At 40.4% G+C, this 144,179-nt stretch overlaps 1 protein-coding gene across 3 annotated transcripts; it reads left to right on the forward strand.

Annotated features, from left to right (window-relative positions):
• The first annotated feature begins 47,997 nt into the window (after positions 1–47,997).
• On the forward strand, positions 47,998–110,366 carry LOC126363549 (adenylosuccinate synthetase). 3 transcript variants are annotated; one of them, XM_050007972.1, is made up of 11 exons: positions 47,998–48,110; positions 48,220–48,421; positions 55,038–55,140; positions 57,278–57,408; positions 71,799–71,947; positions 78,902–79,107; positions 88,670–88,824; positions 94,453–94,577; positions 96,470–96,596; positions 101,328–101,448; positions 107,881–110,366. In XM_050007972.1, the coding sequence occupies exons 2-11, from the start codon at positions 48,242–48,244 to the stop codon at positions 107,931–107,933; spliced, it is 1,350 nt and encodes a 449-aa protein (XP_049863929.1). In that variant the 5' UTR covers positions 47,998–48,110; positions 48,220–48,241; the 3' UTR covers positions 107,934–110,366. The 3 variants fall into 3 exon arrangements, with proteins under 3 accessions (XP_049863929.1, XP_049863928.1, XP_049863930.1); XM_050007971.1 differs by lacking the exon at positions 47,998–48,110 and having other exon boundaries at positions 48,192–48,421; XM_050007973.1 differs by lacking the exons at positions 47,998–48,110; positions 55,038–55,140 and having other exon boundaries at positions 48,207–48,421.
• Positions 110,367–144,179: the final 33,813 nt, after the last annotated feature.

Below are 144,179 nucleotides of genomic sequence, written 5' to 3' on the forward strand. Positions count from 1 at the left end.
TGGGTAAAATATTCCGGAGGTAAAATAGTCCCCCATTCGGATCTCCGGGCGGGGACTACTCAGGAGGATGTCGTTATCAGGAGAAAGAAAACTGGCGTTCTACGGATCGGAGCGTGGAATGTCAGATCCCTTAATCGGGCAGGTAGGTTAGAAAATTTAAAAAGGGAAATGGATAGGTTAAAGTTAGATATAGTGGGAATTAGTGAAGTTCGGTGGCAGGAGGAACAAGACTTCTGGTCAGGTGATTACAGGGTTATAAACACAAAATCAAATAGGGGTAATGCAGGAGTAGGTTTAATAATGAATAGGAAAATAGGAATGCGGGTAAGCTACTACAAACAGCATAGTGAACGCATTATTGTGGCCAAGATAGATACGAAGCCCACACCTACTACAGTAGTACAAGTTTATTTGCCAACTAGCTCTGCAGATGACGAAGAAATTGAAGAAATGTACGATGAAATAAAAGAAATTATTCAGATAGTGAAGGGAGACGAAAATTTAATAGTAATGGGTGACTGGAATTCGAGTGTAGGAAAAGGGAGAGAAGGAAACATAGTAGGTGAATATGGATTGGGGCTAAGAAATGAAAGAGGAAGCCGCCTAGTAGAATTTTGTACAGAGCACAACTTAGTCATAGGTAACACTTGGTTTAAGAATCATGAAAGAAGGTTGTATACGTGGAAGAACCCTGGAGATACTAAAAGGTATCAGATAGATTATATAATGGTAAGACAGAGATTTAGAAACCAGGTTTTAAATTGTAAGACATTTCCAGGGGCAGATGTGGACTCTGACCACAATCTATTGGTTATGACCTGTAGATTAAAACTGAAGAAACTGCAAAAATGTGGGAAATTAAGGAGATGGGACCTGGATAAACTGAAAGAACCAGAGGTTGTACAGAGTTTCAGGGAGAGCATAAGGGAACAATTGACAGGAATAGGGGAAAGAAATACAGTAGAAGAAGAATGGGTAGCTCTGAGGGATGAAGTAGTGAAGGCAGCAGAGGATAAAGTAGGTAAAAAGACGAGGGCTGCTAGAAATCCTTGGGTAACAGAAGAAATATTGAATTTAATTGATGAAAGGAGAAAATATAAAAATGCAGTAAATGAAGCAGGCAAAAAGGAATACAAACGTCTCAAAAATGAGATCGACAGGAAGTGCAAAATGGCTAAACAGGGATGGCTAGAGGATAAATGTAAAGATGTAGAGGCTTATCTCACTAGGGGTAAGATAGATACTGCCTACAGGAAAATTAAAGTGACCTTCAGAGAAAAGAGAACCACTTGTATGAATATCAAGAGCTCAGATGGAAACCCAGTTCTAAGCAAAGAAGAGAAAGCACAGAGGTGGAAAGAGTATATAGAGGGTCTATACAAGGGCACTGTACTTGAGGACAATATTATGGAAATGGAAGAGAACGTAGATGAAGATGAAATGTGAGATAGGATACTGCATGAAGAGTTTGACAGAGCACTGAAAGACCTGAGTCGAAACAAGGCCCCCAGAGTAGACAACATTCCATTAGAACTACTGATGGCCTTGGGAGAGCCAGTCCTGACAAAAATCTACCACCTTGCAAGCAAGATGTATGAGACAGGCGAAATACCCTCAGACTTCAAGAAGAATATAATAATTCCAATCCCAAAGAAAGCAGGTGCTGACAGATGTGAAAATTACCGAACTATCAGTTTAATAAGTCACAGCTGCAAAATACTAACGCGAATTCTTTACAGACGAATGGAAAAACTGATAGATGCGGACCTCGGGGACGATCAGTTTGGATTCCGTCGAAATGTTGGAACACGTGAGGCAATACTGACCTTACGACTTATCTTAGAAGAAAGATTAAGAAAAGGCAAACCTACGTTTCTAGCATTTGTAGACTTAGAGAAAGCTTTTGACAATGTTGACTGGAATACTCTTTTTCAAATTCTAAAGGTGGCAGGGGTAAAATACAGGGAGCGAAAGGCTATTTACAATTTGTACAGAAACCAGATGGCAGTCATAAGAGTCGAGGGGCATGAAAGGGAAGCAGTGGTTGGGAAAGGAGTGAGACAGGGTTGTAGCCTCTCCCCGATGTTATTCAATCTGTATATTGAGCAAGCAGTAAAGGAAACAAAAGAAAAATTTGGAGTAGGTATTAAAATTCATGGAGACGAAGTAAAAACTTTGAGGTTCGCCGATGACATTCTAATTCTGTCACAGACGGCAAAGGACTTGGAAGAGCAGTTGAACGGAATGGACAGTGTCTTGAAAGGAGGATATAAGATGAACATTAACAAAAGCAAAACGAGGATAATGGAATGTAGTCCAATTAAATCGGGTGATGCTGAGGGAATTAGATTAGGAAATGAGACACTTAAAGTAGTAAAGGAGTTTTGCTATTTGGGGAGCAAAATAACTGATGATGGTCGAAGTAGAGAGGATATAAAATGTAGACTGGCAATGGCAAGGAAAGCGTTTCTGAAGAAGAGAAATTTGTTAACATCGAATATAGATTTAAGTGTCAGGAAGTCATTTCTGAAAATATTTGTTTGGAGTGTAGCCATGTATGGAAGTGAAACATGGACGATAACTAGTTTGGACAAGAAGAGAATAGAAGCTTTCGAAATGTGGTGCTACAGAAGAATACTGAAGATAAGGTGGATAGATCACGTAACTAATGAGGAGGTATTGAATAGGATTGGGGAGAAGAGAAGTTTGTGGCACAACTTGACTAGAAGAAGGGATCGGTTGGTAGGACATGTTTTGAGGCATCAAGGGATCACAAATTTAGCATTGGAGGGCAGTGTGGAGGGTAAAAATCGTAGAAGGAGACCGAGAGATGAGTACACTAAGCAGATTCAGAAGGATGTAGGTTGCAGTAGGTACTGGGAGATGAAGAAGCTTGCACAGGATAGAGTAGCATGGAGAGCTGCATCAAACCAGTCTCAGGACTGAAGACCACAACAACAACAACGCTGCCTTCCAGAGGTTGATGGTTCCGACTTCCGTATTATAAAGTACATCATCACGGGCCACATTTTATTGTATTGTATGTTAACCGGAGGCCTAGAAGCGACGGAGAAGCTCCGTCCCCACCGCAGCTGCAGTGGTCCACATCCCCACGACGACTACCGCAGTCCACTTCACCCCTCTGCCGCCCCACACCGAACCCAGGGTTATTGTGCCGTTCGGCCGCCGGTGGATTCCCCAGGGAACGTCTCACACCAGACGAGTGTAACCCCGATGTTTTCGTGGTAGAATAATGGCGGTGTACGCGTACGTAGAGAGCTTGTTTGCGCAGCAGTCGACGACATAGTGTAGCTGAGGCGGAATAAGGGGAACCAGCCCGCATCCGACGAAGCAGATGGAAAACCACCTAAAAACCATCCACAGACTGGCCGGTTCATCGGACAGTGACACAAGTCCATCGGGCGGATTCGTGCCGGGGACCAGACTTCCCAAGCCGGAAAGCCGTGCGTTAGACCGCACGGCTAACCGGGAGGGCTAAGGGTCACATAATTTATCCATAGTGTATTTAGCTTGCGACGGTACATCCGTATCACAAAAGCGTTCACAGGGTCCAAGGTTCTATTCCATATGGCAGTACTGAAATTCGACGGCATATAGGAAATTGAATATTGTATCTACAGCGATAGTCCTTGATAATGTCCTTCGCAAACAGGGACGAAACTTCGAATTTTTCAACCCATCAGACCATAGCATATTAGCCAGGAAAATTTTAATATGTTTCACAGTGTTTCTTGTAGCCGCGGTCGTCTCGCTGGTAGCATGATAGCGTGCGTGATCGGCCGCCAGCCCACTTTCGTATTATCGTCCGCCAGTATATCAGCAGTATCGTCGCAAGAAGATGGATAGGAGCAGGAGGTACTATTTTATAGCCCGCCCGATCGCCGTTCTTAAACCCTCTGAGCAACGATAGGGGGGGGGGGGGGGGGGGGGGAGAATGGAGAGAAGGGAAAGCACCAAAAAATCTAGTGTATTCTATTCTGGCTCGGTTCCTGATGTGCAGGCATTTGAAGATTTGAAGTATGTCTGTTTGGCCTGCATATTCTGAGTCATAATGGAATATATGGACGAGAGAGACTGCCCTTGATGCTATCTATAGAAGTTCATACCACATAGCATGAAGGGCATTTCGAACATCTATATCCAAGTCTGTACTCCTCAGACGATTGTGAAGTGCATGGCAGACGATACTTCCCACTATACCACTTATTAAGGCTTCTTCCCGTTGCACTGACGTATGGAATGCGGGAAAAATGATTGATTAAATCACTCTACACCACTGCAATCTTGCGTTCGAGGGGTTGTAGTATATTTACAGATTCATTACGTAATGCTGATTCATGTGACTTTGTATGCAGGTTTTCGAAGGTTATTCTATCTTTAAGCTCCTGCCAGTTCAGGTTCTTCAACATTACCGTAATGCTCTCGACCAAACATGTGACCATTCGCGTTCCATTTCTGTGTACATGTTCAATATACACTGTAAGACAAAACAAATAGATGCCGGCTGGGGTGGCCGAGCGGTCCTAGGCGGTACAGTCCGGAACCGTGCGACCGCTACGGTCGCAGGTTCGAATCCTGCCTCGGGCATGGATGTGTGTGATGTCCTTAGGTTAGTTAGGTTTAAGTAGTTCTAAGTTCTAGGCGACTGATGACCTCAGAAGTTAAGTCCCATAGTGCTCAGAGCCATTTGAATCAAAACAAATAGATAAATAAACAAACGACGCATCACGAAGGACTTATCCAAATGGGACGGAAATAGTTAGATGTGATGCACATGTACAGACAAACAAAGGATTACGATTGTATAAAAACTAGATGATTCATTTAAGAGAAAGAGCTTCACAAACTGGTCAGAATCCACGTAGCTGCCACGCGGCATTAGCCGAGCGGCCTTAGGCGCTGCAGTCACGGAGTGTGCGGCTGGTCCCGGCGGAGGTTCGAGTCCTCCCTCGGGCATGGATGTGTGTGTTTGTCCTTAGGATAATTTAGGTTAAGTAGTGTGTAAGCTTAGGGACTGATGACCTTAGCAGTTACGTCCCATAAGATTTCACACACATTTGAACTTCTACGTAGCTACTGTATGAACTTGGGTTGTCCCTTAACGCTTGCTACCACAGGTATTGTCGAAGTGTCTGTGTGAGAATTTTTCAAAATACGATGTATCGTAAACGACTCGCACTAGAATCCTGCAACGAACACAGCTGACAGTGTAATTTACCCTTCTTTTAGTTTGTTAATATCAAATAGGGATTGTCCCGTTTAAAAAAGGTGTATGGTTTCTCTGTCTTAGTGACCACTGATGAGAGGTTTCTCTATTTGTGAAGCAGCGTGGTTGATTAGGGTCGTCCGTGCACTATCGTTAAACAAGGCAAAAATAAAGTTAATTACAATAAAATGAAGGCAGGAGAAGGAATGGAACCGTTACAGCCGGTACCGCGTACCAGCTCGCTCTGGTCGAACGGAACAAATCAGATTACGGCCACCTGGCCCCAACAGCAGAAGAACGTCTCAAGGCCGCACGCGTTCGGCTCAAGTTCGCTGCACAAACCTCTGACCTTCCGGCTTATTGTCCGCCATAAATATGGGAAATTAAGCAGCCTGTCACAGGGCAGCCGACATCGATAAAGCACAGATTGCAGAAGTGCTGTGCGCATAGTAGGGGTAGGGGAGTGAGTCGAAGGGTTAGAAGAGGCAGGGGGAGGGCGTGGGGGTGTCTTGCAGTGAGAGGTGGAGACGGCGCGGTGCCCAGCACGGCACGCGACCACGTCGCTGCCACCGCACAGTTCCGCCGCAACATTTGCAATCTTGTCCATCAGCGCCGGGCGCTGTCGCAGCAACCTACAGCGTTTCCCACACTTGCGCGTCACGACGTTCTCCGATACGCATACGTTTCACGTGAGCTAACGACCGTTGTCTTCTTCTCCGAAATTAACGGCAACTTCATTGTTGGGTAGTCACTGTTTCGGCGACGGCAGACAGTTTGTAGTAGCCTCCGACGGTGCTCCCCGCTCTTTTTAAAACGACCACCATCTTACATCTCCCTGTCCTGGCCGTGAAAGAGATATCAGGTTTCTCTCGAACTGGTAGACGCTATTGCCCTTGACTTCTGACTCAATCACTCTGGTTATGATGATGCTACAACAGAAATTTATGACAGAGGAGGAGATTACACAGCTACGTATAAGAGTCTTCTTGTTGAGATCTTCAGTCCAAAGACCGGTTTGATACAGCTCACCATGCTACACTACTGGCCATTAAAATTGCTACACCACGAAGATGACGTGCTACAGACGCGAAATTTAACCGACAGGAAGAAGATGCTGTGATATGCAAATGAGTAGCTTTTCAGAGCATTCACACAAGGTTGGCGCCGTTGGCGACACCTACAACGTGCTGACATGAGGAAAGTTTCCAAACGATTTCTCATACACAAAGAGCAGTTGACCGGCGTTGCCTGGTGAAACGTTGGTGATGCCTCGTGTAAGGAGGAGAAATGCGTACCATCACGTTTCAGACTTTGATAAAGGTCGGATCGTATAGAGGCATTGCTACTCGCGTTGGTCGAAATCCAATGACTGTTAGTAGGGTAATACGGAACGAGGTGCTGGATCCCAACGGCCTTGTATCACTAGCACTCGAGATGACAGGCATCTTATCCTCATGGCTGTAACGGATCGTGCAGCCACGTCTCGATCCCTGAGTCAACAGATGGGGACGTTTGCAAGACAAGAACCATCTGCACTAACAGTTCTACGACGTTTGCAGCAGCATGGACAGTCAGCTCGGAGACCGTGGCTGCAGTTACCGTTGTCACTGCATCACAGACATGTGCGTCTGCCATTGTGTACTCAAGGACGAACCTGGGTGCACGAATGGCAAAACGTCATTTTTCGGATGAATCCAGGTTCTGTTTACAGCATCATGATGGTCGCATCCGTGTTTGGCGACATCGCGGTGAACGCACATTGGAAGCGTGTATCCTCATCGCCATACTGGCGTATCACCCGGCGTGATGGTACGGGGTGCCATCGGTTACACGTCTCGGTCACCTCTTGTTGGCATTGACGGCACTTTGAACAGAGGACGTTACATTTCAGATGTGTTACGACCCGTGACTCTACCCTTCATTCGATCTCTGCGAAACCCTACATTTCAGCAGGATCACGCACGATTGCATTTTGCAGGTCCTGTATGGGCCTTTCTGGATGCAGAAAACGTTCGACTGCTGCCCTGGCCAGCACATTCTCCAGCTCTCTCACCAATTGAAAACGTCTGGTCAATGGTGGCCGAGCAACTGCCTCGTCACAATACACCAGTCACTACTCTTGATGAATCGCGGTATCGTGTTGAAGCTGCATGGGCAGCTATACCTGTACACGCCATCCAAGCTCTGTTTGACTCAGTGCCCAGGCGTATCAAGGCCGTTATTGCGGCCAGAGATGGTTGTTCTGGGTACTGATTTCTCAAGATCTATGCACCCAAATTGCGTGAAAATGTAATCACATGTCAGTTCTAGTATAATATATTTGTCGCATGAATACCCGTTTATCATCTGCTTTTCTCCTTGGTGCAGCAATTTTAATGGCCAGTAGTGTACTGTATCCTTTACAAGCCTCATCATCTCCGAGTTACTACTGCAACGTACTTTCTTCTGTATCTGTTTAGTGTAATCATTTCTTGGACACCCTCTACGATTTTACCCTCCACTCTTCACTCCAATGCCGGCCGGAGTGGCCGTGCGGTTCTAGTCGCTACAGTCTGGAACCGAGCGACTGCTACGGTCGCAGGTTCGAATCCTGCCTCGGGCATGGATGTGTGTGATGTCCTTAGGTTAGTTAGGTTTAATTAGTTCTAAGTTCTAGGCGACTGATGACCTCAGAAGTTAGGCTGCATAGTGTTCAGAGCCATTTGAACAATTTGAACCAACTTCCCTCCAACATAAAATTCGTGATTCTTTGAGGCCTCAGAACGTGTCCTACCAACCGATCCCTTCTTATAGTCATGTTGTGCCACAAATTCCTCTTCACCCAAATTCTATTCAGTACCTCCTCATTAGTTGCGTGATCTACCCATCTCATCTTCAGCGTTCTTCTGTAACACGACATTTCAAAAGCTTCTGTTCTCTTCTAGTCTAAACTGTTTATCGTCCGTGTCTCACTTTCATACACGGCTACACTCCATACAAATACTTTCAAAAAAGACTTCATGAAAATTAACGAGTTCCCCTTCTTCAGAAACGCTTTCCTTGACATCGCCAATCTACATTTTATACCCTCTCTATTTCGACTATCATGAGTTATTTTGCTGCCCAAGTAGCAAAATTCATCTACTACTTTAAGTGTCTCATTTCCTAATGAAATTCTCTCAGCATCAACTGATTTAATTCGATTACATTCCATTACTCTCGTTTTGCTTTTGTTGATGTTCATCTTATATCCTCCTTTCAAGATATTCTTCATTCCATTCAACTGCTCTTCCAAGTCCTTTGCCGTCTCTGACAGAACTAAAATGTCATCGGCAAACCTCAAGGTTTTATTTCTTCTCCGTGGATTTTAACCCCCTACTCTAAATTTCAAGCTATAAAGAGAGTTGCTGTCGATGTTACGAAGGCAGCAGAAGTTTTAGTGTTACAAGAGCGGTAGCGGGTGACTCTGAGACTCTGTTGAGGTCAAACTTTCGAGGTATCGCCGGAATGTTAATTAATCAAGAGATGGCGGCTAGTAGGCACAACATACGAGGTGCATTCAAGTTCTAAGGCCTTTGTTTTTTTTTCTAATTAACTATTCACCCGAAATCGATGAAACTGGAGTTACTTCTCGACGTGATCGCCTTGCAGACGTTCACATTTTTCACAACGCTGACACCATGATTCCATGGCAGTGGCGAAGGCTTCTTTAGGAGTCTGTTTTGACCACTGGAAAATCGCTGAGGCAATAGCAGCATGGCTGGTGAATATGCGGCCATGGAGAGTGTCTTTCATTGTTGGAAAAAGCCAAAAGTCACTAGGAGCCAGGTCAGGTGAGTAGGGAGCATGAGGAATCACTTCAAAGTTGTTATCACGAAGAAACTGTTGCGTAACGTTAGCTCGATGTGCGGGTGCGTTGTCTTGGTGAAACAGCACACGGGCAGCCCTTCCCGGACGTTTTTGTTGCAGTGCAGGAAGGAATTTGTTCTTCAAAACATTTTCGTAGGATGCACCTGTTACCGTAGTGCCCTTTGGAACGCAATGGGTAAGGATTACGCCCTCGCTGTCCCAGAACATGGACACCATCATTTTTTCAGCACTGGCGGTTACCAGAAATCTTTTTGGTGGCGGTGAATCTGTGTGCTTCCATTGAGCTGACTGGCACTCTGTTTCTGGATTGAAAAATGGCATCCACGTCTCATCCACTGTCACAACCGACGAAAAGAAAGTCCCATTCAGGCTGTCGTTGCGCGTCAACATTGTTTGGCAACATGCCACATGGGCAGCCATGTGGTCGTCCGTCAGCATTCATGGCACCCACCTGGATGACACTTTTCGCATTTTCAGGTCGTCGTGCAGGATTGTGTGCACAGAACCCACAGAAATGCCAACTCTGGAGGCGATCTGTTCAACAGTCATTCGGCGATCCCCCAAAACAATTCTTTCCACTTTCTCGATCATGTCGTCAGACCTGCTTGTGCGAGCCCGAGGTTGTTTCGGTTTGTTGTCGCACGATGTTCTGCCTTCATTAAACTGTCGCACCCACGAACGCACTTTCGACGAATCCATAACTCCATCACCACATGTCTCCTTCAACTGTCGATGAATTTCAATTGGTTTCACACCACGCAAATTCAGAAAACGAATGACTGCACGCTGTTCAAGTAAGGAAAACGTCGCCATTTTAAGTATTTAAAACAGTTCTCATTCTCGCCGCTGGCGGTAAAATTCCATCTGCCGTACGGTGCTGCCATCTCTGGGACGTATTGACAATGAACGCGGCCTCATTTCATAACAATGCGAATGTTTCTATCTCTTTCCAGTCCGGAGAAAAAAAATCGGAGGCCTTAGAACTTGAATGAACCTCGTACTTCCGAAGCTTCAGCACTCAAGGACACTGCTCCAACATGGCTCCCAAACTGTTAGACCAAGTGGCCTCAGGAGCACGGTTCCAGCATGGCACCAAATTGTTACTCCAAGTGACCTGGAGCTTGATTGTATCTTTCACTGAAACGAATATTGTCTCCTTTATGGCAAGCTGAAAAAGTGAGGGCCACTGACCGCTTTAACTGCTGTCTAAAACCTCGGCTCTTAAAGAAAACAGCAGACGGACGAAAGTGGCACCACGTTTTATGCCTGAACAAACTGTGAATTTTGTAGCAGTTTTGGAAAGACCATTCTGGAATATTGTGCTGTCGGGCACTGGCATCTCCCTAACCCTCAACATCACTTTGCAGGTCTTCTCCTGTACGTGAACACACAGACTTTCTTGCAATGGGAATCGCCATCTTGGCGATATTTCTTACATTTTAATACCTCTAGTTACCGACTTGTAAAAATTAGAGTATTCACATCTATACCCATGTGTCATCATCATATGTTTCTCATCTAGTGCTTGAATCACAAGTAAAATTAATATGCACCTTTCCCCACTCTTTGACTACTGAAGTTTCTGAGTTAACTTTCAGCCTCTTTAGTCTAGCTATTATAATTGTATAGACTTATCTCCATCCTTTGTGATTCTGACTTTGTAGGTTGTTTCAACTTGTTTTGAAATCGATGTTAATATTTGATAGATACGTCACACTGCTTGGTTTTATAAATGTTCTACTTCCCTATTACACGACTATACGGGGAGATAAGTGGGTAGTAGATTTCTAATGTTCAAATATACAACTACTGAGTGTCACCTTCGGCAAAGAAGCGTCTTTCGAAAAAATGCACACGTAGTTTTGCTATCATATCTTGGCGATAGGATATGGGGAAGTTACCATTACTTATGACATGGCCAGAATGTCTGTAGAATATAGTTAGGATCAGTGATGTGTAAATAAGATGGACGAAAAACTGGATATATTGTTATACTGAAATAAAAAAGATTTAAGGACACACAAGATGGTTAAAAAATTCCATCGTCAATGAAATCGTACACCCTATCGACCGAGCAGGTGCAGTCAATAAGACACGACAGGAGTATTAGGCAGAAGCAGGTTTCAGCTCCCTGCTCGTCTATCCTGACCTAGATGTCGTGTCGTGTCGTACTTCTGCCCCGCAGACGTCTGCAAAATGCATCTGCATCAACCGATTGCCAGCATCAGTAGCAACAGGAGTAGTGCGTCCACTGCAGCTCCGCCATCTCTACCAGAAACAGATCCTGACAAACACGATAAAATCTCACTATCGATTCAGTCTGATGAAGTAGTAGGTGACGACTGTGTTAAAACCAAGAACATTTCGGAAGTTAATCAAGGAAGTTTCTTGTGGGGTTCTCTGTAAGGACAGTCAGTTTACGAAGAGACATCTTATACCACTAAACACGATAACGCCAGATTTCTTGTTAAGGCTGTTTAGTGGTTGTAAGCTACATACTTCAGTCATTGAAGCACACCATTGCTGCCGTACTCGAGCCGGAGGCAGCCGGTTTAAACAGTGGAGGTGTTGGATATATTCGCGGCCGCATTGGGCGCCTGTCGCCTGTGCTGTATCCTATCCTACTTTTTCCGCAGTGGCTCAAGCTGTGATGAAATTTGACACTGCCTAACAAGAAGACGGGGCAGGATGACAGAACATCTTTTAAGACATCAGGGAGTAAATTCCTTGGTACTAGACGGAGCTACAGAGGGTAAAAACTGTAGGGGAAGACAGAGATACAGAGACTGGAATACATACTGCAAATAATTAAGGACATAGGTTGCAATTGCTGCTCTAAGATGCAATTGTTGGCACAGAAGAGATTCGTGGCGGCGCGTCAGAGCTGTCAGAACACTGACGACTCACAAAAAAAGAAAAGAAATCATTGTCTCGAGCTTAGAGGTGCCTTGACTCTGTCTGAGATGATACTCCTACGCTTTTTCATTCAGTACTCATCGATAACAAGACAATAGTACGCTGCATAATCACTTGACAGTCACACACACCTCTTACCAGTAGTTAAACAGTTGACACCTCATAACACGTTAGAGGAAGAAAACTCAACGCTACTTCTACGAGGTAACGGCTATCCGTGGCAATCAGACGCCTTAATGCACCAAAGGCGACACATAGTATGTCAGTGAAGCATTGTGTGATATACAGTGTGTCGAGTCTTTATACGAGGAGAAAGTATAATTGACACTTGTGTTTCCCCGAACTACATGGTTTCCAGTTGATCTAACACCGGTAACGGAGCGGTGTTTCTTTACATAGCAACTGGCTATTGTAATTAACGTGAAACCGGCAGACCTTGAAGGGAAATAAGAAATACCCCAAGTCGAACGGCTAAAACGGAATAAAATTTGTTTCAAAATACGGAGATGTGTCTCTTCTACCACCAATCAAGATCACTTACCTATAAACCAAAGTACTGCATGCGTTAACGTAGACTGTATCAAGCGAATGTTTGTCATTTTCCGTAACTGATGTAACAGTCTGCTACAATACTTTGTTGCTTCATTGACTTGTGATTACTTACTCCATTGAACACTGCACCTTTAAACAGGGCACGGGGCCTCCGCCAATGGAGCAGACACGGAGGCGGCGCAGATCTGACAGCACAAAATAAGACACAAACAAGACGGTTTAAGACTTGACCTGGAGAGATATGCGAGTTGTCCACACTTTGTGTTCACATCTTCAGCTAACGGGAAGAGGCCTTAGCCTTGGCTTGCGACTGTAAACGCAACCAAAATCATTTTCACAATCATAAAAAGAATATCTATGATGCCTTGCTGAAACGTGACGGGAAAATATCGTATGCTAGGCTCATCTTCATTTACGAAACAAGTGAAAATCGCAGTGGCACTTTCCTAATATTTTTTTAATGAAAATTTTGTTGACTTCTTAACGTTTATTTCAGAAATGAGTTTACATTACAGTTATCACGAACCTTTTACTGAAAGATGTCAATACACGCCCAGGATGGAGAAGTTGCAACCAAGCGTTGCTAACAACGGCTAGCCAGAAGAGACTACCAGCATTAGCCTCGTTAAAAATACTGTATGCCTTTAATGAGTATGCGAACGAACTCCGTTCGTATCTACATCCGTTATCTTCGTAGAGCACTTTGGCACACTTAACAGAGAACGCGGAGGGGGGCAAGGCTAGCCTTCAGTCGACTGAGAACTTTCCACAAGTACCTGACGCGCTTAAAGTAGACGAACGTTACTCGCCAGTCCTTTGAAACCATCCTCCGGACAAATTATTAGGCATCTAACAAACAAAGGAAGCTAGACCCAATCCGTGCGAAAGGATTTTCATTACAGAAGAATTTTGCTGTTGCCGTTCTTAGATAACACGTCCACACACGGCCCTTTGCGTTCTGGTAGTAATGTCGCTCTATAGGCTCAAAAATCCGCAACACACGGCTGTCTCTAAAAAGATCCTGCAGCATCTTCAATTTCCAAGGAAACTTAGGTTTTGGATTCTGCATCAAAGCTGTAACAAGTGCCGTAGACAAACAAATAAAATTGGCAGGAATGCGTACACTGTACTCTGACTTGGTAGTCGTGTGGCTCTCAATATTATCACAACTACTATTATTATCTTTATTATTTTATTATTATTTTTGTGTCTTTACTTCCGTCGAACCTAATCTATCCCTACCAAGCCTCTTCAACTCTGCATAAATACTGCAACCAACTTTCTTTTGAACCTGTTTACAGTACTCAAGCATTGGTCTTTCTACATACCCCCACATTTCCCTTTATTACCAATTTAATACCTCTTTATTCTTTAGTATGTGTCATGTCAACTAATCCCTTCAATTCCTCAAGTTGCGTCATAAACATTTTTTATCCCCATTTCAGTGTCTGCTTATTGGTTACGGGAACTAATCTTCAGCAGCCGGCCGTTGTGGCCGAGCGGTTCTAGGCTCTTCAGTCTGGAACCGCGCGACCGCTACGGTCGCAGGTTCGAATCCTGTCTCGGGCATGGATATGTGTGATGTCCTTAAGTTAGTTAGGTTTAAGTGGTTCTAAGTTCTAGGGGCCTGATGACCTCAAATGCTAAGTCCCATAGTGCTCAGAGCCATTTGAACCGACCATAATTTTCAGCATCCTTCTATAGGACCCTATTTCAAAAGCTTGTGCTCTCTTCTTGTCTGAACTGCTTATAGTTCACATTTCACTTCTTTTTCAGGAACATTTGTCTTGCTGTTGCAGGGCTGCGTTTTATTTCGCCTCTATTTCGGCGATCGTCATTTATTTTGCTGCCCGTATAACGAAACTAATTTACCACTTTTTGTGTTTCGTTTCCAAATCTAATTCTATCAGTATCAGCTGATTTAATTCTACTATATTACATTTGTATAGTTTTATTTTTGTTGATGTTCATCTTATAACCTCCGTTCATTACGCAATGTATTTCGTTCAGCGTCTCTTCCAAGTTTTTCGCCGTCTCCGATGAATTATTGTTTACGTTTAGTGTCCTTCGACTCTTGTAAGTGCAGTCTGGTTTCTGCGCAAGTTGTAGATAACCTTTCCTTGCTACCTTCGGAATTCGGCCGGCCGTTGTGGCCGTGCGGTTCTAGGCGCTTCTGCTGCCACGGTCGCAGGCTCGAATCCTGCTTCGGGCATGACTGTGTGTAATGTCCTTAGGTTAGTTAGGTTTAAGTAGTTTCTACGTCTAGGGGACTGATGACCTCAGAAGTCCCATAGTGCTTAGAGCCATTACCTTCGGAATTCGAGGAGTATATTCCAGTGAACACTGTCAAAAGCTTTCTTTTAATCTACGATTGCCTTTCTTCCATCTGTCTTCTAAGATGAGTCGTAGGATCAGTGTTGCCTTGCGCGTTATTTCATTTCTCCTGAACACAAACTGATCTTTTCCAAGGTCAGCTTGTACCAGATTCTCAAGTCTTCTATAAATAATTTGCATCGGTGTTTTACAACCCTAACTTTTGGAATAATTAGATTCTTCTCGAAGTCCGAGGGTATTTCGACTTCCTCGTATATATCGCATACACAGGAGGGATAGTTTTGTCACGGTTAGCTGTCCCAAGGATTTCAATAATTCTGTGGGTATGTCGTCTACTTCAGATCATCTGTTTCGACTTAGTTTATGTAATCGTAATTAAATGTGAAAATCTGTTACTGGATCAATTTCTGATATTTTGTAGTTGGATCATCCGTCTAAGTGATATAATATCACGGTTTGTAATTACATTTGAGGGAAGAATGAAAGACCTGACGACGGGGGAAGAGAGCGATGAGTGATAGATGCACCAGTTGTCTTGCACATCGAACTATCCAGAGACGGGCCCTGCCGAGGCTGTATTGGATCGCTTTAGCGACCTCCCAACTCAGATGATACAATTACTGAGAAGTTCAAAGAGAACTTGAGTTTAATTTTAAACATAATTATAGTTTCTGGTGACTTCAATTTAACCTCGATAAGTTGGCGAAAACCCGGAGGTACGCGTAAAACATCATTCGAAATTGTGCTAAACGCATTCTCTGAAAATTATTTCGAGCTCTTATTTCATGGAAAAATATGAATAGTATATGGTTGTAGAAAACGCACTTGAACTTTTAACAACAAATCATCGTGAGCTAATAATGAGCTTCGAAATGGATCCAGGGATTAATGAACACAGGGCTGTCGTAGCGAGACTGAACAACATAACTCCCAAATCCACCAAAAATAAACTAAAAATATTATCTATACATAACAAGCAGACAAAGATTCACTTGGTGCCTTCCTGGAAGACAGTGTCGACTACTTCCAAATTACCATTATAAGTGTATATCACTTGATTTCAAAGAACTAGTATCAACAGTAACTGAAAGATTTATACCAAATAAATTAATTATCAAAACACGGAGCTAAGCCTCCGCTGTAAAAAAAAAAAAATCAACAGGTCAGACACTATTGCAGAAACATCAAAAAAGCTTGCCAAGTTCTAACGAACGCAAAACCGCAAGATTCACGACCTTTTATTGAAGCTCGAAATTTAGCGTGGACAACAAAACTTTGTCTCGAAACGTGGCAGAAAATCCAGAGAAATTCTGGTCATATGTAAAGTGTTCTAGCGGCAAGAAACAAATGCCTTCTCTGCGCAATAGCAATGGAAATATTATAGATGACAGTGCTGCTAAAGCAGAGTTACTAAACACAGCCTTCCGAAATTCCTTCACTAAAGAAGACGAACGAAATATCCAAAATTTGAATGAAGAACAGCTGTCAGCATGAGTAATTTAGATATCCTCGGAGAAGTGAAGCAACTCAAATCACTTAATAAAAGCAAGTCTTCCGGTCCAGATTGTATTCCAATTAGGTTCCTTTCAGAATATGCAATACTTCCATACTTAACAATCATACATAACCACTCGCTCGACGAAAGATTGGTACCCAAAGACTGGGAACCACACTAATATTCAAGAAAGGTAATACCAGTAATCCACTAAAGTGTTCTTGCGGCAAGAAACAATAAATGTCTCTGCGCTATAGCAATGGAAATACTATCGATAACAGTGCTGCTAAAGCAGAGATACTAAACACAGCCTTCGGAAATTCCTTCACTAAAGAAGTCTAACTAAATATACAGAATTTGAATGAAGAACAGCTGTCAACATGAATGACTTAAATATCCTCGGAGAAGTGAAGCAACTAAAATCACTTAATAAAAGCAAGTCTTCCGGTCCATATAATTAACGGCCTATATAATTAACGTCGATATGCAGCAGGATTTTGGAACATGTATTGCGTTCGAACATTACGAATTACTTTGAACAGAACGATCTATTGAAACACAGTCAACACAGATGTAGAAAACATCGTTCTTTTGAAACACAACTGGCCCTTTACTCGCACGAAGTGTCGAGTGCTGTCGATAAGTAATTTCAAATTGATTCCGTATTTCTAGATTTCCAGAAGGCTTTTGGCATCGTACTTCACAAGCGGCTTGTAATCAACTTGCATGCTCATCGAATATTGTCTCAGTTACGTAACTGGATTGGTGATTTCCTGTCAGAGAGGTCACAGTTCGTAGTAACTGACGTAAAGTCATCGAGTAAAGCAGAAGTGATTTCTAGCGTTCCTTGAGGTAGTGTTATAGGACCTCTGTTCTTCCTTATCTGATAAAATATTTAGGAGACGGTCTGAGTAGCCAAGTTGTTTGCAGATGATGCTGTCGTTTATCGTCTAGTAAAGTCATCAGAAGATCAAAACCAATTTCAAAACAATTTAGATAAGATATATTTATGGCGTGAAAATTGGCAACTTACCATCAATAATGAAAAATCTGAGTACATCCACATGAATATTTAAAGAAATCTGTTAAACTTCGGTTACACGACAAATCAGTCAAATTTAAAGGCCACAAATTCAACTAAATAGTTAGGAATTACAATTACAAACAACTTAAATTGGAAAGAACACATAGAAAATGTTATGGGGAGTGCGAACCGAAAACTGCGTTCTATTGGCAAGACACTTAGAAGATGCAACAGATCTACTAAAGAGAATGCCTACACTACGCTTGTCCGTCCTCTTTTGGAATACTGCGGCGCGGTGTGGGATCCTTACCAGATAGGATTAACGCCGTAGTGCGAGAGAGTTCAAAGAATGGCAACATGTTCTGTACTATCAACAAAAAGGGGAGAAAGTGTCAAGGACATGGTATAGGATCTGGGGTGGACATCATTAAAACAAAGGTGTTTCTCGTTGCGGCAGGATATTCTCACTAAATTTCTGTCTGCAACTTTCTCCTCCGAATGCAAAAATATTTTGTTGACGCTGACCTATCAGGGAGGAACGATCATCATGATAAAATGGGGGAAATCAGAGATTGCACGGAAAAATATAAGTGTTCGATAGTGTAATAACAGAGAATTACTGTGAAGGTGGCTCGATGAACCCTCTGTCAGGCAATTATATGCGATTTACAGAGTAAGCATACAGATGTAGATGTAACGTAGCAGCAATTTGCAATTGGTGGAAGGCAGCGCCGGGTTTTCCATATCAGGAGAGGGGAGTGATCAAACGGAACATGCTTCTCGTCACGTCATACAATAACGAAGAAATTGTGACTCCAAAATGTACTGTAATTGTGAAGTAAATGTTCTCCACATTACTCTCTTTTGTTTTGCGTAGTCCATAGAGCACCTAGAAAGTTCGTTACCACAACAATAGTAAACAAAACATTTCATAGCTCTGTAGGTAATGTATTTTCATTCACCACCTCGTTCCTTGGCAAAAAAGAGTCACCCTTTAGCGTCCCATAAATTTGGGAAACTTCGTTAACTACTCCGTGTGTGGAAAACGGACAGCGAAATCTCATATTCGGATATATTGCACGGCTAGTATGGTTACGACGTAGGACCTGCCTTCTGCAGAAACTTGGTAAATTCCTCACCGGGACATTCTGGTTTTGGTTTTCCTTGATTTCACTACACTATTTCAGGTGAAAGTTGTCAACAAGCTCACAGCCAGTTTTCATTTTTTCATGCTTGTTCATCTCTGCGTCTAATTATTCTACCCTCACTTCGCTCAGATGTTACTTAGACTCTGAAGAAGCCTCGTCGTTAAGGATAACGTGCTTGAATATAAATTGCCAATAAATGTTCAGTAGTGAACTTCGTCGAAAGAAATGGGGTAATATAGAAAGCCAAAGGATGGATCACGCATGCGGCTCCAGCTGGCCTGGTCTAACGTGGAAGGGCTGATATCGCCCGCGGGCTATCGCACGCCATGCAGCGACAGTCTCCAAGCAGGCACGCTCATCAGCCGGCCGGAGTGGCCGAGCGGTTCTAGGCGCTACAGTCTGTGACCGCGCGACCGCTACAGTCACAGGTTCGAATCCTGCCTCGGGCATGGATGTGTGTGGTGTCCTTAGGTTAGTTAGGTTTAAGTAGTTCTAAGTTCTAGGGCACTGATGACCTCAGATGTTATTCCCATAGTGCTCAGAGCCATTTGAACCATTCAGGCACGCATCAGTGTTAGGTGACCAAAGCGGAGCAGTTTGCTTGCCACGACAGCACCACCGCTATCTTCTGGGCCAATGCCGTCAGAGACTAAGAACGCAGACTGCGGTGCAGAACTGTATCGAACGCCTTCCGGAAGTCAAGGAAAATGGCATCTACCTGGGAGCCTGTATCTAATAGTTTCTGGGTCTCATGAACAAATAAAGCGAGTTGGGTCTCACACGATCGCTGTTTCCGGAATCCATATTGATTCCTACAGAGTAGAATCAGGGTTTCCAGAAATGACATGATACGCGAGCGGCACACTCTTCCTAAGGGATACGTTGATCGTACGTCCCACATTGATTTTTATTTTATGTAGTGCTGTGTGACAACTCTATGCAAATGCTGCACTTCTCGTTCGTTAAGTGAAGGCTGTCGGCCTCTGCGTTCTGTGTGGTGTCAGGTGATCCCTGAAATTTGATATTTTCAGCACACTCTTGACATCTGGGATCTCGGAATATTGAATCGATGTCCGAAGTGGAATGCCCCATGCGCCTAGTGCCAACTACCATTCTGCGTTAAAAATCTGTCAATTCCCGCTGCACGGCGAATTCACGTCGGGAACCTTTTCACATGAAGCACGCGAGTACAAATGACAGCTCCGCCGGTGCACTGCCCTTTGATACCTTGTGTACGCGATACACAGCCATCTGTATATGTGCATGAATTTTGTCACCTCAGCGTATGTGGCGAAACCTGGGTGCGTCAGTTCGAGCCAGAAACAAAGACACTGTATTGGCACCACATGCAGTCACCAAGAAAGTAGAAACTCAGGGCAACTCTCTCTGCTGGCAGTCATGATGACGGTCTTCTGGGATACTGATGTTGTCATTGTCGTGCATGTGTTGTGAAGAGAATCAGCCGTTGTTTTAGAGGCGTGTATGAAGTCTTTGAATGAACTCAAGAATCGCTTTCAACTTCTTCTGGCCGACAAGAATACAAGAGAAATCTTGCTCCAAGACGACAATGCACACCCACACACAAGTCTCACAACTTGGAAACACGTCACTAAACTGAGATGGAGATCATTTCCTAATCTACTCTACAGCGCAAATGCGGTGCCCTCTGACATCCGTCTGTTTTGGGCCGCGTAAGGTTTCTCTGCGGGGGAGACGATGATAGCACAGGACAAGAGCTTTCGCCAACGGAGAATACGTGTTCTTAAACAGCGCTGGTGTAAGCCGTAGAATGTGATGGATACTACGAAGGAAAACAGCACCTGAAAAACAAATTTTGATTGATATATTTTCGCCAAACTGTAACTCTTAAGAATTAGTATGTTCTGAGAAAATGATTGAAGGGCGTAGTTCATTGAACGGACCTCGTATTACATACTCATTCTTATTTCTTTTATACACTGTGGTCCATTGACAGTGACCGGGCCAAATATCTCACGAAATAAGCATCAAACGAAAAAACTACAAAGAACGAAACTCGTCTAGCTTGAAGGGGGAAACCAGATGGCGCTATAGTTGGCCCGCTAGATAGCGCTGCCATAGGTCAAACGGATATCAACTGCGTTTTTTTAAAATAGGAACAATCATTTTTTATTACGTATTCGTGTAGTACGTAAATAAATATCAATGTTTTAGTTGGCCCACTTTTTTCGCTTTGTGATAGATGGCGCTGTAATAGTCACAAACGTGTAAGTACGTGGTATCACGCAACATTCCGCCAGTGCGGGAGCTATTTGCTTCATTATACATTATACGTCTTAAAATGGACCGTTTACCAATTGCGGAAAAGGTCGATATCGTGTTGATGTATGGCTATTGTGATCAAAATGTCCAATGGGCGTGTGCTACGTATGCTGCTCGGTATCCTGGACGACATCATCCAAGTATCCGGACCGTTCGCCGGATAGTTACGTTATTTAAGGAAACAGGAAGTGTTCAACCACATGTGAAACGTCAACCACGACCTGCAACAAAAGATGATGCCAAGTAAGTGTTTTAGCTGCTGTCGCGGCTAATCCGCACATCAGTGGCAGACAAATTGAGCGATAATCGGGAATCGCAAAAGTCGGTGTTGAGAATGCTACATCAACATCGATTGCACCCGTACCATATTTCTATGCACCAGGAATTGCATGGCGACGACTTTGAACGTCGTGTACAGTTCTGCCACTGGGCACAAGAGAAATTACCGCACGATGACAGATTTTTAGCACGCGTTCTATTTAGCGATGAAGCGTCATTCACCAACAGCGGTAACGTAAACTGGCATAATATGCACTATTGGGCAACGGAAAATCCACGATGGCTGCGACAAGTGGAACATCAGCGAACTTGGCGGGTTAATGTATAGTGCGGCATTATGGAAGGAAGGATAATTGGCCCCCATTTTATCGATGGCAATCTAAATGGTGCAATGTATGCTGATTTCCTACGTAATGTTGTACCGATGTTACTAGAAGATGTTCCACTGCATGACAGAATGGGATGTACTTCCAACATGATGGATGTCCGGCACATAGCTCGCGTGCGGTTGAAGCGGTATTGAATAGCATATTTCATGACAGGTGGATTGGTCGTCGAAGCATCATACCATGGCCCACATGTTCACCATATATGACATCCCCAGATTTCTTTCTGTAGGGAAAATTGAAGCGTATTTGCTATCGTGATCCACCGACAACGCCTGAGAACATGCGACATCGCATCGTCAATGCATGTGCGCACATTACGGAAGGCGAACTACTCGCTTTTGAGAGGAATGTCGTTACACGTATTGCCAAATGCATTGAGGTTGACGGACATCATTTTGAGCATTTATTGCATTAATGTGGTATTTACAGGTAATAACGCTGTAACAGCATCCGTTCTCAGAAATGATAAGTTCACAAAGGTACACGTATCACATTGGAACAACCGAAATCAAATGTTCAAACGTACCTACGTTCTGTATTTTAATTTAAAAAGCCTACTTATTACCAACTATTCGTCTAGAATTGTGAGCCATATGTTTGTGACTATTAGAGCGCCATCTATCACAAAGCGAAAAAAGTGGTCCAACTAAAACATTCATATTTCTTTACGTACTACACGAATATGTAATAAAAAATTGGGGTTCCTATTTTTAAAAACGCAGTTTACATCCGTTTGACCTATGGCAGCGCCATCTAGTGGGCCAACCATAGCGCCATCTGGTTTCCCCCTTCAAGCTAGACAAGTTTCGTTCTTTGTAGTTTTATCGTTTGACGCTTATTTCGTGAGATATTTGGCCCGGTCACAATCAATGGACCACCCTGTATACAATCAGAGATTAGGGTTTTAATAATGCATTGTTAATCGTCAGAATCCATCTGTTTCACATGGATAATGGCCAACATAATACCCATAGAATGCTTCGAGTACGACTGTGCATGTTGCGGACACTGTGTCAGAGTGAGAAACATACTATCTAATCAAAAGTATGCAGACACCTGTTAGTGGCCATTAATATGAGGTGCGTCCACCCTTCATATTTATGACGGCTTGAAGTGTGCTAGGGACATTTTCAGAGAGGTGTCTGAATGTCTGTGAATGGAAGATAATGGCAGAAGTCTGGAGCTAAGTCCCGGGTCCTTTTCACGAGTGTGTGCCACTGTCCACAAACCGTTGTCACGCAGATGCTGCTCTAATGACAGGGAGCGTCCTCTCGCTGATACAGACAGTAACCGCCTCCGAACTGTTCCTCTACTGTACACGGTACACCGAGCTGTCAAATATGTTCACACACTTCTCAATTTAGCGTTTTATTAATTGCAATAAGGGGACCATACCATACCGACGTTAAGCACCTCCGCACATAAAAAGAGAAATCCACTGCTGTGCAACTACACTACACGTGACAAATTACTGGAAACAGTATTTACATTTGAAACGTCCCCTTAGAAAAATTATACACGACTGATCTATGTGAAACGTCCTCTTTGAACAATTATACACGAATGTGCTTAAACTGACACACAATATTTTTAGCGCAACGGAATCTGACTTCCAAAAATCCCTACGAAAGAATGGCCCTGACTAACAATAACCTATACGTTTCACAAATCACTTACCTCACAAAAATCTTCGTTACTCAAGCTACTGCAATACAGCGAGCGCCACTACTGCCAGCTCAATAAAAGATTCAAACTACTGAAGGCACTAACTACTGATAGGCATAGTTAGCAAATGAAAGATTTTAATACAGAACAAACAATGTATTTACCTTAATAGTCATAATATATATATCAGTTCGTGACACCAATTCTTACAAATTTCAAAACTCCGCCATCTCTCTCCCCACGTCCACCACTGCTGGCGGCTCACCTCCAACTGCGCAACACTATGCGCTGTTCACATCCAGCTGCCGCTGCCCAACACTACAATGGCAGACAGCAATGCAAAACAGCCACACACTGCACACAGCACAGCCACTGATTTTCATACAGAGCGCTATGTGGCAGCGGCGTTACCAATATAAGAACCTAAACAGCCTACTTACACATTAAAGTACCTAGGAGTAACTATCTAGAGCAATCTTAAGTGGAATGACCACATGAAACAGATAGTAGGAAAAGCTTGTGCCGGACTAAGGTTCATAGGAAGAATTTTAAGGAAGTGCATCTCATCCACGAAGGAAGTGGCTTTCGAGGAGCTTGTTCTATCGATTCTTGAGATTCTTCATCAATCCTTATCAGTACTGATTGAAGAGATAGGGAAGATCCAACGAAGAGCGGTGCGTTCGCCACGGGATCGTTGAGTTGGCGCGAGATACTCAACAAAATTCAGTTGCAGCCGTTACAAGAATGTCGTAATTCATCACGGACGAGTTTGGTATCGAAATTTCGAACCAGCACTTCCCAGGAAGAGTTGTACAACATATACTTCCTCCCACATACATCTCACGAAATGGCCCGACAAGAAAATTCGAGAAATTAATGCTAATACAGAGGATTACCGACAGTTGTTCTTCTCATGCGCTATTCGCGAGCGGAACAGGAAAGGGGAGATCAGTTAGTGGTACCACGAGTACCGTCCCCCACATACCGTTCGGTGGGTTGCAGAGTACGGTTTTGTAGATGTACCATAACACCGCCTTCTCCGTACCTCACTGTTAGCGCTGAACATTATGGCAGGTAACGTTCTCTAGGCCTTCGCCAAACCGAAACCCTTCAATCGGACTGTCACAGGGAATAATGTGATTCACCACTCCAAATGACTCATTTTCTGTCATCTGCTGTCCAGTGGCGCAGCTCTTTAAACATTTTCAAGCATAAACGCTGAAGTCCATTGTGCTATCTGGACTGCTCAAGAGCGATTCCTTCCATTGACTTCATGCCATTCTCTACAACCACATTCCGCTACGTCCGTTAGTACAAGAGTTCTGCTTGGTCTTGGTTTAGGTGTACTTCTTCCTTTGCGTTTCCATTTCACCATCCCATCACCAGCAGCCGACTAGGCAGCTTTAGCAGCGGTGCAATGTCCCTGATAGATTCGTTACTCAGGAGCCATCCTCTGACTTGTCCACATTCGAAGTCGCTGAGCTCTGCTGACCGACGCATTCTGCTGTTCCTGCATCTCTACTGCTAACACTCTCCGCCGCCTGTTAAACTGACGGGTCCACCGTTCGTGACATCCAGTGCCAAGTCCGTCTTACAAAGAGTTTTCCGGATACCGTTGATCAGATAGCGTATATGCAGTTTTGGAGATCTGATCTTCCGAACGTTTCTCATGTACCTACCCAATGGCGTAAAGTTTACGTCGTATTTAGATTTTGGTTTTACAATTTTCACGTAAATCCGTGCCGTAAACTGTAAATGGTGACTATAAGACTCAATTTCGAGAAAGAAGCAAAAAAGGCGAGATTATGAAAGTGCAAATCACTAGCAGCTTAAGAGTGTATGAGACGATGTTAAACTCCCATGAGCATTGATCACTGTCTAGCGAAAAAACTCGTACTTTATTTCAGTAGAAAAGGAGTGTAAGAAAATAAAGGAGGGGGAACCGTTCTGACGACTAAATTGTGGATAACTGATGAAATACTTCGACTTACAAATCAGAGCAGAAATTACAAGATAGTATTGTACCGTGGATAACAATCAAAATATTCTGAACGAAATATTTACCGTAAAATGACGAGAAAAGCATTATCATGCTAAAACGCTTCCGAAGAGATACGAAAGGAGAGATTCAAAAGCTACTGAACATTCAGTCTGACAATTCACGCTTATAAATTAGTGATTGCAACATTACAGGTTTGTTGGAAATGAAATTAAGATAGAATATCATAATTGATAAGGCTGACATCAAAGGAATTGAAATATTTATGGTCATAGCAAAAAGTCATCCTGTTTACAGGTAAATAAATGTACTTTTAAGTAAATGAAACGTAACTTCATTAAGATCTATTATACCCAACGCACACTGAACATCGATCTTAAAATCCGACACCGTACCTTGTGAGGGGAAGGAGGCCGCCTGGAAGAGAGGTCACAGTAAGCGGGGCGCTGAATGATTTGATGTCAAACAAGTCAGCAGGCCTAAATGAGGAATCGCCGGAAATATTGAACTGATAGGGAAATTAAGGGAATTTAAATTATTGTACCGTGGATAACAATCAAAATGTTCTGAACGAAATATTTACCATAAAATGACGAGAAAATAATTATCATGCTAAAACGCTTCCGAAGAGATACGAAAGTAGAGGTGCAACAGTAACTGAACATCCGGTCTGACAGTTCACGCTTATAAATTAGTGATTGCAACAATGTACAGCACCACAGAACCAAATTAGAAAACATCGACTAGCGAAGGAGCAATTCGCACCTTGCCCGCTGATCTATGGAAAGAAAAAAAGAAAAGAATTCGTGATTTTATGCTAAAAGGTTGTCTTCGACAATGATTATTGGGATAAAACGCTTAAATCCTAAAAAGAATTATGATGCAGTTTAGAGAATGACTAAATATAATACCGTAAAAAACACCAAGGGCATAAAAATTAAGATGGAGAAGGTCTTGTAAGATATTAATGCAGAAGGCAGGACTGCAGCTTATAGGACGCTGTTTCCTGACACGTACTCCTCATGGCTAGAAGTGTCTGGAGAGCCAGTCAAGTTGTTTCCAAGATCACTAGGTAATTTGTGATAGCTTTTCTAGTTATTGGATTCTGATACAATGAATGCATTTGTTTTTGTGTACACACAGAGGTAAGCTAAGTAAATGGTAGGTTCTTAAGCTACAAGAGACGCTCTAACTCATCCGAGAGATTGTCTGTATAATCGCTCTTTGCATTAATAACATTGTTTGAATGTTGTTTGTAAGATTAGATGTGAAAAAGAGAGAAAGGGCAATTAAAATGATGAGAGGAGGAACTAAATCAGAGGATCCTGTGTTGTTGGCCTGTCTTTAACAAGATGATGCGTCACCGTGGAATGATAATTGAAAAGTTTTTTTGTCAGCATGAACCTTGTAACAAAATGACTCTAAAAAGACTGGAACGGACTTCCTAATCTGGATACTGAATTAGGATAGGTTCGGTGCTTGAACGTGCTACAATCATTTAAGGCTGCAACAAAGAGGGATGATCCATTGCGTCATTGTATTAGAACAACCGACAACGAATATTTGCTAAAAGACATTAAAAATTAGATTAGGACGAGAAATAAATTAAGAAATATGAAGTGAATAAACTAAATATTCATGACATTATAATTAAACTCAAACAGTATATCAGTACAGGACACCCTCTTTTAATCCACCCGACAGGCAAGAGCCTCAAGAAAAAACGAGTCTAAGAAAGTGCTCAGATACCAGCATCTATCCTTCTAGAAAACAAATTCAGACCACCTTGGGGATAAGAATACCATCACATCGATACAGAAAATGCCAGAATTCAAACTGTCTTCACAGTGCGGTAAGTGGTCCAAATCCTAACCAATAAAAACAGTCCCAGATTGTCACACCATCTCCACCGAGGTCAACAGTCGGCAGGACACGCTCAGGTAAGTACTGTTAGCCTATCCTCCAGTCTCATCTACATTCGCACATCAGTGTCGTATCACGCATAATTTCTCGCCAGCCCGCAAACCTCCATCGCTAAAAATGCCAGTAACAGCTCTTTATTTCCACCCCAACAAAATTTTGGTTCAAAAATGGCTCTGAGCACTATGGGACTTACATCTATGTTCATCAGTCCCCTAGAACTTAGAACTACTTAAACCTAACTAACCTAAGGACATCACACAACACCCAGCCATCACGAGGCAGAGAAAATCCCTGACCCCGCCGGGAATCGAACCCGGGAACCCGGGCGTGGGAAGCGAGAACGCTACCGCACGACCACGAGAAGAGGCCAAAATTTTGGTATTAGTGGTTTCTAGGTGGGTGGATGGCGCGTTCTTTAACGCCTCAGATGATCGTTCTGCCACTGACTGCAACGTAAGTCGCCTGCAACAGATGACAAAGAAGACTAACAATTGTTTCGCACAGTAACCTTCTTGGTAAAGTCTGATACTGGGCGGCTTTTCTCGCTTATTCTTCGGTCTCGCAGAGCGATAATCGCGCTTAATGTTTTTCTGAAACGCTGTTCGACAACTACAGCGAATTTTGCACGATTACCCTGTGACATCTCTGATGGAAAGGCCACACTCGTGAACCTGGTTCCAATTTACTCACTTCTCTTCGTTGACTCGAATTGATAAAACACGACTACAACGATGCCACGGTGCGCACACGTTTGATGCGCAGCCTGCCGCAAAACTGAGGCGTGCCAGCAGTCTCTTGGCTACGTAAAAAGTAAGAATTCGAGACGTTCTGCTATCTATGAAATAAGGTGACCGAAGTACAGAAGGTATTAAAAGTAAAATCGTGCAGTTGAAAATACTCCTTTTTTTAAAGATTCTTCCGTATTCGGTACTGGCGTAGGATTAACTAAGACGTTATTGATAATACGCGTGTTCATCGTGGCTATATGTGGAAAATAGATGTGTACACAGTAGAACCTACGTTCATTTGAAGTGTGATGCTATAGAAGAATGATAAAATTAATGACAGATAAAGTAAGAAATGAACAGATGAAACCAATGGAAACGTTTACCTGAAGAAGGACAAATTAGTGGAGAATGAGAATGGGACAGGGCAGTCAAGTATGATTAACTTGATACTCTAAGAAGTGGAGGAGAAAATTTGTAGAGCAAATGAAGACATGTTCCTCAAACGTTTTGTGGAAGCATTTGGTGTAGCGAGGAACAAATTATCATACGATATGAAGGGGTGGTGGACGACTTGCTCCCGCCAAAAAACTGATTTTGCTGTGAAGTAAATGTAAGGTGACACATTTTTCAGACATAGATAACTGTCTCATGTATTAGCAGATATAAATACGAAACATAAAACTACAAGTGTGTGTTTGCGCTATTCCAATAACATGGCCGGCCGAAGTGGCCGAGCGGTTCTAGGCGCTTCAGTCTGGAACCGCGCGACCACTACGGTCGCAGGTTCGAGTCCTGCCTCAGGCATGGATGTGTGTGATGTCCTTAGGTTAGTTAGGGGACTGATGACCTCAGAAGTTAAGTCCCATAGTGCTCAGAGCCATTTGAACCATTTGAACCAATACCATGACACCGTTTCTTCCTCATGAGATACGTTAATCGCTCCCCGTCGCTAAGGCTTCTGTTATAGCGAGATGGCCTAAGTGCTGTTTCTGTCTGTGGAACGTGAGATAGCGGAGACCTCGAGTGACTTGCGATGTCGCGTGGTTTGCACATCAGTGAATGAGCTTCTCAGAGAACCTTAAACACAGGATTTTACGCACTGGTATATGACTCAGACTATAGTCATACTATTTGCAAGAGTTTTCTAGGTTTGAACAAGTTACTAAGAATTCTGAGCAAAAGCAACGCTCTCAACTTGGGGGCGAGACCCTCACTGCCCACTACATTACTGTAGCCCCTCACTTTACTTTCTTCTCGCAGATCTCATTCAGGTCTTGCACGGTATTCAACATTTATTCTGTGGAGGAAGATGAGTTATAAGATCGAAATGGACACATATGGCAGAAAGTAACCGACAGTTGCCCTATTCAAGGAAACATACGACACTGTAAAGCGATCTTAACCTCAGACATCTCGGAAGACACATCACATTTTTATTAATGTACAGATGATTAAAATTATTTAAATGTAAAAGAATATCTGAATTTACCTGGATGGAATGCCGCTTTGATGGAGCTCTTTAATTATAAAAGAATCACAAAAAGAAAGGTATTTCCTTCAAGAAAGAAACTGTTCAGAAATGTATTGCTTTTTTATGTCTCATGATCACGTGATCACGTGATCACAGAGCGAAGCGAAGGTAGACACACCAAGCTGAAGGGATATCATTAAGAGGACAGCGTTGGATATAGATGAGTGGTAGTGCGCCCGATAAACTTATGAAACTAACATTTGGGACAGAATGTCGATGGTACAAGAAAGACTCGAGTATTACAAATAAAGTAATGATACAAGTACAGAATTTATTTCGATGTTCCACGAAGTGTCAAACATAATTGATGAAGGATGTGTGTTCGGTAACAGTTTTGTAATTGTAAGAGTTAGTGCCAAGAAACAAAGTGGCGATAATGATTTACAGTAAAAAACGACTGATAGTGGCTTTACACTTTAATTTAATCATTTCTGCATAAAAATTAGAGCAGCAAACATGTAAGGCGACGTCACCGTGAAAGGAACGACACACTCATCCAGGATTCGCTACCATGATGCAGTTAAAACAGAGGACATTATTGGCATGTTCTTGAGACTATTACTTCAGGCGTAGAAGACAGATCAAAACACACTAACAAAAAGATGGTTGGATTCAGTGCTTAAGAATAGATACTGCATATCGCACATTCTTTCACAAAGATTTTCTTTAGAGATCAGATTAGATCATACAAAAATAAAACCGTTTGGCAAATAAAAAGTAAAAAATGTGATTTGCAGAGTTATAAACATCGATAGACCGTTGTTATGCCACAGAACAAACATTCGGAATTGATGCATTTAATTAATTATACACGAACTGCAGAAGCAAGAATGGATTTTAGCAATAGAAGTGTGGAGTTACGGATTGCTAATCAAAAAGTTGTATTCTTATTTGAAGAAAACTGGAAGAAGAAACTAAAGTCGTCATGTTTGCGATTTCTGAGAGAAGGCCTTTAAGTTTTATCTGAAGATGTGGGTAGTTAAGGACGAAATACATACATCAAAAAAAGTATTGCATCACCCCGGTTCCCAGAACTCCTGAAGATAGACGTTCACTGTGGATATTGTGTCACTGACACAGTCCCTTTGACTGCTCAGAGATGTCACTAAACCCGCACAAAGATGTAAACAACCATGCATGAGCAGCGCCTATAACACGGAGGGGGTCCAACAGCTGATCAGTTCCAGTCATTCCACCAGGAAGGAGGTACACGGCTCGTGTTGTCTGTACTTCAACCATTCCTAGATGGTCAATACCGCCGTTTGATCGCGTCCACATTGTTACTTTGCGCCAGGAAGGGCTTTCAACGGGGGAAGTGTCCAGGCGTCTCGGAGTGAACCAAAGCAATGTTGTTCGGACATGGAGGAGATACAGAGAGACAGAAACTGTCGATGACATGCCTCGCTAAGACCGCCAAAGGCCTACTACTGCAGTGGATGACCGCTACCTATGGCCTATGGCTCGGAGCACCCTGAGGCAACGCCACAGTGTAGAATAATGTTTTTCGTGCAGCCACAGGACGTCGTGTTACGACTCAAACTGAGCGCAATAGGCTGCACAATGCGCAACTTCACTCCCGACGTCCATGTTGAGGTCCGTCTTTGCAATGACGACACCATGCAGCGCGGTACAGATGGGCCCAACAACACGCCGAATGGACCGCTCAGGATTGGCATCACGTTCTCTTCACCGATGTGTATCGCGTATACCTTCAACCAGGAACGTCGGAGATTTGTTTGAAGGCAACCCGGTCAGGTATTAAGCCTTAGACACACCCTCCAGCGAGAGCAGGTAGGTGAAGGTTCCCTGCTGTTTTACGGTGGCATATGTGGGGGCGACGTACGCCGCTGGTGGTCATGGAGGGCGCCGTAACAGCTTTACGATACGTGAATGCCATCCGCATACCGATAGTCAACCATATCGGCAGCATATTGGCGAGACATTCGTCTTCATGGACGACAATTCGCACCCCCATCGTGCACATCTTGTGAATGACTTCCTTCAGGATAACGACATCGCTCGACTAGAGTGGCCAGCATGTTCTCCAGACATGAACCCTAGCGAACATGCCAGAGGTAGATTGAAGTTTATGGACGACGTGACCCACCAACCACTCTGAGGGATCTTCACCGAATCGCCGTTGAGGAGTGGGACAATCTGGACCAACAGTTCCTTGGTGAACTTGTGGATGATATGCCATGACGAATACATGCATGTATCAATGCAAGAGGACATGTTACTGGGTATTAGAGGTACTGATGTGTGCAGCAATCTGGACCACCACCTCTGAAGGTCTCACTGTATGGTGGTACAACATGCAATGTGTGGTTTTCATAAGCAATAAAAAGGGCGGAAATGATGTTTATGTTGAGCTCTATACCAATTTTCTGTACATGTTCCGTAACTCTCGGAACCAAGGTGATGCAAAACTTTTTTTGATGTGTGTAGTTTCCTGAGGACACGAGGGCAGTTTGCAAATTACCAATGTGGTCGAAGAAAAAGCATGTCGATAGACTGCGGTTGGGATGTTGTGGATGTTGAAGAAGAAGGGATAATGGCGAATCATTATCCTACGCAAGACAGTAAATCGAATTCTCGATGATGTGACGAACTATTGCACCCTAACGATTTAGCAGAGTACTTGGCGGTACAAAATGTAGAAGAAGCAGAAACTGAACGATATCTCTACAACGATCCAGAAGCAGACTCAGAACTTTAGGATGTGCGCCAGCCGGCCGGAGTGGCCGAGCGGTTCTAGGCGCTACAGTCTGGAACCGCGTGACCGCTACTGTCGCAGGTTCGAATCCTGCCTCGGGCATGGATGTTTGTGATGTCCTTAGGTTAGTTAGGTGTAAGTAGTTCTAAGTTCTAGGGGACTGATGACCTCAGAAGTTAGGTCCCATAGTGCTCAGAGCCATTTTAACCATTTTTTTGATATGCGCCATATTTTGACATCCGATTTACAAATTATCCTGAAGAAGTAAATAATGGAAAAGATGGAATATGGAGAATTATATAAAGAAAACAGACGCTTGAAATTCAAATGTTCTGCCATGGAAAAGGAACTGCAAAATGCTGAAACGACTACAGAGGAAGGTAATGAGGAAACCGTTCACTCCAAAACGTGGTGATTTCAGAGAATGTTTGCACTACTGCTGAACCTATCAGTGGACACTCAGTACAAGAACTATCAAGGGAAGAACAAGAATGTTTTTATACATTTGTACATAGGGAGAACCCTGTACGATGCGATGATCGTTGTGTGACTATCATAACTATAAATGTGAAGATCATTCACACCAAAGCAGTGGTAGACACGACAAGTACAGTTTTGGTCGTTTTCGACAAAGCTTTCAGTTAGTGTGAAGCCATTAAGTAGGCCTGCAATGGCGACTCCAGACCAAAAATGACCTTTTATTCTAGGGTCGTTTACTTACCAGTGGCAAGGATGTCATCAGTTACCTTAGACTTTGACTATATGATGTCATTGATGATCTTGAATGTATGACATCATCACATCCCTTCCGCTCCCATCTCCAGCCAATAACACGCCATAGTAAATTTTCTCTTTCTCTTTCTCTGTAAGCCTATTTTAATAAGGCAACAACGTCATAACATGTTACAGAAGGAATGAAAGGAAAAACCCAGACAAAAAGTCCCTTAGACATCAATTTTATTACAATTTTTTACATTTTCGTTCAATAAATCACAGTAACTTTGACTTGCAACACAGACCATTTGTTATCTTATGTTGACATACAGTGAAAACATACGAATTTAATCATCATTTTCAACATTTTTAGAATATCATTTATTGTGAAGAGTAGTTTGTTACAATTTGGGTAAATATTTTACATATCTCGAATAGATAACCATGTTTCGACAACTGTATCCATCTCAACAAAATCGAAATGACGCTGAATTCATTTTGTATGTAGACTGTATATAATATAAATAATATATCCTAATGTAACAGTCAATCTGTTGTACAGAAACAGTCCAGTGTAATAAATACATCCTTACCTGTCAATCCACTTAAAAACCAGAAAGTCTTCAGAATCTATAAAGCACTCCCTCCCAAGCAAACGTATTATGTGAGAACTAAACACTGTTCTGCATTAAATAGATAACCACAAAAATCTCCTTTTAGAGGCTGGACATTAATATCTGTTACAGTTCCATTGCATGCTACGTTATTAATAGGAACTGACACTTTATGTACCTATGAAACAATACGTCATTTTGTATCACTATTTTCGAAATCATCTGTGTCCTTGTTGCTCTGTATGCCATGATAGGTCATGCAAATGCAGCTGTTGAGGAAGTCAAGTTCACTGATAGTTGATAATCTTGACAGCAGATATATTTCGTACGCCTTCAGATAAAACAACAATGGTGCTCCAAATTTGGTGCTGACGTGTGTCACACTCAATACTGGGTGCTGTTGTTCCTTCTCCAATGACAATAGTCTTTCAGCGCATATTGTGCTTCTGCCTTCATCCTGGCAGGTCAACTTCTGCAATACGTAAGCAGAAGAATCCGTGCTTTCTTGCATTATGACAAGCAAGTGATAAGCAAAATATAAATTTTATAGTAGAAGAGATATGTAGTAGACGCCAACTTCCATTTTGTGCCCCAAAACGAAGAAATCGTTGAACAATGATGAGCATTATGACTACACTGATGGTGGCACTGACAAGCTACTTACAACGGGTTTTCTGGCTTTATAACACACCACCGTACTGCGGCCACAAGTTCCAAGTTACTCCACCCAGCAAAAAAATATGATTAGTAGCATTAATCAGTAAGTCCTCTCTTGTCAGCACATGTATCATATTTAGTTTCCCTCACTTCAAGCAACGGGATCATGGAGGTTTTCATGCTTTGAGGTGTGTATAATGAAGGAAACTCGATCTCAAAAGCGCGTGTTGCATCTCCACATTATAAGCAAAAGGAAACAGATATGCACATTCAAGGAACTCTATTACACATGTTGCCTTTCTTCGTCTCTGTGCTATGTGGATTACAGTGGCTGGTAATAATCACAATTTTGCTGTAAAATTAACTGCTGCTGTTTACGTCGAGCGTAATAAACCAAGCCGCCAAGTCTCGCACGTCAAAACAGATGTCAGCAGTCGCCATCCTGCTCTGGGACGTAAGGTAGGCGCTCGCTCTTGCTTCGCAGACTGCTGTCAGCCATCAGCCACTGCCCGCCGCTAACGCACATTACAGTGTTAGAAAATAGGTTTAAGTGACGCACCCTCAATTTTATTATTGATCTCTGTTGATGATCTAAAAATAGACCTGTAAGCAAGATTTTAAGGTCTTGGCAGCGATAGTTCAAGAGCTATTTGCAAATGGTCGTTGTTTAAAAATGGATCTAAGACTATATGTATATATATAAATAAGCTACAAACACTAAACCTAGTATGAGGATTAAATCGTACATTAGGTTCAAATAGTGTGCAGTTTTTTGTTTTAGTGCTAATAAACTATCATTTTGAATTACATCAAGTGAAGACTAAATTCGTTCTCTCTCATACCGACACATATGTCTTCATCTGTCAATGATGTTTCATCTAATCCCTAGGTATTTAACCTGATCAATAAACTTCAAATTTCTGTGATTTATCGTTTAACTAAATTTTTTAATAAGCACATAAGGACCTTACAAGTTGTTTTTTTTGCCACTTTTTGCACCCTAGAGATATGGTATCTTGTCTCACAGATCAAAAATGCCAGAGCCAGTTTAAAGTTTTGGAAAAACTTACTTTTGTATCACAAAATTTATTCCATATTATTTTATTAGTCGTCTTCCTTAGGGAAGCATCAGCTATTACTTATTTTGCCCCTTCACTATGTGTTTCTTACGTTGTTGTGGCTCTGTTTGTCTTCTCTTTGTATTTTCTCACATTGCCTTCAAAAGGAAAACCAGATACAGCCATAAGAAATTTCAACAAAACATGATAAATTGCCCATATTCATAAGTTTATGTTTAGTTACAGATAAGTATTTCCCCATGCATTGCCATTGGTGCCAAGTTGCAGCATAACTTTAACAAATTGCTCTCCACATTACACCAAAATGCAGCATTGTACATTAAAATGAGGTGTGTCCACACTTTGCCTTTATTGGGCTGGGCACACATTAAGTGAGGTGTCTGAATATCTGTAGAGGAATGACAGCCATTTTATCCTCAAGACTCGAAACCAAATAGGGTACTGACGTTTGACACTTGAGTCTGGAGTGAAGCTGACGTTTTCACTCATCCCAAAATGTTGCATCGAGTTCGGGTCAGGATCAGAGCAACGTAGTCCACTGCAGGAATGTTATCGTCCACAAATCATTGCCTCACAGTTGCTGCTTTATGAGAGGTTGCATTGTCATTGTGATACAGTCATCGCCTCTCAACTCTTCCACTACTGTGAGAAGTACAGAGTGATGTACAATATGTTCATACAGTTCTGAATTTAGTGTTTTCTTAAGCACAAAATGGGAATCATATCGTAACCACAACATACGCACCCATAGTGTAATACCACCACACAGTGAGGCATATTAATGAGAACAGGATACAGTTTTCTAAGGGTAACTTAAAACAGTTGGTACGGGATGGGATATATACTGGTGAATCACCTAAAACTTGCTGCGCAAATATTGCAGAAATACCGTAGGGTACTCTTTGTAAAACCAAATTGGGATTCCATCCGGACGTGGTGATTCAATTGCTTTCAAATCCTTCAGTTGTTTCTCTACCCCAAGGATGCTTATTACTATATCGTCCTTATGGGATTCAGTCCCAGGGTCAAATGACTGTACGTTTGTACGATTCTAAAAAAAATGGTTCAAATGGCTCTGAGCACTATGGGACTTAACATCTATGGTCATCAGTCCCCTAGAACTTAGAACTACTTAAACCTAACTAACCTAAGGACAGCAGACAACACCCAGTCATCAGGAGGCAGAGAAAATCCCTAACCCCGCCGGGAATCGAACCCGGGAACCCGGGCGTGGGAAACGAGTTCGCTACCGCACGACCACGAGCTGTGGACTGTACAATTCTCCTGTGTGAACAATTTCCTGAACGAGTAATGTAAAACTTCTGCTTTCCTTTGCTATCTTCAACTGCCAGACCAGACTGGTCAACAAGGAACTGAATGTGCCTTAGACTCACTTAACCATTTTACATAGGACCAGAATTTTCTCATCTTTTTTGCCAGATATTTTTCTGAGGTGTGATGGTAGTATCGTTGTATGCTTCGCACATAGATCTTTTCACAGGAGTACGAATCTCTAGTAACCTTTGCCTGTCGTCATTTGTGCTTTTTCTTTTGGACTGAGAGTACAACAGCCTCTGCTTCCTCAGCATCTTCCGAATTTCATTATTAAACTATGGCGGATTTTTTCCAACCTTTATCCACTTACTAGACACATAACTCTCTAGACCACGATTTACAATTTGCTTGATCTTTACCCACAATCCCTCTAGGCCCATCTTGCTGGAAGAAAGTAATGTCAGTTCACTCTCTAAGTGAGATGCTAACAACGGCTTATCTGCTCTGTCTAGCAGAAACACTCTCCTAGCCTTCTTGACTGATTATTATTAACTTTCAGATTCATAGTTGTTATAATGACATGATTATTGCTAATACCCGTTTCTGTACTGACATTGTCGATAAGATTCAGCCTATCTGTAGCTCAGAGTCTAAGGTATTTCCATTGCCCATTGGCTGCTCAAGGCCGTTTTCAGAAAATAGTGTTCAGAAGTATTATGCATGACTGTCTGTCTGTGGCCCCCACAATGAATCCATAGACGTTCCACCCAATACTTGGTAGGTTGCAGTCGCCTCCAACCAGTATTACATGATCAGGGCATTTATGCCCTACTGACCGTAGACTTTCTTTGAGTGACTCTAGACCTGTCACTGAGGAATCGGATGGCCAGTAAAAACATCTAGCAGTTAATTTGGTTTCAGTTACACCTGTTATACACGACCAGATTACTTCACTGTCACACTCCACTTCGATCTCAATAGGGACAATGTTTTTGTTAACTGCAAATGAACACTCACTCTCGTATTTTTTTCTAATCTGTCTTTCCGATATATGTAGGTGAGAAAAAATTCACTACCCATTTTGTCAAGAAAATTGCCCAGATTCCCAACTAGCAGCATGATGCCACGGCAAGCATATATCTACAAGATAATTAGTGATCAAATAAGCAGTTGGCAGGGGTCTAATGGTATTAAGCTATTTAATACTTCGAGTGGGTCATTGCTGTCAGCTAATGTTTGTGTGTGGAAACAGAGAGATACAATAAAAGGTTTATTTTATTGTTGTGCAATTAAACAGTGATTTAGCTTATGTAATGTTAGTTTACTTTATCATTGTTTAATTAAACTAAGGTTAAACTATATTTTTGTTCAAAGGCCTATATGTTTACCTTGGTAAGATAAAGACATCTATTCTTCACATACGTACAAAGTGTGCTGCGTGCCCACTCATGTTATGAAAAATGGCGCGCTCGCTTATGGATTAAGACTGCATGATATGTTAAAGTACTAAATATTTCACTCGAAAGAAATGTAGGAACTGCCACTTTAATCAGAGAAGGGTTAACTGTATCCAAAATTGAAAGATCAGAATCAAGCAGAGCAATTGATATAAAAGTTTTTAATGCTACCCTCTTTAATCTGTATACTCCTCCAGGAACCTCCAACAAAATGGCAGGAAAGATCATTTTTAAAAAAGAAATTATTTATTTGTTATGAAGAAATCTTAAAGACATTTAATTGGAGGTTATCTTAACTGTATTTTCAACAAAAGGAATCAAATTTCAAATTTTAGTATCTCTAATGAATTAAAGCACCTAGTCACTGAATTAACACTTAAGGACTCTTGGGAGATTAAATATCTCACATTTTGTTGAGTGTTCACATTAATGGCTCTAAGTCCTTTAGTAGAATCGGCAGAGCCTATGTGTCATAGTGTATGGAAAGATCTTTGATTAAAGTTGAAGAAACTCCCATGTATTTCACTGACCACTGCTGCACGTTGGCCTGCATCAATGTTGTGATATAACTGACTCGATGGCTTGGAAATCAGTGGATGCTAAACATATCATTGTTACAAGAACATGACTTAGAAGACAGTTTGAAAGAAGCATGGGAATTATTCCTCCATTCAACTGATAGTCCTGTAACAGTGATGGAATGTTGGTGCAACAAGACAAAACCAAAGTTGAGGAAAGTTACTATTCAATATAAAAAAATGGTTGAAATGACTCTGAGCAGTATGGGACTAACTTCTGATGTCATCAGTACCCTAGAACTTAAAACTACTTAAACCTAACCAACCTAAGGACATCACACACATCCATGCCCGAGACAGGATTCGAACCTGCGACCACAGCGGTTGCGCAGTTCCAGACTATAGTGCCTAGAACCGCTCAGCCACTTGAGATGGCTGTCCAATATAGTCAGCAACCATACCTAGAATTTTATTACACACTGTTGAAGAACTTGTACGATCAGACAAATGCATCCAACATTCGCTTGGAAGATATTAAAAAAAAAAAAAAGACAGCAAAATTCCTGAACATGAAGAGAAAGCTTGTGGAACGACTGAAATTGAAATCCAAGGACAAAACTGTGCTCCAGGAAGAAACTAGGTCTCTTTATCATCTCATGAAGCACACCAAGAATATACAATAAACCTTCATTCATGAACGCCAAACTAAGTATGGCACAGTCCTCATATAACAGGAAGAGATAATGACAGAGGTTTCTTATTATTATGAAAATCTCTATTTTGTGGGTCAAATATGTGAGAAGTCTCTTGAATAATTCCTTGACGTCATGGCCCCACAGCAGTCAGAAGAGGAAAATGACGATATTCTTTTAAATTTGTTGAGGAGGAAATAAGCGAGACCATCTGTAACTCACCAATAAAAAAGTCTACAGGACCAAATGGCTTGCCCATTGAACTTAATAAGCGGTACTTGGTGATAAGTTTAATCAGTTGATGAATGAAGTTATGCAGAAAAAAACCAAAGAATGAAGCAACCAAAATCTTAAACAGCTTTTCCCCACTTAGTTGCGGTTATAAAATAATCTTAAGAACCATAAACAGCAGACTTTTGCATTTGGTCAAAAAGAATGTAAGTAAGCATCAGTCATGTGCACCTGCCAGAACTGTATTTTAAAGCATAGTGGAATATAAAGATATAATGACTGTATTCTCTGTGAAAGCATAGAAGAATTTAGAGATACAATGACTGTAATCTCTAAATCATGTTTATTGATTTTCATACATCCTTTGACAAGGTGGGGCATAGGTTTCTTACTGAAGTTTGAGAAACAAAATGGGTTTTCATGAACGAATTCTAAATATAATTAAGAACATGCCTACAGGAACCAGTGTTAATATATCAGTAAATATCAGAAAATGAAGTGGATACAGTTAAGATTGGAGTTCCTCAAGGAACCCTTTCTCTATCCTCTTATGTGTGCTTTACTTAGACCTGTCCTCCTGTAATGTTCATGCCATACTGTCAACAATAACATCATCAAGGCATCAGACAGTCACAAGAGTGTATGTCAATATGCTGAGAAATTTTGGTGATACTTCCAAATTAGAAATATACTCATGGAAATGGAAAAAAGAATACATTGACACCGGTGTGTCAGACCCACCATACTTGCTCCAGACACTGCGAGAGGGCTGTATAAGCAATGATCACACGCACGGCACAGCGGACACACCAGGAACCGCGGTATTGGCCGTCGAATGGCGCTAACTGCGCAGCATTTGTGCACCGCCGCCGTCAGTGTCAACCAGTTTACCGTGGCATACGGAGCTCCATCGCAGTCTTTAACACTGGTAGCATGCCGCGACAGCGTGGACGTGAACCATATGTGCAGTTCACGGACTTTGAGCGAGGGCGTATAGTGGGCATGCGGGAAGCCGGGTGGACGTACCGCCGAATTGCTCAACACGTGGGGCGTGAGATCTCCACAGTACATCGATGTTGTCGCCAGTGGTCGGCGGAAGGTGCACGTGCCCGTCGACCTGGGACCGGACCGCAGCGACGCACGGATGCACGCCACGACCGTAGGATCCTACGCAGTGCCGTAGGGGACCGCACCGCCACGTCCCAGCAAATTAGGGACACTGTTGCTCCTGGGGTATCGGCGAGGACCATTCGCAACCGTCTCCATGAAGCTGGGCTACGGTCCCGCACACCGTTAGGCCGTCTTCCTCTCACGCCCCAACATCGTGCAGCCCGCCTCCAGTGGTGTCGCGACAGGCGTGAATGGAGGGACGAATGGAGACGTGTCGTCTTCAGCGATGAGAGTCGCTTCTGCCTTGGTGCCAATGATGGTCGTATGCGTGTTTGGCGCCGTGCAGGTGAGCGCCACAATCAGGACTGCATACGACTGAGGCACACAGGGCCAACACCTGGCATCATGGTGTGGGGAGCGATCTCCTACACTGGCCGTACACCTCTGGTGATCGTCGAGGGGACACTGAATAGTGCACGGTACATCCAAACCGTCATCGAACCCATCGTTCTACCATTGCTGGACTGGCAAGGGAACTTGCTGTTCCAACAGGACAATGCACGTCCGCATGTATCCCGTGCCACCCAACGTGCTCTAGAAGGTGTAAGTCAACTACCCTGGCCAGCAAGATGTCCGGATCTGTCCCCGATTGAGCATGTTTGGGACTGGATGAAGCGTCGTGTCCCGCGGTCTGCACGTCCAGCACGAACGCTGGTCCAACTGAGGCGCCAGGTGGAAATGGCATGGCAAGCCGTTCCACAGGACTACATCCAGCATCTCTACGATCGTCTCCATGGGAGAATAGCAGCCTGCATTGCTGCGAAAGGTGGATATACATTGTACTAGTGCTGACATTGTGCATGCTCTGTTGCCTGTGTCTATGTGCCTGTGGTTGTGTCAGTGTGATCATGTGATGTATCTGACCCCAGGAATGTGTCAATAAAGTTTCCCCTTCTTGGGACAATGAATTCACGTTGTTCTTATTTCAATTTCCAGGAGTGTAGATTTACATGTGCTGCCATTACACAAACCTTGAAATGGTTTAGACATTAGCTAGCTTCTCTTACAAGATCTTCAACTGACCATTTTGTACCAACGATGCTTTACAGCACACAGACCCATCTCACTCATAATGATTTCTTGCCTTGTGGTGCGTCAACCCTTTCATAAGTTTCATTCTTGGAATAATTCATTCTCTATTCATATAATTCATTCTCTATAGCTTTCTTCCAGCTATCTGCATTTGGGCTGGCCAGAGCTTCTTCAACTGACAGACATCAACTGTTGAATGTTTGTACAGCCATATACATTTTATAATCTGGATATGGTTAAGGTTTTATTATATGTGGTGAATGCTGTAGGTATATGTCCTCTGCTGCTGGAGTTTCCTGGATCTCTTGATCCATTTCATCTACAGTAAACGTATTTGATTACTGAACAACTTCATCAGGTCCTTTAGTTTCTAAATTTACTTGTAGCTTTACATGTTCCTGGGCATCTTCTTCAGGATAAGTATCTACACATACTTTTTCACCATCTGTTTGATATCTACTAGCTATCACCCTTTTGTAATTAGGATTCATGAATCTGCAACCTTTGGTGTCTTCACAGTATCCAATAAAAATGTGTTTTCCAGGTTTAAAGTCCGACTTTCTTCTAAGATGCTCGGGAACTTAAACCATGGCCTTACATCCAAAAATTCTTAGATCAAGTTGAGGATTCCTTCAAGTCCAAACATCATATGGAGTGTCATTTGGTACAGCTTTAGAAAGTGATCTGATATTTATATACGCTGCAGTTATTACTGATACTGCTTGATAACATTTTGCTAATCCTGCAGCCTTTAATATGCTCCTTGTTTTCTCTACAGTTGTTCTGTTAACCCATTGTGCTACTCTATTTTGGGCAGGATTATAACAAATTGTAGTTTGATATCTCATTTGAAACTCACTCACTTGTTCGCTAAACTGTTTATTGACATTTTCAGTATCATTTTCTGATCTGATAACTTTTATCTTCTTACTAGTGTTTCAGCTATGGCAATGGAAACTGACAAATATTTCGCTCATTTTGTCTGTGTGCATCGGCTGTGAAAGCTCATTAGATCTATTTTTACTTGTTTTAAACGGTAATCTGGCTGGTGTTTTGTATACAGATTTCACACAAAGTAGGTTACAACTGTTACATTCCTTTGTCCCTGTTGACATAAGCTGCAACAAGACTATACTTTTCATATTAAGATGTCTGAGTCTTCAGTATCATAAAAACTTTTCATACATTATACTGGATAATTATTTCCAACTTGAAGAACATCTAATTTATAATATCCTTTTCTTTACTTGATGTGGCTATCACACTGCCATTCTGATCAATTATTTATGCATCAGTCAAAGCAAAAATTATGTTGTTGACTTCATTCGCTACGTCACTGACTGAAAGCAAATTTGTAGCAATATTCTTCACACAATGTACATAATGTGCTGTAGTATCTTATGATTCTTCTTTAACATTCAAATTAATCTTTCCTACCAGTTCTCATTGTAATTGATAATCATCCACTGTTGAAATTCCAAAGTTTGTTTTTGGAGAAACATCATATAAAGGTGAGTGATTTTGTCAATATGCATAGACACTCCAGAATCCAGGAACCAATCTGTACTCTTAATTTCAGTTTTACTTGAGGAATAATATGCAGTAACTGCCTTAACTTTATTGATTGGATTGAGTGCCTTCCTTTTTGGACCTTTTATACCTGACTTTTCTTTTGTAGATATATTTTTTGTGCCATGTGATGCATATTGTCCCATAAAGCAAAGTTCTTCCTTTTATATTTTGAATATAAAGCCGCTTCTTCCTGGATAGGATACTCTTGTACATTCTTAAGATCTTGTAATGTCTTGACTTTTATACTGTCATCTGTGATTTGTATCCCTGAACTCTCTAAGCTGATTAACATGGGGGAATACATATTATCTAGTCCTGCTGCTAACAGTGTACCAATTCGTTCTTCTGCAATCTCGAATCCAATATTACGTGGGTGAATCGAAGTGGAGATAATTTTGTTTACATATTCATCAACATTTTTACATTCATCTAAATGTGTGGTCATAAACTCTCTTTATGATCTGCTTCCCTAGTTAAACCTCCATCTTCAAAAGCTCTTCTTAGACTGTTACATTCTTCCTTCACTGTGCTCGCCTTTTCTGTATTAATGTAATTTGTATGATCAACTAGAAGAATAAATTTGGATTTTGCCTTACAATCCTTCTTTCTGGAAATCTGAATCCATGAACTTCAAGGTTTGATCAATGACATCCAAAAGGTCGTCCAGCTGTAGATAAGCTTTTACTGCAAATTTCTGAGCTGCATATTTTTCTCAGTCCATGAGCTTCTCAATCAGTGGTAGCTTGGCAGAAGCCATTCATGTAGTTACAATATAATTACTGTAAATTATAAACTGATCTCAAACAATGTTTTCCACCAATCAGTAGTCAAACTTACTCAATTCCGTCTTTCTGAATCCATAACCATTTAGATCACATATGTCCACAGTAAAGTAATGTTGAAGGAGATGCACTATTTATCAACATATGTTTTACTGTTTTTAACATGTTCCCAGTACTTTACAAAGACTTACAGTATATAACACAGAACATATAGCATAAATACCTTTAAATACATCTAACAAGCAAGGAGATCTGTACACATTAACTCACTGCCAATATAATAAATATTTTTTCCATCAGTTCCAAAATTTCCTAATTAAAAGACAATGCCACCCATTGGTTAATGGGATAGTACATGAGCTAAGTCATTAATGATCTGGGAGCTGACAATATGACTGAGTTCCTTATGCACATAAAAGTACCAAGTACTCAGACCACAAAGAGAAGAATAGAAATATACTTAATTTTTTTTGAAAGAGTGGGCATAGGATTCTAACAGCAACCATTAAACAAAACAAATATTGTGTGAGATGTTCTGTGGCATTTTTAATCCTGTTTTTTTTTAAAATTTATATATAAAAGGAATTCAAGCAATACATCAATATAATTCCTGGCATTTTTCTTATCACCACCTTCATATGGAAGCAATAACTTACTTTTCTTTATGCATTGAGAGAAGATTCCTTCAATCATGATTTAATTATATAATCAAACAGTGACCTCACCAACCAGTGAGAACATTGTTTTATTTTTGGGAGATCTTCCAGTCCGTTTTTAAGATTTTGTATTACATTTATCTATCAGAAATGAAAAAAAGACGTTGTGTTACCCTTGGAATCTTAAGTAGATTCTTATTTTTGAGTTTTCTTAATTTATCAGTTTGTGTGCTACATCCACACAGTGGTAATAATAAAAATTTCATTTAGACTTTTACATTTCCTTTTTCTCTCTTGAGTATTGCATTTCCACTTTGTATTGATTACTTTCTATTTTCGTTTATATAGAATCACACTTTATTAGAAAATATGTTTGAAGTAGCAATTTCATTATGAAAAAGGCCAGATTTATTTTCTGTTGTCAGTCCATTGTGTGTTGTCTTCTTTCCTAGATGAGAATTGTAGCTTGTCTGTCATTAATTTATTCCACAATATATATATATTGTGGAATATCAGTATAGTTAAGCACAGATATTAAATGGTATATTAGTGTAAAAATGGTTCAAATGGCTCTGAGCACTATGTGACTCAACTGCTGTGGTCATCAGCCCCTTAGAACTTAGAACTACTTAAACCTAACTAACCTAAGGACATCACACACAGCCATGCCCGAGGCAGGATTCGAACCTGCGACCGTAGCAGTCTCATGGTTCCGGACTGCGCGCCTAGAACCGCGAGACCACTGCGGCCGGCTGTATTAGTGTACCTGATGCTTTTTCACACCCTGTGCAACTGCTTACTCTGAACTTCAATCCCTAAAGTGTTGATAAAGGAACGAAAATGGCTTGTATTGCAACTAGCTTTCAGTGGACTGAATTTATAGCTACACTCACAGATATTCCAGTATGAAGGGTTTGTATAATAGTATGGTACACTATGTGATCAAAAGTATCCGGACACCCCCAAACCCATACGTTTTTCATATTAGGTGCATTGTGCTGCCACCTACTGCCAGGTACTCCATATCAGCGATCTCAGTAGTCATTAGACGTTGTGCGAGAGCAAAATGGGGTGCTCCGCGGAACTCACAGACTTCGAACGTGGTCAGGTGATTGGCTGTCACTTGTGTCATATGTCTGTACGCGAAATTTTCACACTCCTAACCATCCCCAGGTCCCCTGTTTCCGATGTGATAGTGAAGGGACACATACAGCACAAAAGCATACAGGCTGACCTCGTCTGTTGACTGACAGAGACCGACAACAATTGAAGAGGGTCATAATATGTTAGACACAGACATCTATCCAGACCATCACACAGGAATTCCAAACTGCATCAGGATCCACTGCAAGTACTATGACAGTTAGGCAGGAGGTGAGAAAATTTGGATTTCATGGTCTAGCGACTGCTCATAAACTACACGCCATGCCTGTAAATGCCAAACCATGCCTCGCTTGGTGTAAGGAGCATAAACACTGGATGATTGAACAGTGGAAAAACTTTGAGTGGAGTGACGAATCACTGTACACAATGTGGCGATCGGGTGGCAAGGTGTAGGTATGGCGAATGCTCAGTGAACATCATCTGCCAGCGTGTGTGGTGCCACTGTTCATAATGCATAGCGTGTGGCATAGTGGTTTCATGACAATAACATCCCTGTAATCGACTGCCCTGCACAGAGTCCTGACCTGAACCCTATGGAATACCTTTGGGATATTTTGGCACGCTGACATTGTGCCAGGCCTCACTGACTGACATTGATACCTCTCCTCAGTGCAGCACTCCATGAAGAACTGGCTACCATTCCTCAAGAAACCTTCCAGCACCTCATTGAACGTATGCCTGCCAGGGTGGAAGCTTTCATCAAGGCTAAGGGTGGGTCAACACTATACTGAATTTCAGCATTGCAGATGGAGGGCGGCACGAATTTCTAAGTAATTTTCAGCCAGGTGTTCGGATACTTTTGATCACAGAGTGTACTTGTAATTGAAATTCATTTATTGTATTTTGTCAGACTTCTGTAATTTAGTTTCCTGGTTTTCTAATGTTAGCCTCTTTCTTTCCTTTTCAGCATATTATTGGATCATGATTTTCTAAGAAGTCTGAACTGGTTATGATACCACTTCTACAGGATGAGGATGGAAAAATGCAATAAAAGAATATTGTTTACAAGATAGTGGCTGTTATCTCATTAGGGAACTTGCTGAATCTATGTACATTATTAATTCTTCTAAAATATAATATTACACAAATTTGACAATTGTTAGAGCTTGTGATTATATATCCTGTCAACATATAAATGTGAGGGAGGAGGAAGGTGAGAATTAAATTTGGCGAACAAGACTATTGATCAGCTGTGGTTTAAACTTTCAGTGCCATGTAATCGTTGACTTGGATTAATTGAGTCAATAGACCTCTACTCCATGTTCAGTATATTTCCTTCGTTTTTTAAAAAAGATTTTTCTGCAACTTTTTAACCAGAATTACTCTTTTCCATAGAAAAGGAAATAACTCAGTATCTCATTAAATAAAATGTTGCCAGTATGAACACCACAACAAACTGTGTACTGTTTGGATATTCTGAACCATTGTAACACCAAACCTAGGTGACTTGGTATGAGCATGAATAAATTTCTATATTCCTTGTAGTCATGGATAAGGCCTAGGGAGTGAATCGTAAAGAAAAAGAACTGGTACAATTTCTTTAGTAATCTGCGAACGAGGTATTCTTTTTTTTGTAATAAAGGCATACGGTTTCGTCCGTTCATTCCAAATCGTATCTGTGGCACGAAAACAGAAGGCAGTTTTAGGCAACAATGCATGAAAATGGTGCGTGCGTATGTGACGATTCGTTAGCGGAAATAAACTTTTCTGTCTAAATTATGTTTTTTTATACAATGGCTTCAGGATTACACCAAAAAATTAAAGTGTTCATATTGTGAAACATTTTATAGCTATCTAATTGTTTTGTGAAAGAGAACTAAGACATAATTAATGATCACATGGTATTTATATTTTACGTCGGAAAAATGCAATTTCAGAGGGGATTTTTTATTTCATTGTGTCAAATCAATAAATGAATTTATTTGGTATAGAAAGTAGCTCCGCAATAAAATGACGCTAATGGAATGAGCAACTCCAATATAAATGATTCTATTCAGCTGATAAATGAACTCACGCAAAGGAATGCGGGTGAGTTGTTTCCTGCCGGGAACAAATCTGCCTCAGAATTAGGCAGTATATAAGCATCTTGAATAAGATTTAGAAGCACAAGATTGGCGGATAATAGTATCTACAGTCTGATGACCATTCCAGAGCGACCCATCAAACAAAAGTGAGGTACTCTCAAGGTCTGCCAATTAAGAACCAAAATTAGACTCACATACAACAACGACCACCAATTTACTGCGGCGCTCGTCCGTGCGCATGACAGAAATCTGTGGTGAGTGCCAACACTGCTGCAACTGAACAGACATTTCATTTGGCCTGCCACCGCAGAGCAGTGTATTCGCGAGTGTGGTTGGTATAAAAGTACAAATTCAAGTTTCATTCGTATAAAATTTTACGTGTGAATTCGTAAATAAGGTACAATATTAGCAATTGTGTAAGAGATAGCTACCACGTTTGCTTGTTGGTACGTCTGATAACGTAAAAATCATATCTTTGGTAAAGTTACCTCTTGGGGCCTAAACAGGCGCAGTCGAGTTTCTTTGGCCATGATGGATGGTGTGGCAGCAGAAGTAAATGGCGGAGGTCTTCCTTCGCCGCGAAAAAAATTTCGTTTGCAGAATGTTCCTAAAGTGACAGTTGTGTTAGGCGCTCAGTGGGGCGATGAAGGGAAAGGAAAAGTGGTGGATATGCTTGCAACAGGGGCAGACATAGTTTGTAGATGTCAGGTAAGACTTGTATTATACTACTGTTTTCGCGGGTTTCCCTTTGTGAGCATGATGTAAACTGATGCGTTTGAGTGGAGATTCGGCCCAAGTTCTTGTAACAAATTATCAACGATGACCTGTCATATATCTGAGGTGGTAAAACTGTGCAGGTGTTCTGGTAAGTTAATAAAGTTATTTTTACGTGTCTGTTTAGGAGTCCATACACGAAACTATTGTAAGTTTCTGTAAACTGCATTAAAAAATACAATGTGCAGATTATTTGTTAGACTAACCGTCTGCTTAAGTAACGTGTCTGTTAATAATCGTTATCATCCAAGATGCAAATGTTCAGTACTACCTTTTTATTTTCGCTACAGAATCACGTGTCACGCGAACATTAACAGAATTTCTCAAATATAAGTGCTGCTTAGAAGACAGAGTTGTTATACAGGTACGGGATCGAAGTTACACTGACATTAACTATGCGCGTTCATAAGTATGTTTATTTAGAGTCATATACTCGCTATGCTAGATGGGTCTGAGTAGACTCCACGGATTCGCTAGTAGCCCGTACTGCCAAACATGTAAATATCACTACTAGTTGTTCACGAAACGCAAATATCAGCTATGTTTTTGCTGGAAGTGATGTGGCGTGAATCATATTTGCCACTCAGTTTGTTCTGGTTCTTAACTCTTGATATAGAACTGGGATAGTTGCTTGTGATAATTAACCAATAAAGTCGGTTTTAACAAGTCTCAGTAAGAAGTCTGATTTTGTTGTTTATGGAGAAAGTTACCAATGTTGTTAGCTACAGGCCACTGAATTGTCCCTGCAGATATTTGTACATTAGTTTGTTACAAAACTGAAAAACATCTACTAAGAAAATATAGGTTGATGGGAATTGACTTGTTCAGTGTTGCATTGTTAGTGCTATAGACTCAGTTTATATGAACATAATGTAGGCAAATACTACACAATTTTTATGTATGTCTGTGGAGCTTGGCCTTTTGTCAAGTGTGCAGCAATTTTTTTTTTTTCCTTTTTGCTATAGAGGTGAACAGCAACATTAGATTTAGTAAGTCATTCTGATGTCAAGTATCTGAACTGATGTACCAGTCCACTCTCATAACTACCACAAATTAGCTGCTGTTATATCAGATAGTATTTTGTTTGTGTGTGTGTGTGTGTGTGTGTGTGTGTGTGTGTGTGTGTGTGTGTGTGTGTGTGTACACTCTTTACAAGTACCTACAGAGCTTTGAAGATAGGTACGAGTCTTTGACAGTTTGAAGCTTTTGACAGTCCATGCACTGGACCAATTATTCCATTCATTTGTGCTACCACAAATGTATTTTAGTCCTAAAACTTATTGCTCTTGTGCTAAAGTTGTAGGCCTATGTTTTGCTTCTTTTATGGCATACTATTTAAAGGCACACTGTAATATGACCTGGATGTACATGTCAATTTCAAAATCATTAACTGTCTGATGGGGTGGTTTCATTTAAAATTTCTGTTTTTGCAAGTAGTTGACACATCAGTATTGGTGGATATTGCCGCAAACTTTCCCAGTATCTGTCTAGGGTTTTTTGGGGATTTTAAAGAGCTGTGAAGGCATCCATAGATGTGTATAATTTATTGTCAATGTGGTGTAACAGGATAATTTTAAAGATTTGAGAATGACTGACTTCTTATTGACTGCCACCACTCTGACATAACAGCAACATACAGCTTAATCTGTTGTCCCAAGTTTTAACAGAGAGAGGGTAGTGGGTAACTGATAGGAGATTCCATTTTAACTTCTGGTGCAGTATTCATTTCCTGCCATCTGCGTTTTCAAAAGAAGTGGATTTGATTACAGAATAGTACCACAAGCAATTGTAGTTGGGACTTTCTCATTATATGGATGCATACTTCTGCAATTCCATGAATTCAGGTGTCAGACTGTCTCCAATAAATGGGCCAGACCACCCCCTCTAGTAACAGTGCTGCAAATGGTAACACATTTGGCGCACATGTTCATGGAATTGGGACATTTTTTAAAAACCACTTGTCAGGATATATGACACTTAGTAGATACGCTATGAAGTGTTTGCAATTTTCAGAAGATATTTTTATACATTCTTAATTTGTCTGGACATAATGCCTGTAGTTGCTATATAATCCAGGAATTTCAAATCTATCATAACTACTAAAACAAGTGTATTGTTTCTGTTTGCAGCATAGACAGATTTGAAATATTTTAATTTGGTAGATCCAAGTTTATATTACGTGTTAGAAGTAGTGGCAGCACAGCTGTATCAGTTTGAACAAGAGGCAAATTAGCAGCTATACATGTGAATATTCCCAATATTGCTCATCTGACAAAAAAGTGAGCAGCACTGAGAGTCTGCACTTATCAATGGTGTGTATTTTTTAATCAGTAGCACACTTGAAGCAGGCAGCAAGTATGTTTAAATACTGATTGGTAGGCTGATACTGTCATAAACTTTTAGATGGAATCTAGTACATTTTGATTCTTATTTTCTAGTCATCAGAGTATGTGCACAACTGTAACTAAATTGACTGAGCTGTATTAGAGATCTTAACATGAGGAATCTAACTCTTGTTCATGCTTGAGTACTTTTCCAATGTTAGATATGTGATTACCTCGCTTGCCATTCCATGCTACTAGGTGATTAATGTGCACAGCAAGAGGGCACATTTTACAAGTCCTGTTCTTACAGTATTTTTGTTTCAGCACTTATGCTACAGTGCCCTTGAAAAATTAAAAATGTACTTCAGTCCATTACTTGCTTTAAATTGACTTTTTTACCTCTAAATGATAAATGATAGTTATTAGCCGTGAAACTTGTTAGATGTATGGATTGAAGGTGTAGTGGGATTATTTGAGATTCTCGTGTCTTTTTGTATGTGAATCCACTGTAGTTTGTCATAAGATGTATTTTATCTACATCTCAGCTTTGTTTGTAGAAATGCTGTTTTGTCAAACTCTCAGATACTGTAACAAAGTACAAGGATGAAACTTACCAAGAGCAGTCGGCCATGAGTAAGGTTTAAATATTGTCATAACTGGTAGCAGATTAACTGTAGTGTTTGATATTGCATTGTCAAGTCACAATCACACTTGCCTCTCAACCTATTATCTCTGGATATGATATGGATCAATATCTCACCATATCTAAGAATTTATATTCGCATTTACTGACTGTGATAACTTGCATCCAAAGTAAAGCAGGTTTCGGGCTAAGCTACAGACCAGGCTGTCATCACAATGTAAACTTCAAAAATCAGTATAACTCCAAATAAAATGTTTTCATTGTTCTGTTATCTTAATGTTTGTGCATGAATATCATGACACATTACCTTTACGTTACAAGGTGAAGTTAATATCCGATATTGATGATTTTAGTTTACCAGCCGTAGTTGATTTGATAAGTGCATCTTCGCTCAATGGCGTCTGTCTATTGAGACCCCATCTTGGTGTCTTTTAGTGGTGCCAGTTGACCCAGAGTATTCCACAAGTTGTGTATTATGATACAGCTCCTCAGTATGTATTTGTAATATGACAGTTGTTGCCTCCCAGAATGTTTGTCCTTGAATCACACCACAAAAAACCACAAGGTGAGGGAAATAAGGCGAAATTTGAAGGTGGTTGTGATCAAATGAATAGAAAGTATAAACCTTGCTTGTATTTGGTTATTGTTACTAATTTAAAACCATTGTGTGACTTGTATCAATCCGGGAGCTTTAAGTGAAGATAGTATCGGCCGTGATAGCCTACATTGTATGGTTGTAGTTCTTTTCTTTCTACTGTTAATTCTGGATATCATTGGTTTCTGATATCTAAATTGGCTCTTATTTGTGCAGTTAGGGAAAGTAACCTGTTTTATGTACTGGTAGGTGTACAGTAACAATAGTTATTAACTGATGCTGTGTAGGAACACACTTGTAGTTTATGTAGTCAGGGGACCAATGTTACCCAGACTGATATCTTAATTGGCCCATGACTCCAGATATTTAATTACTACAATTAATGTAGGGCAACATTGAACATTATCTGGTGGGGGAAAAATTCATATTCAATGCTCGTAACTGAGGCAGAACATGGCAACACTAGATTTTACTAAAATTAATTAGTTTTCGAGCTTGTTTGCAAATATGATGTACAGTACGATGATAATAAAGGTGGTTCGTTTAGTGAATTTTTAGATGAATTAAACTGTTAGGCTCACTCGATAATAAAAGCCCCAAAAATATCTACTGATTAAACTAATTGATCCGAGCCTGCTTTCAAACCATTCTGTCACCTTCGTTGTTCTGCAGTAACAAGACTGCTGAATCATACTGTATAGTTGATCCAAAACCAAATAATTTAGTGTCTATAACATAGAAGTTGGATTTACCAAGTTATAGTATGAGTTTATGTAGTTTTCTATATCAGTGTGTAGCATAGTATATATTTCTCAGTATTCATTCAGTAGTTCAGTTCTTCTCATTATTAGCTTTAGTTTTATATGAGGGGAACATTAATAAAACTGACAAACTGCAGGAATGGATTCCTGTTTAGAAATAGAGGGAAAGGTCCTGTGAAAATGTTTCCAGAAATGTGTCGTTACCACAGTAGACGATGCGGACGAATGAAACTTCTTGTGACAACATGTAATGTGTTCCTTGTGTGTTGCAGGCTGTGTGATTAATGCAGTGTAGTGTAAACAGCAGAGTAGTCTGGTATTCCTGTTGGGAACACGCTGAGATGATGATTGTGTATGGCCAAGCAGATATAAAAGGCCGAGAGTGAGCACGGCTATACCAAAAGAAGTATCCTCACAGATACCAACCACATCACACAGCATTTCAAGCTCTTTTTGGGCACTTGTTATTGTGGGTCCTTTCAGACAGATGAACATGCATGGAGGTGGAGGACTGTGCATACACCAGATTTGAAGGATCAGGTTCTACAGGATATTGATACGAACCCTAGTACAAGCTCAAGGCAAGTGGCCTGCCAACATGGTGTAAGGGAAGGGGTGCAGCAATCCATTATGTGACATGTGAATGCGTGCATTGCATCCCATGAAGGCAACTTTGAACATCTGGTGTGACATGGATGTGATGCAGCTCTGTACTGTGTTCTGAGATGATTTGTTGTCGTTGCATGCCCACGATCCATTTCTGGACATGTGTTCATAGGACCTTTTTTTCCTCCATTTCCAGTCAGGAATCCATCCTTGGAGTTTGTTGGTTTTATTAATTCTCACCCATGTATATGCAATAAATAAATCTTTTTAACTCAATAAGGAAAACCTAGTACTCACGGTGAACACCATGTCACATCCATAGTAACTGAACTAGGGATACTTTAACTTCATTATGTAAATTGGACTAATTGTCTGAGTCAACCATTCCATTGGATATAATATTTTTTCACTTCCTCTGGGCTCTTTAGATCTGAACTGACTCAAGTCCCAAGTATTCAGGTGATATGCTTTACCAGCCTTTAAAAATAATATTGTGGCAAGATAGCATTCTTAATAGCATTATACAATAATTTGTTGTTATTTTGTAGTGTTAGAATATTCTGAAGTTTGTTTACCTGATGTACTTACTTTTTGCTACCTACTCAAGCAATTTGAAGTTTGTAGTCACAAACAAGTTTCCATTTCTTATGTTGGGTTAGCATCACTTAGAGATGTATGAAGTTTAATAGCCTCCTGCCCCACACACAGTCCATATGTGGCAGCAGACTTCCTCAGTCCCTACACTCCATGTTGATAGGGCTAAAGTACATGTAAACAAATTGTATTTTTGTGTGGAGAGTGAGGGAGAATAAACATTTTATATGCCATTGACACCTTCTGTCATATTTCAGCACAGATGCAGTTTGTATTTACATATTGTTTATTATTCATGCTTTTATGTTTGAAATAGAGTATATTGTATATTTCTATCGTTTGCTCTGATTGTTTTACTGTAGCAGCTTGCTTGAGTGTTAAAGAAAATGAAATTCGTTATCTTGAGGTTGGAAAGAAACTATTCTCATGAAACTCTTTTGGCCTGTTTCACTCTACGGTACAAATATGTCAGTTGTAACTCGCGCAAATAAATTACTGCAAACTGAACCTTCTTAATTAAATTCACAGTAATTACCCAAACTAATTGAATGAGGTAATATTTGGGAGCTTATGTTATATCTCTTAAATTTGTCAGACTTTTATTAATTTTCTTTTAATTTTAAGCCAATTTCAGTTTGATGCAGTGTGTGTGTAATCCACTATTGTAATTAAGCTATTGAACTTTACAGTAAATGTTCATATGTATATGTTATGGCTGCCATTGTGGAATCATGTAGTAAGTTGAATCTGTAATGATAGTATAATTGCTGATTCAAAATTTTCAGTATCTCAGTATATTATTTGGGGATGGAACATACTATTTTAAATTCCATTATTCTCAGATATCGAAAAAGCTATCAAAATATATCTTGGCAGAAACTATTTAAGCGGATAAAGAACATTGTCTAAGCCTTTCAATTGATGAAGCTGGGAGTTTATTAGAACATTGAAGTAACTAAACCACTACTCATCAATAACTCGTGTTTTTTGTCTTCCATTTTTATGGAATTAATGTAGCTGTTTTCAGGGTGGAAATAATGCTGGCCATACAGTGGTTGTTGATGAACGAGAGTATGATTTTCATCTGTTACCAAGTGGAATAATCAACCCCGAATGCAAATCCTTAATTGGTAAGCTATTTTCAGGGTTCCTTAAACCATCGCGTATTGTAATGAGAGCTATTGCTTCGCACAATCTGTTCCATTTTCTACTAGACAAAAGTATTTTAATACTTCAGAAATTGACAATTTTGCAGAAAAACAAAAGCATTACAGTGCATCAGCTTGTAATAAATTAAATATTATCCCTTCAGTTTCACTTGATGTGAAAACATATTTAAGAAGTTTAAGTGAATTAATCATATTTTTTTAATTAAAAAAGTGTTTTAAGTCATGTACCACCTATGTGTGCCCCAAAGTTATTCTTGGTTTGCTCCTCTGTATTGTCCTTTGTAGTAGGTGTCATTCACAGTTCTGTTTTCTTAGTTTAAATTTTATTGGATTCGTAAGTTAAGAACCATCTCTACTGTTGTGTTGTTTGAGGGAAGAATGATTGTATTTTCTTTAAACACACTATTTTTATAGGATTTATGCAGAAAAAAGATACTGAAAATTATTATTCATGGGGACTTTTTATTGTCCTTGTATTTACGAAGAATTCATTATGACTGTCTTTGATAATGTGTTCAGTTATGTCATTATTCATGTTGTTGTGTATTGTTTTGGTGGTGGGATGTAAAAGTGCTTACAGCTGTGATTTTCTTAGTGATTTGTACGTTCAGGGGATGTATTTGTAATTTTTCTTTAGTGTTCAGTCAGTGTACTAGCCTTCAAAGTAAGAAATGCATGTTGCATGTTTCGACTAAAACAATAGCTGTCTGTGCTTCTGATTAAGAATATATTGTGTATTGAATGTATTGTTATCTACTTGTGTCATTATTTAACGCTACAGAAAACTTCGAGGTTTAAATACCATAATTGAGTTGGATTTCATGTTATTAGTTTAGCTGTATGCTAAACTGGTCAACAGCTTGACACCTTACTTTTAAAATTAGTGTACTACTATTGCATATGTGATTATAGAGATAATCAAAATCAAAGTATTAGTGATACATGCATCTTGTGGGATTGTGTCATTAAACGATATATTCTTACCACCTTCCACCCCCACCTCTCTCTCTCTCTCCCCTCTCTCTCTCCCCCCTCTCTCTCTCCCCCCTCTCTCTCTCCCCCCCCTCTCTCTCCCCCCCCTCTCTCTCTCCCCCCCCTCTCTCTCTCCCCCCCCTCTCTCTCTCCCCCCCCTCTCTCTCTCCCCCCCCTCTCTCTCTCCCCCCTCTCTCTCTCCCCCCTCTCTCTCCCCCCCTCTCTCTCCCCCCCTCTCTCTCCCCCCCTCTCTCTCTCCCCCCCCTCTCTCTCCCCCCCCTCTCTCTCCCCCCCCTCTCTCTCCCCCCCCCCTCTCTCTCCCCCCCCTCTCTCTCTACCCTCTCTCTCTCTACCCTCTCTCTCCACTCTCTCTCCCCTAATCTCCCCCCCCTATCTCCCACACCCCTATCTCCCACACCCCTATCTCCCACACCCCTATCTCCCACACCCCTATCTCCCACACCCCTATCTCCCACACCCCTATCTCCCACACCCCTATCTCCCACACCCCTATCTCCCACACCCCTATCTCCCACACCCCTATCTCCCACACCCCTATCTCCCACACCCCTATCTCTCCCACACCCCTATCTCTCCCACACCCCTATCTCTCCCACACCCCTATCTCTCCCACACCCCTATCTCTCCCACACCCCTATCTCTCCCACACCCCTATCTCTCCCACACCCCTCTCTCTCCCACACCCCTCTCTCTCCCACACCCCTCTCTCTCCCACACCCCTATATCTCCCACACCCCTATATCTCCCACACCCCTCTATCTCCCACACCCCCCCCCCCCCCATCCCTCTAGTGATTAGGACTTCATGTTTAACTAAGAATTTATGTGGATATCTGTAGCTGTATTGGGCTGTGTTCATGTGTGTATTCATCTGCTTTCATATTCACTTACCACCATTTAAAAGTTTGGTGACGTGTAAAGGTAACAAACATATTTATAGTATAATGCTGCTTGGTTGCTTTGTGGTATTTTTAAGGCTTTGTTTGTCTCATAGGAGGATTCAAGAGGTAAGATTTCCTTTGCTAACTAATAACACAAAGAAATGTTCCATTCTAAAGGAATAATGCCATGCTTATCTTTCTCATAAATGTAACTCAAAATTATAGGTAATGGTGTGGTCATTCATCTACCTGGTTTATTTGAGGAGTTAGAGAAGAATGCTGCAAAAGGCCTGTCAAGATGGGAGGACCGGTTGCTGGTATCAGATCGGTCTCATCTAGTCTTCGACTTCCATCAGGTATTGCACTGTTGATGAAATAATATTTATTTTATTGTAACACTGATAAAGATTTCTTATAATGACATGTAGAGGCAATTTACATTCACCAAGAATAAAATCCCCTTAAGGTAAATATGACAAGAACCTTTAATTCCATAGTGCTTTACAAGGCATGTTTCTGTTAGAGGTGATATGCCTTGTCTTCCTCTGACATTCCAGCTGACTTACCCAGCCAGTTTTTTGATCTAAAATTGATTGTGCATTATGAACCTTGGTGCTGCTTGGCATTTTCACATTAATAAACGTGAGTGAGTGAGTGTGTTGTGAGGATGTCTCAACACTGTAACTCATTCTGGTCTAGAATTCATATCTCCTCCCCGCAAACAACCAAAGAGTACTTTGTTAATGAAAGTAAGAAAAGGTTATGGAAGTGGTTAAGAGGAGTGCTAAGATGATACTTTGTTGGCATTCCATACACTAGAATAAGTTCTGTTGCACATGATCTGACTTAATCTGATGTAGAGTTCGTTATGTTGAAAATGTTGATTTTCCGTAGTTTTGATTAACAGGTTTATAGTTATTAAATAGTATTTAGTTCCATGAAGTTCTTCATTGTGACAGGCCAAATCTGTTGGACTTCTCCTCTGCAGTCTGGAATATTGCTTGATATAAAATACTTAAACATCTCATCAAATTCTATGGAATAAATACACAAGATGTTCATACAGGAACATCACATACACTGCTGTGTCTAGATCTGAAGTAAGACTACAGATATCAACTCAATAGTTCTATGTTCGACCATAGAAAAAAATGCATTTAAGTTATTCACTTGTTCCCGTCCAATACCATCGACATAATCAACTGTGGCTGTTGCCTCAGGGGCGATTTGCATCTTTGACCTGGGGTGAAGAACCATGAAGCATGCACAAATATCCACCTAGGCGCTTCCTCTTACAAAGTTAATGCTGTCGTCGTCCCACCTTGAAGGCAAGCATCATCCCTCGAGATGCTGTGGTATACTTAAATTCATAACAAATCCATACAACAGTTGTGCTCTGCCGAACATTAAGTCATTGTCATTTATATTTCAGATTTTGTTTGTCAGCAAGGTATACGCATGGTTACATATTACTCTGCTGGAGTAATATGTATAACCTCACTCCTTGTGCATTTCAGCAGAGTTGTGTATTTCCAACTACAATGAAATGTCTTTTGACAGCAAAGCTGCAAGTAACTGTCTTCAGGCTATAACACTATGCTACAGAGTAGCAAGAATTTTATACATGTTGATATTTGTGTTACCATGACTTTTGAAATACAGGTAATCTACCAATCCCTATTTCAGTAGATGGTGCAGGTATTGCACATTTAAGTCTATCAGAAAATATCACCAATTCTACATAATTGACTGATTACAAATGTAACTCAAGGTTGATTAAGTTAGTACACATCCATAAATACTGTTATAGGTGGAAGAATTTCCACTATCAGCTGAAAATAGTGATTTACATCTGTGTTTAATTGTAATGGAGGATTGGAATTTGACTGTAGTGAAAAGGAAAAATAACAGAACATGGATTGGGGGAAAGGAATGCAAGGGGAAGTTGTGTGGCAGTTTCGAACAGTGCTCAGTTTGGTCATTGTTAATGCTTATTTCAAGAATAATGAAAGAGGGTTATACACCTGGAAGAGATCTGGAAACACTCAAAGGTTCAGGACAGATTGCATAATGGGAAGACAATTTCAAAACCAGATTTGAAGCTGTAAATCATTTCCAGTGGCAGATGTGGGCTGTGGTAATAATTTTATTATGGAAAGCAGATTAAAAATGAAAGATTTCCAGAAAAATAAGAAATTAAGAAGATGGGTTCTGAGTAAATTGAAAGAACCTGTAGTTTCAGCTTTGCTACTGTGTGTTGTCATTGTGGTTTATTGTCATGTTTGCGCTAGACAGTAATGCTTTTCTGTTTAGTGGTGTAGTGTCGCATGTGCACGGTGACAAGGAAATCGGAGCTGTCAAGCAGTGTCCTCACCAACTGTCAGGGGTTACTGATTTTCTAATAAGTTTTTACATCTCTGTGAATTTTTTATTTCTTGCTGTGAACTTTTGTATGCTTTGTGTTTTGTCCTTGAATCATCACTGATTAGAGTAATTGCTTACTGACTTCTTCCTGAGTATTTGTACATTCAAGAATGATTAAATCAGAGTTCAAATTCTGATCAATACTTGGTGGAAAATAATTGATGTGCTCCCTGTTTGTTAAATACAGTGGTCGCAATAAAGTATTTTGTTCCAGTAAACCTCCAGCCTGTTTTTCCACATTTTGCCCAAATTGAACTGTATGCTGCAGCTGGTAACCTTGACGTGATGTGAGCTACAGAAGGTTGACCTACCACCACTGTGTTTAACTATAATGCAAAATGATTGATGCACTAACAGGTCCAGACTAGCAATCCATTTGCCTCCATTTTGGGTGAACAGCATGATTCTGTGGTTTGTGCAAGTGGGAACCCAGTGTTTGCTGTGCAAGAATTTCAGCCGAATTGACAATATTCACTCTCATTGTGAGTCAGTTTGATCACCTCTATGCCATGGAAGTAAAAGACGTGATTACTGCACCGCCTTAAGAGAATTCACAAGAAAGGCTTAAATGGGAATCGATCCAGAGTTGCAGTGTCACATGAGGAGTGGATCGGGCAAGTGTTGACACAAGACAGGCAGTCATAAGCTGTTGCAATATCTGCGCCAGTAAGGTGGATACAGTTGCTGTTCCTGAAAATCTACTGTGCACACTGTGGAGCAGCTGACTACCAGTACAGGTAAAAGCGATCCTGGTATCACCAACAGAAATGACATTGGACTCGGTGACGGAGCTCAATGACTGAATTAGAGGCCATTGCACCTTCCCATGTTAGTGCAGTGACTGTGTTGGGCAGTATTATGACAGTGGCAGCAGCAGTCGCATGGACACAGATTGAGAAGACACTTGGCCAGATTTAAGCATCCTACTGAGAACTTAAGTGCTCTGCCATAGACAGCAGATGGCATTCTGTGTATCTGCCACTAATATCTCGTGCATCTCAACGTATGGAACGCAACATATCGAGTTGAATATGATAGTGTGCTGCCTGTTCATTGAGCTGATTATAGGAGGTGACCTCTTGGCATGTTGTCTATTAGGGTTATTGCAAATTTTGGTGATAAGAATCTCAGTAAATTAGGTTACTATGCCTACTTTCATTCACTGCTTTCGTATGGTATCATATTCTGGGGTAATTCATCGTTGAGTAGAAAAGTATTCATTGCTCAAAAACGTGTAATCAGAATAATTGCTGGAGCCCACACACGGTCATCTTGCAGACATCTATTTAAGGATCTAGGGATCCTCACAGTAACCTCACAGTATATATATTCACTTATGAAATTTGTTGTTAATAATCCAGCCCAGTTCAAAAGTAATAGCAGTGTGCATAGCTATAACACCAGGAGAAAGGATGATCTTCACTATGCAGGGTTAAATCTGACTTTGGCACAGAAGGGGGTAAATTATGCTGCCACAAAAGTCTTTGGTCACCTACCAAACAGCATCAAAAGCCTGACAGATAGTCAACCAACATTTAAAAATAAATTAAAAGAATTTCTAGATGACAACTCCTTCTACTCATTGGCTGAATTTTTAGATATAAATTAAGGGAGGGAAAAAAACTAACTTAAGCATTAGTGTCATGCAATATTTTGTGTAATGTAATATCTTGTACAGGCATCTTTCATTAACCTGACACGTTCCACATCATTACGAAGTGTCGTATTCATGATCTATGGAACAAGTATTAATCTAATCTAATCTTAGTGGATGTAGCCAACACTTGGCTGGTCAACAGTATTACTAGACTGGCAGCAGGCTTTCACTGTGATACATCAGCTGATACAGGTGTGTGACAAGGTGTACATCTGTCTGCTAAGACAATTTTCGACTTTGAGCAGACCTCCAGTGCACTTAAGTATGAGTCACACATTACTGAAACTATGTATTATCCATTGTTATCCTGTAGACCCAGGCATTTGGCATCCATGTGTATGGCCATTGCTAGAGTGGAATTTGATGCAATGCTTAAAGAAGGAATAATCTGGCAGTCACATAGTCCGTGGTCATCCACATTGCATCTCATCCTGAAGAGAAGAGGAGCCTTGCACCTGTGCAGTGATTATTGTGCACTTGACTCCAGAACAGTATCTGACGCTCGCCTGCATCTTTGTACCATGCCTATAATTACACACTGCTTGGCACAACAGTATCCAGCATTTTGGACTGTACCAAACAAACACACAGATACTTGTGGTAGAATAAGACATTCCCAAGGTGGTAGTAATTACTCCATTCATGACTGGATTACAAACCAGTGCCGAAATCTGGGAAAGGTTTATTGATTCTATTCTGCGAGGCCTGCCATTTTGTTGTGCCTACTTCGATGATATATTTTCAGCAACCAGGGAGCAACATCACCACTTCAATGGGCATTTAAATGTCTGATGTAGTTTTGTGTGGTGCTAAATATGGCCAAATGCATGTTTCGGCAACTTGAGGTAACATTTCTAGGCCACCCAATATCTTCTGCAGGCACCCCACTGCTAACCAAGAAGATTGAAGTATTTCTACAGATGTCAAGACCAAACACAATCAAGAAGTTAAGCCAATTTTTAGGAATGTTAAACTTGTACCACCGACACCTATCCCGCCCAGCATGTATTCAAGAAGCATTGAATGCAGCACTCCCCAGCCCGAAGGTCTCATGCAGGATTCCAATGCATTGGAATGAAGAACTGAGCTTTGCTTTCGAGGGTATAAAATGAAGTATGACAAACACAGCATTCCTCCTGCACACATGTGATGCACCTTTGGCATTAGTTGTAGACATGGGTCACACTGCTGTTGGCACAGTACTGCAGCATCGATCAGTGATGTATGGCAACCGCTTGCATACTTCGCATACAAATTGTCACTGTCACAATGTAATGGGGGTGCATGCAACTGTGAACTCCTGGCTGTGTGTGTGATACAGTTAAATACTTCTGGCTGCAAACAGAAGTAAGGATGTTCACGATTGACACACGTCACAAGCTGCTAATTTATGCTTCAAACAGAATACTATCAGGTGCTCTCCCATCAGTACAACCAATCTCAAATTTATGAGCCAATTAAGCGCAGGCATAAAGCATGTTCCTGACATTGACAGTGTGGTGGCAAACTCTTTCGCACGTCAGAAGTGTGTCATGACCAGTAGTTTTTTTTTTTTTTGTTACTGGCCAAGGCACAGCAGAATGGCAGAGTTTTCCAGACCTGCATTGACAGTACCACTTTGGCATTAAACTTTCAGCTAGTCAACATTCCAGTGAAGAGGCTCAATTGTATTGACGTTTCACAGGGAAGACCACAACCATTCCCATCGAGTGCATTTCTGTGGCAAGTCTTCGTCACTTTCCACAACTTGTACCACATTGGAACACACTCAACTTTTCACCTTGTGTCACATTATTTCATCTGGCCAGGGATGGTGTGAGATTGTCGAAAGTGGACACGGATGTACCTCCAATGTCAACACTGAATTGTCCTGTTTCGTGCATGCACCAATAGTGATTTACCAGATGCGACCTCTTATGTTGCACATCTGCACCTCAACGTCGTAGGACCGCTTATTCTGTACAGAGCCCAGTGATACTTGTTCAGTGTCAATCATTTTACATGCTGGTCAGAGACAACACATGTCGATAGTATTACTGCGGAAACTGTAGCCTTTGCTTTCATTGACTTTGCTAACAAGGTTTGGCTGCACGCTACATGTATCTACTGATCGCCGCCAGCAGTTCGAAGCAAGCTTGTTCCACAAATGGTAAAGTTCTGCGAATACGTACATCATGAGACTACCAATTAGCACACCACTAGTAATGAAATGATCAGAAGATGGCATCATTCCCTGAAGGCAGTGCTAATGTGCCATGGAATGTCCTGGGCTTCCACCCATCTGATAGCCTTCCTGGGCCTATGAACAGCAAAAATACAGGGCCTGGCTCCGTAACAATGGAACTGGTGTATGGTGAACCATTGCGTCTTCCCAGAGAATCGCAACACAAGATCAACCGGAATTCCTTCGGCAAGTAAGGGACAATGTCTCTCTAATACAACCTCCCACAGCCTCCAAACATTGTATGCCGACCACTTATGTGCCCCACAACTCAGCAAATTGCTCAGAAGTGATGCTCGGAATGGACAGTGTCAATACACCACTGGAACATCGTACACTAGTCCATACTGTGTTCTTCGAAGCAGCACGCACATGCTGTATTTCTTGGTAAGTGGAAAGCACACAATCATTACCATTGTCAAGCTGTATACATTTTCCAGAAAGTTACTACCCACTGCACTAAGACTTCAGCATCCTCCAGTACCATAGTCACAATCTCCTCTGCAGGGGCAACAACTGTTTGACGGTGACCAGTGACAAGAACGGACAATCCGCTCTGGCTGCCATGTGCATTTTGCTTCCCAGAGCTATGACATTACTCCACTTCCACAGCGGGGGCTCATGTAATGTCATCTGCGCAGTTGCTTGTTGTCATCGCAGTCGACTGTCAAGCCAAGCTTGTCAACTAGTGATGCTCGTATGTTTAGTTATGCAATGCCATATTGCGTGGTAACAAGTGAATTGCAGCTGTCTAGCAGATTCCACATCAACTGCTAGGAGCACTGTGTTTTGTAATAGTGTTTACATTGCTGTGTATTGTTTATTCCTCGCCGTGCATCTTTGTGCTTTGTATGTTCTGTGTTCCCTTCCTGATCCTGTCACTCTGGGTTACAATAGTAATCGAGTACTGACTTCCTCTGGAGTGTTTGTACATTCAAGAATGATTCACCTCAGAATGTACATTCCGATCAATGCTTGGTGCACATTAATATTTGTTATACTCTCTGTTCACTCTGTTCATTAAATACAGTTGCTGCAGTAAAGTATATTCCAGTAAGCCTCTAGTCTGTGTGTTTATGTTTTGCAAAGGTTAGACAGCCCAAATTAAGCTGTAACTCAGCGAACCAGGGGTTGTTAAACATTTCAGAGGGAGCATTAGGCAATGATTGGCTGAAACAGAGAAATTGGTAGCTTAGTGAGATGAACTATCAAATAGGCAGAATGACAAGGTCCAGTATAAATCCCTATATAACACCCTGGGTTTCTTTGATGAAAGAACATAAAAATACAACAATGGAGTATGGAAAAAGAAAGAAAAAGATTTCTAAATAATGAGAGTGAGTGGAGACCCTCCCAGGGTACAGTGCCTTATCATAGGCACCTTCAGTGCCAGGTGGGAGGGTTTGTGTGCTCCATTGAAGCCAAGAGCTATGCTGGTGGTAGCATAGCTACTGGCAGGTTCACCCAAGCCGAATTGGTTTCGACGGAGGGGAGTGAACCCTAAAAAAAATCCAGGTCCTCCAATATGAACATTGGGTGTTAGGCACACCACTTCCCCGTGAAGAAAGGGCTTGTTACAGAACCAAAGGACAAAGAAATCTGGATGGATGCAGTGGAGAAACGGCCTTGGCAATGGAAACGGCACACGATTATTTAGCGACATGGAATGTGAGATCACTGAACAAGCCTGGAGGACTACAGAACCTGAAAAAGGAAATGAAGAAATATAATGGGACAATGGCAGCAGTACAAAGAAGTGAAATGGAAACGAAGTGGAATATTAGTATCTGGGACACACACTGTTCACAGCTGTGGAAGCAGAGGATATGGAGGCACAGGTTTTCTGGTTATTGTGACAGAGATAAAGAGTAATAGACTACATTGGTTGGGACATGTAGAAAGAATGGTGAACAGCATAGTCAGGAAAGATTTCAAAGGAAAACCTGGTGGACGTTGTTTAAGGGGCAGATGAAGCAACAGATGGCTAGACAACGTGGAGGAGGATGGGAGTTAGAAGATGGAGAGTCAAGGCAGCCAGCAGAGAAGAGTGGACAGAGATTGTCTGGGAGACCAAGGCCCTACAAGGGCTGTAGTGCCAAGGACTAAGAAAGACTGAATGCAGAATGTCTTAAGTGGGTATGGTTAGAGGAGAAATGCAAAACTGTAGCCTACAGGAAATTTAAAGACACTTTTGGAGAACTGAGGAGCAATTTTATGAATGTTAAGAGCTCAGTTCACGAGTATTAAAAAAGAAGGGGAAGTCTGAAGGTGGAAGAAATATATGTCCTGTACAAGGGAAACAAATTTGATGACAGTGTTACATAAATGGAAGTATTAGAAGATCAGGGGAGACACATGATAGTGTGTGGCAAAGCACAAATGTAAAGCAAAACAAAACTTCGAAAGTAGATGACATTCCCTCAGAATTTTTGGAACTTAGAGAGAGCTAGTCATGAGAAAACAGTTGTACCTGTTACGAAAAACATTAGACATGTTAAATACCTTCAGACTTTAAGAAGCGTCTGATAATTGAAATTTTAAAAAGGTCACGTTCTGACAGATGTAATACTAGTGAACCATCAGATTAATTACTCGTGACTGCCAAATACTGACACGAATTATTTACAGAAAAATGGAAAAAGGTGGCAGAAGCCAGTGTAATGGAAAACCAGTTTGTATTCCAGAGAAATGTTGAACAACCCAGACAATAGCCCTACGTTTACCTGTGTCAAAAGACCAACCTATGTTCATAGCATGTGCAGGGTTAAAGAAAGCTTTGTATAATGTTGACTGGAATATGACTTAAGAAATTCTGAAGGGTTAAGGGATACAATATGTGGAGCAAAAGTTATCTACAACTTGTGCAGAAACCGAACTACACTTACAAGACTCGAAGGACATGAAAGGAAAGGAGTGGTTAAGAAGGGAGTGAGACAGTAGCTTGTTCTTTGTGTTGTTCATTGTGTATATTGAGCAAAATAACTTTGATGATTAGTTGAATGGGATGGGTCGTGTCCTGAAAAGAGGTTATGAGATGAATATCAACAATATTAAATGAGTTTAATGAAATGTAGTAACATTGTGAGGTGACGCTGAAGGAATTTGGTTAGGAAATTGCACTAAAATGAATAGAATGTGTTATTTGGGCAGCAAAATTACTGAGTGAGGCTGAGATGCTGAGTCACAGATAGGCACAACAAAATACTGCCACAAATGTATTTTCGGCCAAGGTGGCCCCAGCTGCCAGAAACTGCAGTTTGTGTGTGTGTGTGTGTGTGTGTGTGTGTGTGTGTGTGTGTGTGTGTGTGTGTATCTTTGATCTTTGACGAAGGCCTTATTGGCTGTTATTTGTGACAGTCGTTTTGTTGTGCTCATTGTTACAATGCTGGATTTTCTATTTTTTGACTTAGGCTCTTATAGAGATGATTTAAAATGCAGATTGGCAGTCTCAAGAAAGGCATTTCTGAAAAAATTGAGTATTTTCCAAAGATATTTATTTGTGAACCAGGGACGATAAATGATTCATAAAGGAAGAGAATAGATTTTGAAATGTGATGCTGCAGAAGAATGCTAAAGATTGGGAGGTAAATCAAGCAACTAATGACAATGAGGATGTACTGAATCAGGTTGAGAAGAAAAAATTTTTTGGTGCAATGTTAACTAAAATTAAGGATTGATTCATAAAATACATCCTGAGATATCAAAGATTAGGTTTGGTAATGGAGGAAAGTGTAGGAGGGAAAAAAACCATAGGGGAAGATCTAGGCTTCACTGCAGTAAACACCTTCAAATGGGTGTAGGTTGCAGTAGTTGTACAGAGTAATAGACTCTCACAAGACAGAGAGAGGGGGTGCAAGTCAGTTTAAAGCTGGATGTCACAACAGCAGTTAGTAGATTTTGAATTTTCTTAAGGGTTATATTTTTTAAACTTATCTGTCACTGGTGTATATTTCCACGGAGTAATAAATCTAATGCATTGTATAGACCACAAAATCTTTAGGGCTCACTCGATTAAAAACTGTTGGTCCTCTTACAGATCTTATTTGGCAGCAAGCTATACCTGAGCTCTAAATATCTTACATGTTTTAAAGTAAACTTCATGGGGAGCAGATCAGAAAATTTTCTTCAACTTATACCAATCCCTTGTCCAGTCAAAAATGGACTATGGGGGTCTCGTTTACTCATCTGCTCGACCGTCTATTTTACACCGTCCCAACACAATCCACCTTTGAGGCATAAATTTGGCCACTGGGGCTGTCTGCAGTAGCCCAGTTGAGTGTCTATGCAGACACTGCCAAACTCCTGCTGTGATACCTACATGATTTTCTCTTCAGCAGATAAGTGTGCCGTCTACCCCATATGCCCAACCACCCAGCCTAAGTGTCCTTTTTGATGACTCTTGTCTTGTCATTGTCAACAAACATTTTAGATAGTGGCTTCTAGATATTTTGCTGCGGAGCTTTCTGCCCTATATCAGGCCACCCAGTACATCTGACAATACAGGCTTCATAATTTTTTGTTATGATCAGATTCACTTAATGCCCTGCTATACAAATACGTTCCCTTAATACAAAGAATCCATGAATGCCACCATTTGCTCATTAATGTTGTAGCCAACGTGATGTCCATGTTGGTGCCTGGTCACGTTGGAGTGCTGGGGAATGAAGCTGCTGATGCTGGTGCTTAGGCCACAGTCTATCTACTCCTTTTAGCTATTGTCTCTCTTTAGATCTGTGTTGCTGCATGTCAGAACATCATGTCACTCTGGCAGGAACATTGGTTGTCTCTAAGTAGGAACAAACTCGGGAAAATTAAACACATTACAACGCCTTGGATGACTTCCCCTCACCTTAAGGACCTACTTTTAGCTAAGCTGCATATAGAGCACTGTTGTTTCAACCATTGTTATCTAAGTTAAGACTCCGCACCACTCTATGCTTACTGCACCCAACCATTGGCAGTGCACCATTTTGTGACTGAATACTGGTTTTATAACTGTTCACATCTTAATTTATGTTTGCCATTTGAATTATCCAGTATTTTAGCAGGAACAGCATGAGCTGTAGATATGTTTAACTTTTTATTTGTCATGGTAGTATGGGTAAGGAAATATAATTTTCGACCGATTGAACTACTTCCTCCAAGGGGAAGTGATCCTTTTGAGCCAACCATCTACTCCAGTCTTTCAGGCTCCGAGTGTTATTGACTTCAACTTCATTCGGCAATTGACCATTTTAAGTTATGACACGGGTGATTATGCTCTTAATTGTTTTGTGCCCTAAAGCAACAACAAACAAATAATGCATTTTATTGAATAGTTTGTTCCTATATGCAATATTTGCAATTGCTGCTGCTGTTGGGAAACAGTGATGGAGTAAGGTGAGCAGTGATTTATATTCTGCTGTCATTGCTGTTTATTTCTGAGATAGGTTTAGTTGTTTTTATAGATCTCAGTGTTAATGCAATTTTAAACTGAGTTGTCAAGTTTATTCTCTTGATTCAGTATGCTATTGTATGACTTAAATCATTAACTAAATGAAACACATTCTTGCATTGTTTCACAATTATTATGATTATATGACACAAGTTTTGGTTATGAGCCCAGTTTCTAGTACACAGCTGATTGCAACCAAGCAAAGAGAAACCCACAAACTTTTTAATCTATTAATTCCTGACTTAAACAAGAAAATTAATCTCTGTTGTAAATTTTGACAGTTACATTTGTATTCCACAAAATTCATTAGAAAAACATTTACGATAACTGTGAATAAACTTACACTGAAGTAGAGCTATGTGCACAGCAATTAGGCACAGAAATAATGGCACAAATTCCCATTTGAGTTCGAAATAATTTTGTTAATGAAAATGATGAAGCTCATAAAGAATGTCTATGTCAATGCCAGATCTGACGTTGCACTTGTCTTATTATTTCCAGTGATCCTGAAACTCCACTCAGCTACCACAGTGTCATCTTAGTGTGTGCATATAGTATTAAGAAAGAGTATATTGACAGTCTACAGGGTGGTCCATTGATCGTGACCGGGCCAAATATCTCACGAAATAAGCGTCAGACGAAAAAACTACAAAGAACAAAACTTGTTTAGCTTGAAGGGGGAAATCAGGTGGCGCTATGGTTGGCCCGCTAGATGGCGCTGCCATAGGTCAAACGAATATCAACTGCAATTTTTAAATAGGAACCCCATTTTTTATTACATATTCATGTAGTACATAAAGAAATATGAATGTTTTAGTTGGACCACTTTTTTGGCTTTGTGATAGATGGCGCTGTAATAGTCACAAACATATGGCTCACAATTTTAAATGAACATTTGGTAACAGGTAGGTTTTTTAGATTCAAATTCAGAACTTAGGTACGTTTGAACATTTTATTTTGGTTGTTCCAAAGTGATACATGCACCTTTATTAACTACCGTTTTTGAGAATGCATGCTGTTACAGCATGATTTCCTGTAAACACCACATTAATGCAATAAATGCTCAAAATTATGTCCGTCAACCTCAATGCATTTGGCAATGCATGTAACGACATTCCTCTCAACAGTGAGTCGTTTGCTTCCGTAATGTTCGTACATGCACTGACAACGTGCTGAAGCATGTTATCAGACGTTGTCTGTGGATCACGATAGCAAATATCCTCGAACTTTCCCCACAGAAAGAAATCCTGGGACGTCAGATCTGGTGAACCTGCGGACTATGGTATGGTGCTTCGGCGATCAATCCACCTGTCATGAAATATACTATTCAGTACCGCTTCAACCGCACGCTAGCTACGTGCCGGACATCCACTGTGTTGGAAGTACGTCGCCATTCTGTCATGCAGTGAAACATCTTGTAGTAACATCGGTAAAACATTACGTAGCAAATCAGCATACATTGCACCATTTAGATTACCATCAATAAAATGGGGGCCAGTTATCCTTCCTCCCACAACACCGCACCATACATTAACCCACCAAGATCGCTGATGTTCCACTTGTTGCAGTCATCGTGGATTTTCCGGTTTTTTCCGTTGCCCAATAGTGCATATTATGCCGGTTTATGTTACTGCTGTTGGTGAATGATGCTTCGTCACTAAATAGAATGCGTGCAAAAAATTTGTCATCATCCTGTAATGTCTCTTGTGCCCAGTGTCAGAACTGTACATGATGTTCAAAGTCATCACCATGTAATTCCTGGTGCATAGAAATATGGTTCGGGTGCAGTTGACGTTGATGTAGCATTCTCAACACAGAAGTTTTTGAGATTCCCCATTCTCGTGCAATTTGTGTGCTATTGATGTGTGAATTAGCTGTGACAGCAGTTAAAACACCTACTTGGGCATCATCATTTGTTGCAGGTCGTGGTGGATGTTTGACATGTGGCTGAACACTTCCTGTTTCCTTAAATAACGTAACTATCTGGTGAACTGTGCAGACATTTGGACGATGTCGTCCAGGATACCGAGTAGCATACATTGCACACGCCCGTTGGGTATTTTGATCACAATAGCCATTCATCAACACAATATTGACCTTTTCTGCAGTTGCTAAATGGTCCATTTTAACATGGGTAATGTATCACGAAGGAAATACCGTCCGCACTGGCGGAATGTTATGTGATACCACGTACTTATACGATTGTGACTATTACAGCCTCATCTATAACATAGTGAAAATAGTGATCCAACTAAAACATTCATATTTCTTTACGCACTACATGAATATGTAAAAAAAATGGGGGTTCTGATTTAAAAAAAAAAAAAAACCACACACACACACACACACACACAGTTGATATCAGTTTGACATATGGCAGCGCCATCTGGTTTCCCCCTTCAAGCCAGAAAAGTTTCATTCTTTGTAGTTTTTTCGTTTGATGCTTATTTCGTGAGATATTTGGCCCGATCACTATCAGTGGACCACCCTGTATACTGATGACAAATGAACTAGTGTGGTCTATATAGTAGATTTCCTCCCACTCCCCACCCCCCTTTTTATAATTTTTGCCTCAAAATAGTTGTTGGTGGAGACTTGTTCATTATCTATTAAACATTTTCTGAATTTATGTTGCAGTTGTTATGTTGAAAACTGCATTAAATTAAATGTGGCATATAGGCTAGGCTACACTAAAAGTCAAACATTTACCAAAACCATTTGTTGGCTTCGCCAGATCGCAACCTTTCAACATAAGCTAGACTTCATGCTTTGTAACTGGTTTGTCTGTCACCACAGCCAAGATTTCAGTGGGAGGAGAGGGGGCGATTCATTATAACACTCCAGTCAGTTGTTCACAGTGCTGTTGAAACAGCAGTAGGGAGGTAAGATGGTTCAGTGAAATTTGAGTGAGACATTGCCTTTTGTCAGACATTGCTGTGGGTTGTCATTAAGACATTGTTAGCACAGATCTGTATTTATTTATTTCACTTTTATTTCTTTTTGTCTGCAGCAAGTTGATGGACTCCAAGAACAAGAAAAAGGAAAGCAGTCTCTTGGTACAACAAAGAAGGGAATTGGGCCAACATATTCATCGAAAGCAACACGCAATGGAATTCGTGTTGCTGATTTAATAGGAGATTTTGAAATATTTGCTGAAAAGTAAGTAAATAAATTCACGACTATACCTCCAAACAGAACTGTAGATAGATGTCCAAACCCACCAAAGTCTTTATTGGATTGTTTAACTTAAAGTATCAGTCGAGCCTTAAAGAAACTGTATGATAGTGGTTAACGTTTTATTCCTAGCATGACTAGTTGTACAAGCCAAATCATAGAAATGGTGTCTACACAATTCTGTTTTGAGAAACTATAATTTCTTTTTTGATTTTTTTTTTGTACGTTTATCAGCTTAATAGAGTTCTAAATATTAATATGATAAATAGGAATCTACACTCTAAATCAGTAAGAGAAGATTCTTGCAGCACTTTCCACTGTGGTGCATGAAAAAGCTTAGTTTCTTCTCTGATACTGTCCTTGCCTGACAAACTACTTTATTTGCTACTTCGTTTTATCTGTCCTATTCTTTGATCTTTCCCTTTCCACACCATGGTTCCAAATTTTTTAAAGTCTGATGTTACTAATTTAACAGGCTCATCCATGTCTCATTCTATAAGAGTTCATTTTGATCAGTGATACAGGTTTCAGTTCGTGCCCATACATCTTAAGTGGTGTTGAAGTGGCAGATGAAATTGTTGCGGATGATGTCTCTGTGGTTTTGTGCTATGGAATCAGTTACATACTTTATTCTGTGATTAATATCTTCCTCTTGATTCTAAAACTTTCATTTCATTCAACCAGACCAAAATTTCTTCCTTTCTTAGAGACAGTTTGTGTCTTTGACTATAGGCGATGGTACAGCACATTACCCTTCAGTTGCAGTATCAAACAGCTGCAGCTGAACAACAGTTCAGTTGATAAATGTATAAGCATCCATTTCTTGTGATACTTTGTAGTTAATTTTTTAAATTGTTGGTGGCTGAAAAGATCAGCATAGTTTCAGGCAGCAACACTAAAAGTTCGCAGCAATTGATAGTTGTGTGTGGAGTTGCTCCGAAGCTCACAATTTTGCTGCATTGTTCTCAGAACTGATCGTGGCCATTTGGTTCCGAGTCCAGTGGAAGGACTGAACCAGAGACCGCGAAGATTGTGGCAAGCTGGGCTGTGATTTCCTGGACTTGCACTGCAGGGCAGAGAACTGTAGAGCCCCTAAATAGGTCAGATGTGCAATACACATCAGATGTTGCTACCCAGATAGCTGACTGTGCTGGGTGCACACAAGGGTTTTTAGATTAAGCAGCCCTCCATCCAATACAGAGAATGACAGCTGTAGGAAACCAAGAAATATCAGTGTAAGATCGAAAGAAGTGGCTCGCATTAAAGTCTTAAACTGCCGAAGCACTTGCAGCAAAGTGCCAGAGTTTTAAGTGCTCATGAAAGGCAGTGAAGCTCGTGCAATACTAGGTACAGAAAGCTGGTTGAAACCTGACATTGAAAGCAGTGAAATTTTTGGGTGAAATGTAAGTGTGTATTGAAAGGACAGGCAAATGGGAAATGGGGCTGGTGTATTTGTCACAGTAGACAAGAAACTCAAATACACTGAGCGAGAAAAGCTGCATGTGAGATTGTTTGCGAATAATCAGTGTCAGGGGTGGGCATTAAGTAATTGGATCCTTATATCACTCATCAGTCTCATTTCCTGATGTAATTGTAATTTTTAGAGAACCTCATTTCACTTGTACATAGGTTCCATAATCGCGCTGTAATCATCAGTGGAGACTTTAATCATTTAACATTTGGGAAAATTACAGTTTTGTTAGTGGTGGGTTTGATAAGACATTTTGTGAAACTTCAGCAAATGCCTTCTCTGAAAATTAACCTAGAACAGATAGTTAGGAACCCCACTCATGATGGAAATATATTGGGTTTAATGGCAACAAACTGACCTGACATCATTGAGAATGTCCGCATAGAAACTGGTATCAGTGGTCGTGATGCAGTTGAGGCAACAATGATTACCAAACTACATGACACAACTAAACAAAGCAGAAAATATGTATGATCAGTAAACTGTATAAAAAATCAGTAATTTCATATCTTAATGAGGAACTTTCAGAACAGATCAGAAGCACGTAGAGGCTAAAGAAACAGATAGCTGCATAATAGGTGTAAAACAAAGTGTATGGCTATAAATAATGAGATGCTGAATGAAACATGAGTGGCTGTCAAGAGAGCAATGCATGATGTGATGCCTTCAGTGACTACTGTAGCAGAATATTGTCAAGTGATCTTTCACTGAACCAAAAGAAATTCTGGTTGTATGTAAAGGCTGTTAATGGCATCAAAGTTAGTGCCCAGTCTGCAGCGAATGAGACAGGAAATGAAGTTGAGGATAGCAAAGTAAAATCTGAAATGTGTAACTCCATTTTCAGATGTTCCAATTGCACCAGTTGTAAAGAAATAAAAACTTTGAGGTTCGCTGACAACATTGTAATTCTGTCAGAGACAGCAAAGGACTTAAAAGAGCAGTTGAACGGAATGGACAGTGTCTTGAAGGGAGGATATAAGATGAACAGCAACAAAAGCAAAACGAGGATAATGGAATGTAGTCAAATTAAGTCGGGTGATGTTGAGGGAATTAGATCAGAAAATGAGACGCTTAAAGTAGTAAATGAGTTTAGCTATTTGGGGAGCAAAATAAATGATGATGGTCGAAGTAGAGAGGATATAAAATGTAGACTGGCAATGGCAAGGAAAGCGTTTCTGAAGAAGAGAAATTTGTTAACATCGAGTATAGATTTAAGTGTCAGGAATCCTTTTCCGAAAGTCTTTGTATGGAGTGTAGCCATGTATGGAAGTGAAACATGGACGATAAATAGTTTGGACAAGAAGAGAATAGAAGCTTTCAAAATGTGGTGCTACAGAAGAATGCTGAAGATTAGATGGGTAGATCGCATAACTAATGAGGAAGTAATGAATAGGATTGGGGAGAAGTGAAGTTTGTGGCACAACTTGACCAGAAGAAGGGATCGGTTGGTAGGACATGTTCTGAGGCATCAAGGGATCACCAAGTTAGTATTGGAGTGCAGCGTGGAGGGTAAAAATCGTAGAGGGAGACCAAGAGATGAATACACCAAGCAGATTCAGAAGGATGTAGGTTTCAGTAGGTACTGGGAGATGAAGAAGCTTGCACAGGATAGAGTAGCATGGAGAGCTGCATCAAACCAGTCTCAGGACTGAAGACCACAACAACAACCACTAAAAAGATAAATGCAGTAAGAGTTAGTCTTGAGAAACAGCTGAAATAATTGAAACTGAACAAAGCTCCTTGCCATGACAGAATCCCTGTCAGACTCCATACTGCATTGGTGGCCAAGTTAGCCGCTCATCTAACTATAGTGCATCATAGATCCCTGGACAAAAAAATTGTGTCCAGTTCTTGGAAAAAGGCAGAGGTCACATCTGTCTACAAGAAGGGTAGTAGAAGTGATCCTCAAAATTACGGGCCTATATCATTACTGTTGATATGCAGCAGGATTTAGGATATTGTGTTCGAACATTATGAATTACCTCGAAGAAAGTGGTCTGTTGACACAGTCACCGTGGGTCCAGAAAACATCATTCCTGCGAAACACAACTAGCTCATTTTTCACAAGAAGTGTTGAGTGCTATTGACAAGAGATTGATTGATTCCGTATTTCTGGATTTCTTGAAGGCTTTTGACACTGTACCACACAAGTGATTCGTAGTGGAATTACATGCTTAAGGATTATCGTCTCAGTTATATTCCTGCATTTGTGATTTCCTGTCAGAGAGGTCACAGTTCGTAGTAATTAACGGAAAGTCATCGAGTAAAACAGAATTGATTTCTGGTGATCCGCAAGATAGTGTTATAGGCCCTTCACTGTTCCTTATCTATATAAGCGAATTGAGAGGCAATCTGAGCAGGCGTCTTAGGTTGTTTGCAGATGACGCTGTCGTTTATCGACTAATAAAGTCACCAGAAGATCAAAACAAACTGAAAGAGATTTAGAAAAGATATCTGAATGGTGTGAAAAGTGGCAGTTGACCCTAAATAATGAAAAGTGAGGTCATCCACATGAGTGCTAAAAGGAACTCGTTAAACTTCGGTTACAAGATTAATCAGTCTAATCAGTCTAATCTAAAAGCCTTAAATTTAACTAAATACCCAGGTATTACAATCACGAACAACTTAAATTGGAAGGAACACACAGAAAGTGTTTTGGGGAAGGCTAACCAAAGACTGTGTTTTATTGGCAGGACACTTAGAAAATGCAACAGACCTACTAAGGAGACTGCCTACACTATGCTTGTAAGTCCTCTTTTAGAATACTACAGCGTGGTGTGGGATCCTTACCATATAAGACTGACGGAGTACATTGAAAAAGTTCAAAGAAAGGCAGCATGTTATTTATTATCGCGAAATATGGAGGAGACTGTCACAGAAATGATACAGGATTTGGACTGGAAATCATTAAAAGAAAGGCGTTTTTCGTTGCGACGGAATCTTCCCACGAAATTCCAATCACCAATTTTCTTCTCCAAATGCGAAAATATTTTGTTCACACCGACCAACATAGGGAAGATCGATCACCATGATAAAATAAGGGAAATCAGAGCTTGTATGGAAAGATATAGGTGTTCATTCTTTCCGCATGCTATAAGAGATTTGAATAATAGAGAATTGTGAAGGTGGTTCGATGAACCCTCTGCCAGGCATTTAAATGTGATTTGCAGAGTATTCATGTAGATGTAGATGACTGTAATATCAGCGAGTCACCATTGGAATCAGCCAGCTCATACAAATACTTGGGTGTAACTGTTCGCAGGGATATAAAATAGAATGATCGTATAGGCTCAGTTGTGCATAACACAGGTGCTAGACCTCAGTTTATTAGTAGAATACTGGAGAAGTGCATTTGCAAAGGAGATTTCTTACAAGTCACTCATGCGAGCTGTTCTAGGGTATTGCTAGAGTGTGTGGGACCCATATTAGCTAGGACTAAATGGGGATATTGAACATATACAGAGAAGGGCAGCACGAGTGGTCACAGGTTTGTTTAATCTGCGGGAGAGTGTCACAGAGATTCTGAAGCGTGCAGACTCTTGAAGGCAGATGGAAACTATCCCGAGAAAGTCTATGAACAAAGTTACAATACCAGCTTTAAATAATTACTCTAGAGATGTACTACAAGCCCTTAAGTATTTCTCACATAGGGATTGTAAGGATAAGATTAGAATAATTACTGCATGCACAGTCATTCAAACAGCCATTCTTTCCATGGTCCATATGTGAATGGAGCAAGAAGAAAGCATAATTACTGGTACAATGGGGGTGCAATCTATGCCGTGCACCTCATGGTGGTTTGCAAAGTATAGATGTAAATGTAAACATTAACTCATCTTCCAAATTGTTAAAAGAAGAGGGAAAACATTGTTAGATATTCAGTGTTGGACATGTTTGTAGTACCATGAGATCTCATGATTTGTAGTATGCAGAAGTTTTGTTAAAGTCATATCAAAAACTTTGAGGTGAGTTAGATTATGATAATCAAGGTTTTAGTACTTACGAATGTTGATGTTCTGTTTTACATGTCTATTATAGTCCACCTCAAAAGTCTTTTGGAAAATGTCACTGATCATCAATTCTCACACTATTGTTAAATTAAAGGCGGTTATCTCAAATATATAATAAACATTACAAACTAGATCAATTTCTGTATTTGAAAGATGTTACTGGAAAGTATTAAGATCTCTGTAAAAGGAGCACTATACAGAAATTCACAATTTGATTCAGTAAATTTTTATATCCTAAGTAAATGTTGCTACTCTGTTTTGTGAAGATGATGATGGCCACCTATTAATGTTTCTCCAAATTTCTAAAGAGATGGTAAAAAACTTACGATTCTATGGAAAATCAAAGATGGAATGACAGTGTTACGAAAATGATAGATTGCTGCTCACCATATAGTGGAGACGTTGACTCACAGGCAGGCACAACAGGAAGACTGCTAAACAAATAAACTTTTGGCCAAAAGCTTACTTGTTTAGCAGTCTTTTTGTTGTGCCTGCTTCATGCCTCAAGATCTCCACTGTGTGGTGAGCAGCAGAGTATCCTTTTCATAATATTGTCTTTAAACCTATCCTCCTTATACTTTCAGATTTGTTCACCATGTTAAGGCAAAGAAGTTAAAAATATTTTGGATTTGAGGTCCGCCAGTTATGCAAAACACCGTTTTTCTTTAACACCCAAACATGTTTCGGCACCACTGTGCCATCATCAGTGGGTTTCCTTTTTATTTTGCACTTTACATTTGATGAATGTGAAATTTACAGATCCCTTTTATGTTGTAGCTTGTCATAGTTTTCCGTGGCCAGCACTCTCATTTCCCGCATTATGTTGACGTGTAGTGATGCACACGCAAGTATAGCCGGTTTTATCACAAATATCTTGATGAAAACACTTTTCCACCTCGCCAAAACACAGTATGATCGTGATCATACTGTGTGATCATACTGTGTTTTGGCGAGGTGGAAAAGTGTTTTCATCAAGATATTTGTGATAAAACCGGCTATACTTGCGTGTGCATCACTACACGTCAACATAATGCGGGAAATGAGAGTGCTGGCCACGGAAAACTATGACAAGCTACAACATAAAAGGGATCTGTAAATTTCACATTCATCAAATGTAAAGTGCAAAATAAAAAGGAAACCCACTGATGATGGCACAGTGGTGCCGAAACATGTTTGGGTGTTAAAGAAAAACGGTGTTTTGCATAACTGGCGGACCTCAAATCCAAAATATTTTTAACTGCAAACACGACCAATACAAGGAGCTGCACATCAAAATAATGAATGCAAAGAAGTTAGTTTAGCCAGAGTGTCTTTCATTATTACTAATTTTCGTTGTCATTTGGTGTTCATTCCAAATATAAAAATATAATACTGATGAATTCAACTTCATAATTCATTATTTACAAACAAACACAGTAAGGAGAGTAGTGTGCTTAAAAATATTATTTTTTGTTGCAGACTGAAATCTCTAGTAAGAATGTACCAGAGAATGTTTCCTGAGCTTAAGGTTGATGTTGAGTCTGAATTAGTAAGGTACAAAAAATATGCTGAGCGAATTCGTCCATTTGTTGTTGAATCTGTTTCGTACCTGCATACAGCTTTGCGTATGGGCAAAAAGGTTTTAGTAGAAGGTGCAAATGCAGCAATGCTGGACATTGATTTTGGTAAGTCATTTCTGCGTTATCTTTGTCTTGTAAAACAAAACTAACAGGGACACATTTTTTAGTTTATGTATGAAGTAAACTGTGTACTTCTTAATGAGGCAGTATAGATTTGTTTTAATTTTTATGAAATATGTTCCAATCTTACATTTATTTAATCATATTTAAGGCTTCGACAATCCTGTTTCATACATGTAATTTGACGAATTGAGGTATATCCAACTTAAAAGAAATAGTCCAATCTAACTTCCTGAAGCCACCTGCTGTGGTAGAGTGGTTCTAGACGCTTCAGTCCGGAACCACGCGGCTGCTAAGGTCGCAGGTTCGAATCCTGCCTTGGGCATTGATGTGTGTGATGTCCTTAGGTTAGTTAGGTTTAAGTAGTTTTAAGTCTAGGGGACTGATGACCTCAGATGTTAAGTCTCATAGTGCTTAGCCATTTGTACCATTTTTGACTTCCTGTGAAACCCACACTAAAGTTTTAATGCAGGATGAATACAACAAAAGAAGACCAAATATTCTTCAGTAGCGCCCATACTTGATCTGCACTTAGGCAAGCCCTGCACAGGGTGACTTTACTTTCACAATATCAGCATATCACAGCACACACAGTTTCAGCTGCTACGATACAGTGCAAGCATTTTCAAAAATTGTTGAAGTTACTCGTATCTGTCATGCGGAAAACAGCTAACGACAGCGTTTTGTGCAGCCTTTCCTACCTAGCGCATGATCGGCCTTGAGGAGAGTGTCGCGCCGTGTACTGCAACATATTCAGAGTGACAAATGAATTTGGAGCACCTAAATCATACAAAAATGTCAAGTATCATTGTTTTGAATAAGAGGCACTTCATATTGACAGCTAAAGTGTTGCGTATATAACTCTAAGGTGACTAGCAAAAGAAAGTAATTCATGGCAGTGTTTGGTGTTACATTAGACAACTTTCATCAGTGGTCGTCAGTGAATCAAAATCTGCCAGACATATGGATCAAAGTTCAAAGTGGTCAATGGAATCCAAACAAATTACATAATGGTAATCTGGTGGTAACACACACATAAAAATAGTATAAAGGTGTGATGAGTAGCTAGTTTAAAGAACTGAGGGGACACTTACAGTGAAGTGGCACAATAGCCCAAAACCGAACAACTGGAAGAAGTGTGTCAAGCAAGTGGCTTATTAAAGGAGCTGGAATAAAGTACACATACTACTAATTCCAGTCTGTACGTATTCCCAGAACGTGGGAGGCGACTGTGGGTGCTGCGATACACTGATACTACGAAAGTAAACAGACAGCCTGTGGTCAAGTGCAGTTTGTGTGGGTGCTACCGAAGAATAATGGATCTTTTGAGGGGTGCTTGAAATAACCAAACAAGAACAAGGAATGTTCAAATACCAATCTTAAAACTTGTTTAGGAAATATAACAGTGACAGTTAACATGTATTAAAATGCATCACTAATAACGCCCATATAGTGGTGGTAACCTAAGAGAAACAACACGAACTAAGAATGTTTAGTGACTTAAATAAAGACCACTAGATACATTCCTTACAGCAAGGAGAATAGATCCAGTTGAAAGGATTAAAAAATCCACCAAATAAACCTTAAAAATCTAAAATATAAATGAGATTCTTTTCAGAACCTTTGCTTTTCACAATTCAGAACTTAAAAACCTTAGATGATTTAATTTTTAAAGAGTTTTTAAAATGTACTTGAAAGCATAGTATTTAAAAAAACTAGACTTTTCTGTTATAACCATAGAGTAGCATATAAACCGTTAAGAGAAAAACAGAGTGAAAGGGAGGGGGTGGGGGGGCTATGGTGGGGGAGGAGTAAATGGGAAAGGCCAAGGGGGAAAGGACAGCATGATGTTAACTTAATTTTCTTAGATGCTATAATACCTTAGGAAAGTTATGTTGCTAGGTAGCAGCCATGGAAGAGGTGTGGGCCATATTTTGCAGGAAAAATTGTGAGACGGGTACCAGATCACAAACTTTTTCAAGCCAAGTGCATGTCTTAGCCAGGTGGTAGAGGATATAGGTTCCTTGTGCAAGGATTTCTCAAAGCAGGATCATGTGATGCTAGTGGGTGGGAGTGGGAAACAGTATTGTAGGGATCAGGGCTACAATATTGAGTGTGACCTGGTGAAAATAGCCTCTGCAACAACCCATACCAGTGTTGGGCTGGTGCCTGCTTTTGTGCAGCATGATCAGCCCCTGTTGAACCGCTCTGTCAGGAGGGTAAATATAGAGTTGGATCAGTTGCATAGGGCGGCATTGGATTGGTTCCTGTCAAGGCTATTGATAGGGGGGATTTCACAAGGCATGGCCTACACCTCAATAGGAAAGGGAAGAGTAAACTGGCAGGGTTGTTAGCAAAATCCATAAGGGGGGGGGGGACACTAGTACTCATGGATGTACATCTTTTTTAGACTAAAATCAGTGTCCAATGAGAAGTTCAGGCAGGCAGGTGTTAAAGAGGTGCAAAACTCACAAGATTCTCACAACAGTAAAGAATATAATGTTAGTGTATTTAACCAAAATATTGGTGGATTAAAGAAACAAGTAGATTATCACAAAAGTAAAGGGAAAAATAATGTTACCATTTTTCACCAAAATATTCCGAGATTGAAGAATAAAGTAGGTGAGCTCCTGGTTTGTTTAGATGACATTGAATGTGATAATGTAATAGAATGTTTAGTGACTTAAATAAAGACCACTAGATACATTCCTTATAGCAAGGATGGTCGAAGTAGAGAGGATATAAAATGTAGACTGGCAATGGCAAGGAAAGCGTTTCTGAAGAAGAGAAATTTGTTAACATCGAATATAGATATATGTATCAGGAAGTCGTTTCTGAAAGTATTTGTTTGGAGTGTAGCCATGTATGGAAGTGAAACATGGACGATAACTAGTTTGGACAAGAAGAGAATAGAAGCTTTCGAAATGTGGTGCTACAGAAGAATACTGAAGATAAGGTGGATAGATCACGTAACTAATGAGGAGGTATTGAATAGGATTGGGGAGAAGAGAAGTTTGTGGCACAACTTGACTAGAAGAAAGGATCGGTTGGTAGGACATGTTTTGAGGCACCGAGGGATCACAAATTTAGCATTGGAGGGCAGCGTGGAGGGTAAAAATCGTAGAGGGAGACCGAGAGATGAGTACACTAAGCAGATTCAGAAGGATGTAGGTTGCAGTAGGTACTGGGAGATGAAGCAGCTTGCACAGGATAGAGTAGCATGGAGAGCTGCATCAAACCAGTCTCAGGACTGAAGACAACAACAACAACAACAATGTAATAGATATACTATGCCTGTCTAAGAATCACATCGTGTCTGATATGGAAAAGGTAAATATCACTGGTTATAAACTAGCTGCACATATGAGTAGAGAGAATAAGGTGAGAGGAGGAGTTGCCATATATGTCAAAAGTTATCACTGTGTAGAAAGCTTAGATACAAAAAAGTTTTGTCTAGAGCAACATGTAGAAGCATGTGCCTGTCAACTTAAAACTGAAGGAGGGCTCTTTCATAATTGTAACAGCATATAGGTCCCCTTCAGGAAACTTTTATTTATTCCTGGAAAACTTGGTTGCCTTGTTGTGCAATGTGTCAGATAGGGGAATGCAAATTATTATTTGTGGGGACTTCATTGTTGATTCAGTGAAAGAGTGTAATAGGAAGAATGACCTAAAAGTCTTTTTCGGTTCTTTCAATTTGACATCTGTCATTAATTTTCCTGCTCAGGTAGTAAAGGACAGCAGCACATTGATAGATAACTTTTATAGACCAAGATCAGTTAAAAAACAAATTCTTGTACTGTGCTACATTGAGAAAGGTTATTAAAAAGTCCATAAGCATGTGCATCACGTCTGAGATTAATACCTCTGAAAACAAATCAAAACAATTTGGAATGTTATTTGCAAGGGAGACAGGGCAACCAAGAGTACAGGATGACGGCGTTACCATCAAAGCGAATGTAAACTTGACAAACAACAAGCCAGAAGTCGAAAACATTTTGAATAATCATTTTTTAAATGTTGTAGAGAAAATAGGATCTAAATGTTTGTTATAAGAAGCAAGGCAGTTAATGGAAGAGGCCTTACCCATACAATTTGATACAATTAAAATTCCATTCACCTCTGCTTCTGAAATTAGGCAGATGATAAACTCTTAAGAATGAAAGCTCTCGTGGAATTGATGACATTTCCAGCAGGATAATAAAAGCTTGTTCCCAAGAGATAAGTGGGATTCTTAGCCACATATGTAATAGCTCTCTGAAGCAGGGTATTTTCCCCACATAGACTGAAGTATGGCATTGTTAAACCACTGCATAAAAAAGGGGATACATCTGATGTCAACAACTACTGCCCAATCTCTTTTCTGACTGCCTTATCTAAAATTCTTGAAAAAGTAATAAATTGTATAGTAGCTTCACACCTTTGTAAAAATAAAGTCTTAACAAAATGTGAGCTTGGTTTCCAGGAAGGTTTTTCAGTGGAAAACTCTATATATACTTTCACTAACAAAATATTAAATGCTCTGAGTGACCAGAAATTACCTGTTGGGATTTTTTGTGATCCCTCAAAGGCTTTTGATTTTGTAAATCGTGAAATACTTCTAGATAAACTCAAGTGCTGTGGTATGAATGGGACAGTGCTCAAATGGTTTAAATTGTACCTAACTGGAAGAGTGCAGAAAGTTGAAATAAACAATTAACATAATATGCAAAAAACTGGTGCTTTCTCAAAGTGGGGAACAATCAAGAATGGGGTGCCTCAAGGTTCGGTCTTTGGTCCTCTGCTGTTCTTAATATATATTAATGACTTGCCATTCTGTATTCACGAAGATGCAAAGCTGGTACTTTTTGCCGATGATAAAAGTATAGCTATCACATCCGACAGACAAGAATTAACTGGTGAAATTGTAAACGATGTTTTTCAGAAAATCATTAAGTGGTTCTCTGTAAATGGGCTCTCATTAAACTTCAACAAAATGCAGTACATACAGTTCCACACAGTAAATGGAATGACACCATTAATAAATGTAGACTCTGATCAGAAATCAGTAGCCAAGGTAGAATATTCAAAATTTCTAGGTGTCTGCATTGGGGGGTTGAACTGGAAAAAACACACAGATGATCTGCTAAAATGTTTGAGTTCAGCTACTTATGCTATTAGCATCATTGCAAATTTTGGTGATATACATCTCAGTAAATTAGCTTACCACGCCTGTTTTCATTCTCTGCTTTCGTATGGCATCATATTCTGGGGTAACTCATTATTGAGTAAAAGTGTGTTCATTGCCCAAAAGTGCGTAATCAGAATAATTGCTTGAGCTCATCAAGATCATACTGCAGACACTTAATTAAAGAGGTAGAGATCTTCACTGTAACCTCACAATATATATATTCACTTATGAAATTTGTTATTAACAATCCGAACGAATTCAAAAGTAATAGCAGTGTACATATTTCATTGTCTTCTTAGGTCAAAAATTACTTTCATATATAAAAAGTAATTCTCAGAAAAATCGGGCCAACATATTGCTTGTATACGATAAGTTGAGCTTTAGCACAAGGAAAGCAGGAAATGGAGGAGGAGGTCACTTCGTTAAATATCGGTGCAAGAGGGGAAATATTTTGCTATGCTGTATTAATTTTGGTTCAGACAGTGTTAGGATTTGCATTCATTTCTCATAAGTTACTCTATTGTTATACAAACTTGAAATGCATCGCTAAAGTGTAAACCTTGAGTGGTCCACTATAAGTGGCATGTGGAAATAACAATGTATGAGAAAGCGTATTGTAGACAAATCTGCGTTCAAACATGGTGCTTAGTTGTGGTAATGAATAAAAAAATAAATCAAGCCTGTTATAAAACAATTATTCAGTGATTTAGTAAGGTTTGTGGTGTCGGTAAACAGAACAAAAATGACATGACGTCTTCAGATTTCTATCTACAAGAGGGGAGGGGATGGTGGTGGGGTAGGTGAAGCTGTCAAGAACAACCTTAAAAGCTCTACCAACTTGAACTGTACAGACAAGTACCACTCATGAGAATGAACTAAAACTCAGCATGGCATTGACAAGGTAATAAAGGAAAAATTTAAAAAAAAATATTACGTACATGTGCCATACATTCTGTATATGGATGACCTGCAATTTTGGTCACTTTAACATCAGTGAAACTAATTTTTTTGTTCATTATAAAGTGACAAGTCAGTGCCAGTTTGTCTTCACTTGTGTTACTTGTCCACATGTCTATTGCAACACTCAATCAGTTACATTTTGTAATGACTTCTTCTAATTTATTTTTTATTTCCTCATATATTTGGATCAGCATCTATGGCATGAACAGATTTTTTAAAACCTTGTTGGCCGAAGTTGTGTGGCAGCATTTTGGTAACGATTATTTGTGCATAAAGAGAATAAAGTTATTTTTTTACTTTTGAAATAGTGTTGTACAACTGACTTATTTTTTAAAGAGCTTCTCAGTTTTTATTTTTTATTTTTATTTTATTTTTTTATTTTTTCACTTGCTCTAGCTCATAATTTGATCCCTCGCCTTTCATTTTTATTACTAATCCAAGGTTCTCTAGTTTTTCGTCATGCTTCCTTTTTAAGTAGTCTCTTAAATCAGTCGTATTCCCTGAATTTTTTAATTCTTTACTACTGATGGTACTCTTGACAAACTGACTGTTATCTGCCACTTTCTTGAAAAACGTCCGCACAGATAATTGTTTTTTTGGTATTCGTTTTCAAAACAATAACAAAAATCTCTATTTATGCACTTCTCACATAAACAAAGTAATCTTCAAAGTGCAGGATTGCCTTTGACAACAGACTTTCGGCAGCATCCAAGAAGTCCTGATCGTTTCATGTCCGCACCATTCGGAACACTTCGTGGCGACTGTGCTCTATATCTCACTGCTGCCAACAGCAATTCAACATTTGTGACTTTATAGTTGTGTGAAAAGAATAATCATGTTGTTGTGTGATGTTTAAATACTGAAATGAGTGAAGAAGCCTTTGTGGCACACTGAGGGCACCTCCTTCGATACTTTAAAGAACTAGAACTTTCGGGGCAGCATTCTTCCTCGTGACACTTGAAAAATTATTAATCAGGTCACAGAATGCTGTAAACTTGAAAACACACAAAAATGAAAATGGTTAGTTAATTCACTCATCACAAGTATCAAACAAGGGGTTTCATTATTATCGGGCAAGAGCTTAAGAAATATGTATGGGATTACTAGTTTTTACAAAAACGTTCAAAGACGTTCACTGTCAATTCATGGCAAGAAGAGATCAGTTTTATCTCACATCCATTGAAACATTCACGTTTTGCCTGAATTACTTATGAATATGCATTGCGATACTGTGAAAGCAGATAGCATATATATATAGTTGTTTATTTTAGTGATTATGTCCAGCCACTTTACAAATACAAACCTTGACATTTGATACATTGTGCTTTTACTGTATTAAGTTTTGCGGGTCCTTTGCGTCCTTGAAGGAACAAGCTTTGCAAATTGAACACAACACAGGTAAACAATGATAGGACAATATTTGTGCTTCTACAAAGGCAGAACTGATGCGGGGGTGTTAGGATTGTGTTGATGTTGTGTGTTTTAAAATAACCTTACACATTAACATGTAAGATTGAAATCACTTGTAAGTCTACTATGAGGACTCAGAAACATAAGGGGATAACAGCAATGTGTTTAATAACAATAATAACCATATTTGTTTTAAAATGCCTTGTGCAGTACAATCACAAACACTTAACAAATCTTTAAGATGTCTTTTTTTCCTGTACTAACTGCATTGTATTACAGCAACCTTTTTTACATTTCTATTCCTTGCTACAAGTTAGTATGCTCACACATTTAAGGATGATAATCTGCATAATGTGCATTCATGAATCCATGTGATTTATGTGTGTAATATTCACCATAAGCATGTGGTCAGTACAACAGGCATACTATCATGAGTTATCACTGGAAGACAATCAAGGAAATTTGCTCTCTTATGAGCCCTCCCCCCATATTGACCAATCTATTAACAACATATGGGTCCCACTATATTTGTTGCTTATTAACTACCTCCATGTAATGTACTTCTCCTCTGCACTCCACATGCCATGGAGGTAATAGGATCCAACAATTTTTTGTGTGCCAATCAAAGAAGAATTACATTGTAAACAATATGACTATTAGTAGTTAAACCAGACAACTGGTAGTGATGATACTGCTGACGCCATTGATTAATAGATTTACTGATGTTTAAGAAACACTATCTAGATACTTAACATGTGGCCTTTGTTTTCGCATAAGTTTCTGGGAAGGTCAGTGACAAAATGCCCTGCGTTTGAAAGTGGGTACTGAAGGCAGATTTAGGGGCAGAAATCCTGTTCTTTGAACCTAGTAGAAAAGCCCATCAGTTTGTCCTATGTATCACAGGGGCAATCATGGTGAGTAGTGTAATATACCTAGTTGTGTTGCATTTGTGTGTTCCCTGTGCCTGTACTTTGTATTGGTGTTACTGAGAATGAAAAGCTGTTCATTGGTTTTGGAGCATTTGTATCTTCTGACCCTCTTGGAAATAGTGCCAAATTTTATGATGTATGTTACAAATTCCTTCCCCCCCCCCCCCCCCCCCCCCCCGTCCCCCCTCCCTCCTCCCTCTTCCTCCAAATATTGGAACTGATACAATTCTTGGCCAGTAGGTTAGCTTTCTATCTTATCTTTTTAAGGATGCCCCAAGTGATACTATTGCTGAACTCACTATCGTAACCATTTATATAGGCTATGCACTGTATAATTTGAAATTCTTTATTGAAATCTTTCTTTGACAACAGGACCTGTGGAGGTTTTATAGTAATGACCTGAAAGCTGACTTCTTGTACCTCATCAGGTAGTTGGAGGAACTGTGGTTCACTATATCAGTGGTGGTTGCATTTTCTGATAATATAAGATCCGATCTTGGTTCTGCATAAGGTAGTATTAAGATTTAAATAGGCCAACATTCCCTTCTCATTGTGCTGTTAGTGAAATGAATCATCTTGTGTAAGCCATTTAACTCATTTATGAACTAACAGCATTTCTCGTGCGACCCACCAATGGCACTTTCTGGTGCCTCAGAAGAAAAGGATTTTGTTCCATTAAAAGTAATAGTAGTAAAAAATTACTTAGGTTTGTGCATATGGAGCTGAAAAATTAACAGCCTTTTGGGGCTAGTGCTCAGTTTGGACGAAGAAAGAGGAATGGAGAACTTTCTCTCATCCAGTCATGGCTTCTTTTCTGCTTACGTGAGGTCTTGCTTGATACTGTGGTGAATTATGAATTACTTCCAAAAAATGAAATAGTTACTACTCATAGTCCCCCCTATCTCTCTCCACCACTAAATGTTAAATTTTTGACATCCTTAAACTTATGATGAAATAACAGCACAAATAGAGCTCTAAAGTAGTTTGGAATATGATGGCAAAATATGTACAAAATAGGGCTTCCTTAGGATATAGACATTATTGTTTTCTCAAACTTGTTGTTTGTTGAATTATTCAGGGACCTACCCATATGTGACATCATCAAACTGCAGCATAGGTGGTGTGTGTACTGGACTAGGTCTTCCACCTTGTAATATTGGAGATGTAATTGGAGTAGTTAAAGCTTACACAACAAGAGTTGGAGATGGACCCTTTCCAACAGAGCTATTAGATGTAAGTAGAAATTTTAGTTCAGCTTTTTTCATGTAATATATTGTAAAGAAAGTATTAATGGTCATTTCACATCAGTGACCTACTTTAGAAGATAGTAGTAGCATTATGCCAGGATTTGGATATATTCAAATAAGGCTTTCTGTCAGAGTATGTATCTGTTTACTAGCCCTGAAAAATGAATCTTACTATAATTACACTAAAGTGCTATATATTAACAATGTGATTGTCTCCCTGTAGTGATAACATGAGGCCAGTAATTAGCAGAAGACTCATGTCCGAATTGCCCAAAGTTAAATCCATGTTACACCACCTAATTTTGTGATTACTGATGCCCTTTCAGAGCCATAGTGAAAAAGGTTTCAATGATTTGTGCCTGTCTTAAGTATAATTTTATAGATCTCTCATATACCAACAAGCATGTGGGAGCAGATTTTGAGTGATTTACTGTAATCTACTTTGGCCGTGCCATAATTTTTCAAATTCTTGTTCACTCAATTTTTTATGCTCATAACTGTTACGTAGATTAGAGATTTTTATGATCAAGCAATAGGTGGCAGCTTGTTATAGGTTCAGCTGGAAATGAAATTAGTGTTTGTATAGCCATCAGCAAATGAATCGCTCCAAAGTCTGTAAAAATTGAATTCATTTAAACGGTTCACATACTTAATACATTCCTCATCCAGTTTAAGAATTTAAACTTTTATTAATTCGTTCCAAATTGCAGTGTCCTTGTGAGCAATTTTATTGTACCCATAACAACACAACTTGTGGCCTTCCATTTACTTTATTATTTTTGCTCATATGAAAGCCCACGGTCATACACTGGTGGAACCACCAGAATGACAAGGAAAAGTGCAGACTATAGTAAATGAAAACTGTGTAACATTTTTTCAAGTCAGTCATCGGTCCTTCATAATGAAACAAGTTTTCCGGCATAGCTTACAGAAGCGGTCCCATGTTTACATTTGCAAAACAGTCCAACATCATCTGTTGTGTAACTGCAAAGTCCATAGGCCATAAAATACTTAATTGCAGTACTTCCCTTGGAAAACACATCATTCTTGAGAAATGGGGTGCCTTTGAATTTGGAGGGTTTTTGGCGGTAATAAGTCTTTCTTACTCTGCTCTGTTCTAGGCATCTAAACATCTAGTAACTAGGCACTGCTACTTAAACTGTGAGTAAGATAGTGTTTTATTTTCTTTAAAAAATCAGATTTTGATCAATTTCCATATCACTGGGTGTGTGCCCTGTTCTGATCGATGGAAACTCTCTTATCAGATATACCCTTCCTTGTGTGTTCTGTAGCACAGTTGATAGCTATCAAAACAGAACTAATGCCACCAGCATTATCTGATGGCTACCAAAGATCTTGGAAGTTGTAAGGATCGTAGAAGAATTGGATAGAAAACCTGATGTGTTTGTTACTGTTTAGCAAAAATTTTGTACTGACTAAATGGCAGCTACTTCTTTGTGATCATCGTAGTGAACATTTACAAGGTACGTGACACAGATTTGCAGTATGCAGGCTGTACATCTGTTAAATCTGGGGTGTTAGAGGGACATTTACAGTGGTTTGATTTTGCAACAACATGCAGTTGTATGACATCAAGAATTGTTCTCTATATTTAAACTAGATGTGATCATTTGCCTCTGTCTCGGCAGACCACACCATGCACCATCAGCTCCGGCAGGCTAACTCCCAACAGTGAACCCTGGCCTAGGATGTTGCACAAATTGTAATCTTTCTTCGATGTGGTAGTCATTTGTGTCCAGACAAAAACTAGATTCATCATTGAACTATATTCTTTGTCAGTTCACAAGCAGCTGCCCTAATTGCTCACATACTCACAACATTACTCCCAGCAAACATATTTCATATGGCATGTTAATTGGGAGCATTATGATTTAAGGGCACGTGAAGAGATTGTAGGTCATATGATATTAGAGCACTGTTCTGACTGACACGGTGTACATGGTGTCTCTTAATGGCAGGCAACGGTGGGATAGGATCAAGAAATGTTTGGTAGATGAGATTGACTGTCAGCCCGTAGACAATTGCTGTGACCTTACTGAAATTTCTGTACCCCACTAGTTTTTAAATTGCCCAAGAATGCTACTGATACATCCAAAGAAATTTCCACTTGTGAGATAAGACACAAAATGAGTGACACTAATGCTAGCGTTTTGCCTCAGAAAGTTATTTTGTTCAGCAAGATATTGATTGTTTAAAGCAGAGGTTCTTAAAATGTATTATGCACTCACCAGGGAAAATGCTAAGTGCCTCATGGTGTGGAGGTGAAGAGGGAGGAGGGTAAATCAGCATGAGGTTTAAAGAAATAAGCAGATTAGGTAATTACACTACTGGCCATTAAAATTGCTACGCCAAGAAGAAATGCAGATGATAAATGGGTATTCATTGGACAAATATATTATACTAGAAATGACATGTGATTATATTTTCACACAATTTAGGTGCATAGACCCTGAGAAATGAGTACCCAGAACAACCACCTCTGGCCGTAATAACGGCCTTGATACGCCTGGGCATTGAGTCAAACAGAGCTTGGATGGCATGTACAGGTTGCCCATGCAGCTTTAACACGATACCACAGTTCATCAAGAGTAGTGACTGGCATATTGGGACGAGCCAGTTACTCAGCCACCATTGACCAGATGTTTTCAATTGGTGAGAGATCTGGAGAATGTGCTGGCCAGGGCAGCAGTCAAACATTGTTGTGAAAATAGTGAATTCTACATACAAATTGCCCAGAAATTATATTTGACATAACGTGGTGCCCTATGAAATCACCCAGAAAGAGCTGAACTCTTTAAGTTCGCATTGCCCGCAGCTGTAGGGTTAACTGACAATTAAGTTGGGCTTTCTAATTAGTATGCTTGCTGTGGTTATATCTGGTACTGTGATAGATGACAAGCAATTTGGGACCTGAATGTAGAAGAGAGTCATATTTTACTGAAATAGATCTTATCATCCAATGTAAAGTCACAGATTGGTATGCTCTAGTCAGATGTTTGTGATTACAATTTAGGTGGTGATGAGAAAATGGGAGTAGATTATGGATGAGACAGTGGCTGAACTTCCACAATCATTGTTCCCATGTACTTTGTGCCAAATAGAAAACAATGCTTTCGAATTAAAAAAAAATCTATTGATGTATGTCCAAACAAAAATTAGATGTACTTTTTTCTTCCTTTCCATTCTTTATGTATTCTTTGAGTTTAAGGATTAAAAAAGTAGTTCTGTAATGTAGTTTATTAGAATATTTATATCATCCATAAATTGTTTTGCTGTGTCTTTTCCAGTATTTGTTCTCCATTTTCCGTGTGTGTGTGTGTGTGTGTGTGTGTGTGTGTGTGTGTGTGTGCGTGCACGAGCTAGAGAGAGAGAGAGAGAGAGAGAGAGAGAGAGAGAGAGAGAGTGTTTTACCCAAATGTATCCAAGACTTTGACCGAAATGAAAGGCAGGCAGCTCTGTCTGAATAGTCCAAATACTTCATGTTACTGCACAGGATGTTGAATCAGCAGACTGAAATGATTAGAAAACTCTGCCTCTGGGCAAACTGCTCCTGCTCCATGGCCAGCATCAATTCTGGTACCTCAGAGAACTGGTTTTAATTAATACTTTTGTGACATTTTCACTTCAGTCCCTGACTAATAAAAGTATGTATATAGAGGATGGCATGAGGGAAATAGTATATTTACAACTGACTACCCTGCTAAGGTGTAGATGTGCTCATGCCATTGACTACACTTCATTAGATCCACATAGTGTGTCATTTATTTCATAATGGCCAGCAGAGGTGCGTATTGAGACACACAATTCCTTCACTGTCCAACACTGAATGTACGATGGAAGAGATGGCCATTTCCTTGTTTTAAACAGAAAGACAATGTCCAGATGGATAAAACAATAGCATGAGATGGGCAACTGACTGTTCAGTTGCTGGATAGTATCAGACAAGTTTGTGAAGCTTTACAATAAAAGCCACAGTGATCTGTCGGGCAACATTTCAGGTCATCACAAATCCGTAGGATCCCTCTGCGAAGAATTTTGAAACAGGATTTGAAGTTTCATTTTTATAAGCTGCAAGTGGTTAAACAGTTAAGGCTGGGAAATAGAGTAGGAGCAATTTATGCACGATGTTATTAGACAAAATTGACCAAAATGTTGTGATTCTGATATCTTGTGATGTTTTATGAGGTGAATTTTGATTCATGTCAGTTTGTCAGTAAACAAAACCAATATTACTTGGATGCAGCTTGACAGCTTGTACATAAAAAGGACTGTTATAGACCAGAGGTTGGCATCTTGGGTGCTGCTTTTTTAAATAGGCTACAATGGCCAGCCAGTGGTGGTCGATTCTGAGCTGTTATGAGGCCATTTTTAACCATTTCTTCATTTCACAGCTACAGTGATATTGCAGTTTAAATGCAGTACGGTTTCAGCAAGATAGGTTTTTGGCTATATGGCCCATAATTCAAATGACTAATCTGATCCATATCAAATAATACTCTCACGATTTGGTGGTATCCGTGACTGACGAGGTCACTTGCTCTTTCAGTCCCCAATTTCTTTCTGAAAGGTCAGTTCAAGAACAGATTTTTCACAGTGACATAATAATAGTGAAGAGTTGAAAGCTACAATCCAGGAACAGAGAGGTCACTCCTCAAGAAATAATTGTGAACATAATGGGGAGATAATTCCTCAAGAAATAATGGAGAACGTCTGTGGACATCTTCAGCAGTGCTTCATATTTTTCACTTTGCAGTAATGGCAGTGTTTGTGTGTATTGGTGTAAATATACATAAATCTGATGATAACCAAGTGAAAATATACTATCTCCCCTGGGCCAGCATTTATTATTTCAATTAAAAATAATAAAGAATGCTGCACGGTATTAGAAGGAAACACGTGACGAATTCAAGAAAATAAAAGTTTTGCTTAGAGAAGCTCATAAATTCATTATCTATGGTCCTGGAAACATCCAGATATTTATTTTGCTGAAATTTCAATAAGGAATATTTGAGTTTAATACTATTTTGGAACCACCTTCAAAATTTTGTCATATGGAATTAAATATTTCACTGTCAACAATCTTGTATATGCATGCACAATTTGTTTGTTCAAATGTTTGGCAGTTAAATATATATTGATCAAGAATTTTGAACTATGGAGGCACAGTAATATTAAGCTAATGAAGCTTGTAAAAGAGCAGAAGTAAAGTGCAGTGTCTTTGTCAGGTCAAAGAGGATGCAGTACTAAAACATTTGAGAACTTCTCAGTTAAAAGTAACAAAATTGTAATTCTTAGGGATTCGAGCTATGTTAAATCTCTTAATGCGCATTACTTTTTTCAGCCTTTCTTGTGTTTGTTAATCCACCACCTGCTGTGAAAAACCAGCATTTATTTTTTCTTGTGCCGTTGTCTGCTGACACATGGCTACAAATTTTTTTTTTTTTCATTGTGGTCCACTTCCAAACATACCTCAAAGACAAGACATCACACATCTTGCAAGCTTAAGATTTTATTACCAAATATATTAACAAATTATATCAACTTCTTTGTCACATTTCATGCACTTACAGAAAGTTTGTGGTATTTATTTTAGGCAAATGGTGAACTACTCCAAGAACGTGGTAGTGAAGTAGGTGTTACAACAAAGAGGAAAAGAAGATGTGGCTGGCTGGATCTGCCACTTTTACGATATACCACTTTAGTTAATGGCTATAGTTTGTAAGTAAGAGCAAATTTTTATTAATATTCATATTCTGTTGTCATGATATTTGTTTGTTGCTTATCAGTTCATGTTGGAAATGACATCTTTGACATGTGAAATAGCTTTTGAATTTCACAATCTCCTGATAACAACTGCTTAGGCCACGTGAAACATCCTTTCAGTGTTTCATAACTGATGCGACACAAGTGTCAGCTGTGTTGTGATACCATTATAGCTTGTCAGACTATGGGATATCAAAAATGAGCTACTCAGAGTTGTATGTAATAGAGTTTACTAAAAATAACCCTCTGGAAGGCAGCTGTGCAACAGTTAGTTTGTTGATAGCTTGAAAGGTATTGGCTCTCTAGTATGGCTGTCTAGGTAAAAAAATCATTTTTTAATATTGTTCAGAATTAACTTAAGGTAAAAACGCAATGAATGTTGGGTAGGTTATATAATGCAATTGTCTTTAAATACCATGATTGTTGGACTGTATGTAATCCATCTCACACCAGAAAATATTTTTTTTTCTATGGAATGCTTGGCTTAATTTCACCATGGGACCCAAACTGTGCCATAAATACACACACTATAAGGCAAACTAACCACCTCTATATAGCACAGTGCATTGGTGGTAATAATGGATATGTTAAATTACTGAACTTACCAAAACTAGATCCTAGTATGTCTTGTCTGGAGTCTGTTTAGTAAAATTTGTCTGCGTATGACCAGGCAGGGCAACTTCTGGTGGTTGACGGTTGCTGCTTTATATATGTTATGGCATCTCAATTTCAAGTGTGCTAGTATAACTAAGCATTAAGGTGTTTAAAGGGGGGGAAGTCTACTCTAAGAAAAAAAGTGGTAATAATTTTTGGTAAAAAATATACATGCTGCCCTTTGACCATCTAATGCACAGATTTATGTTCATCTGTAATCCAGAAGGTCCATGCTACCTGTATTATTGTGTTGTACTATGCTGCATATCAGGACTGCAAATTTTGAAATTTTTAATTCTGGACTGTGCTATATTCATGCCAATTCATGGGCAACATTTGGTTTGTTCTTTTCTCTAGATAATGAACTAAAAGAGAAAGCAAATAAAGAAAAGATATTGAATCCTTATATCTTCAGTTGAAAGTGATAGGTAGTCCTGGTATGCTGCATGTCGATTAGATCAGTGGGTTAAGGCATTGGGGGTGTCATATGCTTATTGCAATGACTATTTTGTATTTATTTGTGGAGCAGCACTGTCACATATTGTAGTCACCACATTGCAACCAAAAGGGATCAGACAGGTCCTAGCAACCACTGGCTAACACACATAAGTAGCAGTACATCATTTTGGTAGCATCCACTGAATTGCATACAATAAAAGTTAGTGTTAAATATTGAGAGCCATAAGCATTTCACATCCCGATTTGTGGCTTCTCATCCAGGTAACATCCATTATGCCAGGGTGTGTGGATATAGTGATGCCTGTTGGCTGAGGATGACACAGTGGTCGATCGGTACTGCTGGGCTTTCCAGGGCCTGTTTGAATGGAAGAGGAGGATGCCAGGATGTCAAGTCCTTTTTGACTGAAAGTGTAGTGACAATTGTACATATAAAGCAGTAACCACAAATTACCAAGTATTCACCTGAGAAGGCCTAACTGCAATAGTAGCCAAAATGTTGGCAGTTTTTTCGTATAATCATGTTGTCACACACCCAGAAGAATCATATTGAAATTACCACTGCTTTATATTTACTTAAACTGCCATTTCTATGCACATCTCAAAATTCTTGTTTTAGTTCTTTCTCCCATATGCCTAATCTAATTAAATGTGTGAAATTGTAAACTAAGAATTATCAAAGCTTGCTTCAGAACTTTTTAGTATTTATTTTAACATGGAATGTCTTTCTTTTGCAGAATATGTGTAACAAAATTAGATATACTCGATACATTACCAGAAATAAAGATTGCTGTAGCATACAAGAAGAAAGGCAAAGAGCTAAACTACTTCCCTTCAAGCATCAGCGAACTTGCTTCAGTAGAGGTGAGTAGAATCAACAATTGTGTAATCGTCTTCTATGTAAAGTAAATAAGAACAATACCTTTTTATGGATTATAAGATTCACTTTTTTCTGTGAAAGTGTGCCTCTAAAATTCAGGTGTGTCTTACACTCGAAATTAATGTAAATAGTCCAGTGTTTGATTTAAAGTCCTGCCATTCTTAAAAATAGCCATATGTTCGTTGCTGCAGAGAATCTCTGTCTGGCAACACTGGATTCAACTGGTATCAGCAGTGCACCAATGTGACAAATGTGATTTGGGTGGGGGGGACGATTCACGAGCTTGCTAACGCAGTCTCTCCCACCCCATCGTCATAAACCCAGGACAGAGTCTAGCCCGTGATGCATCATTGCAGTTAGCAGTGTCAGTCAACTTCAATTGAAAGTGATTTGTGTTCCAGTAGCGGTACATAAATTTTGTTAGTAGCTACTTTCATAATGGATAAAATAAAAGGTGTTCATATGGTGCGGGCTATAAATGGAAAGTAATAGCATATGCAAACAACGTGGAAACAGAGCAGCTGAGCAGAATTTCAGCCCCCCTCCAACAGAAAAATCCATTTGCAGTTGGTGTGCTTGTAAAGAAGAACTGAAAAAATCAGGAAGACTAAATGTGCAAATAGAGGACTGAATGCAGAGTGACCAAAGCTTGATGATGGCATATTGAAAGGGATTTAGGGACACTGTCAAAATGGCATTGGAATTAATAGAAAAATTATTCAAATACACGCTCGTAAACTATCCCTACAGTGAAGCTTAACAGACTTTAAGAATGGAGTTGGTTGGTGCTACAGATTTATGAAGCATCATGGACCTTGTATGTGAACCAAACCCAGAATATCTCAGGAAATGCCACAAGAATATGAAGAGAAAATATCTTTTCACTACTTTGTTATTCAACATTCAAAAGAAGACCAGTGCGGAACCAAGCCAAATAGTGAATATGGATGAAACTCCTCTGTCATTTGATGTGCCAAGTAACAGAACTGTTACCATGAGTGGTGTTAAAAGTGTAACTAGAAAAATAAGTGTACATGAAAAAATGCACTACACTCTTGTCCTTCCCTGTTGTGCTTGGTCTAAACTTAATCCATTGTTCATTTTCAAGTGCAAAACAATGCCAAAGTCCTCTGAAATAGTGCTAGTTCTTGTTGCTCATGTACATGACAAAGGTTGGGTGGATGAGGCTGGTATGAAATTATGCATTAACAGAGTGTGGGAGAGAGGGAAAGGTGCTTTATTGGAGAATAATTCTCTTCTTGTGCTAGACTGGTTTAGAGGTCATTGGAAAAATTCTTTGAATGATAAATTGATGCAGGTAAATACAACTCTTTCTGTTATTGTGGGAGGACTTACTTCACAAGCGCAACCTCTTGATGTCTCAATAAATAAACCGTTCGAAGTGTATATGAGAGTGGTATAGGGAGCTTTAAAATGACCTCCATACAAATAAGTGTCAGAATATAAAACTGTCATGGTCTAGTGTGAGAGAAGACATTATTGTTAAACCTTTCAAGAAGTGTAGCATAAGTAACTCTCGATGGCAGTGAAGACCATCTTATATATGAAGAGGACAATGATAACGACGGAGAGAAGGAGAAGAAGTAGTTCTGATGATTTTCAGGAATTTTTTATCTGGCCTTGCGCTCTAGTAATAAAAATGGTAAAAATTTGTTTTAAAAAATGACTTGAAAATTAAGGTCCGACTTACAGTCTGGAAAAATGTATATGGAAAACAGTCAGCCAATACCAGTGTGATCATATCTTTTAGATTTGCAGCAGTGCCATTATTGATAGATATTGTTACAGCAGTCATGTTCCACAATGCTTGTTTAAAATTGTCAGTTCCAGAGAAAAATTCTTTAAATTGCCATTGTTTTTCATTATTTGCTGTCATATTATTACTTTCTATTTATCTCAATTGATAGTACACAAACACTGGAGTGATTAAAAATAACCATTCATTGTACGAAGACAACATTGAGCAGTGGATGAAGGTGGTGGAGCAGAGCAGTTCCTAATTTTAATCATCGAGATGTGAAAATAATAAAGATATACAGTTATACTATGCAAACCATTGTGAAGTGCATGACAGAGGGTGCCTTATTTAGGGTTCTTCCCATTCCATTCACATGTGGAAATTGGGAATAATGATGCTTAAACACCTCTGTGCAGACTGTCATTAGTCTGTTATATCTGTGATCCATTCGGGCGCAGTACACAGTGGGTTATGGTACATTCCTAGATTCCGCATTTACACTTGTTCTTGAAAGTGATGTAGAACTTTGTAGAGACTAAAATCTCCTCTGTTGGAATTAGGACAGATACTGCAAACACTGATGATGTGATAAGCAGGCTTGCCTGTTCATTCCTGATATCCAGAAGGGCGTATACTTCAGAGCTCAGGTTGATGCCACGTATTTTTCCCCCCCTCCCCCCTAAGCATTTGGTAGAGTTCTGCATTGCTATTTAAGAAGCAAAATACATGATTACAGATTATTGAAAGATGTATGCTATTTGATTGATGATGTCTTTGCTAACAAACCCACTACATTCTCCTAAAAATGGAGATACTATTAGAAGCAAAAGTAGTGTCCCCTGTACTTGAATGACTGATAGCACTTTTTGTGTTCCCAATACACATAAACAATGTGACAGGCAGCGTTAAGGCTCACTGAGACTGCCCAACAGTACAGTGGTATATGGGGAAGTTTCATTGTTAACAAATTTTTACATCAGGAAAACTCGGATATGATCACCATTTGGTGCAAAGAGTTCTTATTACAGGGCAACCGCAACTGTACAAGTCCATGTTGATAAATGAAGAAAACTGCTGGATAGTTGCTTAATCCACAGTTTGTAATTAGGTACATGACGGGTTTTGGAACAATTACAGTTACATCATCTGATGTAAATAATAAAAATCACTTAATCACCTGAGGTCATCCTGACCCAATACTGTTACCCAGTGCCACGGAACTGAGATCACAACTTGTACATAGGAATGGGTGATGGAATTTTTGTCCCTTTTCCTCTTTTGACACAGACAGAACCTTCGGTTCCATGACTGTTGGGATGAGGATGACCTCAGATGATAAAGCAATTTTAAGTTTTTACACCAGATGATGGAACTGTATCTGTTCCAAAACCGATCGTGTGCCCAATAAAAGATTGTTGATTAAACAGCTATCTTGCCGTTTTCTTCATTTTTCAAAATGAACTTGGTACGAAGGTTGACAGTCGGTCCTGTACATAACTGAATGAATGTTGTGTAATGTAAGTAAATAGACAAAAAGACCACTCATCATATGATTACACAGTTGGTGCTCAGTCTCTGGAATCGTCCACAGTTTTCAAATACCTGTCAATACATGTTCAGAGAGATTAAAACCAGAATGGCATATGAGTGTTTCATATGGGGAGGACAGATGCTACATTGTTTATTGCTGGAATCCCAAAGAAGTGCATTTCACCCACAAAGGAGAGCGCTTTCAAACCCTCATCGGACCAGATCTTGAGTATTGTCCGTTACTTTTCATCAGTTGCTGATTTTGGTTCACAGATATTTTCTTATGCACTATATTTCATGGCATAGTTTCCATCTTGCTGCTGAAACATTCAGTATGATTTTGTAATAAGAACTAGTCAATTTTATCCTTTTCCAAATTGACGACCACTTGGGATGCCAGACCCATTTCATTAACCATACCAAGTAGCAAATGATTTTTCTTCTTCAGCGCACATTTGTCTTCACCAACCCACTGTTCAGATTGTAGTTTTGTCTGTAAGATACACTGCCGAATCCAGATTTTCTCTGGATTATGTGTAAAGTTTTCAAAAAACACACTTAAAATGTTTCTCCTGTGATAATTTTTGGTGGGAACTTAATAAGTATTGTACCAATTGCGCATTCAGATCCTCCTCCTCCTGTACAGCTTCGGATGATAACATACCCAACTATGAGAGATGCCTTCTATCTCACCTGCCTTGTAAATTTTATTAGTACATTTTTCTATTACAAAACTGGATTTTTAATGACCATTTCTCCAGAAGAAACTGTGTTTGTAAATGTTCATTTCTCATATGACCACATTTAAATTAATTTGTTGAGTAATAAGTGCCAAAATGGCACAGAGACCCATGTACTTACCTCACCTCAATTTGAATCTATGGTACAGTACATTTTTTAAAAATAAATATTTGATGTCACCCCATCATACTCATCTTTACCCATTCCTACAAACTTTGTGATGTAGTCAGTAATGAGATGGGTAATACTTATGTCATTTGCATGTAATTGTCAGTTATGTTTAGAAAGCAGTTAGTGACAGTGTGATGTTTCGGGACTAATTAACAAAGGCTTGGGTTTAATCCCTGTCTCACAATTTTCATCTATCTGGAGACATATATCATGAATTGTAGGCTTTCTGTTGAATTGGTGTTTACTGCAAGTTTGTTATGTCATACGAGTGCACTGATAGTTTTCTGGTTGTTAGCATTAACTGCTTGCACATATATATTCCACAAGATATACAGAGATGTGATAAAAAGATAATTAATAATTAACCAGTATTATAGTGATTTCTTTTTTAAATTTCCTCACATAAATTGTTTGCTGTCCCTATTTCATTTGAAGTGAAGCAATAGTAATTTATTGGGGTAGGTCAGAACAATGCTTGGCTTAGTTTTGAATCTCATATCCTCAACTTATGCAGGTCGAGTATGAAACTCTTCCAGGATGGCAAAAGAGTATTGAAGATGTCCGAGAATATGATAAATTGCCACTAAATGCGAAGAGGTATATTGAAAGAATTGAAGAGTGTCTTGGAGTTCCAAGTAAGTACATATTTATTCAAGAATAACTATTGTTGTTGGTGTCTTTGTATATTTTTACTTGTTAAACTGCACATAAATAAGAGATACGTGTCTGTTCCAGCTGTGTGAATAATTTGATTTCCGTTCTGATGAAAGCAATGGTTTATTGCTTCACACTTGTAGATGGTCATCTTTTTATTCCATTACTCAAAAATGTAATGTTAGTTGACACAAAGTATGGAATGTATGAAGTCCTATGTAACAGGTTAATGAAAACTGCACAAGATCATTATAGTGTCATGTTTTCTTAAACCCTGTTAGACAGGAAGTCAACCTGAAAAGATACCAATTTTATATTGAAGTAAAGTTAAAATCACCAGATATAGTGGTTAAAGTAAATCTGTCACCATAAGACTTGATTAAAGTTTTGTAAGCAAAGCCAACAAAATTGGAAAAGTCCAGATTGATCTTCCATTGCAGCATTTTAGCAGATAGTATAGTATAATCTAAATGTCAGAAGGTAACATGGAATGAAACTAAAGGAGAAAGGTGTTGTAAGTAGCACAGGAGTAAATGAAACACTGAATTGTAAGTATATTGTAAGTAAGGTTCCAGTATCACTGCTTAAAACATGTATTGATTGTTATGTCATCCTTTCTTAAGATTTCTAGTTGTTTTGACACATATGTAAGGTCGGTGTGCCTGTATCTGGTGACTGTTCTCATTACATTTACATGAAATTCTAAAATACTTATTTCATGTTGATTTTGTGCTGTTTCATGCAGTGTGGCATAATATCTTGTTATAATTAAATATTTCCTGTAATTTTTGACAGCTTACCCCATAGATGTTTTATGTTTACACTGTAGATGTACATGAATTTGGAAGTTTTCTGGAACAGCTGTTTCAATAATCAATAAATGATTTAAGCAGTGATACTGGAAACTTACTTACCATGTTCTTTCAAGACCTATTTCATTGCAGGCCCAATTATCAAGAAACTAGAAACATAGAATACCAAATGACAGCTTCTTCAGTGGTAATATTCAAAAATTATGTGGAATTATCAATTTTGTAGTTGACTAGCATCTGTAATTAGATGTTGCCAGCTGCCGCTATTCTCTCTGTTGTATCTTTCCACTTCGTCCTAATGACATACATTACATTATAATTTAATACAACTTTTGAACAAATCTGCCAACATTAACAAAAAGGTTATCCTAATATATTGCATTCAGACTTGGATCAAAAGGTTATAAAAATATATACAGTGGTCACTCCAAAAGAAATGCACACTATTTTTTTTAAAAAATCCATCTTTTATTATACATGTCTGAAAGTTTTACAGTGTGTAGATACATCCTTTAGGAACAATATTTTCATTTCTCCACATAATTTCCATCCCTCTCAACTGCCTTACGCCATCTTGGAACCAGTGCTTGTATACCCGCACGGTAAAATTTGGAACCAGCCTGTTGGAGCCACTGTTTGGCACCATGCGCAAGGGAGTCATCATCTTCAAACCTTGTTCCACGAAGAAAGTCTTTCAGTTCCCCAAAGAGATGATAGTCACATGGAATCAGGTCAGGACTGTAAAGTGGGTGTTTCAGTATTATCCATCAGAGTTTTGTGATCACTTCCTTGGTTTTTTGACTGACATGTGGCCGTTCATTGTCATGCAACAGCAAAACATCCTGCTTCTGCCGATGTGGTCAAACATGACTCAGTCGAGATTGAAGTTTCTTCAGTGTTGTCACATATGCATTGCAATTTATGGTGGTTCCATTTGGCATGATATCTACAAGCAAGAGTCCTTCTGAATCGAAAAACACTGTAGCCATAACTTTTTCAGCAGAAAGTGTGGTTTTGAATTTCCCCCCCCCCCCCCCCCCCCCCCTTGGGTGAATTTGCGTGATGCCACTCCATTTATTGCCCCTTTGTCTCTGGTGAAAAATGATGGAATCATGTTTCATCACCTGTCACAATTCTTCCAAGAAATTCATTTCCACCATTTTTGTACTGTTCCAAAAGTTGACTGCATACCGTTGTTCTTGTTTCTTTGTGAGCCACTGTCAACATCCTGGAAACCCACCTGGCACAAACCTTTTTTAACGCCAACACTTTCAGTGTTCTGCAAACATTTCCTTCCCCTATCCCAACGTAGCGTGACAATTCGTTCACTGTGATGAGGTTGTCATCAGTCAGCCGCTGTGAGGACAATCCTCAATATTGCCGAGCCTGCTTTCATCATGTAACCAGCTTACCCACCGACTAACTGTGCTGCGATTGATAGCAGTATGTCCATACACCTTTTTCAACCTCTTGTGGATGTTTCCCACTGTCTCGTTTTCACAACACAGGAATTTTATGACAGCACGTTGCTTCTGACGAATGTCAAGTGTAGCAGCCATCTTGAAGACACGCTGACAGCGCCACTCAAGGGAACAGGTTGAACTAAGTTTGAAAACAAGTGGGAAGAATGTATCTACACACTGTAAAACTTTCACAGATGCAGAATGAAAACTGTGTTTTTACAAAAATCGTATGCATTTCTTTTGGTGTGACCCTTGTATGTTTAAAATGAATAGCTTTTCATAAAACATTGTTAACATTATACCCGGACCGTTGAAACATTGCACTTGACGTTTGCGTATAAAGTTGGCAGTGTAACAGAATAACAAGTGAAGAATGATAGGCACTAGGCGTTCAGCATGGGGCGCCAGCCAGTCACAGCACAGTTAGCGCTGCTGTTACTCATGTGCAGTGATGTCAAAGTCCCCGCATTGCCGGCTTTGTTTAGTGAATGTGTATACAACGTGAATTGTATGTTGTTTACCGTTTATTTTTGTTGTACTGTGTGCTATATCGTTGCGACTTTTGTTATGTTGTGAGTTTACATACTTGGAAAATGCCACCGAAAAGACTTCGTTCACCTAGTGACAATCCTTTGCGTCGAGGGGTGCCGCTAAACAGCCAGGCACTGGAGTTACTACGCAGAACTCATGAGTTTTACGAGCAGGAGAAAAATTATGTAAGCATTCATGGACAGCCATCAATTCCCACCGACAAAGTGGTGGAACGTACGTCGAAAACTCTTGGTATTAGTGCAAGAACTGTAGTAAGTAAGGGAGTATTACTACAAAACTTGGAAGATACTGAAGTGAGCCGTAATGATTCCAAGCTGTCTGGATCAATTAATACATTTTAATCAACCCTGGGAAAGAAGAAAAAGCGGCCTAGTTCTATCACAGATTTAGATTCTTTCCAGATTGATGCAGTTCGTAGGCATGTTTGTGCTTACTACAGCAGAAAAGAGTATCCGACTGTAGCTAAGTTATTAATCTCTTTAAAAGAAAGTGAACTCTTCAGGGGTGGTAAAACATCACTAAAAATTGTGCTTAAAAATAAGGGTTTCCGTTACAAAACGCTAGACGGACGCAAAGTACTGTTAGAGAGAGCACATAGTGTTACTGCTAGTAGCATTCCATAATTTGTCTAGACGAAACGTGGGTTAATGCCGGTGAAGCTGTCAGTAAATGTTGGACGGATAACACACCCAGCAGTAGCGGCTATCAGCCGACGGGAAGAGGAGCTAGATTAATTGTGGTCCATGCAGGCTCCTCCAGTGGTTTTGTCCCTGATGCACTTTTAGTTTTTAGATAAAAAAAGACTGGTGATTACCATGAAGATATGGATCACACATGATTTGTTGAGTGGTTCAGGAACCTTTTAAAACAATTTCCTGTCCCTACAACAATTGTAATGGACAATGCTCCAAATCATTCGGTGATACAGAACAAAGCCCCAACCACAAATGATCGGAAAGAAGTTATGGTGCAGTGGTTACAGGCTCGAAATATGGCAGCGGATATGAGTATGACAAAGGTTCTGTTATATTCTCTTGTTAAAGAAAATAAGCCTACGACACCTACATATGTAGTAGATTAAATTGCCAAGGAGCAGGGTCATACTGCAATACGTCTGCCACCATATCACTGCCATTTCAACCCTATTGAGTTAATATGGAGTGATGTAAAAATGTATGTAAGGAACAACAAGAAGTCCTTTACAATAACAGAGGTGAAAAAGCTGTTGCGTGAAGCTCTTGTGACTGTGGATGCAGCCTCATGGAGAAAAAAGTAGAGCACGTCGAGAAGCTTATACGAGCAGCACAGACAATAGAAGGCATTATCAGTTGACATGAACAATTAATTATTTGTCTTGCTGATGACGACGATGAAGACGGTTTTAGCAATGAATCGGACAACAGTGACGATGGCGAGCTGGATGGAATTGCGCCATTATCACTGTAAATTGGTGAGTGAAAAAGTACTAATATTGGTTATTTATTGCAATCTCAGTTATTATTTATTTTGTAAACTACATACATTATTGATTTTAAAGTGCCAGTCGTCAGATGCTTGTTTTTTGTATTTCTTTGCTCCGTTATCGAAAGAGTGCGCATTGTTATGTCTTTTCATGCATTATTATACTGTTGTTTACTTCCTGTCATTGTAGTACAGCTAAAAACGAGTTTTTATATACACTGTAATTGCTCAATCGCTTGCATTTACGAGACGGTACGGAAAACTGTATAGTCTGCTGTGTGTATAGAGGCTGCTGTTGCAACATCGCTATTACAGTGTAGCCAACCTAACTAGACAAAAAGCGAACTGTCAAGTGCAATGTTTCGCCGGTGGGGGTATAACACTCTACTACGAAATTATTTTAAACTCCACCGTTCCTTCCCCTGGCCGTTCCTTCCCCTGGCCGTTCCTTCCCCTGGCCGTTCCTTCCCCTGGCCGTTCCTTCCCCTGGCCGTTCCTTCCCCTGGCCGTTCCTTCCCCTGGCCGTTCCTTCCCCTGGCCGTTCCTTCCCCTGGCCGTTCCTTCCCCTGGCCGTTCCTTCCCCTGGCCGTTCCTTCCCCTGGCCGTTCCTTCCCCTGGCCGTTCCTTCCCCTGGCCGTTCCTTCCCCTGGCCGTTCCTTCCCCTGGCCGTTCCTTCCCCTGGCCGTTCCTTCCCCTGGCCGTTCCTTCCCCTGGCCGTTCCTTCCCCTGGCCGTTCCTTCCCCTGGCCGTTCCTTCCCCTGGCCGTTCCTTCCCCTGGCCGTTCCTTCCCCTGGCCGTTCCTTCCCCTGGCCGTTCCTTCCCCTGTTCATGGCTAATTAAGGCATAAACAATATACATATTTTAGTATGAAAGATGTGGAAGTTTAGAAAATAATGTGATCTAGTTGTGCTTGATAATGGTGTGTGCATTACATATTTGTGAGTATGAGTATGAATTGGTGAAACATCCATTGTAGTCCCTTGCATCAAGAGCTCCAACACACTGTGGAGAGACAATGGTGCCTGCTGGCTAAGCTCCGTTGGCCAACCCAGGTTATATGCCCCTGTACCTGCTTCAGCCATTGTGTGTCTTGACACTCAAAATGGCTCACCAGAGAATGTTTGGTAACACAGCAGCTCCTTCAGCTTTCTGAACTGGAAATACCTTGTTATCATTTACACACACCAGTATCCTATCGTGCAATGTTTCTAAAATAACTGTCCGCCTGCTTAGCTCGGTGGTTACATGCTTGCCTCCCATGCAACAGGCCCAGTTTCAGTTCCCAGCTGTGTTGGGATTTTCTCCGCTCGTGGACTGGGTGTTGTGTTGCGCCCCTGGATGGTGCCTCCCTGCCATCGATGCCATACACTCATTTTCACTTTTGAAAATAACTTAATTCTTCCTCTTAAGGCTCTATATTCAGTTATTCCTATCCGGAAATGTGTTAACAAATTGAAACGACCCAGCAGTTCCCTGTTGACCACTTGTGTGGCTTGTAACGAATCTTTTCAACAGTTGGAAAATGGAAGAGATGTAATAATAAAATCTCACTGTGAGAGAAAAGTATTAATTTAACAGTTTTTTATATTTGGTAAATAGAAATCGCAGTTCTTGCAGAATGTTGAGAGACTTGAATGTGTTGTTTAAACAGCATGACAGCATCACAAATAACTTACCATGTAGTAGATTATGCTTATGGGAAAATCTAACAGAAAATGATCTTTACTTTGTTTGAAAGTTTCAAGTCTGTATTTATTTAGTATATGTGTGTTTTCTCATCCTAAATCTTGAATTAGCCTCTGACATCAGAAAATCAATATTGTGTATGTATGTTGAACATTGGGTTAAAACGAAAATAATTTAATCCATATTACCACTTAGATGTATTAATTTACTCTTTAATACTTAAGAATTTGTAATAGCTTAAGAACAATATATAGCTGTCAGTTTATTAATATATTTTTAAGGACATAACAGTGATTGACCTAGTCTCATTTTTCTCTAGAATAGTAAGTACATCACATTGTGCAGAATCCTGTATTGATATGATATTGCTCTCCAGTGTAAATTTATACAAATCACTTATTATTGGTGTATTTATAAACAACATGTTTTTGTTTTGCAGTTAAGTGGATTGGTGTTGGCAAAGGAAGAGAATCCATCATCAATGTCTTCTAGTAACCATCAGTGAAGTGATCATATTGTGGAACATTATCTTTCTTCATATTAACTGTAGTATGGCTCCCACCTTCTCTAGGTCTAGTCAGGACAGAAGTTCTTTGCACATAAACTGCATCAGTCGCATAAAATATGCCAAAAGTGTTCTGTTGTCTTCTTTTCTGTTATGTTGAAGATACTACAGAGTCCTTATTTCAGTATTCGTGTATGTTATGTGACCAGTTTTAAAAATCTGTTACGGTGGAAATAGTACCTTTTTAAAATGTAAATGGAGCAATTTTTATCTTTTGGAATCTCACTTTATTGCAGCAGCTCACAGATGTTTGTCTTTTGAAGACACAAACGTGGTGACTGGGTGCTTATTATTATTTTAATAGTTCATATTCGCACAAACTGAGGCAGATGATAGGCTCAATCTTTAACACAAATTTTACTGTAGGAAGAACTTACTCAGCAAAGTTGTGCATATTTGTGTTAGTACACAATCTGTGATAATACAGACCAGCCACATAAATTCATCATACAGTAGGACTTAACTTTTGACTATTTTCTAATTTCATCAAGTACTTATGCAGTTGATTTCTGAAAGAGGGAAGAGACTGTAGATTATGATTAAAATGTTTATTGTAATTGTGATCCATGAGAGCAGCATCTTGTATGCATGTAACTTTGGTCACGACTGTATTTTTATTCTGCTCCATAGCTCTAATACAATTGTATATCATATAGTGCTGTGGATGTTACTGTTGAAGACACCAACAGACTGCAGATTTTGTAATGGCATAAAGAAGTGTGTTTGACACTAATCAGTCAGCACTAATTAATCCTAGAAAATCATTCCAAAAGAGCGAAAGTCACATGAGTGCAATTTCTCTTCACACTCATTTTGAAATTATATCAGACATAATTAAGTTTGCATTATTAATTCAAATAATTTGCTTCCATATTTTATGAATTATTTTGAATGTCTGTCACTTATTTGGTATTTGTTAGTGATTGAAATTAATGTTCGCTTGTAGTGTAATCTTTAGTATTTGGCGTGTCTTATCAAGTGAGTAGTAAAAACGTAGAATATTTGTAAACCAATGTATGACATCATTAACCTGTTGTATTTTTTGAATATGTTTCTGCTTTAAGGCAGAAACCAAAAAACAGTTTTTCTTGTCATTGTTAAAGATTGCAAACAACCCACGTGGGAAAAATCATTTAAAATTTGATTTTAAATTGGAGCACTTTATTATCGTCATTCACGTTTACAGTTCTAAAAAGTCTATCTTTAACATAATGCTGTTCGGTCACTTTCGAATGAAGTGGGCTGAAAATATTCGGTGAAACCAGTGTGGACACTACTTGATTAGTGTCCTGTTAATGTAAATGTGGTTTGCTTGAAACAGTGTGCAAGACACACAGATATATTATCTGTTCAGTGAACATAAATCAAGTTCCTAATATACCTTTCTGTGCTTGATACCCTGACATGACATTAAGGAAGTTATAAATGTCATGAATGTGTGCATTCAGCTGCAAAATTTCATAAATTGTTGTAACTCAGAAAGCAGGAAGAGAAGTTCAGTTAAATAATGAATCATGAAGATTTATGCTAACACAGAAATGAAATTTTCTGTGTTAATAGTAGTCTTATTTATATATGCGAGTAATGTTATCAAAAGAAATGGCCAGCTATAGCCTTAAATATCTGACACCTACTTGATTGATACATTAGCAAATGAAAGGTGCTATTAGCTGTATGAGTTGTATATCTGAAATGAACCTTTTGGATCCTGTGTTAAGGCACAGGTGTTGAAATTTAAGATTTTTAGAGCATTGTTTGTTACATTGTATAATTGTCATTTACATTTTAATTTTTGCACAGTTTGTTAGATTGATCTCTATTGCCCAGTATTAGGTTAAAAAAGAATTTGTGGTTGAAACAATGCAACAAATCTCTCAGATGAATTCTGAGTATCTTTAGAGTAGAAAATCTAATAAGGGTGCTATTAATATAGTACCTTATATACTACTTAAAATGTGAAATTGCTGTTACATGTATTTAAAAAAGAAGCTTCTTTTAAAGATAAAATTTAAAGGCTGTGTTGTCATCATATAGTCCAGTTAAGTGGAGAGCATTTGAATTAAATGGATTTTGGACTTTGTAATGAAAGGAATGGTGTTACATTGTAACATGGGTACCTTATCATAAACATTTAGCAACATCATTCATCATGGACAATGTCAGTGTTCCCCTTTCATTTCCATGTAGAAAGGAAATTTATTTAATCATCAGAACTTATTTTGATACTTACTTTTATTGTTGGAAGAAAATGATCACTTGCCTATGGTAAGAGACTGTGCCTCTCCTCAAAAACTGTGTTAAATCAAGATGTTAATATTCATGGAAGTATCAAAGCAATAAAATCTTTTCTGGTCTCTGAATAGTGACTGTTTTGTGTGTGTGTGTGTGTGTGTGTGTGTGTGTGTGTGTGTGTGTTGAAGTTATGTGCGCCTCTACTGCTCAATACAATGACTGTGTTCCTTCTAAGAATTTCTATTGTTATTAGATTATCCACTGGAAGTAAAAAGAAATGGAGGAAGAAAGATGAGGAATTGAAATGTCTCTAAAAACTTAAAAGCGGTAGAGTGCTTGTCATGATACACAAGGCCTGTTCAAAAAATTTTGGAACATTTGTAACTTCGCACTGATGTGTTGGAGCAAAATGTGGTTGGCATTCCTGCACATGCGTATGTTCAATATGTAACTGCCAGAGGTTTCAGTGTTGTATGTATGTTAGTTATTGTTTGGTGCCGTATTGAGTAGAATGTTGCACAGTTTGCAAATTTTGAGATGGCAGAGTTAGAGGAGCATTGTGTCTGCATTATATTTAGTGTGAAACTCAAGAAAACCTTTACAGAGACACACTAAATAATGCTGGACAGAAGTTAAAGATTACCCCTGTTCAGGATGCCCTTCAACATCTACCAACAACTTTAAAGGATTAGTTCATCATGAATTTGTGCCTCAGGGACAAACTGTTAATCGATGGTACTTTCAGGACGTGTTGTGATGCCTGTGACAATGTGAGGAGTAAACGGCTTGAAATTTTGCGAGACAATTCATAGCGGCTCTTGCATCACTGTTGGTGCATGATTGTTGCACAAAAAATGAAATCGAAATCACATCCACTGTACTCTCCAGACTTGGCCCCTGCAGACTTTTTTTTTATTTAGAAAGTTGAAAACCCACTGAAAGGACGAAGATTTGCAACAACAAATGAGACAAAATTAGCAGATGGTGCTTTGCGTGATCCAGCAAGAGGCATACCACGACTGCTTCTGGGAGTGGAAAGGGCATTGGGACCAATGTATCAGTTGTGTAGAAGAGTATTTTGGAGAAGACCATTCACAATAAGTAACAGGTGTCAAAAATTTTGTGGACAAAGTTCTGGAATTATTTGAACAGGCTTCATAAATGTGAAGTATGAAAATTTAGAAGTAAGTTATGCCCTGTGTAAAAGACAGTGTGGATACAAAGTCTTGAAATTTGTCACATGAAAATTAAGATAAGTTATATGTACCACTCAGATTTAAAAGTTGGCATAATTAGCATCCCACTATTCCTTTCCTCTTAAAATAGAAATACTGACATTGTAATCTGAGCAAGGAATATGTACTGTGAGACTACAACACTAATAGCTGTCATGACTAAAAAAATAAAACAACTCTGTGCTCACTGAATGGAAAAGGTAATTTTTATGAAGATAGGTTTAGTCATCAAACTCTGGTGCTGCAATTTCTAATTTCGAACTGAATCTTTTTCACTGTCTGAGAACAGCCATTGAAAATTGATGATCAACAAGGAAAGGAATATGCACATAATAATCTCGTATGGGACTGTTGTGATGCCTCTAGGATCGCATACTGAAGGCCCAGTTTTTGTTCTGCAAGATAATTTTGTTGTCAGGATGATGTAATTTCTCATTTAGACCTCTTTCTTCACCACCTATTTTATTGTGGGCATGGAACATTTTCACATTGTAAGGATGCAGGAGCCATTGACAGTATTTCCTTCTGCTTCATCTAACCTATTTGGCAGTGCTTGCACCCTTCAGAATCCACTTTTGACCCTCCTTCGAAATTGATCATATTTGCCAGTCCATGAGGTAGCAGCCAGGTTCACTTGACCTCGATACACTGTTTAGTCAAATAAATCATTAGTTTTACTGTTATTGTTAATTTGCTTAAAATGCTCATAAATTTGATTAAAATGCATTATCATGGTAAGTCGTCTTCAACTACTGCCACATTTAACTCTTTTACAGCTTCCTTCAGATATCCTGTTAAATTATTCTACAGGTGTGCTTGTACTCTTATTCCAACTCTGTACTGTGATACAGATCTACTCATGTCTGGTATCACCTTTCACTATTGATCTACATCCTCTACGCCATTTTAAATAGTGCATTCATAGAGAAACAAAGAAAAACATTTCCACTAACCTACTCAACTTAGTTGTGAATGGTATAATTCTACTGTTGTGGAATGTGAATAACTGCCACTGTTGTATTTGGCCCCATAGATCCACTAGATAAAGTTTGCTGTAACTATACTTAGTTGTCTGCGAGTGCATTGGATGGCAGTTGATTCCAACTTTGCAGACAAGGATCTCTTTCTTCTTCCTCCTTCTCGGTCACTGCCAGCTCCTACCTGTGTTCCCTCATAAGCATTTCACATGCATCAGTCTCAGGTACAGAAGTCAGGACATAATCTTCACAACAATATCCTGGAATGTTGCATTTGTGGAAATATCAGTTTTGCTAGTGCATTGTTCTTCTGGAACAATGTCACCTTCAGTAGCAATTGATGTACAATGGCCAATCTTCGTGAAAGAACTTAACACAGTCTGTTGTGTTATAGAATTCCAGGCAGCAACTAACATACTCAGTCTGTAAAATGCTGGGTTTCATCTCCTTCCTCTCAAAGAATGAAATTGACTTCCACACTGTTGCTACCCCGTATCTGGCATTAATAGTGTATTATGTCCAGGTCCAGAGGCTGGAGATAATTTTGCAATTTGGAGGAAGGAACAGTAATCTTACATTCCTCAGAAATCCTGTTTCCTTGTAATGTGTAGGACATAGGTCAATAATTAGTCCAGTTCCTTCCTGCTGCACCCATCTTGGCACTTAAATGTATGAGAAACTGTAAAGATTTGTAATGTCTCCAGAGTTTGCTGGTGTGCTCTGAGTACACAGTAGTGTTTCTGTTTTGGAAACATCTGGGAATTAATAGTAGAAGCATCTTTTCACTTCCACCATTAATTGTGCACAGTGGTGTCCTAATCATTTCTTTTCTCTTTTCCTCCATGGCATTTTTCTTCCTTAAAGAAATATGTTTTGTGGGAAGTAAATTATAATAGAAGCCAGTTTCATCAGTGTTACAAATGTATTTTGGCTGATCGCCCTGTATCAGTGTATGTAATGTTCTTCCAATAATATAAACCTATGACCAGAGCCTCACTACTACATTCACTCTTTGAAATGGCAGATTATGATGTTTTTTCTTCTTTTTTTTTCTTTTTTTTATGATTCAACCAGCAGTTCGATACAGTAAAAGTTTCCATGTCCATCTTAAGAGCGATTTCACGAACTTGCTCTTGCAGTATGTTTCTGCTTATAGGAATGATTCTGCTATTCAGTCTTTGGAATTAGAGTAGAAGAGTGTTTTCCACTGTGTTGAATGTAGAAATATGAATGTTGATCCTTTTTGAATCCCTAGGAATTGTTAGCTTCGGCATTATTTCTGAACATGCCACACATGTAGACAGCACTAAATTGTATTTTTTTGCCATGTAGGAAACATTTACGCTTAAACTGCCATTGATGTCATGTATGCTGAACTGTGGCATTAAAGTTCTGCAAGCTGTAACTCCACAAGATTAAAATTGATAACTGCGATACTTCAGTAAACAAACTACTACACTTTTTGTGCTTTGTAGTTCGTAGACTCAGTGACTGTGATGTGACATCACGTGCTCAAGTAGCATGGAATCAGTTTGATTCTTCCAACACATCTGCTTGTGTATTGCTACACAGCATGTCGAATTATTGACTACTATCTACATATGTGTTGATTGGTTGAATTGATTACCATGTACTGCTTCACATGACAAAAATACAACCTGTGTGAAATGAAATCAGAAATTCACTCGAACATGTTAAGAAGTACATAAAAATTGGATTTCAGTTTGCTAAATGTTTCACTTTTATTCCTTAAAAGTGGAATTTTTCTTAAAATGGGGTGAAATAACATTATTCTTATGGGAATTTTGTCAGAACAGACAGAAATTTTCATTAAAAATGGGATTTCCTTAAAAGTGGGTATGTTAATTTGGGGTTTTACTGTACCTGTCACAACTGTTACCACTTGGCCACTGGCTGTGAGCAGGCTGTGTTCTGATAACACAGAAAGAAAGATGTTACTGCCTGTCTACATAAAGCTGATGACCCTTTTGCTGCCTGTGTGTCTCAGCCTAGGCTGTCTAGCTTTGTACCTCCCCCCCCCCCCCCTTTCTCCCTTTCCTGCTTTCCATTGACAAAGCTGTTTTATAATACTACTCTAAAGATCTTGAAAGGTCCTGTTAGAGCTCAGGCTACAGTTCTAGGCATGGCTGTAGCTTAACCTGATGGTAATGCTTCTCATAACTTTATTGTTCAAGGATAATTTTCTTCTGTGTTTGGTGGTAGTGCTGATCACTCCTTAAGAGCCCTTTATTTCAGTTTCAGCTCCTCTGAAATGGGTTAGAGCAACAAGTCCTGTATACCAGTCTCATTGCTTCATTTATAGGCTTTTTGGTAACCAACTTGTTCTCTGAAATTAATTTTCACACATTATATAACAGATGTTCAATAAACTTCAGTTGCAGTTATTTCTTGTTCTGAGTTACATTTTGCCCAGAATAACATCTTGTTCTTGTAGTATTAATATGTGTGATCTGAAAAGTTGTCATTTAAACATGCTAAATATCTCCAGTAATTGTCATTCCTTGTCTTCAGCACACTCACCATGCGAAGGCGGTGTCTGTCTTGTTTTCTTTCTAATCACTCTCTAGATATACCAGTCAAACTCTTACTAATTGTCCCATGCATCCTGGAGTGACCTGCACTGCCTTTTTAACCTTTCCTAACCTATTTCTGTCTCTTCCCAGAGGCAGGATCAGATAGTTATAAAAGGTAGGATAGTGCTGTCACTTTTACTTGTAAACCTTGGTTGGCAGTAACAAAAATTTCAACTCATGAAGTAAGTACTTCCAGCAATACTCTCTCATAATTTATTTTCTCAATTGAATTTTCCTTTGACACAATAAAATCTGTTTTTGGCATCCTGTTTTGTTATGTCTGTGCGACATTTGCAATTTTTGTCATTTAGGATTTCTTGTACTATTTCAGTAATGATTCTTTTATATTCAGATACTATTCTGCCTTTAGTGACCTTTCTCCCTACATTTAGTGACCCCTTTTCTTTGTTAGTTGTCTTTCTTTTTTTATGACCTTTTGTCTGTGTCCAGTGACAATTTTTCTTTATTTGGCAAATTTTTAAATTGCAATTTTTTTCTTTGTGGTATACTTTTTTGATGTATTTTTGTTTGGTTATCTGTTTTCATTATTGACTACCCATTTCCCTTGTTGAATGGTGTTTCACCTGTTCTGCAATAGCATAAATTTGTTGTGCATGAGTTAAGGTGTTCTTGAAACTTCCTGGCATATTACAATTGTGCCAACCAGGACTTCAATATGAGACCTGTGCCTTTCATAAGTAAGTACTCTACTTACCGAGCTATCCAAGTTGACTCATGACTGGGCCATGAGTTGTGCTTGGGTAGCTCAGTCATTAGAGCACTTGCCTGTGAAAGGCAAAGGTCCCAGGATTGAATGTAACACTTTCCAGAAATAGCAAATGCTCACTGCTTCTGGTTTATTAGAAATATATTTCAATAAATATCAAATTTATTTACAGTGCAGAAGTGACTTCTTTTATTGACGTACTTCAACATCCACCAAATATGTATAAGTGTTAATTCGCAGTGCAGGTTGCAAACCTTAGTACTTAAAACGGAACAGGGTACAGTATTCTCTATGTGTAACTCCACTCAAAGACTAAGTATGTTCTTGTTCCTTTTATCAAACAAAAGGCTGGTGAAATTAATTTTCACACCTATGGCATGAGATTATGTGCTTGAAATCCAGTGATTAAACTGATCATTTTATTCAACTAATTAATCAAAAACCTCACTGACTGTCATAATAGTGGATTATTTTAGCTGTTTTACATCCCTGCAGGATCTGGGATCATCAGATTTCGTTCCATTTCCTTGCCATTTTATTTGCTTTTCAGTGATATTAATTTTACATTCATGGCTATCTCCTGTTTCAGTTTACTGTCTGTTTTCTGCATAATCTTTCAGCAGCCAGTTGTGCTCTTCATCTGTCAGCATTTCTATCACAACTTCAGATCAATTCCAGAGTGAATTACAGTATACTGCTAAAGCTTTTGGAGCAGTATGTAGGCTTTTAAAGGACAGATGTATAGCAGTAAGCCAAAGTGCACCTATGATACATAGCTGACAGTGTCTCTCTAACATTCTGTCTTTCATTCTGAGAGATTTCTGATCTTAACATTAATAATTCATTTCTGTTAATATTCATTGCATGGCAATCATTCTGTTACTTAGTGTTTTTGGCAAGAAACAGAAAGCAAACATACCAAGCAATACACAAAAGAGATAATATGCTGTGTAGATTAATTATGTGATAGGCAATGAAAAGCTGGCACTGAGATGCTCACCTGAACTTGGACCACACATGGAAAGAACTATTACTGTATGGTAAAGAAGGTAAATGAAAGAAATGTGCAATTAGATGAACAGTAGTGACATGCTTATTCAAAGACAATAGTTACATTGAAGTCACTGTGATTCCTGATCATCCTTTGGACATAAGTGCCTGCTGGGATTTTAGTCGAGGCAAGAGGAAGGGCTGTCCATTCGTTGAATATCCTCTCATTCCAAGAGCTGCTCCACTTGCACCATTTGATGTGATCACATATTGTTATCCATCAGGATGAAGTTAAAATCAAATGTAACCTTGAAAAAGAGGCACTTGAGTCTGTTGTACAGTGTCCTGTTAACATTCACAGGTGGGTATGTGCGTTCAGAGTTGGTCACTACGCTTATGCAACATTATTCCTCCCCACACCTAAAACCTGGACCACTAAAAAAATCATATTCAACAAGCTTCCTGGATGTATCACGTGTATCCACCTCTCGCTGTATGAAAATGAGAGTTAAGACTTTGTTGTTACCTACTTTCAGCATTTGGCTAGGATATGGACTTGCTGTCCACTAGATACAGTACTGTTTTCACTTGCTGCTCAAGAAACAGTTGTATTTTCAGGGAATGAGCCAAGGCCATATGGGTGTACCGAGAGTGTTGTTCGTCTTTGAGTGCTTCCCAATCAAACATACAAACTTAGTTCTGCTGCACTACCAGTGAGTTATCCAACAGACTTTGAGTCTTTTTTTTTTTACCAAGAAGTATCCACCTCCAGAAGTAGTGTGTCTTGTACATTTCCAGAAGAATTAGGAACTATCACTTTTTGCGATACATTTGTATGTAATTTTTCTGGTGAAATGTATGTTGTTGAAGCATACAACACTTCATTGTCTTGACAGAATTATGATGTTATCAGCTAACCTCAGTTTTTATTTCTTCTTAGTGAACTTAAATTCTGTTTCCAAATTTCCCCTTCGGAATTGGGTAACATCAGGGACAGGTCCTTTCTCACTCTTCTTGACCACTTCTTCCATGTCATGCTGTTCCTGTCTTATAACTGCTTGCTGGTTTCTGTAAAAGTTGTAAATAACCTCTCAATCCCTAAATTTGATACTTTTGTTCTTCAGAATTTCAAAGAGTGTATTCCAGTCAGTATTATCAAAAGCTTTCTCTAAATTGGTAGATGCTTTAAACATAGATTTGCGTTTTTTTTTTAAAAAAAAGATACATTGTATGATGTACGTCTTACAGTGCTGTAAATTTATTCCCACAGGAACATATCTCCCATCTCACCATTTCCCTCTTCTCTCTCTATAACATTATCCTCAAGTTCAGGAACTGACCAGGGATGCATCTATCTTTCCTGTAGGTGTGCATGCTTGTACATCCTTGCATTTATTCTCTAGTTATTCCTGCTTAGCCATTTAGTGCTTTTTGTCAGTCCCATTTTTTAGAAGTCTATTCCACTTCATCTGCTGCACTTCTGTATTTTCTCCTATCATTAATTAAAGGTAATCTCCTGTTTTATCCAAGTACTTCTGGTAGTACTTTCTTTTATTTATTTCTTTGCTGCTTTCCCTGTTTCATCTCCCATAGCTACCCATTCACCTTCTGTTGCATCCTGTTCCCCTGTTTGTCCATCGTTGCCTAATACTCCTTCTGAAACACTCGGAAACCTCTGGTTTTTCAGTTTATACATGTCCTGTCATCTTAACTTCATACCATTTTTTCAGTTTTAGTCTGCAGTAAAGTTTCTCAATACGGCATTCTTAGTAAGTTATTAATAGCCAACGATCTGTCTTTAAATTTGTGAAAATGTTTTTTGATCACACACATTCTATTCTATGTAAATACTAAAAAAAGATTCTATATAGAATATTATATAGTTGATACTATGAGCAGGTTGCACAACAATACAAAATTAACTCTTTGCAGCTCACTTCAACTGTTTTTTATATACAGGGTGATCAAAAAGTCAGTATAAATTTGAAAACTTAATAAATCACGGAATAATGTAGATAAAAAAAAACCTCAAAGTTCACAAAATGTCCGACAGATGGTGCTGGAGAGCAAAACTGCCCATGACTGGTGAGAGGTACGCCGATATGTTACAAAATTGCATCATCCACAGCCTGGCTGATAAACACGTGCTGGAACGTACGATGTTTATGCAGGATGACGCTCCACCCCATATAGCTGGATGCGTGAAAGACCTCTTGCGCGCATCGTTTGGTGACGATCGTGTGCTCAGCGGCCACTTTCATCATGCTTGGCCTCCCAGGGACATCAGTTTGTGCGATTATTGGCTTTGGGGTTACCTGAAGTCACTAGTGTATCTTGATCGACTGAGATCTCTAGGGATAGTGAAAGACAACATCCGACGCCAATGCCTCACCATAACTCCTGACATGCTTTACAGTGCAGTTCACAACATTATTCCTCGACTAGAGCTATTGTTGAGGAATGATGGCGGACATACTGAGCATTTTCTGTAAAGAACATCATCTTTGCTTTGTCTTACTTTGTTATGCTAATTATTACTATTATGATCAGATGAAGCGCCACCTGTCGAACATTTTTTGAACGTTTGCATGTGTGTCAGCTTGTACCCCTCTATCTACATTATTCCGTGATTTATTCAGTTTTCAAATTTATACTGACTTCATGATCACCCGGTACTTCAGGTTAGTCAGTTTTACAGTTTGAAAACACTAAATAATGCTAGTATCTAATGTGTGTGGTACTATATTCCGTATGTTTCAAAGACTAAGGAAACGAGCAAGAAAGGAAGAATAATGAATAACTAAGTCGTAGGAAGTGATAGAGATGGGAAATGAGAGGTCAGTCCTCATGAGAATCTTGAGAATATAACCATTCATATTGTGTTATGGTAATGAAACTCGGAGATAAAGTACAACCATTGAATTCTGCCCACTGGAGAAATAGGTTGCTGCAAACATGCCTGCCCTATCACTCCCAGAGAATAACAGCTGAGTAAGTTTTTGCAGTCTACATTACATTATAATTCACAAGGGAAAAATTCTGTAGTCTTGCTCCACTTAACAACTCGATTGGTGCCAATAAGAAATATGTGTTTGAGTGCATCTGTTGGTGTCACACCACTGATTTCATATCAAGAATGAAAAGTATTAAGGATTAGTCTAAAGAAAGGAGGACCAGTAAATGACAGAAAAGCGATGAGTGTCAAACTGCAACTGCTTACAAGGTTGGAGACTACTAATATCTAAGGGCGATAAGAGAGGTTGACAAGAAAATAGAAACCAAGTGACAGGAATCGATGGTATTAAATAGTACAGAGATTTTAACATATAAAATGTTGTTACGTCAACACCCAGAATTTTTTCCTGCAAAACCAGGGGCATTCAAGGCCTGTCAACATCAAATTACCTACTTGACTGCTCTCAGATTCACTTGAGCAGAAATACAGAAAATGTGTGAATGGTATGTTACGCACTCACAGACGGGTTATAACAATCCATTACCTGTGCTGAATGAGGTGTTCTTGACTGTAACTGCTTTAACTGCTATTTGGTACTATTCAATGTTGTAGTAACTGCATATTTCTTGTGAGGCAGTTGCTTGTCACATACGAGTGCTGATGCGGCATATTGAGAATGACATGCTGCGTTCTGTTATCTAGGAACTCCTCAATCCAATCACACAATTGGTCTGATAGTCCATATGCCCTTACCTTGTTCATTAAACGACTCTGGGGAACTGTATCGAACGCCTTGTGGAAGTCAAGAAACACTGCATCTACCTGTGGACCCATGTCTATGGCCCTCTGAGTCTCGTGGACGAATAGCGCGAGCTGGGTTTCACACGACTGTCTTTTTCGAAACCCATGCTGATTCCTACAGAGTAGATTTCTAGTTTCCAGAAAAGTCATTATACTCGAGCATAACACGTATTCCAAAATTCTACAACTGATCGACGTCCCTTCTTGAAAACGGGGATGACCCGTGCCCTTTTCCAATCCTTTGGAACGCTACGCTCTTCTAGAGACCTACGGTACACTGCTGCAAGAAGGGGGGCAAGTTCCTTCGCGTACTCTGTGTAAAATCGAACTGGTATCCCATCAGGTCCAGCGGCCTTTCCTCTGTTGAGCGATTTTAATTGTTTCTCTGTCGTCTCTTTCGGTATCTACCATTTTGTCATCTGTGCGACAATCTAGAGAAGGAACTACAGTGCAGTCTTCCTCTGTGAAACAGCTTTAGAAAAAGACATTTAGTATCTCGGCCTTTAGTCTGTCATCCTCTGTTTCAGTACCATTTTGGTCACAGAGTGTCTACCGCTTTGACATAAGACAAAAATTTCTTAGGATTTTCTGCAAAGTCAGTACATCGAACTTTACTTTCGAATTCACTGAACGCCTCTCGCATAGCCCTCCTCACACTACATTTCGCTTCGCGTAATTTTTGTTTGTCTGCAAGGCTTTGGCTATGTTTATGTTTGCTGTGAAGTTCCCTTGCTTCCATAGCAGTTTTCTAACTCGGTTGTTGTACCAGGGTGGCTCTTTTCCATCTCTTACAATCTGGCTTGGCACATACTCATCTAACGCATATTGTACGATGGTTTTGAACTTTGTAACCGTAGGCTTCCGTGGCCGTTGTCAATGTCAATAAAATTCTTCTGGGTTAGAGACCGCATTGTCATTTATAAAATTCCAACGTTTCGGCGTCTGTTGCAAGACGCCTTCCTCAGGGTGTGTTGCTAACTGCTGAATGAGCGCAAGTGTGGGTACATATATACTATGGAAGAGTGTTGTGATTAGATGTGAGGATGAGGAGGAAGGGTACTAGGAGTTCATTATTGGCGTTTGCATTGCGTCTTGTTATTGGCGGAAATAGGCGTTTTCCATTGGAGTTTCCTTTACTGCATACCATTGGTGGAAATCGGCGAATAGGAGACTTAGCGGCGACTGCAGCGTAGCGTTGTTTACTAACTGCGTAGTATCGACTAGGCCGCGTCAGCGCTCTGTGTACCATCCTCCGCTGTGGCCTACCGCACGCCTGTTGCTTTGCGTGAGCTGTCCTTCCGCAAAGCTGTCACAGCAGGCAGCCAAGACGCTGGAAGTCTGTACCCGTCTTCTCTGTTCGTACTATCGGGTCGCTTGGCTATTTCTATAGCCTCTCTAATCTTCCTCCTCAAACTAAACGGCTGTTTCGCCAGTACTCGGGCCTCTCGAAATTCGATGTTCATCCTGCACTGCTCATGATGTTCTGACACCACTGATTTGCTATATTGTTTGAGGCGGATATATCTCTCATGTTCAGTTAGCCTCGTGCTTATTGGACGCCCAGTCTCACCTACATACACCAGTCCACATTCACACTCGATTTCATAAACTCCGGCGGCATGAAACTTGTCAATTGTATCTTTTGTCGAGCCCAGAATGTCTTATTTTGTTGTTGCTACGAAAAATCGGCTTAATACCTGCCCGACGGAGAATTTTGCCCAGACGTTCAGTAACCCCTTGTACATACGGTAGCACGGCGGTGTTCTGTGCTTCGTTCTGTATTTCCCTGTTTCCGTCCTCCTTCGGCGCCATGGTTTTGCGTATCAGCCTCATGTCGTAGCCATTAGCTCCAAAAATGGTCCTGAGGTTCTGCAGTTCAGCTTGCAGGTTGTATTCATCGCTGATCCTGTAGGCTCTCTTAGTTAAAGTTCGCAGGGCCAAATTCTTTTGCATAGGATGGTGGTGGGAGGATGCATGCAGGTACCTGTCCGTGTTGGTGGGCTTCCTGTAAACTCTGTGTCCAAGCTTCCCGTCTGGCTTACGATAAACTTCTACGTCGAGAAAAGGCAATACCCCGTTCTTTTCAATCTCCATGGTAAAATGAATTTTGCTTTGCTGCTGGTTAAGATGTTCGTGGAAGTTCTGAAGCTCTTCTTCTCCTCCGTGTGGGCAGATAACGAAGGTGTCATCCACATATCATAGCCAGCATTCCGGGCGTAATGGCGCGGACAGGAGTGCTGTTTCTCCGAATGCTTGCATAAAAATGTCTGCTGCAGCAGGCGAAAGAGGGGAACCCACAGCAACACCGTCCGTCTGCTCGTAAAAATCCCCTTCCCACCTAAAATAGGTAGTCGTCAAACAGTGGCGCACTAGCTCGCTGATGTCAGATGCCATGCGTTCCTCTAAGATGTTTATGGTGTCCGTCACGGGTACATTTGTGAACAAAGATTTCACGTCAAAACTGACCATCAAATCCGTATCAGAGACAAGCTTCTCTTTCAAAAGTGCTATAAAGTGGGTGGAGTCCTTGACGTATGCATCTGTATGTCTCACTAAACGTCTAAGCTTCGGAGCCAATTCTTTCGCTAATTTGTAGGTCGGCGAGTTGATACTACTGACTATCGGTCGTAAAGGGAAGGCTTCTTTGTGGATCTTTGGTACCCCATATATTCTTGGTGCCTGTGGCACCTGTGGAATGAGTCTACGGGTCGTGTCATAATTCATCCTGGTTTGCTTCAGCAGCGCTTGCGTCGATTTCACTATCTTGACCGTCGGATCCCCCTTAAGTTTATGGTAAATTGGTTCGTTCAAAAGATCCTCCATCCGCTTATCATAATCTACTGTGTCCAACACTACGGTGGCATTTCCCTTGTCCGCCTGTATTATCACAATCTGAGAGTTGTTCTTCAGCTCCTTGATGGCCTGACGTTCCTCTTTACTGATATTTTGCTTCGGAGGCTTTGCGTGAGCCAAGACTCGTACTGTTTCTTGTCGGATCTTCTCTGCTTCTGGTTGTGGTAGATGGCGTACCGAGGCCTCCACTGATTCGATAATGTCTTCTTTCGGTACTAGTTTTGGTGCGATTGCATAGTTCATCCCTTTCGCCAAAACTTTTGTGGCTGCATCGCTCAAGGTGTGGCTGGAGAGGTTCACCACTGTTCGTCGCGTATCCAAAACTGGTCCTGCATCTCTTGTTTTCCGTTGCAATTTGTCGAACTTCGTCACCTGGCGACTGGTGGTACATTCACTTGATCTGGCAGCTTGCTGGAAGGTTAACCTGTCGACCTTGTGCCAGTCTTCCTCATCCAGTTTCCCACTCAGAAAGAGGTGCAGTTCACACAGTTTTATGTTGTTCACGTTGAGACTATCACGAATATGACGGATCCTTTCCCGCATTAAAGCTTTACTGGCCTGTGCACAGATATTCCTGGCCTTGTACGATTTTATGTGGGACGTCAGCCGTAAAAATGTTGGTACTAAATTGGCATCCCTACATCTCTTCTGGAACGCAAGATCATTCAGCAGTTTACCTCTTTTCAGCCTCAGTGATTCGAGCTGCCTGATGTTTGCGTAAATCTCCTGCCCATACAGGTGCGTTAAATGTAACCGTAGGCTTCCGCGGCCGTTGTCAATGTCGATAAAATTCTTCTGGGTTAGAGACCGCATTGTCATTTATAAAATTCCAACGTTTCGGCGTCTGTTGCAAGACGCCTTCCTCAGGGTGTGTTGCTAACTGCTGAATAAGCGCAAGTGTGGGTACATATATATTATGGAAGAGTGTTGTGATTGGATGTGAGGATGAGGAGGAAGGGTACTAGGAGTGTAGGCCTCGGTACGCCATCTACCACAACCAGAAGCAGAGAAGATCCGACAAGAAACAGTACGAGTCTTGGCTCACGCAAAGCCTCCGAAGCAAAACATCAGTAAAGAGGAACGTCAGGCCATCAAGGAGCTGAAGAACAACTCTCAGATTGTGATAATACAGGCGGACAAGGGAAATGCCACCGTAGTGTTGGACACAGTAGATTACGATAAGCGGATGGAGGATCTTTTGAAGGAACCCATTTACCATAAACTTAAGGGGGATCCGACGGTCAAGATAGTGAAATCGACGCAAGCGCTGCTGAAGCAAACCAGGATGAATTTTGACACGACCCGTAGACTCATTCCACAGGTGCCACAGGCACCAAGAATATATGGGGTACCAAAGATCCACAAAGAAGCCTTCCCTTTACGACCGATAGTCAGTAGTATCAACTCGCCGACCTACAAATTAGCGAAAGAATTGGCTCCGAAGCTTAGACGTTTAGTGAGACATACAGATGCATACGTCAAGGGCTCCACCCATTTTATAGCACTTTTGAAAGAGAAGCATGTCTCTGATACAGATTTGATGGTCAGTTTTGACGTGAAATCTTTGTTCACGAATGTACCCGTGACAGACACCATGAACATCTTAGAGGAACGCATGGCACCTGACATCAGCGAGCTAGTGCGCCACTGTCTGACGACCACCTATTTCAGGTGGAAAGGGGATTTTTACGAGCAGACGGACGGTGTTGCTGTGGGTTCCCCTCTTTCGCCTGCTGCAGCAGACATTTTTATGCAAGCATTCGAAGAAACAGCTCTCCTGTGCGCGCCATTACGCCCGGAATGCTGGCTACGATATGTGGATGACACCTTCGTTATCTGGCCACACGGAGAAGAAGAGCTTCAGAACTTCCACGAACATCTTAACCAGCAGCACAGCAAAATTCATTTTACCATAAAGATTGAAAAGAACGGGGTATTGCCTTTTCTCGACGTAGAAGTTTATCGTAAGCCAGACGGGAAGCTTGGACACAGAGTTTACAGGAAGCCCACCAACACGGACAGGTACCTGCATGCATCCTCCCACCACCATCCTATGCAAAAGAATTTGGCCCTGCGAACTTTAACTAAGAGAGCCTACAGGATCAGCGATGAATACAACCTGCAAGCTGAACTGCAGAACCTCAGGACCATTTTTGGAGCTAATGGCTACGACATGAGGCTGATACGCAAAACCATGGCGCCGAAGGAGGACGGAAACAGGGAAATACAGAACGAAGCACAGAACACCGCCGTGCTACCGTATGTACAAGGGGTTACTGAACGTCTGGGCAAAATTCTCCGTCGGGCAGGTATTAAGCCGATTTTTCGTAGCAACAACAAAATAAAAGACATTCTGGGCTCGACAAAAGATACAATTGACAAGTTTCATGCCGCCGGAGTTTATGAAATCGAGTGTGAATGTGGACTGGTGTATGTAGGTGAGACTGGGCGTCCAATAAGCACGAGGCTAACTGAACATGAGAGATATATCCGCCTCAAACAATATAGCAAATCAGCGGTGTCAGAACATCATGAGCAGTGCAGGATGAACATCGAATTTCGAGAGGCCCGAGTACTGGCGAAACAGCCGTTTAGTTTGAGGAGGAAGATTAGAGAGGCTATAGAAATAGCCAAGCGACCCGATAGTACGAACAGAGAAGACGGGTACAGACTTCCAGCGTCTTGGCTGCCTGCTGTGACAGCTTTGCGGAAGGACAACTCGCGCAAAGCAACAGGCGTGCGGTAGGCCACAGCGGAGGATGGTACACAGAGCGCTGACGCGGCCTAGTCGATACTACGCAGTTAGTAAACAACGCTACGCTGCAGTCGCCGCTAAGTCTCCTATTCGCCGATTTCCACCAATGGTATGCAGTAAAGGAAACTCCAATGGAAAACGCCTATTTCCGCCAATAACAAGACGCAATGCAAACGCCAATAATGAACTCCTAGTACCCTTCCTCCTCATCCTCGCATCCAATCACAACACTCTTCCATAGTATATATGTACCCACACTTGCGCTCATTCAGCAGTTAGCAACACACCCTGAGGAAGGCGTCTTGCAACAGACGCGAAACGTTGGAATTTTATAAATGACAATGCGGTCTGTAACCCAGAAGAATTTTATTGACGTTTTGAACTTTGTCCATTGATCCTCAGCACTATCTGTACTTGAGACAAAACTTTTGTGTTGAGCCGTCAGGTACTCTGTAATCTGCTTTTTGTCACTTTTGCTAAACAGAAAAATCTTCCTACCTTTTTAATATTTCTATTTACGGCTGAAATCATCGATGCAGTAACCGCTTTATGATAGCTGATTTCCTGTTCTGCATTAACTGTTTCAAATAGTTCGGGTCTGTTTGTCACCAGAAGGTCTAATATGTTATCGCCACGAGTCGGTTCTCTGTTTAACTGCTCAAGGTAGTTTTCAGATAAAGCACTTAAAAAAAATTTCACTGGATTCCTTGTCCCTGCCACCCGTTATGAACGTTTGAGTCTCCCAGTCTATATCCGGCAAATTAAAATCTCCACCCAGAACTATAACATGGTGGGGAAATCTACTCGAAATATTTTCCAAATTATCCTTCAGGTGCTCAGCCACAACAACTGCTGAGCCCGGGGGCCTACAGAGACATCCAATTACCATGTCTGAGCCTGCTTTAACCGTGACCTTCACCCAAATCATTTCACATTTCGGATCTCCGTCAATTTCCTTCGATACTACTGCACTTCTTATCGCTATAAACACGCCTCTCCCTTCACTGTCCAGCCTCTCTCTGCAGTATAATTCCAATCTGAGTTTAGGATTTCATTACTGCTTACGTCTGGTTTCAGCCAACTTTCTGTCCCTAGTACTATATGGGCATTGTGACCGTTAATTAAAGAGAGCAGTTCTGGGCCCTTTCTATAGACGCTCCTGCAATTTACTATTAGCACATTAATATTGTTATTCTCTTTCGCATTTTGCCTACTCCAACCTTGCTGCGTCTCAGGAGGCGTCTTGTCGGGCCTAGGAAGGAAATTCTCTAACCTAAAAAACCTCCATGTGCACTCCACACGTACTCCGCTACCCTTGTAGCCGCTTCCGGCGTGTAGTGCACGCCTGACCTATTCAGGGGGACCCTACATTTCTCCACCCGATAGCGGTGGTCGAGAAATTTGCACCCCAGATCTCCGCAGAATCGTCTGAGCCTCTGGTTTAAGCCTTCCACTCGGCTCCAAACCAGAGGACCGCGATCGGTTCTGGGAACGATACTACAAATACAATCCTGGAAATTGAAATTAGAACACCGTGAATTCATTGTCCCAGGAAGGGGAAACTTTATTGACACATTCCTGGGGTCAGATACATCACATGATCACACTGACAGAACCACAGGCACATAGACACAGGCAACAGAGCATGCACAATGTCGGCACTAGTACAGTGTATATCCACCTTTCGCAGCAATGCAGGCTGCTATTCTCCCATGGAGACGATCGTAGAGATGCTAGATGTAGTCCTGTGGAACGGCTTGCCATGCCATTTCCACCTGGCGCCTCAGTTGGACCAGCGTTCGTGCTGGACGTGAAGACCACGTGAGACGACGCTTCATCCAGTCCCAAACATGCTCAATAGGGGACAGATCCGGAGATCTTGCTGGCCAGGGTAGTTGACTTACACCTTCTAGAGCACGTTGGGTGGCACGGGATACATGCGGACGTGCATTGTCCTGTTGGAACAGCAAGTTCCCTTGCCGGTCTAGGAATGGTAGAACGATGGGTTCGATGACGGTTTGGTGTACCGTGCACTATTCAGTGTCCCCTCGACGATCACCAGAGGTGTACGGCCAGTGCAGGAGATCGCTCCCCACACCATGATGCCGGGTGTTGGCCCTGTGTGCCTCGGTCGTATGCAGTCCTGATTGTGGCGCTCACCTGCACGGCGCCAAACACGCATGCGACCATCATTGGCACCAAGGCAGAAGCGACTCTCATCGCTGAAGACGACACGTCTCCATTCGTCCCTCCATTCACGCCTGTCGCGACACAACTGGAGGCGGGCTGCACGATGTTGGGGCGTGAGCGGAAGACGGCCTAACGGTGTGCGGAACCGTAGCCTAGCTTCATGGAGACGGTTGCGAATGGTCCTCGCCGATACCCCAGGAGCAACAGTGTCCCTAATTTGCTGGGAAGTGGCGGTGCGGTCCCCTACAGCACTGCGTAGGATCCTATGGTCTTGGCGTGCATCCGTGCGTCGCTGCGGTCCGGTCCCAGGTCGACGGGCACGTGCACCTTCCGCCGACCACTGGCGACAATATCGATGTACTGTGGAGACCTCACGCCCCACGTGTTGAGCAATTCGGCGGTACGTCCACCCGGCCTCCCGCATGCCCACTATACGCCCTCGCTCAAAGTCCGTCAACTGCACATACGGTTCACGTGCACGCTGTCGCGACATGCTACCAGTGTTAAAGACTGCGATGGAGCTCCGTATGCCACGGCAAACTGGCTGACACTGACGGCGGCGGTGCACAAATGCTGCGCAGCTAGCGCCATTCGACGGCCAGCACCGCGGTTCCTGGTGTGTCCGCTGTGCCGTGCGTGTGCTCATTGCTTGTACAGCCCTCTCGCAGTGTCCGGAGCAAGTATGGTGGTTCTGACACACCGGTGTCAATGTGTTCTTTTTTCCATTTCCCGGAGTGTAGTTAGCTCTGATTCCAACCCACGAGCGAGGCATTCCGCCTTCACCAATTCCGCCAACCGCTTGTACGAACTGAGAATGACCTCTGAACCCAGGCGTAGGAGTCATTGGTGCCGACATGAGCAACAATTTGCAGTCGGGTGCAACCAGTGCTCTCTATCGCCGCCGGTAGGGCCTCCTCCACATCTCGGATGAGACCCCCCCGGCAAGCAGACAGAGTGAACACTGGCCTTCTTCCCCGACCTTTCCGCTATTTCCCTGGGGGGGGGGGGGGGGGGGGGCGGCATCATCCGCCTAACGTCGGAGCTCCCAATAACTAATAAACCCCTCCCCCCGTGTGCCTGCTCGGACCTTGCTGAAGGAGCAGCCACATGTCCACTCACAGGCAGAGCGGGCGATGCCACACGGCCAGCCTCCACATTTACCCTCCGCCTCGTGCGCCGCGAACGCCGCTGAACCCGCCACTCCCCTTGGGGAGAGGGTGGCCCATCCGCGCCCGGTACCCGCGAAGATGTATCGACAGCAAGGACAGTGGGTGAAGCATGTAACACCTGGGGTGTACCATGCGACGCACCAGACTCCCCACTGCCGCTACAATCCGAGGCAGCAGCCTGTAGACGGCTGATCGCGGCCATCAACACGCTCAGCTGTTCGCGAACAGTGGCCAGCTCCTCCTGCGTCCTTACACAGCAGTCACACACCCTATCCATCCTTAGGAATCAATTTACTGAAGAGACTTAATCAACTTTTAACTAGACTGTTAATTCACTAAAGGCGGCTGATTATTGACTAAACTGTGATTGCTAACCACTTCTTGTAGAAAGCAATGAAATTAGCACTACCTGTCTCTGGACTGTGTTGAAAACAAACACTAGCACTACTGGCACTATGGATGACTAAAGGGACTCTCTCTGACTGTGTTCAAAACAAACACGAAATCTATGGAACACTATTAATAGCACTCGACGATTAAAGCTTCCTAAAAGCAAAAACGCACGGAAGAAGAAGTGACAAGTAAGAAAAATACAGTTAATACTTAAATTAAGGTAGCTCGCTGCACAGCAGACGTGAAGCAGTCCGCGGTTAGGACGACACTGGTTAGTTGGTGTTAGCTAGGATTACCTTTAAGGCCACAAAGACGCCATTATCAACACCTCACTGAGTTTGAAGGAAGTCATATAACAGGGGTGTGAGTAGCTGGATGTTCATTCTGAGAGATTCCAGAAAGACTTGGCAGGAATGTGGCCACTGTACGTGATAGCTGGCAGCTGTGCTCATGAGAATGTATGGTCACGAGAAGGCTGGGCTACTGGGCACTACAGGGCACTACAGGGCTCAGCATAGGCTATGGCGAATCATACTGCATCTGCAGCAGCAATTTGAGCAGCAGCTGGCACTACAGTGACACAACGAACAGTTACAAATTAGTTACTTCAAGGACAGCTCTGAGCCAGATGCCCTACTGCAGCATACATTCCACTGACCCCAAACCATCGCCATTAGCGACTTCAGTGGTGTCAAGAGAGAGCTCATCAGAGGTCAGGGTGGAGGTTTGTTGTGTTTTCCAATGAAAGTTGGTTGTGCCTCAGTTCTAGTTGGGTAGAAGGAGTTGGGTTGTGGGCCTGTGAGGTGAATTTGTATTCCAGCAGGAGCACTCTCGTGGCTATCCCATGCACCCTGACTGCAAATTTGAACCTCAGTCGGATAATTCTACCTGTTGTGCTGCCATTCATAAACTGCATTTTATGTGGTGTTTTCCAACAGAATAATGCTCGCCCATATACCATTGTTGTAGCTCAACATGCACTGCAGCAGGGGTGTCTAACCTCTTAGCTTAACTGGGCCAAACTGGAAGAAGGCAAATATTTTCGTGCTGCACACATGATATACTTGAGACCAAAAATATCTAGTGAGGAAGAAAAAGACCAATGAGAGAATAGCACTGTGTGGCGAGAATTTCAAGCTGAAGATATAAGATATTCAGTTGATCAGAACTCTACATAAACGAAATTTTATGATTTTTAATTTTTTAAGTATTCTGATTGCTTGATAGCTCACTTCTTGTGCTGCATTGATACTCGATTTGGGCCACGCTCGGCCCGAGGGACATGGTTTGGAACCCCTGCTCTACTGAGTGTCGACAGGTTGCCCTGGCCCTCTAGATCACCAGATTTGTCTCCAATCGAGCTCATGTGGGGCGTCCTCAAATGATAACTCCAGTGTCATCTGCGTACAGCGTTAACTGTCCTTGTATTGACTGACCAGTGTAATGGTACTTTGACTACCACGGCTCCGCCAATACAAAGATATAATTTACGATCGCGCATGCGGAAGAGCGCTGCGCCAGTGACCGATTTTTATAAACAATTTTGATCTTTTTTTTTTACAATCACGTAGGTGTTTGTTTTTAACAACTAATTGATCACTCTCTCTCTGTCTTCATACGAAAGACGCGTATTTTTCGGCGCTGTGTTAAATATGCTTTTGGGTGGAAATTAAAATTATATTACGAAACGAAGTTGTTTCAGTAGCGATTCGAAATGGTTATCGCCGAATTTGTAAATTGATTCCGAGAGTGACAATTTGAAGTTTTCAACAGACGGAGAAAAGTGAAAGACGGGTCGTCCTACAAGAGAATTAGGAGGACAGCCATGAAGACTATGTTGTAATTAGTACTGCGTTTCTAACAAGATTATAAGGTAAATTTCAACTAGTTTCTGATGCTATTTCCGCACAGTCGCTTTTTGTAGTGTTGCCGACCCGGTCTGCCATGCACGGTCAAATTACAGCACTATCTTAATCAATAATACGAAGTCCGCCTTATCCGTAACTTATTCCATCAAAATTCAAAACCCAATCAGATTTCCTATTTTGTATTTTCACGGCAGAACCCCGAGGAAAGGAAACACTACAATTGGCGTCCTGGTGACAGGACTTACAATCTCCAGATTTGGAACAAGTGCGTTTATTATAAGTTTTGGACATTTTATCTAATTTTAATCACTCAATAGCATCAGAAAATGAATTTGGACTAAGTCTCATTCATTTCAATTGTAATGTTACGTGCATGAAATTTACAACAATAATGTTTTCCCTGTTATTAATTCGTGTTAATTTTCATTTTCATGCTGAGGAAATTAATTTGTTAAAAAAAAGGAAAAGGATAACGTTCCGTAAAATAATTTGCACGGACGCGAAAGAAAAATTTTAGATTGAAAACTGTGTATCTGACGCTACATTTTCAACATAAGACTGAAGGGAAAAAAATGGTGAGTACAGAAATTTACATTTTTTTCCAGTTTCAAGCAGGCATCTGTACTTCCTTTATTCCGATCCATTTATTTCGAAATTATTTTTCCAAATTGTAGTTAAAATTGATTTACTATTATTGCAAATGATAAGTGAAGACCATATTCACAGTCATTTATTTGTGAGAGGGAAAATTCAGTATCAGTTTATTAATTCAATTTCTAATTAAAAATCATATAGAAATATCCATTTCCATAAGAGAAATTTCAGATTTCAACATATCATATTTAAATTTTTTTGCCATTGGAAAATTTTATTTGCGATTAATTACGAAGATCGCAAGATGGACGCTACGTAGAAATTGTTTCCGCGGTCGAGCTTAGTGAAAGTGACACATTGCAAAACATGTCCGACAGTCAAATGAATATTGAACTTCATTGTGAGGATGTTCAAGACATAATTTTACCGGATCGATTAAGACAAGAACCCCTATATTTAAACAGATATACAGGCGAATGGAGAGTGAGTACTACGCGACATTGACAACGTCAACTTCAGAACCAGACATCAATCAGACACGAAAAAATGACGAAATTAAGACACAGGACTCTGACATGCTCAACCAGATTCTGAAGTTAGTTGGAGACCAAAACAGAAAATTTGACACGTTAGACAAATGATTTGACGCTTTAGACGAGAAAAATGACAATTTGAAACGTGACATTGGGAAATTTGACACTAAATTCGATGAACTGAGAGGGGACATAAAACAAAATTTAGAAAAACAATCCAGACAAATTGCCGACTTGACAGAAACCACCAGTAGTCTTGGAAGGAAATTTACTGACTTATCAGATAAGGTTACGAGACAAGAAAAGGTATTTGTGGAATTCAGTGACGAGACAAAAACTGATTTAAGACGATGTAATGAGAAAACGTTAACAGTAGTTTTTGAACAACAGAAAACCAGTACCCAAGTTGACGAATTACGAGAGTCACACAATTCCGTAAAAACAAACCAAGAACACTTAGACCTGACGATTACAGACCTTTCAGACGGATTAATTGATGTAACATTGGAGCAGAAATCCTTACAGGAAAAGTTAGAAAAACTTGAAGACAGAGCAGATGTAGCATCTTTAAAGAATGACACAACTCTAGAAGAGAAACTTGTACATGAATGCAAATTATGTGATGATTATTTAGATGAGAAGTTTGAGACAATGACACAAATCATTTGAGATAAGACAAAGGAACAAGTAAAGGGAGAAACAGATAATATTCAGAAAGAGGTACGCAAACTTAAAGAAAATGTAATACCAAGTTTGTCAGTGATACCAAAACCCATAACAGGCAACCGAAACACAAATGAGAATCCGAATAATGCTAGACCCAGCACACAGCCGAAAATAGAATTACCAATGCGAGATACAAATCCCAATGAACCATTTTCAATACTACCACAAGATCAAAATTACTATCAGACATCACCACATACTATGCACAGTTTGACACAAAATGCAGGACCCATAATACCATCGGGAGTAGCTGATGAAACATTAGTACGACATGGATACTTGCAGACATTTTCATGTGATGAGAAAGAAAAGTACATCCGACTGTTTTAATCCGCTCTTCTGACGGTATTTTCCCGAGACATTGGTTAGAAGTTGATAAAATTCGATATGTTACAAATTTGTAACGTGGAAGAGCAGCTAAGTGGGGAGCACTGACGGCTCAACACAAAAGTTTTGTCTGAAGTACAGATAGTGTTGAGGATCAGTGGACAAAGTTCAAAACGATCGTACAATATGCGTTAGATGAGTATGTGCCAAGCAAGATCGTAAGAGATGGGAAAGAGCCACCGTGGTACAACAACCGAGTTAGAAAACTGCTGCGGAAGCAAAGGGAACTTCACAGCAAACATAAACATAAACATAGCCAAAGCCTTGCAGACAAACAAAAATTACGCGAAGCGAAATGTAGTGTGAGGAGGGCTATGCGAGAGGCTTTCAATGAATTCGAAAGTAAAGTTCTATGTACTGACTTGGCAGAAAATCCTAAGAAATTTTGGTCCTATGTCAAAGCGGTAGGTGGATCAAAACAAAATGTCCAGACACTCTGTGACCAAAATGGTACTGAAACAGAGGATGACAGACTAAATGCCGAAATACTAAATGTCTTCTTCCAAAGCTGTTTCACAGAGGAAGACTGCACTGTGCTTCCTTCTCTAGATTGACGCACAGTTGACAAAATGGTAGATATCGAAATAGACGACAGAGGGATAGAGAAACAATTAAAATCGCTCAAAAGAGGAAAGGCCGCTGGTCCTGATGGGATACCAGTTCGATTTTACACAGAGTACGCGAAGGAACTTGGCCCCCCTTCTTGCAGCGGTGTACCGTAGGTCTCTAGAAGAGCGAAGCGTTCCAAAGGATTGGAAAAGGGCACAGGTCATCCCCGTTTTCAAGAAGGGACGTCGAGCAGATGTGCAGAACTATAGACCTATATCTCTAACGTCGATCAGTTGTAGAATTTTGGAACACCTATTTTGTTCGAGTATAATGACTTTTCTGGAGACTAGAAATCTACTCTGTAGGAATCAGCATGGGTTTTGAAAAAGACGGTCGTGTGAAACCCAGCTCGCGCTATTTGTCCACGAGACTCAGAGGGCCTTAGACACGGGTTCACAGGTAGATGCCGTGTTTCTTGACTTCCGCAAGGCGTTTGACACAGTTCCCCAATGTCGTTTAATGAACAAAGTAAGAGCATACGGACTATCAGATCAATTGTGTGATTGGATTGAGGAGTTCCTAGATAACAGAACGCAGCATGTCATTCTCAATGGAGAGAAGTCTTCCGAAGTAAGAGTGATTTCAGGTGTGCCGCAGGGGAGTGTCATAGAACCGTTGCTATTCACAATATACATAAATGACCTGGTGGATGACATCGGAAGTTCACTGAGGCTTTTTGCAGATGTTGCTGTGGTGTATCGAGAGGTTGCAACAATGGAAAATTGTACTGAAATGCAGAAGGATCTGCAGCGAAATGACGCATGGTGCACGGAATGGCAATTGAATCTCAATGTAGACAAGTGTAATGTGATGCGAATACATAGAAAGATAGGTCCCTTATCATTTAGCTACAAAATATCAGGTCAGCAACTGGAAGCAGTTAATTCCATAAATTATCTGGGAGTACGCATTAGGAGTGATTTAAAATGGAATGATCATATAAAGTTGATCGTCGGTAAAGCAGATGCCAGATTGAGATTCATTGGGAGAATCCTAAGGAAATGCAATCCGACAACAAAGGAAGTAGGTTACAGTACGCTTGTTCGCCCACTGCTTGAATACTGCTCAGCAGTGTGGGATCCGCACCAGATAGGGTTGATAGAAGAGATAGAGAAAATCCAACGGAGAACAGCGAGCTTCGTTACAGGATCATTTAGTAATCGCGAAAGCGTTACGGAGATGATAGATAAACTCCAGTGGAAGACTCTGCAGGAGAGACGCTCAGTAGCTCGGTACGGGCTTTTGTTAAAGTTTCGAGAACATACCTTCACCGAAGAGTCAAGCAGTATATTGCTCCCTCCTACGTATATCTCGCGGAGAGACCATGAGGATAAAATCAGAGAGATTAGAGCCCACACAGAAGCATACCGACAATCCTTCTTTCCACGTACAATACGAGACTGGAATAGAAGGGAGAACCGATAGAGGTACTCAGGGTACCCTCCGCCACACACCGTCAGGTGGCTTGCGGAGTATGGATGTAGATGTTGATGTAGAAAAGACGATGTTTAACATTTGAACAGTTTGAACAAGCATTTCTTGAGGAATCCTGGGCGATCACAGAACAGCAAAGTTTAAAACGGGAAGTATACAATCCAGAAATTTACAACCCGAAGAAAGAGACTTTACGTCAATACTTTGAACGCTACCTAGACAAAACATTATATTGGACAAAACCAGCAGATTTTCCAGACGTAATTAGAACACTTAAAAGCCACTTACCATTTCCTTACCGCGATAAATTAATAGGAGTGTCCGAGGACAACATAAAGAATTTTTTCAGTTATGTTGATGAGATAGATGTTGTTTACAGAGATGAGATCAGGAATTTCAATCAATTGTATCCGATCCAGTCCAAGCAAATCGCATACGCACAACAACAGAAATGACAGAGGCTATTGGAATCCGCCTCAGACACCACAACGAAACACTCAATGAAACAATTCGCACTACACTGGGACAAACCCATTCAATATTAGGAGAAACAAATCACAGCATTGGCAAGGAAACGGTAATTATTACTATAGTGGTTATCCGAGCAGTAATTACAATCAGAACAATAACAGTTATATTCAAAATAACAACTAATTGCTAATTGATTACACACACACACACACACACACACACACACACACACACACACACACACACACACTCACTGTCTCTCTCTTGTCTTCATACGAAAGACGTATATTTTTTGGCGCTGTGTTAAATATGCTTTTCTTTGGAAATTAAAATTATATTACGAAACGAAGTTGTTTCAGTAGTGATTCGAAATGGTTATCGCCGAATTTGTAAATTGATACCGACAGTGACAACTTGAAGTTTTCAACAGACGGAGAAAAGTGAAAGACGGGTCGTCCTACAAGAGAATTAGGAGTACAGCCATGAAGACTATATTGTAATTAGTACTGAGTTTCTAACAAGATTATAAGGTAAATTTCAACTAGTTTCTGTCGCTATTTCCGTACAGTCGCTTTTTGTAGTGTTGCCGACCCGGTCTGCCATGCACGGTCAAATTACAGCACTATCTTAATCAGTAATACGAAGTCCGCCTTATCCGTAACTTATTCCATCAAAATTCAAAACCCAATCAGATTTTCTATTTTGTATTTTTACGGCAGAACCCCGAGGAAAGGAAACACTACAACAGCTGCAACAGGCATGGAACCCCATACCACGAACTGATATCCGACATCTGCAAAACAATGCATGCACATTTGCGTGCTTAAATTCAACATTCTGGCTGGTATACCAGTTATTAATGTAGCAGCATTTGACATTTGCAATCGTTTTTCTCTTGCTTATTAACCTGTGATCTTACAACGTTAATCCCTTAAATCTGGTACCTACACAAATGTATTCTCGAAATTTCAATTCGGTACATTAATTATTTTTTAGTACTGCAATTTTTTCTGTTTTTGTGCATTTCAGTGCCCAAATACAGGTAATGTCATTAAAACCTCCGAAAGATATGATGTTTATGCATACACCTTGCTAAACTGCAGATATTTGCTAGAGACCAAATAACTAAATTGTGTTTTGTTTCAATTGTTATTTAGCTTGGCTGTGTGAGAATTAAAACCGTCTAATAGTCATGAACATACTTAACTTCTCTTACACACAATCTTAAAGGGAACTGGATCAAAATGTGTAACATTGAATGAAACCCAATTTTTATTCTAGGCGCTATAACATTCTATTGCATTTAATATGAAGCTCTAGAGACTTGTATCAGTACATATCACCATAAAACCCTGCATTTGCACTTAATATAATTTCGTACTGCTGGTTTGATACCATTGTTCTAATACCACAGTTTCAGACAAGAACATCGAGTTTTATTGAATGATTATTGATAAAAAAAAATATGATGCATTTCACAGACACACATTAGGAAGCTTTGTGTGGGTTCCATACCCTGTTACCTGTCAACCAGATTTGTTGTTTTTCTGTGGTATGCAGAAAGAGTTGATGCTTCTTATTGACTACCTTGCAATGATAAACTAACTATGGATTTTATGAAAGTCTTCTGGAGCGAAGACAATTCAAATTGAGGTGGTAAATCAAATGTTGTGAAAATATCCAATTTATGGTTTGCCCATGATTGTGTGTTCAGTCCTATAGGACTAAGTCACCAAAGTTAAGCACTATCAGGCTTGACTAGCGCTTGGATGGGTGACTGTTTGGGTCTGCTGAGCACTGTTGGTAACTGGTGTGCAGTCAGCACTTGTGAGGCCAATGAGGAGCTACTTGATTGAGAAGTAGTGACTTCGGTCACAAAGATCGACAGTGGCCAGGAGAGCAGTGTGCTGACCACATGCCACTTCATATCTGCATCCAGGGACACTATCAACTGAGGATGACATGGCAGGCAGTTGGAATAATTTGGCCTTCTGATGCCTGTTCAGACGGAATTTGCTCTCATCCATAGGGGCTGTACTCTACCATCTCGTATCTGAAGACATTTTTCACCATTTACACTACTTTCATCATTTCCCTAGCTATGTTTCCACCATTTTTTTTCATGAACACTACACACATCATGTAAACTGGTCATTTTTTCCACAAAAAGACTAAGATCCAGGAGGAGATTATTTATTTGCTTGCATTCATATTACCAAATTCATATGTTCTTCATATATGCTAATCAAAGAGTCGCAAAACTTAACACACCTCTGGCATCTTTCAAATACAAACAAGCACACAGACAGAGATTGGAAAAAACATTGAAAAACACTGAGAAATGCGTGCTTGAGCATAAATGCAGATGCTTGCCAGGCTTGCAGGTTGTGCTGCTGTATTTGACCTCGTACTGCTCCTGTGCAGTGCTCTCAATACGTCATTGATGAAAAAATATGATGTATTTCACATAGACAGTTAGCTACACATTAGGAAGATTAGTGTGGGTTCCGTAGCCTGTTACCTGTTAACCAGATTTGTTGTTTTTCTCTGGTATGCGTAATTGTGAGTGCATTATATTGGAGCTAAGTGACTTTGAACGCGGACAAATTGTTGGTTCTCGTATGGTGGGTGCCTCCATAAACAAGGTAACTGAAGTGTTTGGTGTTTCAAGAGCCACCAGTCGAAGACTTATACAGCATACAAGGAAAGAGAAAAGGCATTATCCTGTAAGTCACAATGCAGGCAAAAGCGTCTGTTAAGCAATCATACAGATTTTCATTGAAGAGGACTGAATGACATTGCTCACGAGCACTGTCAGCGCCAAAACAACACAATGGAGCTTCGTAATTTGGGAACTGCAAGGCGAGCAGAAATTCCGAAACCATCAGTCATAGAAATATCCATAACAGGAAAACGTGGCGCTGAAGCCCTAAAACCTGGTCGATAGAGCAATGAAAGAAAGTAATTTGGTAACATGAGTCTTTTTGTTCACTGCTTCCAGTTTCTGGCCAGATTTACATCCAAAGAGTGAAACATGGTGGAAGTTAAGTGAGGATTTGGGCAGCCAATCGTGGTATTCTATGGGCTCATGGTTACTTTGCGAAGATGTATTACTGTCAAAGATTACCATATATTACATTACCAATATATACCATATATTATATTACCAAGGATTACCATATTTTGGCAGATCAGGTTCATCCCATGGTACAACGCTTGTTTTCTGATGGTGATCCTGCGTCTAGAGATGACAAGGCCTCTGTCCACGCACAGTTCACATCATTCCAGGGCTGCTTTTGTGAGCACAAGGACGAACTGCTGTATCCCCCCTGGCCACCAGTCATCTGATCTCATTATTACTGAGCTTTTGTGGTCTCCTTCAAAAGAATACTGAGTGATGGCTATCCACTCCATCATCGTTATCTGGACTTGCTCATATTTTGAAGGAGAAATGGCATAAAATTCCATTGAAAACCATACAGGACTTCTACTTGTCCATTCTGAGACGACTGGGAGCTATTTAGAATGCCAGTCGTATTCCTACACCATATTAGGCTTGGTAGTGTGTTGTGTTTATGGTGTTTTTATATTTTGTCCACCAACCTGTATATTCAGCCATATACATGAAAATACACAAGTATTCCATGAGACATTCACAAACATGCACACCCAGACATCTGACAACCACCTCACCAACATATAGCCATTTGGTATTACTATAAGATCAAATAAGAGATTCCAGTCAGCGACTCCTGGCTTAGTTAGTTTCCGCAAGTTGCTACCCTCCATTGGTTCTAAGAAAACAACCAAAATTATCATTTCAACATGACTCGCCTCTCAGGCACACTTTACAGTGTGCCTCTCGGCTCGAATATTCGATATATTGATGAGGTTTTTCACTCATTTCTCGATTGCCTGTATAAAAAGTGTCCACAAATAAAGGTTGCATTGACAGCCTCACATTCCTCCTCCTCCTCCTCTTCCTTCAGCACATGATGTGTAAAAATCTTGGCATTGGTTCTCCACACCGTGACCTATTAGACATGAACCTAAGTGATAGAGCTCTGTCTGTCACTTTTTCGCTGGAGTTATCAGTTGGTTCCCACATACACTACTGACCTTTAAAATTGCTACCACCACTAAGATGACGTGCTACAGACACGAAATGTAACCGACAGGAAGAAGATGCTGTGATATTCAAATGATTATCTTTTCAGAGCATTCACACAAGGTTGGCGCAGGCGACGACACCTACAACGTGCTGACATGAGGACAGTTTCCAACCAATTTCTCATACACAAATAGCAGTTGACCGGAGTTGCCTGCTGAAACGTTGTTGTGATGCCTTGTATAAGGAGGAGAAATGCGTACCATCACGTTTCCGCCTTTCATAAAGATCGGATTGTAGCCTATCGTGACTGCAGTTTATCGTATCGCGACATTGCTGCTCGCGTTGGTCGAGATCCAATGACTGTTAGCAGAATATGAAATCGTTGGTTTGAGGAGGGTAATACGGAATGCCGTGCAGGATCCCAATGGCATCGTATCACTAACAGTCGAGATGACAGGCATCTTATCCGCATGGCTGTAACAGATCGTGCAGCCATGTCTCGATCCCTGAATCAACAGATGGGGACGTTTGCAAAACGACAACCATCTGCACAAATAGTTCGACGACGTTTGCAGCAGCATGGGATATCAGCTCAGAAACCATGGCTGCGGTTACCCTTGACGCTGCAACACAGACAGGAGTGCCCGCTATGGTGTACCCAACGACGATCTGCGTGCACGAATGGCAAAACATCATTTTTTCGGGTGAATCGAGGTACTGTTTACAGCATCATGATGGTCGCATCCGTGTTTGGCGATATTTCAGTGAACGCACATTGGAAGCATTTAGTCGTCATCCCCATACTGGTGTATCACCCAGCGTGATGGTATTGGGTGTCATTGGTTGCATGTCTCTTACACGTCTTGTTCGCATTGACGGCACTTTGAACAGCGGACGCTATATTTCAGATGTGTTATGACCCGTGGCTCTACCTTTCATTCAGCTGGCCACGGTGGCCGAGCGGTTCTAGGCACTACAGTCCGGAACCGCGCGACCGCTACGGTCACAGGTTCGAATCCTGACTCGGGCATGGATGTGTGTGATGTCCTTAGGTTAGTTAGGTTTAAGTAGTTCTACGTTCTAGGCGACTGATGACCTCAGAAGTTAAGTCCCATAGTGCTCAGATCCCTGCGAAACCCTACATTTCAGCAGGATAATGCACTACCCTTCTGGGTACAGAAAATGTTCGACTACTGCCCTGCCCAGCACATTCTCCAGCTCTCTCACCAACTGAAAACGTCTGGTCAATGGTGACCGAGCAACTGGCTCGTCACAATACGCCAGTCACTACTCTTGATGAACTGCGGTATCGTGTGGATGCTGCATGGGCAGCTGTACCTGTACACGCCATCCAAGCTCTGTTTGACTCAATGCCCAGGCGTATCAAGGCCATTATTATGGCCAGAGGTGGTTGTTCTGGGTACTGATTTCTCAGGGTCTATTCACCAAAATTGTGTGAAAATGTAATCACATGTCAATTCTAGTATAATATATTTGTCCAATGAATACCCCTTTATCATCTGCATTTCTTCTTGGTGTAGCAATATTAATGGCCAGTAGTGTACTTGAATATTTAGCGCCATTTGTACTTAATACAACATACTATTTTAACCAGAATAATTTCTTCGTCAAAATTTGTATTTCTCATAGTCAAGGTTAAGCAGGTTGTAGGAGATGGTTATGCTAAGTAAACACATAGTGAAGCCACAGGCTGACCACTTTCAAAGAATCTCTTGCACATTTGCCAAGTCGATCACCAGCAATGTTCCCTTACATATCAGTATTCATACAGAGAACTCCCCCTCCCCTCCAGTGTGGAGTATGCCAAGGGAGGCTACACGAACTGCCAAGGTGGTTATCTGATTCAGTGGTAGGGAGAACACCCGAGCGAATTTTCATCTGCAGCGTCCAGCGCCAAGGTCATTGGATGATGAGGTACGCCAGATGGTGTACAGCTGAAAATCGTAGAGGCAGGCTGGCACACCATAGCACTAGTGTGTAGAAGGAGAAGGGGGGATCATTGGGAGCAGAAGGTGGTGGTGGTGTATTGTCTAGTGCAGAGTGTGCTGCTGACAGGGCAGGGTCCATTGGGATGGTGTGGCGAATGACAGTGATTTCGAGTGGTCGTCAAAAAGCAGAGACGTTCCAACGCAGTTTGGTTCCTTGATTATTCTTAGTTTTTGTATTTGACTACTCCGTGTTGTTTTCTGGAAATATTTTTTTGAGGTTTTGTGTGATTGCTAATTTGATTGTGATTTGTGGATGCAGTCAAACAATAAATGCCAAGTAACACTCTCAAGAAGTTCTGCGTTATTTCAGCTATTATATATTAGTAACTTCAGTGGTGACGTCGATATTACAAACACGAAAATTAGCTCATAAGAAAAAGTGACCACAAGGATGGAAGGGACTCGATCACATACAGAAATTGGATGGCAAGATGATGAAAGCAAAGGAGTTCAAGCAACTCCTGTTGAAAATTCATCCGTGCCGTTGCGTGATAGCTGCGAATCAGAAACAGGTGGCTCTACCTTTACCGCCTTTTTGCCCACAGAACTCGAAAATTTGGTTTACACAGGCAGAAGAAAATTTCCTGTATAGTGGAATAACAAACGAGAAAACAAAGTTCACCTATCTAGTGAGCCAGTTGGACCAGAACTTCGCATCTATGGTGGAAGATATAATTGTCAGCCCACCATCTGAAAACTGTTACCAACACCTGAAGTCAGCGTTAATACAACGGGTTTCAAAGTCGGTTGAGCAACAAATCCTACATTTATTGCATCATGAAGAGATGGGAGACAAGACGCCTTCGCAATTTCTCCGACGCCTGAGAAGCCTCACAGCGGACACGGAAATGCCAGACTCAATGCTGCGAGTACTGTGGAGAAGTCGCCTACCTGTATCAGTGCAGACCATCGTACATTCACGCATGGAATCGAATTTTGATAAGCTGGCAGAGATGGCGGACCGAGTACAGGAAACAATTTCACTTCCGCTACCTCCAATCACAGAACTTCCATGACATTGTACAGCAGCGTCAACAGAGATGGCCACAGCAACACAGCGGAAGTACCATACAGATATACAGAATGAGTTGCAAAAGTTGTCAAAGGCAGTACAGCAACTGTCATGCCAAGTAGAGACGTTAACAGGGCAGCATGAGCAAACGGAAGTTGACGATAAAGAGAAAATGATTCAGAGACGACGGGAAACGTTTTCTCAATCACATGGTAGGTGCAACAGTCTGAGCTCACATCGACGTAAATTTTGTTGATACCACGAGCGTTTTGGTGAATGTGCAACACGCTGATCATCACCGTGCATTTACCCAAACTTCTCGAGCGGCCGGCAATAGGCGCAACCGGGAGTTATTTACAGCGCCAACAAAACATTCTCGCACAGACTCTTTGTGGCAGATAAACTTTCGCGGTGCAAGTTCCTCATAGACACAGGGTCGGATGCTTCCTTATACCCGCACAAGATGTTACGTGTTCGTGTGAAGCCCATGCCTTACAGTTTTCAGCAGCAAACAACTCTGATTAAGACATTTGGTGAAATAATTGTG

Source organism: Schistocerca gregaria, chromosome 1 (genome assembly GCF_023897955.1).
Source record: "Schistocerca gregaria isolate iqSchGreg1 chromosome 1, iqSchGreg1.2, whole genome shotgun sequence".
In the NCBI taxonomy this organism is placed as follows: Eukaryota; Metazoa; Arthropoda; class Insecta; order Orthoptera; family Acrididae; genus Schistocerca; species Schistocerca gregaria.

What these genes read in the sequence shown, in the direction of transcription:
- LOC126363549 (XM_050007972.1), top strand. Translation starts at nt 48,242, where the DNA reads ATGATGGATGGTGTGGCAGCAGAAGTAAATGGCGGAGGTCTTCCTTCG. An exon ending in TTTGAAATATTTGCTGAAAA is followed by an intron (nt 71,948 to 78,901) that starts GTAAGTAAATAA and finishes TTTTTGTTGCAG; the next exon opens with ACTGAAATCTCTAGTAAGAA. An exon ending in TTAGTTAATGGCTATAGTTT is followed by an intron (nt 94,578 to 96,469) that starts GTAAGTAAGAGC and finishes TTTCTTTTGCAG; the next exon opens with AATATGTGTAACAAAATTAG.